This window comes from Vigna angularis, chromosome 2, assembly GCF_016808095.1.
Source record: "Vigna angularis cultivar LongXiaoDou No.4 chromosome 2, ASM1680809v1, whole genome shotgun sequence".
Taxonomy (NCBI): domain Eukaryota; kingdom Viridiplantae; phylum Streptophyta; class Magnoliopsida; order Fabales; family Fabaceae; genus Vigna; species Vigna angularis.
Window position 1 is genome coordinate 1506034 of NC_068971.1, and position 142394 is coordinate 1648427.

General features: G+C 31.5%; 17 protein-coding genes, 1 long non-coding RNA gene and 1 other non-coding gene across 29 annotated transcripts in view; 8 read left to right on the plus strand and 11 right to left on the minus strand.

The window, feature by feature from the left end:
* The first annotated feature begins 8142 nt into the window (after nt 1–8142).
* LOC108329432 (metal tolerance protein 11) lies at nt 8143–12310 on the plus strand. Of its 3 annotated transcripts, XM_017563626.2 has the most exons (7): nt 8326–8464; nt 8824–9026; nt 9617–9726; nt 9817–10062; nt 10254–10334; nt 10476–10709; nt 11584–12310. In XM_017563626.2, exons 2-7 carry the CDS (start codon nt 8990–8992, stop codon nt 11929–11931), a joined length of 1056 nt encoding a protein of 351 aa, XP_017419115.1. In that variant the 5' UTR covers nt 8326–8464; nt 8824–8989; the 3' UTR covers nt 11932–12310. The 3 variants fall into 3 exon arrangements, with proteins under 3 accessions (XP_017419114.1, XP_017419115.1, XP_017419116.1); XM_017563625.2 differs by lacking the exon at nt 8824–9026 and having other exon boundaries at nt 8143–8464; XM_017563627.2 differs by lacking the exons at nt 8326–8464; nt 8824–9026 and adding an exon at nt 9064–9438.
* A 6837-nt stretch (nt 12311–19147) lies between these two features.
* Nucleotides 19148–27310, plus strand: LOC108329368 (probable sulfate transporter 4.2). Of its 2 annotated transcripts, XM_017563541.2 has the most exons (17): nt 19149–19599; nt 19703–19751; nt 20183–20384; nt 20763–20931; nt 21858–21923; nt 22007–22114; nt 22734–22841; nt 22926–22991; nt 23133–23193; nt 23368–23495; nt 24094–24135; nt 24607–24723; nt 25084–25135; nt 25930–26068; nt 26145–26233; nt 26635–26711; nt 26813–27310. In XM_017563541.2, exons 1-17 carry the CDS (start codon nt 19279–19281, stop codon nt 27137–27139), a joined length of 2121 nt encoding a protein of 706 aa, XP_017419030.1. In that variant the 5' UTR covers nt 19149–19278; the 3' UTR covers nt 27140–27310. The 2 variants fall into 2 exon arrangements, with proteins under 2 accessions (XP_052729276.1, XP_017419030.1); XM_052873316.1 differs by lacking the exon at nt 21858–21923 and having other exon boundaries at nt 19148–19599.
* A 908-nt stretch (nt 27311–28218) lies between these two features.
* On the minus strand, nt 28219–30530 carry LOC108328313 (histone-lysine N-methyltransferase ATXR6). The gene is made up of 6 exons (XM_017562168.2): nt 30203–30530; nt 29960–30034; nt 29638–29867; nt 29058–29158; nt 28741–28953; nt 28219–28581 (listed from the first exon to the last, which is right to left on the minus strand). Exons 1-6 carry the CDS (start codon nt 30426–30428, stop codon nt 28422–28424), a joined length of 1005 nt encoding a protein of 334 aa, XP_017417657.1. The 5' UTR covers nt 30429–30530; the 3' UTR covers nt 28219–28421.
* Nucleotides 30531–37518: 6988 nt separating this feature from the next.
* On the plus strand, nt 37519–38942 carry LOC108328202 (NAD(P)H-dependent 6'-deoxychalcone synthase). The gene is made up of 4 exons (XM_017562027.2): nt 37519–37890; nt 38038–38281; nt 38370–38546; nt 38627–38942. The coding sequence occupies exons 1-4, from the start codon at nt 37568–37570 to the stop codon at nt 38819–38821; spliced, it is 939 nt and encodes a 312-aa protein (XP_017417516.1). The 5' UTR covers nt 37519–37567; the 3' UTR covers nt 38822–38942.
* Nucleotides 38943–43229: 4287 nt separating this feature from the next.
* On the plus strand, nt 43230–45211 carry LOC108328449 (uncharacterized). Its single transcript, XM_017562319.2, has 3 exons — nt 43230–43384; nt 43465–43570; nt 44792–45211. Exons 1-3 carry the CDS (start codon nt 43343–43345, stop codon nt 44938–44940), a joined length of 297 nt encoding a protein of 98 aa, XP_017417808.1. The 5' UTR covers nt 43230–43342; the 3' UTR covers nt 44941–45211.
* A 3574-nt stretch (nt 45212–48785) lies between these two features.
* LOC128195484 (uncharacterized) lies at nt 48786–49296 on the minus strand. Its single transcript, XR_008247081.1, has 3 exons — nt 49245–49296; nt 49061–49156; nt 48786–48981 (listed from the first exon to the last, which is right to left on the minus strand). It is a non-coding gene; the product is annotated as an uncharacterized LOC128195484 (long non-coding RNA).
* A 4245-nt stretch (nt 49297–53541) lies between these two features.
* LOC128195703 (U12 minor spliceosomal RNA) lies at nt 53542–53698 on the plus strand. Its single transcript, XR_008247499.1, has one exon. It is a non-coding gene; the product is annotated as a U12 minor spliceosomal RNA (small nuclear RNA).
* A 413-nt stretch (nt 53699–54111) lies between these two features.
* Nucleotides 54112–59074, minus strand: LOC108327046 (uncharacterized). Of its 8 annotated transcripts, none has more exons than XM_052873319.1 (5): nt 58839–59074; nt 58027–58114; nt 56503–57823; nt 55066–55234; nt 54112–54942 (listed from the first exon to the last, which is right to left on the minus strand). In XM_052873319.1, the coding sequence occupies exons 3-5, from the start codon at nt 57820–57822 to the stop codon at nt 54332–54334; spliced, it is 2100 nt and encodes a 699-aa protein (XP_052729279.1). In that variant the 5' UTR covers nt 57823; nt 58027–58114; nt 58839–59074; the 3' UTR covers nt 54112–54331. The 8 variants fall into 8 exon arrangements, with proteins under 8 accessions (XP_052729279.1, XP_052729278.1, XP_017416217.1 ...); XM_052873318.1 differs by having other exon boundaries at nt 58027–58151; XM_017560728.2 differs by having other exon boundaries at nt 56503–57909; nt 58839–59072.
* A 2782-nt stretch (nt 59075–61856) lies between these two features.
* LOC108326767 (small nuclear ribonucleoprotein SmD1a) lies at nt 61857–64329 on the plus strand. The gene is made up of 5 exons (XM_017560321.2): nt 61857–62004; nt 62138–62195; nt 62310–62386; nt 63622–63813; nt 63927–64329. Exons 2-5 carry the CDS (start codon nt 62182–62184, stop codon nt 63986–63988), a joined length of 345 nt encoding a protein of 114 aa, XP_017415810.1. The 5' UTR covers nt 61857–62004; nt 62138–62181; the 3' UTR covers nt 63989–64329.
* A 660-nt stretch (nt 64330–64989) lies between these two features.
* LOC108326766 (triphosphate tunnel metalloenzyme 3) lies at nt 64990–65841 on the minus strand. The gene has a single exon (XM_017560320.2). The coding sequence runs from the start codon at nt 65645–65647 to the stop codon at nt 65039–65041; it is 609 nt and encodes a 202-aa protein (XP_017415809.1). The 5' UTR covers nt 65648–65841; the 3' UTR covers nt 64990–65038.
* A 7857-nt stretch (nt 65842–73698) lies between these two features.
* LOC108328741 (glutaredoxin-C1) lies at nt 73699–74334 on the minus strand. Its single transcript, XM_017562633.2, has one exon. It carries the CDS (start codon nt 74307–74309, stop codon nt 73908–73910), a length of 402 nt encoding a protein of 133 aa, XP_017418122.1. The 5' UTR covers nt 74310–74334; the 3' UTR covers nt 73699–73907.
* A 6605-nt stretch (nt 74335–80939) lies between these two features.
* On the plus strand, nt 80940–81773 carry LOC108327149 (uncharacterized). The gene has a single exon (XM_017560885.1). It carries the CDS (start codon nt 80940–80942, stop codon nt 81771–81773), a length of 834 nt encoding a protein of 277 aa, XP_017416374.1.
* Nucleotides 81774–83056: 1283 nt separating this feature from the next.
* LOC108327148 (uncharacterized) lies at nt 83057–84010 on the plus strand. The gene has a single exon (XM_017560884.1). The coding sequence runs from the start codon at nt 83057–83059 to the stop codon at nt 84008–84010; it is 954 nt and encodes a 317-aa protein (XP_017416373.1).
* A 1754-nt stretch (nt 84011–85764) lies between these two features.
* On the minus strand, nt 85765–89387 carry LOC108327944 (uncharacterized). Its single transcript, XM_017561681.2, has 10 exons — nt 89146–89387; nt 88940–89008; nt 88621–88700; nt 87798–87897; nt 87665–87718; nt 87098–87175; nt 86854–86951; nt 86725–86782; nt 86265–86386; nt 85765–86120 (listed from the first exon to the last, which is right to left on the minus strand). The coding sequence occupies exons 1-10, from the start codon at nt 89332–89334 to the stop codon at nt 85958–85960; spliced, it is 1011 nt and encodes a 336-aa protein (XP_017417170.1). The 5' UTR covers nt 89335–89387; the 3' UTR covers nt 85765–85957.
* Nucleotides 89388–90706: 1319 nt separating this feature from the next.
* On the minus strand, nt 90707–93641 carry LOC108327791 (ACT domain-containing protein ACR4). The gene is made up of 7 exons (XM_017561498.2): nt 93373–93641; nt 93223–93268; nt 93020–93134; nt 92846–92913; nt 91743–92342; nt 91397–91501; nt 90707–91308 (listed from the first exon to the last, which is right to left on the minus strand). The coding sequence occupies exons 1-7, from the start codon at nt 93444–93446 to the stop codon at nt 90964–90966; spliced, it is 1353 nt and encodes a 450-aa protein (XP_017416987.1). The 5' UTR covers nt 93447–93641; the 3' UTR covers nt 90707–90963.
* A 12756-nt stretch (nt 93642–106397) lies between these two features.
* LOC108329364 (glucose-6-phosphate 1-dehydrogenase, chloroplastic) lies at nt 106398–110906 on the minus strand. The gene is made up of 10 exons (XM_017563536.2): nt 110477–110906; nt 109498–109730; nt 109333–109427; nt 109135–109249; nt 108246–108451; nt 108020–108169; nt 107815–107935; nt 107492–107721; nt 107182–107382; nt 106398–106871 (listed from the first exon to the last, which is right to left on the minus strand). The coding sequence occupies exons 1-10, from the start codon at nt 110679–110681 to the stop codon at nt 106616–106618; spliced, it is 1812 nt and encodes a 603-aa protein (XP_017419025.1). The 5' UTR covers nt 110682–110906; the 3' UTR covers nt 106398–106615.
* A 5155-nt stretch (nt 110907–116061) lies between these two features.
* On the minus strand, nt 116062–119056 carry LOC108326761 (uncharacterized). Its single transcript, XM_017560315.2, has 4 exons — nt 118236–119056; nt 117503–117743; nt 116755–116872; nt 116062–116561 (listed from the first exon to the last, which is right to left on the minus strand). The coding sequence occupies exons 1-4, from the start codon at nt 118853–118855 to the stop codon at nt 116470–116472; spliced, it is 1071 nt and encodes a 356-aa protein (XP_017415804.1). The 5' UTR covers nt 118856–119056; the 3' UTR covers nt 116062–116469.
* Nucleotides 119057–126790: 7734 nt separating this feature from the next.
* Nucleotides 126791–129454, minus strand: LOC108328670 (protein LAZY 1). Its single transcript, XM_017562563.2, has 6 exons — nt 129397–129454; nt 129215–129300; nt 129077–129143; nt 127710–128539; nt 127298–127490; nt 126791–127136 (listed from the first exon to the last, which is right to left on the minus strand). The coding sequence occupies exons 2-6, from the start codon at nt 129218–129220 to the stop codon at nt 127117–127119; spliced, it is 1116 nt and encodes a 371-aa protein (XP_017418052.1). The 5' UTR covers nt 129221–129300; nt 129397–129454; the 3' UTR covers nt 126791–127116.
* A 7092-nt stretch (nt 129455–136546) lies between these two features.
* LOC108329499 (sphingosine-1-phosphate lyase) overlaps nt 136547–142394 on the minus strand; it is a 6698-nt gene continuing 850 nt past the window's right edge. Inside the window, exons 3-15 of the mRNA XM_017563726.2 lie at nt 141768–141919; nt 141572–141631; nt 140792–141016; nt 140573–140714; nt 140397–140447; nt 140213–140304; nt 139570–139696; nt 138321–138336; nt 137952–138059; nt 137777–137831; nt 137539–137685; nt 137136–137214; nt 136547–136923 (exon numbers count right to left, since the gene is read on the minus strand). Coding sequence (XP_017419215.1) covers nt 136801–136923; nt 137136–137214; nt 137539–137685; nt 137777–137831; nt 137952–138059; nt 138321–138336; nt 139570–139696; nt 140213–140304; nt 140397–140447; nt 140573–140714; nt 140792–141016; nt 141572–141631; nt 141768–141919 — 1377 coding nt within the window. The 3' untranslated portion in view covers nt 136547–136800. The remainder of the gene's footprint in view (nt 136924–137135; nt 137215–137538; nt 137686–137776; nt 137832–137951; nt 138060–138320; nt 138337–139569; nt 139697–140212; nt 140305–140396; nt 140448–140572; nt 140715–140791; nt 141017–141571; nt 141632–141767; nt 141920–142394) is intronic.

Genomic DNA, 142394 nt, shown 5'->3' on the forward strand with positions numbered 1-142394 from the left:
CGAATATGGTAAAATGAGTTTAGATGTATTTGATAAAAAACAACAATAATTTATGCAAGAAAAAGATAAAATAGAATTTTAATGTGTAACCAACTCCAAATTTTAAATAAAAAAACTATTTATTTATATATAACGATTTTTACTTTAAAATAGTATTAAAGTGGTGATAAAAGATAGTTAAACATTTCCCGTCATATTTGACAAATTTAAATGAAAATTATTATAAAATTTTTTAAAATTATTGACAGAATTTTATTGATAAAAATATTTTTTTCGGGTATTACCAACGTGTTTTATCGATAAATTTTTAATTTTTTTTTACCGACAAAATTATTATCAAGGAAAACATTTATTGATAATATATATTTTTACTTACCGATGAATTTTTCTGTTAATAAAATCCGTCATATATTACTTATACACCAATAAAATTCGTCAATAAACGAGAAATACATTACTAAAGAAAATTCTATCGGTAAAAGAAGTGAGAACTTTTTTTGCCATTTTTTCACTTATTGATGAATTTTTTTCATCAAAAAATTTTACAATAATATATATTTCACTTGATAAAAAAATTTATTAATAAAATCTGTGTTTAATACATATTTTAGTTACTAACAATAAAATATATCCATAATATATATATATATATATATATATTATTTTTTATTTTTTATGACTTTTGAGATTTCAACTTGATTTTAAAATAAGATATTTTAAACTTCATTCTTCAAATATAATATTTTAAACGGTTTTTAATGGAGTATTTCATAAACTAAGACATCTCATGTAAGAGTAATAGACTAATTCTTCAAAAAACTAAGACATATTTAAAAGATTAGGATAATTGTATAAACCAAGTAAAATTAAAACCTAACCACTTTTTTAAAAAATAAATGCAAAAAGTATATTTGGTAATCAATCAATAAATACCTACTCAATTCTTTAATAATTTAATAATGTAAATTAATATTTTTATTTTTAAAAATAAAAGGATACATGAATAAAACATTAATATAATAAATTGTTAAATGATATTTGTTTATTTCGATTCTTAAGTAGTACGGGTTATTACACATAAAAACAGTTCTTTAATCTAGACAAAAAAAATTATAGATGAAATCAAGGTTTCAACCTCAAGATTTATTTTTTTGTATAACATCATTTAAATTAATTATCACATTAAAGATATTGTTTATTTTCAAGTTTTAAATTATGTCACAAATCAACATAAAAAATATTATATTTAAATGGTCTTAAAACTTAACTTTTATAAGTAATGTAAAACTATTTAACATACAAAAAATAACCTTTTCACCCAATTTAGGTATAAGGAGAATTATAACTATTTTTGAACTAATCCAACTAATTGTGTGTTTAAATTAGGTTGAGTTAGAAAAAAAAATTAGTTATTTACATGTGAGTCAGCCTGAACTCGATTTATTTAATTCATGAGTTGAATATGTTTGAATTGGTTTCAAACTAAACTGAGAAATAATCCCAGGTGAACAAAAATTCTATATTAGTTTTTTACAACTTTTTCATCTACTATAATTATTTATTACCTCTAATCATTTATATAAACATATTTATCTTTTTAAACATTAAAATATAATTTATTTGTTTATCATTATAATTTACTTTTTAACCACTATAAAAAATATTTAATGAAATAGATAAATACTTTTATTATACTAAATGAGTTAAGTCAAAATATTTTTTCATTATATCATAATAAATATTTATAATAATTTGAATAAATAAAACATCCTCCAACTTATCATGAATAAAACCATGTTTATTAATCTAAAAAAATTAAATCAAGCTAAAATAACTCACTTGTAACTCAATTAATAATAGATATATAATAAACCAATATGTGTGGATTTATTATTTTGACATCTCTAATTATATTCAATATATTGTACGCTTTTAAAATTTAAATTTCTATCCCAACTTTTTCTCTTAAAAAATGTATTTAAAAACTACACAAACATATATCTGTATTGTTTTTAACTTTAACATCTAAATAATCCTAAAAAAAAGACTATTTGAGGTATCAAAGCTATAATTTTATTTACAGTTTTGAAAACCATTAAAAACATAAAAACAAAATATACAATATAACCTTTATTTAACTTATTATTTCCGTAAAGTGATAAACACAAAAATGACATGTAGCCAAGTATACAATGGAATTATTAAATTAATATAACATAATAGCTTTTAATGCATTAAATCACATCATGGATGGAAGGTGATCATCCATCTTATGTATATATAAGAAAGCGTCAACTGTCACTTTAACACGTTAATATATATATATATATATATATATATATATATATATATATATATATATATATATATATATATATATATATATATATATATATATACTTAATTGTTTAATTGGTTTTTTCAGGAATTAATGTCAAGTTTTTCAGGAATTAATGTCAAGTTTTTCAGGAATTAATGTCAAGTTGGTCCATCTTTTAAAAGATATTTAATTTTGTTTCTAGTTTATATAATAAACATTGTTATATTCTGGTTTATAATCGAAGAAAATTTGTTCATAATTCTCTTTTTATATTTTATATATTGTATACAGTATATATATATGTATATATATATATATATATATATATATATATATATATATATATATATATATATATATATATATATATATATATTCAGACTTTCAATTCTAAGTGGATAAGATACGTTCGATTTCGTCCACCAGTTAAAAATGAAAGAAAATTTATAAAATATTTCATTTACAAGTTAAACCAGGCTACGCATAAAATAATTTGTAATAAAATTTATATTGTATAGTTTAAATATATTTTTTTAACTACTATTTTTTGCCTTAATGAATGAAAAAAAAAAGATTATACTTCAATAACCCATAAATAAATCAAATATTGTATAATTAAAATCTAAGTCCTTATCAACATTGTATCTTCTATAAATTCCTTTCTGATTGGACTTCCTCTACTCCATCTGTGTCCAAAAGAAACATCACATTGGTAGAAGTTTAACTATAGAATCAAATTTATATTAATTATTATATGATATCTTAATTTAATTTTTATAGCTTTAAATGGGTTACATATTTGAAGAGTCTTCAATGATTTTTATTTAAAGTATTTCATTAATGTTATTGTTAATAAAAGTATATATTTTCAAAACAAGAAAATAACTTTTTATTTTTATAATTTATGGTCTTATTTAAAATGTTGATTTTTTTTTGTTGTCGTCATGTTAACGTATTTTAACAAGAACATTTTACTAAATTTCATATGTATGATTTCTATTATCAAGATATTCTAAATTTTTATTGTAAAATTATTTAAATAGATATAATATAAATATACGTTTGCAGCAGCAGATCATCATCAAAGTATAAAATTTTAAGGATGTCAAACATATTAATTTTTTAAATGTTAATTTATATTTTAAATCTACGTCTGTAAGTTCTTTATATCTACATTTTTTTATTCAATTTGTTATAAATGTCCTAACACAGTTGCAAGAATATTTTATTTTATTTTTCTTTCATTTTAACTCGTATTTTAGAAGTCCTGAAAATGGATATTTTTCCAATTCAGCATAAAAACTGTGAGATCTCGAAAATTTAAACCATAATTAATGTCAAATCTGTCATTATTGTACTGCTGAGTCACCTGGCTGCTTCCATAAATGCACCGCGCCACACGTCCAGTGCATTAAAAACGCACTTTGCACTGCATGCACGAGCGCCATGTGTCACGTAGAAGTTTCGGAAGTCAGAAGTGAGAGTGCAGTTGTCAGCAGAGGAGACGCTCGTTCGTTTGGGCGTGGAAATTAACAAAACTGAGTTTCGAAAAACACTCTCTCACCTGCACGCACTCTTCTTCTTCCTCAGAACCAAAACCTTTCATTTTCTCTAACTTCTCTCTAAAACCAGTTCACCTTCTCTCTACTGTAACTCACCATCTCCTTCTCCGATCACGTTTCAGAACCGTAGAAACGTTCCTGGAGACGTGAGCGTCATTCTGATCCGAACAGAATTTGGAACGGAACTGGTAAGTCCTCATTGCTAAGCGTTCGTCTTTTTGGTTTCATACGAACCCTAGTTTTGGTTGCATGCATGGGTTCTAGGTCTGAGTTATTCTGATTTCTGGTGTTTTAGAGTAAGTGGAAATTATTGAGCGAAACCTGAGGGTAGGACGTTGTTAGAGGAAGCGCTAAATCTTACTCTTTGGGAGTACACTGCTATCCAGGTAAGGGAAGCTTAATAATTTAGTTTATACGTATATGATTATGTGCGAGCATGATAAAAATAAAATGTATGAGATGTATGCTGTGATGGAATATGCCTGAACGATCGCTGTATGCCTGAGTGAATATGGTATGTGTGGATTGATATGTATGAATTAGATACTGGTTGATTATAGTATAGTATGTGTGGTTAATATGAATTCTATAAAGTATGTGAATTAAATGATGAATCTGAAATTATAAGATCAGGAATTGTATGAGAAATGTTGAGTTAGAATAGATGAAAAATCTGAATCTGATAAGCCTTTCTATGATAAAATACGTTCGTCATCGTACGGTCTTATACCGTTCGGTTTCTAGTCAATTACTTAAAAAGGAATTCTTTTATTTGAAAAGAGTTCTGAAATTTAACGAGCGTCCCGTAAAACACCAAGTTGAGCGTTCGTCCTAAATAGCGCTCGGTCTTATATTGAGCGTTCGTCCTAAATAGCGCTCGGTCTTATATTGAGCGTTCGTCCTAAATAGCGCTCTGTCTTATATTGAGCGTTCGTCCTAAATAGCGCTCTGTCTTATATTGAGCGTTCGTCCTAAATAGCGCTCGGTCTTATATTTAGCGTTCGTCCTGAGAAGTGTACGGTCTTATACCGAACGCTCGTCCATACCTTTGAATTGCAGAACGTACGTAATTAGCGTTCGTCTCAAATTATCAGTAAATAAATATTCGCTTTCGGTCATTGACTGGCGGTCGATCTTGTTAAACACTTGTTCTGAGAGTACTAAATATTCGTCTTGTTGTATCTTTATTCTTTTGAATTTAGTCTAAGGTTTTTAAATCCAAATTATTCGGAATCATTTATATTATATCGCTAAGAGTCGGTTCATTAAACTGATTCTCGTGAAAGTCACGTTCGTCCTCGTTGTGTAGAGGATTGAACGCTCGTCTTTTTATGGAAATGGAACATAGAATGAAAATGTAAATAAAAGGAAGTATTAAGGTGTGCGAACCGTATAAGAACTGAAATTGTGATTTTGGTATTTGAACGAGCGTTCCATGGAGGGACGACTCATATATATATTTGATATTAAATTTGGTAAAGTATGACTGTGGATAAGTTAAGACTCGTTGTCCATCCTGATGTTCCGTGAATACTATCTTCATGCAGAGGAAGTATGTCATGTGTGGGAACGGCAGGAGGTCCTTAGTCCATAAGTTAACATGGGCGACGTAAGAACGGACTGACCTCGAGTGGCAGCTGTTTGGTGTATCCCAGTTACTACACCACTCGGGTGCAAGGACGCTTGTAACTACACAGATTCATACAGTCCGGACGGTCGGTCTAGTATTTATATATATATATATATATATATATATATATATATATATATATATATATATATATATATTGGATGATGTTATATATTAAAGTTATGTGTTTGTTTGAATTGAAATGTTGATGAATATGTTGAAGTATGAATTAAATTACTTAAGCTTACCCTTTCGTTTTCCTTGTGTTGTCGCCTTGTATATGTACGTTCGTCCTGTCCTTGCAATGATCATCCGTGTGGATGTGAGCAGATGGAGGTGCGTCACTTGAAGAAGTGCTAGAAGAAGAAAGAAGAAAATTTGGAAGACGCTAACCTGGTGGATGTGGAAGTTAAAGCCGAGCCTTAGAGCGCTCGCATGTTTATTTTATTAGTTTTGTTAAGTTTAATTGTGGACGTTCGGTCATAGTTTTGTAAGACCGTTCGTCTCTGAACTTCTATCTTTATCGCGCTCGTTATTTCTGTATGATTATGCCGTTCGGCTTTTAACGCTCGTTCGGGTTTTGTAAGACTGCACTGTTTTTATTAGCTTAATGTAATTAATTCTGATTATGGTAATTACTATATTTTGGGATGTTACAAAAACAAGTGTAGATCACAAGTTATTTAAAACTAAAGAGATATTTTATCACGAATAAAAATGATATAATTAATTCTATAAACTATTTTAGACAAATTGGACCAACATAAATCATCTAAAAAATACAATAATTAAATTACTCATAATTTTTTTCTTAAATTTAATGTCAAACAGTATATTTCAAATCACTGCATTGAGGAGGATGTATACCATTCCCACACTCAAAAGACAGTTAGGTTCATCTAAAATAAATAAAGATTTGAATTTCCCTTTTTACCAGATATGGTGTGTTTGTTATACCTAAAAAAATATATTACAGTAAGCACTTTTTACACGTAAAAACGAATCAAACCCACATAATAACTTGATAAGGAACAAATCCAAACAAACACGGTTCACAGATGTTCTTATTGCATATTTTCAAATATTATTTTACTTTTAAATAAACGTTACTGTTAACAAGTTAATGAAAAAAAATGAATGGACAGGAAAAAAATGAAAAAAAGACAGAAAGTTTTTTTAGAAAAGTGACATATATTTTGATTATTTGATAAATAAAAAATAAAAAGAAAAAAATATTTTCTTCATATATTAGTATATAAAAAAGAATAAAAGTTATACATGTGAAAGATAATATAACTCCTCCAAAATATATATATATAGATAAAAGTGCTGTCCTTTTCCCTTCTATAAAAATAATCATTTTTTACTCTTACAAAGAAACACTTTTTACACAAGTTCTCGTATTTTTCCGTATTTTAACCTGATGAAGCAATATCAAATATTAAATATAATATTTTGTTGTCTTTTTATAATTACTAATTTAATTTTTATTTTTCATATATGCCAAAAGAAATGCTAAGTTTTTAATATATAAAATTTAGCAATAAAGTATTTACAAAGGACCGATGAGAGAGAGACTGTCTATAAACATTTTTTTTTCTTTATTTGTCTTAAATGTAATTAAAGATTTTATATTGTTTCATCTCAAAATTTAAAACATATAAATTTAATTATTATTTTTCCATATTATTATTGTTATTTACGTCACAATATTGAATAGGTTTGATGTTTGACAAATGTGATTCAAACAAAAAACCATCAATGATGGATGGGGATGCCATGTCATATAAATCTACTAATGATATTATCTGACCCTTTAAATTCGGTCTTGATATTAGTCTTAAAAAATAAATCGCATTATATTCATTTATTAATTGAAAATGGATTGAATTTTATAATCAAATTTTGAAACTTTCGAACTAATTTATTTTATAGTCAAATCAGCAACTCCACACGATTAAAAGTGGGCCTCAAAATCCACTAACCACACGTCAATTTCATTACTATACATCACACATAATCACATAACATGACATGATAACAATAACACTGTCTACACATAATTGCATATTCTCTTCCACTCAATCAACCAATGTCATGTCGTATAATAAGAAAGAAAAATATACTTTTGACATATATATAAATTTTTTACATTAATTTACACTAATTTTTCTTATTTTTTACTTTTTTTAAGTAAAAAAGTTTATATTTATATAATTATTTTATTTTTATATTGTGTGTTTAAAAGTGTGATAGAACGTTATTCAGTATTATCACATAAACTCGCCACGTGTCAAAACGCCATTAGCCCAATACTCTCCAATTGCTCTGGATGTGACTGCACGGTAAATCTTTCATACACATCCCTATGCCAAAACCGGACACTACGCAAATCGGGCCCCACCGGTTCAGATTCAACCTACTCCAGTAAAGCAGCCATATTAAAAACATCTTGCGCTGAAGGAATCTAAGCCGTCCACGCGTAACGATATAAATCCCCATTACACGCGCGAATTTTCAGCACTGCCCAATGAAACCGCAACGCGTGTCGGAAAGTGCCGAAATATGACCTGCGTGGTACACGCGCCTATCGGATCTCATGTCACAGACTCTCTTGTTTATTTATCATTTTTTTTTCTCATGAATCCCACTTTACCGGTTCGAAAATCTGCTACGGCTGTTGTTATAACAAGCACCAACCACGACGACCCTGCTTGCATTCTTTGCTCCTTCCGGGCTGTCCAAAACGACGGCGTTTAAGATTCTCAGGCGACCGGGAAATGGTGGAGACGGCGGAGCTTCACGGCGAGGAGCAGCGCTCGTTGCTCTCAGATTCGAACAATGGGGACCGGTCCTGGCGGTTGAACTTCGAGGGGTTTCAGATATCTTCGGAGCACACGGAGAAGCAAGTGAAACCCTCTCGCGGACTCTATGACTGTTATGGCGTTCTAGGTAACAAAACAGTACAATAGCATCTTCGTTCTGTTTATTTATTTATTTTAATATTTTCAATTATTGCTATTGTTCATTTTGGAATCTGCTTTTTATTTTCTTTTAATCTGACAGATTTTATTTCACTGTTTGTTTTGTTCGAATAGGAATCTGCAATTTGCTTTACGTTAGTGGTTGTGGTTAATGGTGGTTTCAGTTTTAGTGTGATGTTTTGTTCCATTTCATTTTTTCTCTCTGTGTGTAAAGTTTCCCCTCTTCATTGAGTCCAGATATTGTTTTTCTTTCTCGGAGATGTTATTATTACTGGATTTCATTCAGTTTGACTAGAATGCTTTGTTTTTTTGTTCTCCTTTTGCCAGGTTGAGTATTGTGTGCAGGCATTTGGAAGCAGGCTAGTTATAGTGGGTGTGGTCTTTTTTGTGTTTTGGGTTGAGGATGTGGTGGCTTTTTGGCTATGTTAAATAAGTTGATGTGGATTTTTGTTGCATCGGGTATTGCTTGCTTCTTTGGGGCAGTTGCTGGAAGATGGACTATAGGGTTTTGCATTTGGAAGCTCTAGAGGGTAGAGGCATAACTTCTTTTGGACGCTGAACTACTATTTTGTTACTTTTTTCTTTTTCCATTTTGGGTCTCTGTTTTTAGTGGAAGAAGTTTCATAAAATTGATCTTGGCATTTGAACCGAGTGCCTTTGGTCTGTTGCTTTATTTGTATAAATAAATGGGTTGTTTGGACCCTGCTTTTGTTGAAGCTTATACTTTCCCAGTTTGCAATAAGCATCTGCCTGTTGAGCTATGAAGCTTGTACTTTCCAAGTTTTCCAGTTTCTGAAGCTTTCTATAAAGTTCTTGTGGCCCATAATATGAAGTTCATTTGTCCTATAGTTGTGATCGTGGAAGTTTAAAGCATAATTGTTTCTTTGAATATGATTTTCTTCATTTGTGAATGATCTTTACTTTTTTCTTCCATTTCACAAGGTAGGTTAGGGATATGATCTTGAGGGTCAATGTAGTTTTGAGTTTTCTTTGTAATTTTTATCTTTTTAATTAGCCAAGCAATGGTATGCTCTGCTTATGACATATTTTCTACTAAATGGAATGGGATTTCATGGATCTTGTCTTATTTTTTTTTTCCTTCTGTTATATATTTCCTCAGGTCAAGAGGATAATATTGCGGAGTACTACCAGCAGCAAGTTGAAGTGCTTGAGGGCTTTACTGAAATGGATGCCCTAGCAGAGCGTGGTTTTATTCCTGGAATGTCGAAGGTTTTAATTTCATTATCTGTTTTTTGCTATCTAGATTTACGTTGGTTATATAGTCAAGAGCCTTGGCTGAATATCCACTGCTGTGGACAGGAGGAGCGAGACAAGTTAGCAAGAAGTGAGACGTTTGCCATCAGATTGTCAAATGTAGCAAACATGGTTCTTTTTGTCGCCAAAGTTTATGCATCAATACGAAGTGGTTCCCTAGCCATCATTGCATCGACTTTAGACTCGCTTCTTGATCTTCTTTCTGGATTTATCCTCTGGTTCACTGCATTTTCCATGCAGACACCAAACCCGTATCAGTATCCTATAGGAAAGAAACGGATGCAACCATTGGTCAGTTCCTTGATTAATATTCTGTTTGAAATTATATGAATCATCATCACCAGTAATATGATCTCAGTGATTATCAGGAGTTACTTTGTATTCAATTTACATATCAGGGAAGAATACTACAATTTGGCTGCGTATGTATATGCTCGAATGTATAAAGAGTAAACTATAAAGTGAAATTTTAAATTGTACAGGGAATTCTTGTTTTTGCCTCTGTCATGGCTACACTGGGACTGCAAATCATCTTGGAGTCTATCCGCACATTAATATATACTGTAAGTTGATTTGTTGTATATTTACAGAGCCAAAGTTGACTCCAAACTTATAGAACGACAATAATTTTTCATTTAGTTCCTGAATCTCTTTTATTTCTTTGTAACTCTAATGTATATTGAATATTGAATTAACATTTCCAGGACAATGCATTCAACTTGACCAAGGAACAAGAGCGATGGGTTGTGGGGATTATGCTTTCGGTGACTTTGGTGAAATTCTTACTGATGATTTATTGCCGCACTTTTACTAATGAGATCATTAAAGCCTATGCCCAGGATCATTTCTTTGATGTGATCACTAATGTCATTGGTCTTATTGCTGCACTTTTGGCAAATTATGTTGATGATTGGATGGATCCTGTTGGTGCTATCATTGTAAGTTAATACTTTCCTTTTGTTGGAGGTTTTGATTTGCTATTTGTGGCCATAGAAAATGATATATATGTTCGTTCTCAAATTTTCCTTGAAGTTAAAAGATGATAATATGTCTGTTGTTAGTTAGGATCCAATTAGGGCTTCTTTTTTATTATTGTTTCCTTTTATTTGACTAATAGAATATATCTAATAATTTTATATTGTTAGATTTCCGATTTTAGCTTGTACAAATTAGAAATTATATTAAATTGTCACTAAGGGACTCTAATGCTTGACGTTTTTTTTACAAATTTTCTGTGAATTAATTGATAAGTCAGATTAATTGCTTGGTCGGAAGGTAAAAGAACCACAATTTACGAAAAATATCACAGTATTTCAAGTTGTGTTATCCATCAACAATTGTAGACATCTGTTTCTCAGCTTCTGCTATGTGTTCCTGATATTTTTAAAAATCGAGGTCTTGTTTTCTTAAGATGAAATTTCTCATTGCTATGTCAGCTGATTGTGACTCTATCTAATTAGCTATCATAATATGGGACGCCTGTCCTTGAACTATGCGTATATTATGATGGTTTGATATGCACCTTTTATGCCTTGCACACATCCTCAATCACAGTTCTTGTGAGGCTTTTAAGTTTTAGCACTATTTCTTACTCAAGCTTACCATTGGAGGAAGCTGTGGTGACTTCTAGCTGCAAGAACTGGTTCTCATGATTATAGGACATTTTAGATATGTGGAATCTATTTGAGATGTTCTAAGATTTTAGGGAACTACAATTGGTTCTTTGGAGCACATCTAACTTACCACCACTTTGTACCTGGTCATTTAATGTTTTTTACTTGGTTTACTTACGTGCAACTCTTACTCCTGCAGCTGGCGTTGTACACCATTCGTACATGGTCAATGACAGTGTTGGAAAATGTGAATTCCCTGGTTGGAAAATCAGCTGCACCTGAGTATCTTCAGAAACTCACGTACCTATGCTGGAACCACCACAAGGCTGTGAGGCACATTGATACAGTTCGAGCATACACATTCGGGTCTCACTACTTTGTTGAAGTTGATATTGTCCTGCCAGCAGATATGCAGTTGCAAGAGGCCCATGATATCGGGGAATCATTGCAAGAGAAGCTTGAGCTTTTACCCGAGATCGAGCGTGCTTTTGTTCATCTTGATTATGAGTACAGTCACAAACCTGAGCATGCACAATCTCACTCTTAGCAGCAGTAAGGAAAACCAATGTCCTTGTTTTCATTTACCCTTTCATCTCCTGTCAGTTGTAAATGTGAACCGTATATGGTAGTTCAGAATCTGAACTTCTGAGCAAGTCACTAAGAAGTTGTTAGCTATACCAGCAGCTATCAGTCTACTTTCTGGCAGACCTGACAATGTTCCCAAATGTATATCAAGATAGTCTTTTCAGTTAAGACCTTCCTTCCAAGTTCCATTTAGGGGAAACAGAATCGTTATATTCTTGTAGAGTGCACTCTTTCTACCTTAATTAAGCTTTAAGGGGTTGTGTGCTGGTCTTGGTTATTTCTAACATCACCAAATACGATAATATATACATAACATGCTAAGTTCTTCTTTTACAAGACTATTTTTTACTTGTAGACCTTATTGTCTTATTTATCTTGCATTTATTTATTAAAGACTTCATGCATGTCTCATCTCATTTTAATATTTGGACCTAATCACCTCGCTTGAATTCCCAAATTTAATAAGTTATTTACATTAAATAATACAATAAAAAGTATAAAAATCTCACTGAAAAGAGGATTAAGTATTCATTCATTCCAAAATGGTTGATGTTTATGATTTTTTTAAAAATACAAAATTCAGATAATTAAGATAAATACAAAATTAAGTATTCATTCTTTCCAAAATGGTTCGTGCATAAATTAAAGGACATTCGGTGCATAACGGCGAATATGACCAAATTATTTTCGGAACATAACCATAGCGAACATTTGCATATATACCATTATAGACAACAATCACGTCAGAGGAAACACAAGCAAAATAAAAAATAAAAATAATGTACTCGTTTCATTAATTACATTCCTACCAACTTCCGTGGTACTTACGATCATCAGTCGTTACTATGTTCTTGTTATCTCCCACATTAAAATCAAATGAAATATAGTCTGAAAATGACTCAATAATTTCAATTGAAATGATATTGTCTTTGGATAAAGGATTTTTGAAATTTTAAAATATTGAAAGGTATCATATCTAAATAGTTTATATTTGAATTATCTTTATTTTCTAAATATTTGGTTTGATAGAGATGTTTTACATTTCAATCTTTTTATAAAGTAATTGAATATTTATTTTAAGAAATAATTATATTTTAAAATTAAACCTCAATAATATTAGTTAAATTTAATTATTTAAATCATATTAAATAATTGTTTTCAATATATGTATGTTTAAAGAGAAAATAATTAGTTGTAAAAATTTAATTTCTTTCTTTTATTGAATTTCAAATTGTTTTAATTACTTTAAATATCTTTTGATTTTTTTTTCTAATTTCAATTTCTTTCTAACTTTTTCTTTGAAACAACTTATTCACTCTAAAAAATTTTAAGTTTACTAAATAAATGAATTGCTCTAGTAAATTATTTAATCTCTAAAATACGCTATGAGATAACTAGCATGTGGAATTAACTTTTTGTTATTTAACTTTATTAGAAAAAAAAACTAAATATCTATAAATATAAATATTTATTAAAAAAGTATTCAATTAATTATTAATTATTTAAGGTTTTTAATGTTTAAGTGTTGACAACCTTCATTTGGCACTCGAACAATACAATTAAAGTTCATTTTGAATAATTTCACAAGTTGAATAAAATGTCTTTGAATGACCTTTAACCCTTTGATAAGAATATTTGATGGCAATAGTTCGATTTGGATAAAAATTTCGTAAATCACTAACGCTTATATATATTTTTTATTATAAGTCTTTACATAATCTTTTCTAAATTTTTTACATTCATTTAATATTATCTTTTTTACTTTTCTTTTCTTTTTTTCTTTTACAAATATAAAAATATACTATTTAATAATTATTTTGTTTTTATAATATGTATTAAATAAAAGTTAATATGTGTCACTAAAATGATGTCAAAGGCCTTTTGAAAAAATAATGAGACAAATGTCATATATAATCACAATCATGCAATAATAGAATGGAAAAAATATCCAAGTTCCAAAATAATAACAAGTTTACTTTTGAAGTTAATGTTTTTCAGAATTTTCTTTTAACATATAAATTGATTTAATTTTGAAAAATACAATGATTTTCTTTTTTATATTGTTTCGTATAAGTTTTTATTGTTGAAACATACCTTGAAACATCCCATCTAACATTCAAATATAACCAGCATATTTGAATGTCATATAACATTCCGTTTGGGTTCAACAAAAATCCCTTAAAAATTTGTAGGAAATTCAAATAGTCTAATATTCATAAATAAATAAATAAATAACAATACCATATTTATGTGCCAGCCAGAATACAAGATATTGTAGTTTTTTTTTAATCTCCATTTATGCTATTTTGCATTATTTTCTTTAAATATTAATATTTTATTTTAAATTTATAACATTTGTTAAAAAAATAAATACATAATAAAACAATTTAAAAATTAAATCAATCATTATTCAATTCTTACAAAAAAAAAAGAAAATAATTAGGTAAAGATATGTTTTGTTTTTCAATTTGTCCAGAGTCAATCATTTAAATCAATTTAATTTAACATATAAATTAATTTAATTTAAAAATACAATGATTTTTTATTTTATATTATTTCCTATAATTTTTTATTGTTGAAACATTCCATCTACCATTCAAATATAACAAGCATATTTGAATGTCATACGACATTCCGTTTGGGTTCAACAAACATATTTAGAATCCCTTAAAAATTTATAGAAAATTCAAATAGTCTAATATTATAAATAAATAAATAACATGTTCCAGATAGAATACAAGATATTGTAGTTTTTTTTAATCTTCATTTGTGCTATTTTGCATTATTTTTTTAAATATTAATATTGTAATATCTCATTTTTAACAATAAAATATTATTAAAATGAATATTACATATATGATAATGGAATCATTATAAGAAAGCAAATTTACGAAAGATAAGATCTATACCTTTAGAATTATCTAACTTCTCAATTGTTTTACTTTCACCTCTCCCTAAAACAACTGTAAAGAACGTCTCCCTAAGCTTACATTATTAAGGTGATCATCTAAAGAGAAAACATATGCAAAGACAGACAACACAAAAGTAAGGATAAACTAAAGTACCAAAAGAACATACATACATTTTTAAAACAATAATAATACACATTCATATTATAACTCAAACAACACATAACGTAATTCCCATCAACCTTGAAAATCCCAAACTATCTGGATAGATGTATCGATGTAGACTCATGGGGAACCTATACCCGTGTATGGTGCAACAACATGCTCAGAAATAATAATAATAACCACATCCTCAACCACCACCAATAATGTCATACACTAAGGCTAATCTGTCAAACATCTAAACCAGTAGCCATAGACTATACCCATCCTGTTACTCTCAACGACATAATCACTCATCTCTATATGAGATGAGGTTATTGAGAGTATCAGAATCATTCCCAATCCCGAAACCCCTACTTCAATACATAACAAACTTAGGATATTCTTCCTCAGAATTCCTTTCTCACACGATACTTAAATTCCACACCTCACATATTATTTGAACATCATCATCACATCTCATACAAAATCATATTCATATACATATACTTCACACAAACATTGCATATTATCACATGAAACCTCTTATTACACATTAAACAACCAAAAACACCATTGTAAGTCATCAGAAGTCACATAATAACACATTTTTTCTTTATAGCATATTGATACCCACATTAGGTAAGGAAAATAGCTTAGAAACCCTTACCAGCCGCTCCGGAAAGGTCTAAAACTCCTAAAACGACCTAAAGAACGTTCAAAACTGATATCCAGAACCTTAAAACCCCCCGTCCCAAAACTGGTGTAGTGACGGTCAGGGGCACCTAGTGTCGCCCGGGTGCCCAGGGGTTGGCGCTCAGCGCCCTGACCACTGAAATTGGGCACTCAGGCACTATCAACAAACTCCAACACTTTATAGACCACTTGTACACTTCTCCCACAACTTTGAAAGGTTCTTAAGACCTTCTAAACCCTCTGAAATCCGGTCCCTAACTCAAAATGACTACTTCAAACCAACTTACTACCTTAAACCATACCAAAGTCAATTCTATACTTTTCGATACCCAATTTCTGTAACTAGCAGTTGGAACAAGTCCTAATAGACTTAATAACAGGTTACAAACCCTCACCTTTAGCCCTGACCTTCTAGTTTACAATCTCACTAGTTAAAACCCCTAAATTACACATAAAATCATGCAACCACACCCTCACAACTACTCTGCTGCATAATGCATCACATTTTATTGGTTTTAACATTTCAACAAGTCTTAATTAATCAAAACATCAACTCCAAACATCATGCTTCTCTCCAAAACCACTCCTTTAGAAATTTACTACTCAAAACCCCCTTATTTGACCAAAAACATGCAAAGACTCTCATCTTTCACTACCTCAAGGTTCAACACAAATTCTCTAGTCAATTATAACATCAACTTCACCATTTCAAGCAATCAAAATAGACATAATCAACAAACAACTTTAACAAAGCGCTTTTAATATCATATAAATCATTTTCTAATCAAATTCACACAATCATGCCATAATACAACATAATTTCAACAAGCTCAATTCATCAATTCAATTAATCATACCAACTCATATTATCAACATACTTAAAACTTAAAAACAAGGTATTCAACTTCCCTTACCTCTTAGAAACTCCAATTAGCTCTAGAGAACCCGACTCTGCTCCCTTAGCTCAAAGAGACCAAATAACACCTACAAACCACAAAAACATGATTAGGATATACTATTAGAACCACTGATCAGTAGAGTACCTAAGAGAAAGATCAAACCTAAAATGCGCCAAAGAAAAATCCTACATGCATTAGAAAAAGCCAAACTAGAGAAAAGAGTAGAAAACTAATTTACTCTATTTTGAGAAATTGATCGGGTAGATTTAAAGATCTCACTGCGAGAATCACACAGACGACCTCCAATCTTCAAACAGATGAACAAGGTGTAAAAACCCTTAGAGAAAAGATAGAAAACTTTAGAAAAGTGGTTTATAGAGAAACAATAGTATTTCAAAATAATAAAACTTGTTTATAACAATTCCTTTTATATTAAAATCTTTTAATATTAAAATAATAGAGTCTCATTATTTTTATCTCATTACCACTTTTAAAATACCATCTTCACAAATATTTTATTTTAAGTTTATAACATTTGTAAAAAAATTGAAATACACAATAAAATAATTTAAAAATTAAATAAATCATTATTCAATTCTTACCAAAAAAAAAAGAAGAAAAGAATTAGGTAAAAGTATGTTTTGCTTTTCTGTCCAATAATACTGTTAGAGTCAATTATCATATATATCCAATATATTAAAAGTATTATCTGTTTTGAAATCTTATTCTTCACCATTTTATTTTTAAAAAACATTTTAAAAGATAAAAGAGAAAAAGAAAACACTAACTATCTTAAGCCTTAATTCTTAACGTGAATCTATTATACGTGTTAAAAGTATATAATATAATAAAAATTTTCCAGCAAGAAAGATTGGTCCTCAATCTGAAAGTTTGAATGTGACCAAATAAAAGTCTAGGTGCATCTCAATAATTCAATTCTCAAACGTGTTTTTTCAAACAATATTCTTTTCTCAATTCTGTTCCGCCACAAATCCCTATGTCACAGTGCTTAGTTATTAAATTCCAGTTGACGTAAATAAATAAACTAACTCAATTCTTATTTTATAATAATTGGAACCCTCATTGCTTTAACTAATTAATTAATCATTAACTAATTAATTAATTATTAATAATTAAGGACCTACCCTTGTGGCTAACACACTGACACGTGTAACTTCCTTTTTGTCTTTGCATCAAATTTTCAAACTTTTTAATAAATTAATAAATTTAAGCATTTTGTATTATTTCTTTGGTCTTTAGTGAAAAAAGAAAAAGATTTGTGTAATTATATAAAAATTTAATTTATTCTTGCCCGTGATTAAAACTTAACATTTAAGTATATAAAAAAAGTTTTTTGACAGAATAAAAAATATGTTTAAATATATAGTTATTGACAAGTTATTACAACAGTTTTCTGTTAATAAATTTACAAACTCGATGATAAATTATTGTTCAGGAAAAAATTATATCAAATTTTAAAACCGTTATTTTAATGTAAAAAACGTCATTCCATAAAAAAATTGAAACTCTGACGGATTTTCAGTGTCATAATTCAAAATATTAATATTAATAATAAAAGGAATTAAAGTAATAATTAAAAACCAATTTAATTGATTCATTATAGTTTTTAACTCATCGAAACCAACTTTAATGAAATTAAATTGAAGACTTAATTTCGTTTTTACTACTAAAATCGAACACTTTTCAATTAAAAAATTATACTTATTTTATAATCCAATAATTTACCGTCAATAACTCAATCAAATTTGAACCTTATTACGGATTAGTAAATTAGTGAGTTAACAGTCGAAAAAATTTAAACTCGATCATAGATTAATGGATTAAACGAGTTGGTTTACTAAACCTTTTTTCAAATTCTTATAAGAAGATTTTTTACAGATTAAATTGAAACGATAATAATTATACTAATTGATATAAAAAAGAATTTTGCATAATAACGATTTGAGTTGCAATATTTTTTGTTTCATTAAATAATTAATTTATTTTATTTAATTAAAAAACAGGTGGGTTGTGAGCCAATACGACTCACCACGGATTGAACCCGAGTAAGCTGAGTCAAAATTATCTTATATCAAAACTTTGCATTTTTTTTAATCCAACCTGACTCAAACAAGTGATGAGTTGTATTGGCTCATAGGTTTCAACCTATTTTCACAACACTATTTTTAGACGCGCAATTTTGTTAATAAATATTAATATTAGTAATTAATAATTAACATTGAAATCTAAACTAGTTTAATAAATTGCTTATATTAATATCCCAATCAATTAACATCTCTTAATAGTTAATTTTAGTGAAAGTTTTTGATTGGTGTGAATATATTAATATTAATGGGTATTGAGAATCTTGAATGAAGATAAAAGGGAAGGGAAAAGGAAAAAACGTGGTGAAGTTTTCCCCACGTCTCTACTAACCTTAATTACATAATATTTTGGTTAAATTAATTATTGAATGGTGATGATGTAGATTATGGGTCCCATTTTATAATTTCTGTAGTTTCCTTAATTTCTCAAAACCATAGCATTCATTTTTGAATTCGCATTTGCGTTCTCATTCATCGTCTAAACCATGCGCCACTGCGACTGCATGCTCTGCTGAACTCTCAACTATATAAATATACATATAATGCGCCGGCGGTGCGCATGGAGATAAGCTACGCATCGCCAAGTTTCTACGACCTCCCCGCCGCCGCTGCCGTTGCTTCAACCATGCCGTCCTCCGCGACCGGCGCACGTCCTGTAAGGATCATTCCTCTTCAGCATCCGACCGCCACCTCGTCCTCGTCTCCGCCGGCGAACGTCGCCTTCGCGCGGTGGACCGCGAAGCTCAGGCAGATGACGTGGCTCGAGTGGCTTGAGTTCTTCCTCCCTTGCCTACGCTGGATTCGCATCTATAAATGGCGCGAGTATTTCCAGGTCGATCTCATGGCCGGAATCACCGTCGGTGTCATGCTCGTTCCTCAGGTAGTCGATAGATGCTTGTTTTCTGTGTAATGAATTTTGAATTGCTAGCTCGTTGTGTAGTTTTGAGATAATCGATGTTTGTTTTTGTTAATTGTTGATGCAGTCGATGTCGTATGCAAAATTGGCTGGACTTGAACCGATATATGGACTCTGTAAGATTACTGAACTTCCGTGCTCTGGATGAATCTTTTGGATTGTTTATTTATAGTTAAGGACAATTCCGTGTTTAATTGTCTTCTGAATTTGCAGTGTTATAATTCTTTCTTTTTTTCCTGATATGATTTGGATTAACTTTTGACTTTTCGGGTAAAGCAATTTCCCACATTGTATTGCTAAAAGTTTAGAAGAGTGAAGTTTGGTGTGACATTTAGAAGAGTCTTATCTCTCATTGTTCTAATCAACCATGCTGTTCTTGCCAATTTGAATGTCGATGGAATTCTATCCTTTCGCCCTCACCAGTTATCTGTTAGTTTAAAATTGTTTATCTACATTTTCATGATACTTCTATGTGCCATCAACGTTTTTCATCCTGAAATTTTTGTGTAATGTCTGCTTATTAATGTTATTTCTCTTTGCAAGGAAGACTCTGGTTTTGTGCCTATATTTGTGTATGCCATATTCGGGTCTTCTCGCCAGCTTGCAGTAGGCCCAGTGGCATTGGTTTCCCTCTTGGTATCTAACGTGCTAAGTGGCATAGCTGACTCGTCCAGTGAATTATACACAGAGCTTGCAATATTACTGTCCCTTATGGTGGGGATAATGGAGTGTATAATGGGACTATTGAGGTATTCTCGCCATTGCTTATTTATCAATATAGATATACGTTCTTAACTTGGCTAGGAAACCTTGCATGAATTTTTCCTTCCTTGTTCTTTCTCTTTCACGCATCTAAAACTCTAACTAGATATATAAGTCTATTTTGTTTGGTGTGTTCATGCATCTAGACATATAAATGTGATTAAATGATTATTTGGTATGCCTATAGACATGCTTGCTTTAACGCCATGGTAAGTTACTAGCTGACTGCTTTATAACAAGAGGAGAGATTGGACTCCGGTAGCAGTTATATGATTCTGCAGGCTAAGCACTAGGCATCGGGTCTGACTTTTTATGAAAGGGATTTAAATCATAACATATATATACTTGTATTTTGGGTATTTCAGGCTTGGATGGCTTATTCGTTTCATTAGCCATTCAGTGATTTCTGGCTTTACAACTTCTTCAGCTATTGTCATTGGTTTATCTCAAGCTAAGTATTTCTTGGGGTATGATGTAGACAGAAGTAGCAAGATCATTCCAGTAGTTAAGAGTATAATAGATGGAGCAGATAAGGTGTGTATTTCATTTGAAATTTGAATTATTCAGTGGAGTTTTTTACCCAGGTGTTTATGGTTTGCTTGCAATTTTTATGGTAAAAAGTTGTGCTTAACGTACTGTTACAGAGAATTAATTCTTTTGCTTCTTTTTAATTTTTAACCTTGACTACATGTTACATGTACTTATAGATGCTGCTAATAAGTGAGAACTAAATCATGTAGGAAACCAACAAAATTAGGATTAAATTCGACGAAAGTTAGTTTTGTAGAGAAAATGGTGAACTGTCCAGTACTTGTTGAATTGAAATTCTGGGTTTGATGGGGTCTTGGAGTCTGCACAAGGAAGGATGATGATTTTTGAGGACTTAACTTTCCATTCTTTCCAAGTAAACTGGGTCTGTGAAGCCTAAAATAATTAAATAATTGAAAATTAATTTGAGAAGAGGAAAAAAAAAACTTAAGCTTAACATTTGAGGTTCCTTTAGCATCAATGTCAACCTGGAATTTGATTGCAGCAAACAACCCAGAAGGTTGTAATTTGCCAAAGAACTTAGAGTTTAGCATTGCTGCCTCTGAACACAAACGAAAATGGGTACAAAACTAATTTCCAGTTACATCTAAACAATATAAACTACATTAAATTAATCAACACATCCCTTTAATTTCCTAGAGTTTAAAATCTTTAATTGGGATCCCATTTCTTTATGTCCTTATTTTTTTATGTTTAATCTCAATTCATCAAATTAGAATACCCTTTTATGTCCATAACATGTCCTTTGTAATCAATATTCCATTTTGAACTTCAGCCTAACATCTAATAAATTAATACTTGATAATCACCATACGTTCTTCTGTTTACATTTTTTTTCCCCAGTCATTATGCTGCTTTCGCTTATCAAGCCCCTTCTTTGACAGAGCTGTTTTTCTTTTTCCTTTTTATAGTTTTCATGGCCACCTTTTGTGATGGGATCCATTATGCTTGCGATACTACTTGTCATGAAACACCTCGTATGAATCTATCTCTGATGTTCGGTAAAGTACTTATATTAGATATCGACATCCTTCTCATTGTATGGATGTTATACAACCAGGGAAAATCAAGGAAGTACTTGCGATTCTTGAGAGCTTCTGGTCCTCTTACAGCAGTAGTTCTGGGAACAATTTTTGCTAAAGTTTTTCATCCACCGTCAATTTCTTTGGTGAGTATCAAATATATAGCATGAATTTTTGACTTCATGATATACATAATTTATTACAAGGTTATAGTGATATGAATCTAGGCAAAGCTACAAATGTAATAGATAAGGAATGAAGTTGCATGTGGGTAATATTAACTAGATTTAACTATAATATACCAGAATTAAAACATTTTGTTATTGAACCCCTGTAATATCAAATTGAGAAAATTGGCTGAATTTTTGACATTTATTTTCTAGGAGAGAAACATGAACGAAAAAAGTAGTTTTTTCAATAAGCAAACAATTTTTTTATTGAAAAACAGGAGGCACAAACAATGTCTCGTCACCATTTGCGATTACACCAATGAACAAAATGGTGAACTGATCACGTTGACTTAATTTTCTTGGCTTAGTGTAATCTCGAAACATAGTAATCACGTTAATTTGTTTATATTGGATAGTGTCTTCTTTCATTTGAATGTCTTGAAGTCATGCTAGTATTCTTAATGGTTTACTTCTCTTGTTATTGTCACATATGAATGCTTTTGTAAATGAGAATTATGTATGACTAAGGTCAGCAACTGACTAACATGTTTGATTAAGCTTATAGAATTAACAAATAATGTGGTTTTTTAATTAGGTGGGAGATATACCTCAAGGCTTACCAAAATTTTCTGTTCCAAAAGCTTTTGAGTATGCACAGTCCTTAATTCCAACTGCTATTCTCATAACCGGTGTGGCTATACTGGTAAGTTTTCCTTTTTCTCCTCTATGATTTAAAGAAAATTGTCGTGGGAATGTTTTTCCAATTAAATTATTTATCAACCTACAGGAATCAGTGGGAATTGCCAAGGCATTAGCAGCGAAGAATGGGTATGAGTTGGATTCAAATCAAGAGGTAGATTTCTTTGCAAGATATACTTAATTCTCCTACATCTTACTGGACAGGTCCAGAGTCCCCTCCCAAATGTTTATGCAAGAATCTAATATTTTTGGGTTAAAATACTTGACAACTAATTTCACTGATATTTTTGGACAGTTGTTTGGTCTTGGTGTTTCCAATGTTCTTGGTTCATTCTTTTCAGCATACCCCACCACAGGTAAGTATTCAATTGGACTCTGAAAATAAAGAGTCTTTGTAGTTGGCTACTTTGCTTTTGGTTCCAAAGCCTCAATTAATTTCAACACTATGATTTTACTTGAAAGAGCTTATTCTTTACATGTAAAAGATATATCATATTAAAATATTTCAATTTTTTGAATGAGTAATGCAGGATCCTTTTCAAGGTCAGCTGTAAATTATGAGAGTGGTGCAAAATCTGGGGTATCTGGGATTGTTTCAGGAATTATAATGATCTGTGCACTTATGTTTCTAACACCATTATTTGAGTACATACCTCAGGTTTGTTTTCAAGTATTTATAGGTCATTGATCTTGTTTGAAAAAGGTTTTCCCTCGTATTCAATGGAAGTTCTACTTTAGACATTTTACAAATGACTTATGTTGGTATTCTGATGTGTGCACACACGGGAAAATTCTTTACTGCAAATTCTTATTCTAGAAATAAAAACAAGTATTTTATTTGCTAGTAAAGATCTTTCCCATTCATAAATCAAGAATAAATGGATATGGCATTAAGACTTGCAGAATGATTTAAATTCTAGGTCCATTTATTTTAGTCTTGAAAATCAATGCTATAATACAACTTGTTTTATTGCTTTTTTTCGGAGTCTTCTATTTTTTTCTCATGAAAAAAACACAAACAGAATGTTTTGAGAACTTTTCTCTTTAAGTTTTAAACATACATAATTACTATAAATTTTAAACATATATTTTAATGGAAAGAACACTTTTCCTTTTAAAAGAATACCACTTTTTACCTTTTCTTTCTCTTATTTTCTAAATTTTGTTTATGTTATTTTCGTCTATCACTGGAATGTAAGAAATGCATTTTCTTTTCTGGAATGCTGATGATGAATTTTCTGGCTTCAATAATCCAGTGTACCCTTGCTGCTATTGTGATCTCTGCTGTGATAGGTCTGGTAAGAAATCCCCTTTATGCTCAACTATTAATTGTTCAGCATCCATGGGTATTTAGAAGTGATAGTTTTATTCAATATAGAAATAGTGGAAAAGGTGGCGTTACTGGTTTTATGCAGTAGAAAATGGAAAATATAATGTTGAAAATCAGAGGTTGACTCTATCCCTGTTCAAACTGTCATGAGAATGTTAGTCTTTGTTTGATAACATAGGTTTGGGTGGTTTCATATTGAAATCCAATTCACTGTATTGATGTGTTCATTTAGTTAGTGTTAAGTCTTATTATTGGTAGAAGAGAAATGTTATGTGTCCAACAATTAGGTGTATATTGAATATCTTAATGTCTAAACTAATTAAATTTATGGTTTATGCATTCAAGCAATGTAGAAAATATCTGTTTAGCTGCTATACCACTTTGGATGGTTAACTTGTTTGTCAACCGTACATTCTTAATTCTTGGCATGATTTTTCAGGTAGATTACGAGGAGGCCATTTTTTTGTGGCGTGTTGATAAGAAAGATTTTATTCTTTGGACCATTACTAGCACTACAACATTGTTCCTTGGCATTGAGATCGGTGTCCTTGTTGGGGTGAGTACACGTTGGATTTTTATTTTTTTTGTTATGTTGTAATTGCATTATAATTTCAAAAAAAAAAAATTCTGAATTTTTTGTTAGAAACTGTTCACATTTTGATGCATCTACTTAGTGAGGTTGAAGTATTTATCTGGTTATGCATATTCATTGAGGAGCTATGTTTGCTGGCTAAAACTTTAGTGATTTGTTTTCATACTGAGAAGAAGAAATGCTTATAGAATCATTTCTTTAGATACCGGATTCATTCAAATATAACTGATATCAAATTATTTTCTAGTATTGAACAGGCAAAAGTTGTGTTTTCCATATGCTAAGATAATCACATTTCTCACTTTATAAGGTTTTTTATTGTAGGTTGGGTTTTCACTTGCTTTTGTCATTCATGAGTCAGCAAATCCACATATTGGTAAGTTGATTTGTATAGGTTCAGAAATTATGCATGCTCTTTGTTTGTTCCACACTTATATGATGTGTATAAAGTTGAATCACATTATAGATGCTAACTTGTGTGAATATCATGTCATGTAATTCATGGAATTTTTAATTTATAAAATTTCTTTCAAATGAGTACCTTGAACCTAAAATGATAAGTGACTAAAATTGGGTATTTATGCATGTGGGTACATAAATAAGAAAATAAAACATTTATGATCTTCGGAAATATGTTTTTTTCTGATGAATAACAATATTGCAGAACCCGTTAGGTTTCCCCTGAAAAATGCAAGAGATCGGATACCAAACGATCATCATTAGCATAACTATTGAAAGACTGGAATCAAAGCTAAAAGTGCCAACAGCTAAAGACAGGGAAATAATTGCAAAATATGATAGGACCATTTGTTTTAGGTTGCAATGGGTCAATCCTGAATTAAGGCATCTGGATTTGATCATGTGTTTGAAATACTTCACTTGGGACGTCAATTCATTATTTTAATCAAATGCTATAAGGATTAAGGAGTGTATATCAATACAGAATTCCTGAAGCTATTTGAAATGTGATTGTTAAGTAGGCATCTATGCATGCCTATAGTTTTTAAAATATAAAATTGTATGCCTTTCAACTTCAATATAACCAATAAAAAAAAAATCAATCTTTCATCCAAGAAAAGAGTATATTTTTCAAAACTGGTATGTCTACACGTGTGAAAATATTGTAAGATATGTAACTATGCTGACATTATTGTTTGGTCTTCACTGCAGCTGTTTTGGGTCGTTTGCCTGGGACAACTGTTTATAGGAATGTTAAACAGTATCCTGAAGCATATAAATATAATGGAATTGTAATTGTTCGTGTTGATGCTCCAATTTATTTTGCAAACACGAGTTTCATAAAGGACAGGTAATGAGAAGTGAGTTGTAATTGATATTTTTCCAATCGAGAGCATACTTTAATTCATCTAGAGTTTTCTTATCAGGTTGCGTGAATATGAAGTTCATGTTGATAGTTCTAAAAGCCGTGGACCTGAGGTTGAAAGAATTTATTTTGTGATTCTTGAGATGGCACGTAAGTGTTCCTTGCCCTGTTCACAAAGAGGCATATAATGTATTATTAATGTGTTTAAGCTCTAAATAAGCTATCATCTAATGGGTAAAGTAATGTGATTATATAATTAACACTTGTGACACTAATGGTTAACACGACTCATAAGTCGTTCAGTGTCGTGAGGTTATTAAAACATCTAATTGTAATTAACTGTGACATATATGTCCAGTTGATGTTTTCGGCAGGTGCCGATCATTTCCATTATTTTTAAGTTCCCTGGAGTGTTGAATTACATTGTCCACATTTTACTGAGTTTGTAAATGTTCTTTTGTACTATGGTTGCTCGCAACTAAATTATGAAAGGAATAATGATGATAACTCTGGCTCGTTCTTCTAATCATAGCATGTGGTTATGAATGCAGCTGTGACCTACATAGACTCTAGTGCTGTTCAAGCTTTGAAAGACCTATATCAGGAGTACAAATTACGGGACGTTCAGGTAGAATAAGATTGTGAATTTTCAACGACTGTTAGAATGCTTGAAATTATCACCACAGGTCTACAGTGTTCCCACTTACTAATTTGAGCTTATTCTTGCAGATTGCAATATCCAATCCAAACCCAGAAGTTCTGCTCACCCTGTCAAAATCCGGTCTGGTGGAGTTGATAGGTAAAGAATGGTACTTTGTGAGAGTACATGATGCTGTGCAAGTTTGCTTGCAACATGTTCAAAGCTTGAAAGCAGGATCTGACAGTTCACACACGCCACTTTCTTCATTAGAAGACAAACCAAGTTTGTTTGCTCGATTGTCGAAAGAGAGAGCGGAGAAGTTTCCAGTTACCGACTTAGAATCTGGTAATGGCAGGCCGCCACTCCCCAAGGACAGAGATTCCCAGTCGGAGCCATTGTTGTCCAAAGAACGTTGAAGTCTGCGCTGCATCGTATGGTACAAATTGTATTTATCCATTCTTTAAAAAAATAATAGGTTAAACCCGGTGTTATCAAGCCAATGTTAAAAAATAATGTGTAATATTTGATTGGCCGGTTGTTGTAAAATGTACTTAATGAGTTTTTAAGAATGGTTTTATTGTGTGACTCTTCTGTCCGCTGTGTATCCCTAATTTGAAATTCTTGTTATCTTAAGTTACCTAGTGGATGGATTTTGGGTATAGGTTCATTGAACACTTTAATGTCTTAAAAAGCTACATAAAGGCCAATTCTTTAACATCCTAACTACTATAATTAAACTTTGTTTAACAAATTACAACTCGAGTTTACCCTTTTAAGGTTTACTAATTCCCACAATCTCAACTCAACCAAAAGCATTTTCCATATAAGAATCGATTGACCATATAAAAATAGCACGGGCATAATATTGTACACATGTACATCAATTCTTTGACGTAAAACCTACAATTTTAATCATAACATTACAGACTATTCATCTCACATTATTAATGTAAATATCTATCACTTTATGACATTCAGAACTCATTATTTGTCAGCGATCGCGATGCATGAGCAGTAATGTATCTTGCACGGTTGCTGTTTCATATATAAACAAAAGAAATCCACAGGCTCAAGTCAATTCAACTTTTTAATAATAAGGGAAGCACCATAGGAGTTTTCAGTAAAAACAAGGACCTCAACTTTTTTCCAAAACATTCACCTCCTTTCAGCCATTAAAATACAATACTTACATGTTCATATTTTGGCTTTTCAAATTTCCTAATTGCACTATATATTTTAATTTTATTTTCATGTCAATTTTTTCATTTTCTTTCCTTTAATTAGATAAATAAAGCAATGTACATAAACGCAAAAGCTAAAATTTGATTAGTGTTTCAAATGATCTTAAACAACTGAGTTACATTAATTTAACATACCAATTACACTAAATATAAAGACAAGAAATTACTGTATATAAAATAAAATTATAGACCCCAAATTAATAGACGAATATCAGCTTTTGCTAAAAATATGCATATATAAAATCATACACTAATTTAATCAATAAACAATTTAAAAAATATAGTGCATCCAACATGATATATGTCCAGCTCAGAGTGTACACCAAATGGGGCAGTCACAAGGCAACCATTCTAAAGTGGTGGCCAAATAAACTTAGTGATGAAAAAATGACAAGCTCAGAGTCCATCCCCCAAAAAAAAACCCTTGTTTGGGATGCTTAGCTTACACTGAAGGCAATCAGACAAAATGGTCAGTTGGATACTCATGTTCATCTCCATTGTAGTCATAGTACAACCTTTCCCCCTTTGAGATATCTCTATTGGAGACTAAAAGAACTCGACATTCGCCTCCAACATCAAATCTCACGCACTTCAAGTTTTGTTTCTTTTTTCCTTCCCTGCACCGAAAGGGAAAACCCTTCATTAGTTGTTGTTTCCAATCAAAAAATCACCTTATTTCATACACGTTAGTATAATCTGTCTGTCCTTAATTCCTTAATTTCAGACTTTACAAAACACAAGCAAAAGTAACAAAAATCTGAGGTGGAAAAACTTACGGTGTATGGTTATTGATGCCATTAATGAAACGAGCTATATTGCTACGTTTGTCTGGACAGATCACAAGTGTCTTTGAAGGATCAGAAGCTGAAAGAAGTGTCATTATGCTATCTCCATCATCATTTTCCCTGTTCTTTAAAAAATCTACATCTCCAACATATTCTGTAATTATGGTTAAATCTTTGATGGGTCTATCTGCTTCAACTGTGAAACTGCGCCAAGAGAAATTTAAAAATCTGAGTATTTTTCTCTGCGAAATGGAAATTGAGATTGTTGTTGAATGATTAGGCAATCTGTGTAACATGCTAATGCATACCCTTCTAAAGGATCAAAAACAACCATGAGAGGTGGCCATTCTCCTCTTTCCATCATACTTTTGCACAAATTTAATGTCTCGGTATCTTCCTTTGACAATACCTGAGCAAAAAAGACAAAACCACAAGAGAATTAGCAGTTAAATACTTAAAAAAGGAGAAACCACCACAAATGCTAAATGTAGGGTTTTACTATTTTACTTCTGCTCCATTTAGAGAAAAGTTGCAAATTGTGAAATAAATAGTCAATAAATGTCTATATACAAATGACTGGACAAATCTTAGAATAAGAACATGTTATTTTGTATTTCAGGATATCTTTCATGCAAAAGTGAACAAAAGGCATGTTTTGCATCTATTAGAACGATAAAATGCTTGTTTTCCCAATGATACTACCTATATCTTCTCAATGTATAGGCAAAACCTGAACCCTCAAAATCACACAACAATATGTTGTTCCATTCATAGAATGCTTAACCAAAAAACCACTCAACTCAAATAAAAAAAAAATCTACTTTGCAGACAGTATCAGATAATGTGAGCAAAAAAATTAGGACAATTGATCAGGAGTCAATCAAGTACCTGCATTCCACCACGTTCGAGAGCAGGGCAATTGGCAGACCTGGGTGCCATTCCAGGCATGTAAGTAAGCTTATTACTGAACTCTGTATTAGTTGTCGTCAATGCCGTCGCCAGTGATGCCATCTGCTCCAACCTCCTATTTGAATCCTCACTCGGCACGAAAGGCAACAGTTTCCGTTTCTTCTTCGACATCACCAAGCTCCCACCTCGCTTTCGCTTCTTCCGCGCATCTAAAATCATCACACCAGTTTCAACTTTCAACCATGACATCTAACAACTCAAATTTACAATACCAATAAATTCAAAAACCATTTTGCCTCACCTTGATTCAACGATGTCTCAGGAGAACGTTGAATTCGAAAGAAATCGATTATTTTGGTCTGTACAAGGGGGAAAGCTGCAGATTAAAAAATCGCAAAAACACGGTTAATTATTGGATAACAGAAAATAAAAACTCCAAATCGCATAGGACCTAGTTCAACCCTAAAACTAACTTCTGAACTCATTGAAAGGATTAGCCGATGTGGGATCTGAAATGAGAGAGAGAAATGAAAGTGATGCTTACACTTAGGCTTGTGGTTGGAGCATGAGCCACAGAACCAGGAGCCTTTGGGGACGGAAGGGAGGACGGGGCGGAGGCAGAAAAGGTGGTAACCTCGATCGCATTTGTCGCAGAGAAGCAACTTCGCCGGAGAGTGGCCGGAGCCGCATTCCTGGCAGAAAACGTCGTCGATTAGGACAGAAGATGATTTGGGAGCGTGAGTTCTTCTCCGAGGGAGTGAAGAAGCCATTGATGCAAATACAATAACAAATTATGAATTGATTTGAACTATAAAGAACAAACAACCTCATTGGCGCCCTAATTTTGCTTAGCGCGCCATGCTTGCTCGCGCCATTCTCAATTTTTCCTTTTATTTTAACGTTTCATCTAACCCTCCTTTTCACTGTTTTCCATAATAAATAAATAAATTAAAAAAAAATTATGATGAACATTTTTGAATAAAAGAACATACTAAAGCTTTTTATTGGATTTTTGAAAGTTAACTAATTTTAAGTACGGACAAAATTTGTAATTAAACAACTTACATAAAATATTATTTTTTAATAATTTGATTATTATCTTGTTAAATCTATCATTAATGTAAAAGTAGTATGAACTCTCTTTTTGACAAGATTTTAAGTTTAAAAGCTCCTTTTTCTCCCTTCTTTTTGAAAAATAAATAAAATTTATTTTTCAAAATAAGTTTGAAACAGATAATAAAATAAAAAGTTTCTTTTATCTAATTGTTTTCAATCTTCTAGTAAATATTAAGAACTGAAAAAACTTTCAAGTTTCATTAATCATAACATATTTTAACTAAAAAAATTTATTTTAGTTGGTTTTTTTTCTAACTTTTGTAAATATTTTTTACAAAATAGATTTTTAAGTTTTATGTTAACTTTGACAGTAGAATGTTCATGTTCTCTTTTTACTAAATTTTTTTATATCAACCGCTTGTATACACAATTATTTTTTATATAATACACTGGTTTTAAATTTGTGTTTAGTGACGAGTTGATATTGGTTTGTATATTTATTAAAAGAAAAATAGAGATTGAGAAAAAAAAATGTTGTTAAGTTTATAATTAAGTTTTGAAATAAATCAACTTTAAAAATAATTTATAAATTTAAAAAGTTAATATGTATAATATGAATAGTCTCATTTAATGTATATTGTAATATTCATCCAAATAGTAAATGAAGATACTTGTCTAATATTTATTATTATAATTGTCTAATTTATGTGTTTGAAGATTTGTCTAATATATACTGCTAGAGTCATCTAATAAATACATAAATAACTCGTCAAATGTGTATTATTATACTCATTTAATCAATACATCGACAATTTCATTTATTTATTTTTTGTTTACTCATATAATAAATGTATTCCCAAATTTGTCTAATAAATCTTGTTACACTTGTTTAATCAACGTATGAATTTGTCTAGCACTTTTTATTATACGAATATAATTATTGCATGGACAATCTCATGTAATCTTGTTGTTATATTATTCTAATCATTGTATGGAAAGACTCGTCTAATGTGTATGGTTAGACTAGTTTAATCAATACATCGATAAATTCACTTAATATGTGTTTATATATTTGTTTAATTAATATACGAACATATTTGTATAACGTGTATTGTTATACTCGTTTAATAAGTATATATTCAGACTCGTGTAATGTATATTGAAATACTTGTCTAATTAGTGAGTTGACAAACTCATCTAATGTGTTAGTAAATGTGTCTATTTTGTGTATGACATACTTGTCTGATGTATATTACTATATTTATATAATTAATGTATATACATACTTGTCTAATCAATGTATACATAATATATACACTGTTATAATAATGACAATATAAATACATTAGTAGTATATTTAAAGATATTTAGTTTGTTAGTTTTTATTTTTTGTTTTAGTATTATTAAAAATGAATCCAGTGAATACAAACAAAAAGTTACAATATTAAGAAGTGTGGTGTTTTTTTATGTTAAACCTTTAAAAATGAACTATTAAGTAAATTTTTTTAATTTATTTTGTGATAGATATAATTATTTAAAAGGTTAAATACGTTTCTAGTCTTTAAACTCTAACACAAAAATCATAATTCATAATTGTTTAAAACTTTGATATATCTTGATTATCAAACTTTTAAAATGAATGGACATAGTCTTTCTAACACAAATGCATTATTTTTTTTACCGTGTCTCGGGTTGGTATTTTACATTGTTTCACACGTTCTAACTCAAATGTTAGAAGACAGTTTAACACGTAAAAGAATTTAACATGGTTGGATTGAAATAACTATATCCATTCATTTATATAGTTAGAATCAAAATGGATCAAAATATTGAAAACGAACTAATTATAATTATGTCTTTAACTTTAGGGATTAAAAACATACTTAACCTTTATTAAAAACATTTTACAAAATTATATGTATATATATGATTCATGCTACTTTTTTTTATTAAGTAATATTAGTTTAATTTTTACATAATAAAATATGAAAAATGTTCAATAAAAATATTTATATAATAATTTAATGCAATAATGATAAATGTATTTTTTTTATGGAGATGTTTTTATAAGATAAAATTATTACATGACAACTTTTCTATATCACAATATAAATACTTTGTATTACTAATAAAACCATATTATTTTTTAAATAATATCATTTTAAGAAAAAAAACTATTTTTTTTCTAAATTTAATTTTATCATATGACAAAGTAATAAAAATCACTGTCAGAATAATTAAAAACGCACCCAAACCCCTCTGAAAGGACGCCAGGTGTCAAGTGAAGAGGATTCAGAAATCAAATAGTGGAAGGCAGGTGTCGGCAGATGAGCGGACGTTCATTTGACGTGGGAAGCAAAACTGAGTTTTGGAAAGTTTACGTCACACTCTCTCTGCATGCACCTTCTTCTCCAAACTCTGAAATTCTCAATTCTCCTCCTTCTTTCTAAAAGCTCTCCCTTCTCTCTACCAATTCTCACCTTTTCTCTTCTCCGATCACCGTTCAGGCACCAGTTCTATTCTTCCGGCGTAGAGGACGTCCGTTTGAACTGATCAGCTTCGGATTCTGGACTGGTAAGTTCATCCCTCCCCCATTAGCGTGTTTTCTGTAGCATGCAAACCCATATTCTTGGTTGCATGAGTTGATCCTATCATTCTGAGTATCTTCTGGTCTTGTGTTTGTTATAGTTCTTAAAACGTGTCGTAGAACGCTAAGGCCTCTGTTAGAGGAGAACACTATTCTGTATCTGTGAGCGTTCGGCTACTTTAGAGGTAAGAGAAGCTTATTTAATTTAATTTATATGTTTACTGTGTGTATGAACGTTCGTTGGATTGACTGAATGAATATGATGTATGATGGTTGATATGCTTGGATTATATGAAGTATGAAAATTGATTATGATATGAATGTATAAAGTTGTGAAACTATATATTAAGAAATCAGTTGGAATATAAATGATTATGGTATGAAATTTGCCCTATGAAAGGGTACGTCCGTCACTGAACGGTCATTGACCGTTCGATATTTCTAGTAAACTTGGTTAGAATTGGATTCTTTCATTTGGGAAGAATCCTAGTTGAGGACGAGCGTCTTTGTTTCGAAATACTGTGCATGAGCATTCGGCCAAGCATAGTTGATTATTGACGATCGGTTATAAGCTTAAGTATATATATATATATATATATATATATATATATATATATATATATATATATATATATATATATATATATATATATATATATGTATATATGTATATATGTATTTGTATATTTTAGTTATTCTTAAACACTACTCCCATAGTATCTTAGTATATTTATCAAACATCTTCTCTTTAAGTTTAGTAGCACTTGGTCTTATATAAAGTGTTCGTCCTAAGCAAGTGTTTGGTCTTACACCAGGCACTCGTTCTAGCTACTTAAGCTAAACTTCATAATAAGAGCGTTCGTTCAAGCCCAATAGGGTTCGCTCACTATAGTGTTCAGTCTTTGACTGACATTCAGATTTCTTGATTCTAAAACCAAATAAGCTAAGTTTTCATATGTGTTCGGTTTCTTCATAGGAATTCTTCTAAGTATTATTCTTGGAAGGTCTTGAAGTATCTGTATCCATTGATTACGGCATAGAGCCCTAGTACTGGGCATGGTCATTTCGGTGTTCGGTTGAAGTCCTCAAGAGTCAGTTCATCTAATTGATTCATTTTGTAACTAACGTTCGTCCATTCGTTTCTTGTGATATTTGATTGTACTTGGTTTCTTTCTCAACCCGATAGTAACCCTCTTGGTCTTAATTTATCCTGGAACTGGAGACCTCTCGCTCTCGCTCCAAGTGTTCGGTCTCGTTCTGAGTCAGTGTTGAAGGTTCGGTATTTGGGATCCTTATGAATCTTTGTACGAGGTGGTTAAGTGAGATAAATAATAATGAAAGATAAGAGAATATGATATGGATTGAAATGTTTTGGATTATGGACGAGCGTTCCGGGGAGGAACGACTCATTGATGAATATTGGAATTGGTAAAGTATGAATGTGGGCATGCTAAGCTGGCGGTTCATCCTGATGTTCCGTGAGTACTCGTCCTCACGTAGAGGAGGGTAGGTCATGTGTGGGAACGGCAGGAGGTCCTAGTCCTTAGGGTTACTTTGGACAGATAGGACTAACCTCGGGTGGCAACTGTTGAGGGTATCCCAGTTACTACATCACCTGAGTGCACAAACGTCGTAGTTACACAAATTTCATATAGTCTGGACAGTCAGTCTAGTAATAGGTTTTGTATGATACGTATGTTGAAATTTACTTCGTGTGTTTGATTGTTTGGAATGTATGTTTATGCATGAATTAAATTACATAAGATTACCCTGTATTTTCTTGTCTTGTCATGTTATGTACGTCCATCTTTGTCATTGCGATGATCATCCGTGTGGATGTGAGCAAAAGGAGACGTACTGCTGGAAGAGACGCTGGAGGAAGAGAACCTAGTGGAGGTTGAAGTTAAGACTGAACAGTAGGACGTTCGGTCAGTAGTTTAGTGTTATAGTAAGGTGGTCGTTTGATCACCTTCTCCTTTTGTTTCATATGACCGTTCGGTACTTTATTTTGTAAACCGTTCGGTACTTTATTTTGTAAACCGTTCGGTCAGATTTGTACCGCTGTACAGTTTAAATTTGTAACTCTTTCTCTAAGACCGTTCGACCACAACCGTACGCTCTCTCTTAATGTAAGACTGATCTGAATTATTATTAAATGTGATTATTCTAGGATATAGTTTTAGACTGTATTTTTGGGATGTTACAATCACAAAATTACAAAATTACAAAATTAAAAATCACAAAATTACAAAATTAAAAATTAAAAAATAGCATGGAAAAATAATTAATACTTTAAACATAAGTTAATAATTAATAACTTAACCAAATAATTAGAAATTATAAAAAAATAAAATTAAGAATGAAAAAATAGTATAGTAAAAAGAATTAATCATTTAAATATAAATTATTCTTACAACATAAAAGTGAATGATTATCCATGCGGTTGAGTTCTATCTATATATTTTTTATTTTTTTTATATACATAAAATTAAAAAAAATTAGTTATACAAACGACTTTTAATAATTTAAACCCAATAATTAAACAGCACAAGATAAACAAAATATTAAAACCAGTTCACAAAGGAGAAAAAAATAAATAAAAATAAGAAGTCATCCAAACTCGAAAACTTACCTTAATCCAAACTTTTAGTGTACTTCGACTTGATTTAAACATGTCACACACAAGATTCTGATTCTTGGAATAGGGCAGAAAAATAAATAAATAAGATCTTTAGAAATAAAGTAAACAAAATGAAAATATATAAAAAAGTAATTGCTGATAATTAATAAGGACGAAGTATTTTGTTTTTTTATGTATAGTATTTGTAAATAAAATATCTAATATTCATTTCCTTTAAACCTTTATTCTCTAAAACCTTTATGAAATAAAATTCTTACAGAATTTATTACTATTTTCAATATATAAACTTATTGTTGTAGAAACAAATATTGAATTTTATTATTTATTAAACCAAATTCAGCACCAATAGCTATAAGGATATTTTGAATTTTATATTCTCAAATAGAAAATTAACTAAAAAATCAATGGGATGAAAAAAAAGAAGCAATAATCGTAAGAAGAAAAGTAGACAGTGCACTAACATCACGTGTACCTTGAATTCAATGTTGCGACCTTTTTCTTTGGGGTAAGTATGGTATTTTAAACTGTAATGTGTAGAGAAGGAAAAATGCTTATTTTGTATGATTGAAATTTATAAATGAATAATGTTTATTGAATACTATAATATATTTTAATTTACAATAAATAATTTATATACGATAGTGGATGATGTTTTATAAGATGAGAGATATATTTGAAAATATATCTATCGAAGATTTTTTAAAAGAAAAAACCATTGAGCAAAAAATAATTTCACAAATCACACTTATACTGAAATATTATACTTTTCAAGTCTTGTGTTTGGTGATTTGATGTAGACCTATAATCCTTATGAATTAAAAAGTGAATTGGCATCTTCACTAACTTTTATCATGGAATTTTCTGACCTACTTGACGATCACATAGTTTGGAATTTTCAACACTGATTTTTCCAAATTTATGTGAAATTATGTCTCTTGTAGCTAGCAAAATTTTGATACAATATAGATGTTATTTTTTTATTAGATTTAGAATAAGTCAATAGTAAAAAATAAATAATGTATTAATAAAACAACAATAAGTATATTCTACTAAAATATTATTAAAACGTCAAAATATCTTTCATACACATAAATATTCATGTGACATATATTTTCTTTATTTATTGTTATTTTAAAAAATAATAATATTTTAATACACAAATTTTTTTATATTACTAAATATTTTACTTTTTACTTTTATTTTTATTGAAAAATATAAAAGTTTATTCTTTTGTAACAATTTCATCTCCGTATTAGATGTTAAATAAATATAAACGTATATTATTTTACTATTATTTTTTTAAAAAATATAAAAATTTACTCTTTAATAATTATTTTACATATTAAAAGAATGTAAAAGTGTGTTCTTTTCCAAACATATATGTTAGAGATTAAAGTGCTGTTTTTGTTTGGTCCAAGTACGTCGAAAAACAACAGACATTAAGAATTCAAAACACATGTATTCGATTAGCACGAACACCAGCTACCCCAAAGTGGAGATAATCACTACTAAACCCACCTACCCACTCTGCTTCTTCAAACTTTCCATGCCTATAAAAGGACTTCTCTGTCACCTTTTTTCTGACATAATCAAACTAACCAAACCCAATTCACCATTCTTCTCCGATGGCTGCCACCACAATCCCCCAAGTCACTCTCCACTCTTCCTCCGGCCACCGCAAGATGCCGGTCATCGGCCTCGGCACCGCGCCGGAAGCCACCAGCGCCGTCACCACAAAAGATGCCGTTCTCGAGGCCATCAAGCAGGGCTACCGACACTTCGATGCTGCTTCCGCCTATGGCGTCGAACAGTCCGTGGGAGAAGCCATAGCAGAAGCTCTTAAGCTTGGACTCATTCAATCCAGAGACGAACTCTTCGTCACTTCCAAATTGTGGGTCACCGATAACCATGCACATACCATTGTTCCAGCTCTCCAGAAATCTCTCAGGTCAACACACTTTCCAATTCACACCACTTCTTTACGTAATGAAATTCACGTTTAAACTATTTTTCTGCCCTCACTCTTTCTTTCTTTACTTTCCAAGCTATCAAAATTTCAACTTTGTAATAGTTTCCATGTTTGTTATTCATGCAGGACTCTCCAGCTGGAGTACTTGGATCTCTACCTTATCCACTGGCCCATTGCTACCAAGCCTGGGAAAGTTGTGTACCCCATTGAAGTATCGGAGATAGTGGAGTTTGACTTGAAGGGTGTGTGGGAATCCATGGAAGAATGCCAGAAACTTGGTCTCACCAAAGCCATTGGAGTCAGCAACTTCTCCATCAGCAAGCTTGAAAAATTGCTCTCTTTTGCCACCATTCCTCCTGCAGTGAATCAAGTAATTAATTTAACATACAATAATTAAGTTAACAGTATATAAATTAGTTTAATCACCATTGAACTAAACCTTGAACAATCGTAAACAGGTTGAAGTTAACCTTGGGTGGCAACAGCAGCAGCTGAGAGAATTCTGCAAGGAAAAGGGTATCACTGTGACTGCTTTTTCACCCCTGAGGAAGGGTGCTAGCAGAGGTGCTAATCTTGTGATGGACAATGATATACTCAAAGAATTGTCTGATGCTCATGGCAAAACCGTTGCTCAGGTAGACAGACACTGATTAAATTCTTCTCGGTAGTATATGTGTTTTTTTGTGTTCGGAAAACTGATGTGAAAAATTTGCAGATTTGTCTTCGATGGCTGTACGAACAAGATCTGACCTTTGTGGCGAAGAGCTACGACAAAGATAGGATGAAGCAGAACTTGGGGATTTTCGATTGGTCGTTGACTGAGGATGATTACAGGAAGATAGCCGAAATCCATCAAGACAGGCTCATCAAAGGACCAACCAAGCCTCTTCTTGATGATCTTTGGGAATGAAATTTCATTTAATTTCACAGTGCCAGTGTTTGCTTGTTACTTTCTCTGAGAAAATAAAGCAAGTGTCATCATTTTGTTGATCGTAATAATTAGTCAACTTCTTGTTGTTTTGGTGTGCTAATTTTCTTATTCGAGAAAGTTTATAATATATAAATTCAAATAAATCTTATCTTTTATAATAGTTAAAACGTTTTTTTTAGAATAACGATAATAATAAATTTGTTATTTGACGTAGAGAATCACATTTAACCCTCTTTTAATTTTTTTTGTAAATTTTTTAATTTCTGTTCAAAATCTCGTATAGGATAATGATACTATGAGAACATTTTTTTTGATAATATTTTAACAATTGTGTGATTGGTTTATGTTGGTGTTTATAATTATTATTATTGATTGTTGAGTAATTTTGGCCCAATCACAGAATTATACGTAGATGATGTTAAAATATTGTCAAAGTATCATTATTCATGAGTTATTTTCAGTTCCAAGACTCCAAACTCCTAGTGAAACAGATAAATATTTGTCAAATATATTTCGACGCTCAAATTATATATGTCGGATTGGTCAACATAGTAAAGTATTAAATTCATAATAAATTCAATCATTTATCTTTTTATATTTTATCTCTGTATTTATAAGTTTGAAAATTAATTTTTATTAAAAATAACCTAATCATAGTCTAAAAAATCCAAAAATCAATAAATATATTTTATATGTAAATATGTTAGATTTATAATGCTAAAGTGTAACAGTAAAGTCACCAGTCGACTTATTCACATCATCTTAAGATTGGAAATAACCTTTTTTTTTTCAAAAAAGTTGACCGCACGGTGAAGTGACCGGTCACAATTATGGAAATTAATATGTTGGGATAAAAAACACATAAGATTCAACAGCAGAGCTAAAGAAAAACATGTTTGATAATAATAAATTATTAGTCCAGTTCAACTTTGTTGTGCTGTTTTTGGAGTGTTGACAATTACAAGCTTATTATGTTGTCAATTGTCGCTACAAACCAAAAACTAAGATGTTTTATAATGATAGCATAGCCATTTGCGAGGACACGTCTCTTTTAGACAGCTCTACTTCCCATAATTCTAAATTCAATAATCATCAATTGCATAAAACAATACAAAGTGCAGTATTAGAATATGGTTTGGTTGTGCATGTTACTGTAAGCAAGTCCACATGAAAATTATATTTAAACTTCATATCCATCTACCACCACCTTTCGTTAATTATTGTTTATTTTTTAATGTTTACCTTTGGCTGAAGTTAATTATTATTTGGCTGTTTTTTATACAAACTTTAGTCATCTCACAAAATATATTTTTATGTGTTGCACCTACTTTTAAATCCATTGAGAATATCTTTCTATTATTTTTCCTTTTATGTCTTTGTTAAATGTTTTGATACATACACTCAAGAGTGTAACTATACTTGCAAAATTGGTCTTGAATTAAATTAATTTTGATTAGATTTTATTCTTAAGTGATTGTGACATGTTAGATGTTTCATTCCATAAGTTAAAAATATCAAAACTACTTAAAATTATATTAGCTGATTGAACAACTCCAATTTATTAAACTAAACCAGATCTAAATCTGATTCTTGTTTTGACTGCGTTGCTTCTAATTTAATTAATAATTTCTTAATAATTTAAAAAATGTGTAAAATTATTTTAAAACATTTAAGTATAATTAAAAGTTTTATATTGAATAAAAGTAAAAATAATAAATGACATATAAAAAAAACCACAAATATTAAATCTTAAGTTTTTTTTTGTGATGTCAGTACTCTTACTCCATATATATATATATATATATATATATATATATATATATATATATATATATATAGAGAGAGAGAGAGAGAGAGAGAGAGAGAGAGAGAGAGAGAGAGAGAGAGAGAGAGAGAGATAGAAATCTTCTCATTATAAGTGAATTAAATAAATATTATTTGGAATAGGTTTTATGCTTAATTTTTTTAAAACTGAACTGTTAAACTAAATAATTTCGTCATTTGAATGAACCATAACATAAACTCTTGAATCTTGTGTTTTTAGTCTTTCTTTATATTTAGCATCTCCATGTACACATAAAAGAATTCAAAGTCATCTCACACTGTCACAAAAATTTTATATAATAATAATAATAAGATTACACACATTTATATTAATTTGATACATGTTATAAGAAAAGAAATAATTATAAAAAATGAATTTTTTTATTTTTTAAATAATAAATAGTTTGAAATCAATATAAAAGATTTGTTATTGTCAAAATATTTTTTCATTTTTATATTAAGGGGTCAAATAGCAACAGTGGAAGAATCTTAATCTACTCCTTAAAAACTGGGCCGAATAGTAAGTGGTTGGCCCATTTATTTACTCTGCTTGCTTTGTATAGTATTCAAGTTCCCTTGTGTACGAAAATTCTTCAGTCCACAGCATTTATTTCGGAATAGACTTTCTGCATATTAAAAACATATTTTAAAAATAAATGGGAAGTAAACCAATGAATTTTGAATGCAGAAAGAAATGCTCTAAAAAAAAATAGTTATTTTCTAATCTGTATGTATATGGATGAATTTGTTTCAGCTTTTTTTATGAACTATTTTTTTTTAAACAGAAAAAACATCCAATATATTTTTCTATATTTAATATTTGTTTAAACATGGTCACACAATAAGCTAAAAATAATTTGTTTTGATAGATTACTTGTAGTAGCTTATAAAAGTAAGTGGGTCTGAAAGTTATTTTGAAAAATAGTAGGCTACAAGAAAATCATAAATATAATAAATAATTACTATATTAATTAAGTTATACACTGTTTTGAAAATAAAATGATTGGTATCTCAAATAATTTTTATTATTAAAAGAAATTATACTTAATTTATGAATTAAAGTTTAACTGGAACTTTAACATTACTCTACACTTACTATATATTATTGGTTATAAATTAATCTTTAATTAAATACATAAACTAATTTATGAGAAATATTCCTCTTATTTTTTCAAAAGTATTTTACTTTATCTTGAACAAACTCACTCTGTAGCTTCTTCTCTTTTATTTTATTTTTCATTTTAAAAAAATTATAATTTAGAATATATATTCCCAAGAATATGAAAAGCTAACAAACGTATTTTAAAACATGCTATATGTATTTTTCCAATCATAATATTTCATTAAACTACAACACAATTATTTTAACATTTTCAGATTTTATTTCATTTTATTCAATCAAATGCTCAATCAAGTCACTTAAATATCGAAACTTCACCAATATGAAAGTTTAGAAACATATCTATAGCCTTAAAAAACAAAAAAGTTTGATTAATAAACTAATCAACTGATCATATTGTACATGAAATCTTCACATCAACAATAGTTACACAGTTTGCATAAAACAAATATGATGGTGAACTGAGATATCCTTATGTAAACATTTATTATAAATGAAAACGAAACTGATAGTGAGTGATGCATCTTCTCAGGAGAATTCAATCACACAAACACAACAACAATTAAACCTGACCTACTGGTAAAAAAATCATGAATTTATGAGTTTTTTTCATTTACATATTTAATTTACTTTAATTACCTTATTTAATATGCAATGTTAAAAAAATTCATACAAACTAGAATATATATTAGAGATAAGATCAGTTTAAACTATATAAAAAAAATGAAAATCTTATCTTATAAACTGGTTTTATAGAGATAAAGTTAGATTAAAATATACTTTTTAAATAAAATTTACACTCATTTTTATTTTTCTTATATTTTTTATTAAATATATTTTAAATTTTTGAATTTGAATGAAAAATTAGAATTGAGATACATTTGAATACGTAAACTTTGAAAATAATGAAAACACTTCTCTAAATGTTTTTAGTTCTTTTAAAATTTATCACCTTTTAATTCAAATATCAGCATAAAAAACAGATTAATACAGAAAAAAAAAGTTTTACGTAGAATCAAGTAAAAAAAACTATATATATTCGTTTTAAAAGTTTGAAAATCATACAGCATCGAAGTTTGAAACATGTATGAATTCAACTTTTCTGACTAATTAAAACTTACATAAGTATCCTTTTTCTCGACATAGAATTTAAACTGAGATTCACCGTGAACAGTAAAGTTTTTGATGATAGTGGAAAAGTAAAAGGGAAAGAGAGATACAGGATGATCAAACGAAAGATGTTTCGGTTGCGGAAAATGGTGGGAAAGATGTGGCATCAATCGATGATCTGAGTTTGTCTGTTTGAGGGAGATGTATGTGGGGGTGTCCCACAAATCACGTGCATGAGGCACCTCTGGTGGCACATGCACAAGACAAAGGAGTGGTCATTTACAATCTCCTCTAATCCCCTCTCAGCCAATGATCATCTATCTCTCACGTGGGACTCTCTACCCTACCTCTCTACCCTCCACATTATACTATTTTTTATTGCCTTCCCTCTGCATTAATCTTCTTCACATTTGCACCTTCTACCACTCACACTTTCACATATTCTCATGGCAGAGCCTTCTCATTCTTCTGCATCTTACATTCACATGGTAATACCTACTTTTCATTTTCTCTTCTTCCGTTCATCATCATTTTCTCTTCTTCTGATCGTCTTTCTACCAAATTTCAGGTGCAGCACCTCATTGAGAAGTGTTTGATCTTTCACATGTCAAAGGAAGAATGCATGGAGGCTCTCTCCAAGCATGCAAATATCAAGCCTGTCATAACATCCACTGGTATTATCTTCTCTTCTTTGTTCGTTCCAACCTTTTCTTCTTTAATTATCATAACATATGCTTTACAAACAAGATTTTGCACCATTTCAACTCCCTACAAGATCAAAGATATACATGATCAGATCATTTCAAAATGTAAAATCACTTTCAACACTTGTATCAACGAACCCCTTTTGATTGGTTAACTAGTTAACACCTTCAATTTCTTGCTTTGAGAATTTATAAAGCCACCTTCAACTTCCACTTCTGACTAGGACTTTGCTAGCTGACAAAAATACTGATACTGTTAGATCAAATAATTCATTTTTTGAGCATTTCACCAAACATGTTTCAAACTTTTGGGTCTATATATATTGTGCTTCAGCCTTGAAAATTTTCCTAGGTTAATTTGAAGCTTCTTAGAGTTATATGCGGTTAAATTAGACATGTAAGACTCTGTATTAATCTTTACCATTTTTTCAATTGAGTTTAGTACTTATATTAATTATAATCTAGCTGTTTATTGAATTCTGTGCATCACTCTCTGCCATACAGATTCCAAGAGTTTTTAGTCAAAGACTGTATAATATTGAGATTTATTTTTCTGAATGAAATTTTATATCACAAAAATTTAAACTGTGACTTAATTATTTGAGAACAACCATACCAATTAAAGAGCAGATGATCAATGTTTTTATTTTTTTCTCTCCTGTTCAGATGTTTACCCTTTTTGAATAAACTCCCTCGTAAACATTTGTGGGAAACAAAATAAGAATTTTCCTTTTACAAGTTAAAAGTAATCTGTGTTTTCTTTCAGCTAAAAGTAATTTATGTGTAAATGAAAGAATTTTATCTTATGAAAATAAATTCATTAACTTCTCCTTCCCTTTTTTTTTATAAGTTAGAAATCTGTTCAAACAAATTTTTAATTCTGTAACTACTATACATGTGAGATTTCAAATAGGACCAATTATTGAATGCAACAAACATACTTGTGAGATTCAACCACAGTGTCCTTCACTGTACTTATATGTTTTCATTCAATATATATATTATCTCTCAAATCTTAGAAAACATATATACAAGTATGTTTGAGTTCACTAATTTTTAGTACTAGTAAGTTTCCTCACCATCCAAAGAATCCAAGAACAGAAGGAGCATGCACGTGAGTCACATGATGATGCATATCGGTACATTGAATGAACATGTTTTGTGTGTGTACATGAATACATATGTGTGCAGTGTGGAATGAGCTAGAGAAAGAAAACAAGGATTTTTTTGAGGAGTATGCCAAAGCTAAGAGCAAAGAGGACCGAATGTCGGAAGAAGAGACAAGCCAAATGATACAGAAGATGATCTCAGACTCCACTAAAGGTGCTGCCAATGACTAAGCAGCAGCCATTGAAAATGATCTCACCTTTCTCTCTGTTCTCCTTAGCTTCACCACCATGCATGCATAAGTGGTCCCTTCAACTTTCCAATGCACTTGCTAAATAAACATATGCTGTATGTAATCAAAAATGGGGTTCTCACATACGGAATAAGCACGGATCTATAGTGTATGTGGTCCTCCTCTCCCTACTATCTTTTCTGGACAACGATAGTTTCATATTCACTTGCTTTTGACCATCATTTTAATAATATATTTCTACTTTAAGTTCATTAAACTACTAATATTCTGAGTTATAATCAAGTTCTTATTATTTTTTTCCTTTTTCTGGAGTTTTATATGTGAAGATATTATCACCAAATGGTACAGTACTACTGATAGAGAGGGTGTTTGAGTTAGCAAATAACACTGTGCCATATCAGCATGTGAAAGATTTCCCTGTAATTTAATTTGAGGATAACAGTTATAAAATATTATAAAATGTGGCTGATGTGGCCAATGCTGACATGTGTCTGTCTGTCTGTTGTACACATACGATAATCACAAAGCTCATTGTAAGGTTATCGTTATACAACAAAGATATCTCCTTGTTGTGATCATTTCCAACCCTGTTGTGTATGCATGATTTAGGACCATGTCGAGTGACCCGGTTCTGTCGTAGAGGACTGATATTAGGGTTTGTGTCTTGTCGTATCGCATGATTATTAGTATAAAAGTGGAATGGTAGAGAAACTGGAAGAGGGTCCCCAGAAACTAACATTTCTTGTTAAAAAATAGTTTGTTTTTCATTCTGTCCCACATTGAATAAATATGCAGTCTTCACACATTAGCACACCTATCCCACACGCAATAAATTTACTTATAAAATAGTAAAAACCTAAAAATGAAGAATAATACTGCAAATTTATAAATAATACATGTACTTATAAATGCATAACAGCAGACCGAAATCAAGGGACTCTAATCATTAAAAATTTACACATTCTAACACCAATTAATAAAATATGTGTGTCATTATCTCCAACCACTTCAATTAGAGATTCAAGATGTTCAAGCGTTTTTTTATATAAATCTGTTTTTTTAAAATATAAATGTGTTCTTTTCCAAATAACTCAAACAGTTATTCTAGTTATGCTCCGAACATTAATTGAAATCCTTGTGTGGCAAATTCTGATTGGTTTAGGATATATTCTTGTATTGATATGCATATATGCGACATCGGAGATGAAAAAAAAGAAAAGACAAACATGCATAGGTCTGAATCAGTGACGCACATATCTAAGTAAGAACATTTGTCTGATTGCATGAACGCAGAATACATCAACTTACAAATACAAACAATGCTAATTTATTGGTGACACTTCCACCACTTGTGTAATAACTACAAACAAAGTTATTTCACACCATCTCAGTAACCAACTTTTTTCAAAGTGTCATCAGATCTATCTATTTGTAATGCATAAGTAATCAAACTCAGTTCAACTACCTTTGTAATACATTATTCTGGATCTTTTTTACTTCACACAGACACATCATTTAATGAAAAACCTCACCGCTGAAATCCTGTAATAAAAAGACTAAATAGTTTTTTTCTGCTTGTGGAGTGTTGTTGCTATTGTTACTAGCATTTGAATATGAACAGTAAAAATATCATGAGTCATAAGAAATCTGCATACGCAAACATCATGATATTTGACAATTTGAAATCTTCATAGTACCTATAAATAGATGTGGGACAGGAGAAAGATTCCCGAGACCACTCCAGGTGAAATGGACACATCAAAATTTAGTAATAATATATAATATTAGTAGTAGTAGTATATCTTAATATAAATGAATGAATGGAATGTAGAATTCATGAAGCAACATGCAGAAATAGACACAGAAGATGGAAAACGACGAAGGGGTTGAAATCCGTGAAACGTAGGTTTTGCATTGCATTGATATATGTGTAGAAAGTGAGATTCCTCTCCTCTTGTAGTTTGTCTCATTGCTTATCTTCAACCATGGGGTGGCTAAGTAGCAGCTAGGAGAAATCATGCAATTTTGTAATTTCTTCGACCAATGGCTTTCCCACTACTATCTCTCCATCTAACAACAACAACCTCAAACCAAGATCTTTCATCAAAAATCTAATAATTTTCATATATGACCAACAAAAAAAATGGTGCTTTTTTGCTCACTGCATGTTTCTCATAATTTTATCTTTCCGTACATGAATCTATGTCAATACAAACACACAGTTCCTGTGATATTTTTTCTTTTATCAAATGGGCCGTACGACAGGAGTTTAATTGTAGTCTTCCAAGGTCTTTAGTTGTTTGTTAAGGTAACAGCAATTATTTCTGTCATATGAGAAATCTGTGGTTAAAAGTGCTTGTGCTTTAGATAAAATGGAGAAGAGACTTTAAGGTAAGAGCAATTATTTCTGTCAGATGAGATATCTGTGGTTAGAAGTGCTTTTGTTTTAGAAAAGATTGAGAAGAGACTTTGTTGTTTGTTAAGGTAAGAGCAATTATATATTTCTGTCAGATGAGATATCTGTGGTGAGAAGTGCTTTTGTTTTAAGGGAAAACTGAGAAGTGGTTTTATGTAAGAATGCAAGTTCAACATTTAAGTGACACGAAGTTGAGTAATATATATAAAAATTATCTTGAAGTTTATTCACATAAGACTTTCATATCTTTTATATATAATCTTGACTATTTATTGTGATTGTCAATTTCTTTTTTGTTATTTAAAAAAAAATTATACATTTTATTTAGATTTTGCAAGTTTTTCATAATTTTTTTTTATATAATGACAATATGAAAATTATAAATCTTGTTCTTAAATACAGTTTACCTACTTTATTATATTTATAAAATTATTTATTTTGTAAACAATTACCAAACCCATAAATGTGATGTCCATTTACTAAACTGTCATTTACTTGAAAATCATAATCATGTTTTGGACTTGATAAATGTGCAAAACTGGTATGAGTACAAAGGATGCTGTCCATTGTCAAGTTTTCGTTTGGGAAAATTCCAATTATTGTTTTCCACTTGCCTCATAATTTAACGTATCTCTAATTGATGGTGTAGTTTTCACCTTCTTCAAATAATTCACAAAAATTGAAAATCTTATACTAACCAAAGATAAACACATTATGAAATCAATTTCTAAGATTAAGTAAAACTTAAAAAAGAAGAATATTCGGATCTTGAGGAAAAGAAAAAAACTGTCACTAGTACAATAAGGGGAAACGACATCGGTTATTTTTGGCTATAGGCAACGGTTTTTGAACCGAGGCATATTCAGGCGAGGTAAAAAGTCAGACACTTTTGGTCTCGGTTGTCAACCGAGGCGTATAGTCCCACTCTACGGCCTCGGTTCATCTCTAACCGAAGCATAAACGTTTAACGTTTTTTTAATTTATTTTTTTCGTAGCACATTAGGCCTCGGTTCTTCGTAACCGAGGCATAAAGCTCCACTTTACTGCCTCGGTTCTGCCCCAAACCGAGGCAGTAGATTCATTTTTTGTGTTTTTTTTTCTCCTCCGCTACACATTCTGCTTCGGGTTTGACCATAACCGAGGCAGTAAGTGGGCTTTTGACTTCGGTTTTTACGAGAACCGAGGCATATAAGTACGTTTTTTTTTAAGTGGTGTCTGTTTCTGCAACATTCCCAATCACAGAAACAGACCTGCATATCTTTTTATAACCAGAACAGTCCAGAATATTACAGAAACGTATATTTTAAATGAAATTCATATTAAAACATAAAATATATTGAATGGAATCATAAATCAAATTCTTAGAAGCATAAATCAATCCAAAATGTAATCATAAATCAAGTTTCAAGCATAAATCAATGCAATGTACATGTTGAATTTATAGTAACGTAGAAAAGCATAAAACAACTTAGAAACATAAACTTAAAACTTAGTATATCCTAATATCTACTACATACTATTATATAAATGAATTACATATCTTGCAAGTGTTTTCCTCACAAGTTGGATTGACTTCTCTGGAATTGAAGCAGTCCTATTAAATCTCTGCATAAAGTACAATGATTTCAATTAGTGTATATGAAATCCAAATATAGAGAACATAAAATTCAAACCTAAATATTACCGTTTCCCATCCAGTGGTGTAATGTGCACGAATGATGATCATCATCCAAAACATAACGTAGTAACCACATTCATATGACCCCATTTGTCTATTACACTACAATATATCATCATAATTATAAAATGTTAAGTAACATCATTTGAATGGAAGCAAATGTAACAAAGTATGGACTAAAATACCAAACCTTAAGAGAAACCCATGCAAGCTTTTTAGCTGTAGCAGTAGATCTCCCAGATAACATCATATGTGCTGCAAGGGAACTATCAAAAGAAATTCTTTTAGCATACATTTATATAAAAAAAAGGACCAGACATTGAGATTCTTACCAATCTACTGCATGTCTAAGAGGGCTGGGAGGAGACTTATGCAATGAACAAAGAATATTGACCAATATGGAAGATCAAAGAATATTGATTTCTTCTTCCAAGGGGTCGCTACAGAAGACTTCTTCGACGTTTTCCCAAATTGATGATGTACTTTATTAACTTTCTCAACAACTTCAAGTCCAGTAAGTGGAATGGGTGCATTGTCTTTCTCTTGTTCTCCATTGAATGCTTTCTTTAACCTTCGATATGGATGATTAGATTGTAAAAATCGCCGATGACGCATATACACTGTCTTCCTTCCGTGTTTTAATTGTTGAGTTGCAGTGTTTTCTTCACATATAGGACATGCTTTATGACCCTTCACACTGTACCCCGACAAATTACCATAAGCTGGGAAGTCATTAATGGTGCAAAATAACATGGCATGCATCATGAAAGTTTCTGAAGCAAAGGCATCAAATATTTCAACCCCATCAACCCACAACAACTTCAAGTCTTCAACTAGTGGCCTTAGATAAACATCGATGTCCTTTCTAGGCTGCTTTGGACAAGATATCAACATTGACAACATCATGTACTTTCTTTTCATGCACAATCCAGGAGATAAGTTGTAAATTATCAGTATAACGGGCCAACAACTGTGATTGGTACTTAAATTACCAAATGGATTCATTCCATCAGTAGCTAAGCCAAACCTAAGATTTCTACATTCTTCACCAAATTGGGGGAATTCTTGATCAATAATTTTCCATTGCTTGGAATCAGCCGGATGACGAAGCATCCCATCAGTTGTTCTCTCATCTGCATGCCATCTTAGGTTTTTAGCGTCTTTGGGATTTGCAAACAAACGCTTAAGTCTGGCAACTAGTGGAAGGTACCAAACTACTTTCAAAGCAGAACCATTCTTTTCTGTGATGCCACCTTCTTCACCGTTGTTTTTTGACTTGTATCGTGATAACCCACATTTTGGACACTTTATCAAAACTTCATTCTCATTCCTATATAATATGCAATCATTCGGACATGCATGTATCCGTTTATATTCCATACCCATCGGACAAAGAATTTTTTTTGCATCATAATTACGATTGGGTAACGTATTTCCATTTGGCAGCATTTCATTCAACAACGACAACAATTCTGTAAAACTCTTATCACTCCATCCATTGCTCGCCTTTAAATTCATCAGCCTTAACACCGCTGACAACCGTGTGAACTTAGTTGAACCCGCATACAAAGGAGTCTCCGCATCAGTGGACATCGTTTCATACACATGCGCTTGGGCAAAAGCTTCTGCGCCAACATCGCGGATCATGTCCTCTAAGTTGTCTTCTTCTGCTTCATCTTCCATATCCATTGTGGAATCATAAACATTTCCAGTTGGAGAGACAGTTGGAAAGTCTGTTGATTCGCCGTGCCATATCCATGTTGTATAACTTCGTATGAAACCATCACAGATAAGATGTTCCCTAATATCAGTTGCGTTCAACTTCCTCCCATTCAAACAGTTCACACATGGACATCTGAACTTGACTTCATCATCACCACTTGTACTCGCATTACGTTGCGCAAACTGTATAAAGTCTTCTACCCCTCTCTCGTACTCAGTGCTGATGCGTGGTAAATTCATCCACCCTCTATCCGTACGCATGTTTACTGAAATTGTTTACACAATCTCAATAATCTTGAATGATCACTTTGATCGTGTTTGTATTCAAGGTGTGACCCTATCCCATTCAAGAAGATTCACTTTTTTTAGTTTATTAAACATATCAATTTTAAACAACATATCTTAAATTTCACGAAATTTTGCCAGCATTTCGCATTGGTCTTCAGGTTACACGAAATGAAAGTGATTATAAATCACAATCAAATATGCACCCGAAGATCAATACAAAAACACAACGGCAAATTTTCATGAAATTTAAGACATGTATATTAAAATTGATATGTTATAATAAACTATGAAAAAGTTATTACTCTTCTTAAACTGTCCAACCGGACAATTCAAGATTCAATACTTATAAATTATTATTACCATCTCCTTCTATTCATTTGTAAAAAGTACATTTGTTGAAAAAAATCTAGAGATAGTAAACAATTTTTGTATTGAATCTCAAACGGGAAACTAAGGCTAATTCACAACAACAAACAATATATTAAATCAAACAACTCATGATTTCCAACCTTAAACTTTATCTAATCAGCAAATCAACCAATTTAATACAATAACCATTATACCAATGTAATCATCAAATAACAATCTAATAAATATATCAATCTCACAACAACAATTATCAAACAAATATCAAATAAATATATCAATCTCACAACAACAACAATTTTATGATCAAATAACTATATAATTCTATTTCTAATTCTATTTATCACCAATATATCATCTCACAACAATTATTATCAAACATATATCAAAATTTTATTATCAAAATTTTTTCAATCCAACAGTGAATTCAACTAACCGTGAAATGCCAAAAACAAATGGAAGTAGACGAGGCACGGTGGCAATTACAGTGACGGAGTGTGACCGGCGGAGGCAACAGCGTCGTCAGAGTCCGGCGCGGAGGCAGCAGCGTCGTCAAAGGTGAGAGGACACACAGAGTCGTGGACGGTTGAGGACGGAGAAGGAGAACAAACCGAACAACACCGGCGATGACAGCACGAGCGAGGAGGGGGAGTGGCGGTGAGGAAAAGCAAAGTGGTGGAGGAACAGTGGAGAAGAGAAATGTCGCGTGAGGGAGAAGAAGCGTTGCAGTTCTGGAAATATAAACAGGCTTTTACCTCGGTTAACCAAATAACCGAGTCAGAAAGCTGCTACTACCTCGGCTATCTTCCAGACCGAGGCATAAACATTTCAGTAAATTTAATTTTTCAAATTAAATTTGGCTTTATGCCTCGGTTTTCCGCCAACCCGAAGCGGAAAAGCCTCTACGGCTTCGGTTTATAGCAACCGAGGTCGTATCCCAGGGGCAGATCAGAATGTTCAGAAGGAGCAGTTGAGAATGTACAGAGGGCAGGCTATACTGCCTCGGTTCTGCGTATTGACCGAGGCCATAACCCCGTTTCGAAAAAGTTGTCAGTGGCAGCAGGCCAACGTGGCAGGCAGAGCAGGATATACTGTCTCGGTTCTGAGTGTTAACCGAGGCAGTATCTTCGTCTTTAAAAAGTTTTCAACTGAAGCGTCAGAGTTTTGTCATATTTTTAAACGTATATGCTTCGGTTGCATCTACGAACCGAGGCAGTATATATATTAGGCTTCGGGTGATTTAGAACCGAGGCATATAATATGTTCAGAATTACATAAATACCACCGCCTTTTGATACGCTTCGGTTTTGACAAAACCGAGGCGTAATGTGCGAGTTTAAATCTGCTTTTTTTACTAGTGTGTTTTCTCTCTCACTAACTTTATTTAGACATATAATATAAAGTCTATAATGATAAGGAAAAAAAAAGAAAGGAACGGGTTGTTGTTGTAAAATAATAATAAAAAAAGTATAAATCTTAGGGACAATAAATCTACACTTAAGAAAATACGATTCATAATTTTTTCAATAACTTCTACTATATTTGTAACATGCATACACTTTTCTTGAGTAAAGATGCTTCCGTGATTAATTTATTTTGTAAATAGTTTAAACTTTGAAGAATAATTGTGTATTGCATTGTATTGGGTAGGAATAGATGAGATAAAATTACAAAAAAAAAAAAAAGAACTCAAAAAATATTTTCAAATGGTAGCTTTAGAATATAAGAGGGTTGAAGCATGGAGTCGTACCTTAGAAAATTGAGATGAGATTTTGAAACACGTGTTAAAAGAATAGGAAGGGTATCAAAAACTGAAAAAAAATCTTAAGAGACAGGTAGTACAAAGATTCAACTCCAACGTTGTTTCCGGCTTTTTTCCATTCACACATTTTCTTGTCGCATCAATGATGCCTATCACGATAAAGTGAGTCAGGATATGCGGGTCGGTTTTTAATTTTGGAATTCGTTTTGGACTAGTTTCTGTAACTTAAAAATGGTGCTGCCGGCATAGTTCAAAAAATGTGTGACGAAATTAAGTCCCACATCGGTTGGTACCTGTTCAGATTTCAACATCAAGTATATAAATACGAAGAAACTGTCTGCGTTAAAACTTGCCTTAAACTAATGAGTAAGGAAAACAAAGCAAGCAGTGGGAGCTGCTTGCAGCACTCATTCTGATGTGCAAGAATTTTTGAAGGGGTTATAGGCTGGTCTTGAGCAGACGCTGCTTACTTATGCAGAACTCTCAAAGGCGGGCCTCCCAATCCCAAAATTCAGTATTACAAAAGCTGAAACGAAAAATTATACTTTTACATTATAAGGAAACTATAAATTAAAAAAAAGATAGAATAAAAAACAAATCAACTAATAATATCTTTCTGTATTTAGATAAAATCTAATTTTTTTACATAAGATTATTATATATTAAAAAAGATAGAATGAAAAACAATTTTATATTAACTGATTAAAATGTATTTTGAAAAAATCTAGTTTTTATACGGGGAGATCATTGTAACAAATTTTTATATCAAAAGGATGATGTAGACTAGAAATTTGTTTATGATAAAACTATAAAACTATCAAAATAAACATTCCTGATATTAATTTAGAAATAGAGAGAGGACATACTGGAGGTAAAGGAGTTTATTTAAATAATTGTTTAAATTTCAAACAAAAAGAAATAGAATGAAAATCAAATCAACATACTGATAATTTTTTATACAAATGAAAAACATCTTTCCGTGTAAAAGAATATCAAACCTATACCTATGTCCTATGTCCTAATTCTAATTCTAATTCTCAAAATTGACTCCATAAGCCTCTCAAAATCCACTCAATGAAACTATACACCAATTGAACATAATATAGAAAAATGCAATAGCCGCTCCCAACTACAATCTTTCAAAAATTTACAGAGAGAACTATCTCGTTTGCAAGCTCCTCTGTTACCAAATTAACTATCTCTGTAACAATATCCTCAACATCTTCAACTAGTTCTGTCCATCTAATCTTCCCTTCAAGTGTATGGTCTGCATACTCATTACTTGCTTTCTTTTCTTGCACAACAAGCAACCCCCACATCTCATCTTCAATAATGTTCTGGTTTAGTTCAACATTCAATCTTCTTGATGTTGACTTTTCCCACATTGGAACAAATAAGCATGGCTCAAGAATCTGAATCAACCCAATGTTAATGCGATCAAAGAGCAGTTTCCTTTCAGATCTGCTCCAAAACTGTTGTTGGCCAAATTTCTTTTCCAGATTTTCAAAGACGGAAGGACTAATTGGACATTGTGAAGAGTGCCATGTAGAAAAGTCTGTAAACAAGTTCCTATTAAATATACTTGCCTCTGTTAAAACCTCAACAGCGTATGAGAAATCCCTACTTTCTTCAGCTCTAACTAATCCTGCTATTTCTTTCTTTTCTTGAGAGTTATGTGCATATTCATTCTCACAATCTTCATCACTTGAAACATTCAAACCACATTCTTCATCATCCACCTCAGATGAATCTGAAATTAACAAACAATGGTGTATTCATAATTAAATACCAAACTAAAAGGAGCAAAACTAAGTAATAAAGCATTGATTTCAAATTATGTGTAGAACAAATGACACAACATAATCATACATACCATATATATGATCGTCACTTTTATAGCCGAATTGAATGTCTTCTCCAAATAAGGGATCCAAAACAGAGATTGGACTTGGTTCATATGACTCCACAGAGCTACCAAGGGAATCTGGGTGAACCTCGTGGCAAAGCAAATGAACAGAACCTTCATTAAAATCTGATCTATCCTGTAATTAAAAAAAAAAAAAACAGAATTCAGTAGTGAAACTTAAAGAAGAAACTTGGCATAATTGAAATAACAACAATAAGGAAGAAATAAAAATTTATATGTAACATCCAATGATATAAAAAGCAAAGTCAACTCAAAAAGTTTCAACTCAAGAAGTTAGATATGAAAAATATCTAGTGAAAAAAACTGTTTAATATAACTAAGACATCTGAAAATGTTACTCAAGGAAATTAATGATGCAGCATTTACTTCTAAAACTAAACCACAACATCAAAATTGACATGATAACTATAACTCAACAATCAATGTTTATGTTCAATGCCTTACACTGGAAGTATAAATTTTACATATTACCTTAGATTTATAGTTCAGTTACTTCAATAGTTTCAACTATAAAACTATTATAGTTATCTTTTTGCATCAGTCAAGTATAACTGAAACATAACAGAATAAAATAAAACCCTACTCAATAAATCTAGTTTTCATACATTCAAAAGGGTAGCCCAAATAACACAAGTCAGGATTCAAAAGAAAGACATTACTTCAACTATTATTCATATCAGATTTCTTAATCTTGGTTTTTATATTGGAAATACAATGTATAAGTTGAAAAGATAAAATGTTGGTACTATTAAAAGATGCAAAACTTTGTACCATAAAATTTAGAACAGGAGGAAGATAATTTGGAGATTGAATTGATCTTTGTTTTGATTGTATTTCTTTCTATGTTTTATTCTTTTCCTTTTTGGCTAACATTCTATAATACCTTCAAATGTATTTTATTGATTGAAAATAACTTGTAGAATTCTATAACAATGATATAGTAGTTACAAATAAAAAGAGTCACTTGAATACCACTAAATACTCTTAATATAACTTCTATCTCCATCAGACACAATATTAGGGAGATTAGATTTACACCGCCTGGTAATCACTGTCAATGAGGGTATTTGCATTGCTTGAACTATTAAGCACAGAGAACTTCCACATGTGATCAGTTAATATTGAATGAGGAAATAAAACTTCTAATATTTCTCATGCATTTGAAGACTAAATTTTAGCAAGTCACATGAATTTGGGAATTTTCATCATTGGTAAAGTGATAAAATGCATAGCACACCTGAAACAATAATATTACTCTATTATGGACAATTCATGCATGTTTCCATTAAATATACAAATTCTGACACCAAAATGATTGATTGAATATTCATCTAACTGGAAAATATGAGTAATCCGAATCATTTTTAGTAAGAAAGAACAAACCTGCTGCTTTGAGGTATATGAAGTATGATTCAAACAATCAATTTCTTGTGACAAAACGAAGGCTGTTGATTTAGATTGATGTTCGGTTGGACTATGTGTCCAGTCAACAACCTCAGCTGTTGCATCAGATACCAAGAATTCAACTGATGAGTGAAGAGACACAACATTTTGCTTCCACATATTACTGTCATCATACTTTCTGTTCTTCACTTCATCATTCATTACGTTTCTCTCTTGAAACATCTGTTCGTCTATAAAGGTGGGAGAAGAACTAGAACTTGGCAATTCAGTATGATCACTATTGAAATATGAGCAAAAGGAAGGGAATTTCTCACCCCCAGAACTGAGGTTCACGTCTTCTAAACATTCTTTCTGGCCATTATATTGATACTTCGAGTTCCATGATGACCAATTTGAGGATGCATTTTTTCTCAAACCCCAATATCTATGAAACAAGATATCCTGATTCATAGTTCCACAATTATCAGTAAGAGCTGAAGCTGAACAAAGAGGTCTTGGCACTCTTCTAGCAAAGCTATAATTATCATCAGCCTTAATTCTAACATTACCATATCCCCTTTGATGTGTCAAATTTCTTGCTCCATTCCCTTTTTCCCAGATCATATGCAATTGGCTATGTATACAGTCTCGACCAAATGGTCTAAGTTCATGAACCTTTTCAGTCACATCCCTCTGTTCCAAAGTTTTCCTCCTGGCTTGAGAGCCTATATATGAACCATCTGAACAGAAGATTGGGAAATTGAATTGGATCTCATTAACTGAAATATTTAAAGCAGGCTTCAGCATATCATTGGAAAGAACTTCATTCCCTCTGAAAAAAGAAGTTGATGCACTATGTAAAGCTCCATTTGCAACATTTCCGGATTGCATAGAAATCTCCTCTGAAATTTTACTGAAAGATCTTGAACTTGGCTTACCAAAATTCATATGACTAGATTTTTTCTTTCTATATTGCTTTTCAGGATAACCTATCTCTTGGAGCAGCCCATCAGCCAACTGAGAATTTTTGCTAGAACCGGGATTCTCTTTCCCATTTCCTTTTGATGGGTTATGATGCTTACTTCTCCTGAGTGCTTTGAACACTTCTAAAACATCCTCAGATTTGTCCTTTTCACTAGTATTCATTCCGAAGGAATGATGCTGATGAGATGAACGCTTCCTTCTGACACCAATGGAAGCAACTTTCTGCTGGTAATTCTCAGAGAGCACTTTCTGTTTATCTCTGACAGGATGTTGGTTAGGCACTTTATCAAGACCCATCAAATTTAAAATAACACTTGCTGCTTCTTTAGACTCCATTCTGCAATTATTACTCTACAAGATAAGTTGATACACTGGAAGCACTCCCTAAACACCAATGAAACTGTCTGCAATAAATCACAATACCTGTAACAAGAAAATAAAAATGATGAATGCATGCTGATAAGTCATAAATATAATCTATTTGGTCATTTCTTTCCTTTTCAAACAGTGAATCCAAAGCAAGAAGAATCACAAACCAACCTTCTATATTACATCTCATCTGTTGTAGACCAAAGGATTAATAAAATAGAGGGTGTGGAATCTAGCGCTTCCTATTCTTGAACACTTCCTGGGAATGATTTTAATGCTCTATCAGCAAAATAGACCTAAATAAATTAAGGAGAAAAGAAATTAAAGAAAGATCAATTTCAGAAAAATAAACACCATTAAAAATCTCATAGGAGAGACATCATAACCTAAAGCACATTCTTCATTATATTCTGTCTAACAAAATCAATATTGCAAAACAGGAAGAAAAAAATAAACACACAGCAGCAACTGGTGAGATTAGTCTAAAATTGAACCATACTAATTTAGTAGCAAACCAAACATAAACAAGTAAAATATAAAATTACAATAATATCAAAATAAAAGCATACAGGAGGAAGAAATAATCAAATCAACCTGTCAATGAATCTGATTCAACTGTGTTCAATCACTGACAGCAAAGAAACAGTGTAAAGCACTCCGGTAATAGAAACAAGGTGTGATTATTGGAAAGAGACAACCCAGAAAAATGAAATGATAACGTTCTCCAATTCATGAAAAATAATAAGGAAACAAAATGATTCTGATCCCACTAGAAACAAAAATAAAAAATAGAAACCTTCTTTGACAAAAGCACAAGCTAATCAAGATCCCAACAAAATCATGACTTTACAAACCTCACTCTAATAAAAGACTCATACTTCACCATCCCCACGATCATCATCACAGTCATCATCGTCAAGAATCAAGAAGAAGAAGTAAAAGAAGATGGAGAAACAGAAGAAGTATATGCAGAAATAACCAACCTTCTCTGGCAATCCTTTGAAAAGTAAGACCTTTTTGGATTATGCGGGTACCCATAATCCAGAAACTTCACTGCATGCAACAAAACCAATCAGGGTCGCCTCCTTTTGCAAGAAAGCAAATTGGGGTATTCAATTAATGAATGGTTGCAGCCCAATTTTTGTTATACCATGAAGGAAAAGGACACAGCCGACATAAACATCATTGGGGTCAAAAAAAAGAAAAATAAAAAGAGACGTGGATGCTTTAAAAGATACTTAGCAACTATTCCTCCTAAAAACTCTGGGTAAAACTAAGTAAAATAGTTTTGTTTTGGTATTTGATTTCTCAAAGTATAGAATTAAAAAAAGGAAATGATTGCAACAACAATTAATGACTAATTATTATTTTATTTTTTCTTTATTGATTTAACTTCGTTTTGTCGTGTGTGGATTTCCTCACCAACTGTAATTGTCATGTTTGCGTTTTTGGCGCCATGAAGATATCATTGATTAATGGAAGTGTCGGATTCGACCATCATTTTACCTTCCTCTGTTCGAAGCATAAAACCTATACCAAATATGATCAAACATTTTATATTCAAAATAATATTGCTAAATTAAAGTATTAAATTGAGATAACTTTAGTTTAATGAGATTAAATTAAGTTTAACTCAAAATTTGTAAGTCAATAATTTAATTAAATTTAAGAATGACAATGTAAACCGAGCTACTTTGTTTTGATATTTTTGCTTTTGTATAAAAAAAACAGTCTAGTTTCTTCTATATTAAACTAATTTATCTGATGATCTGCATAATATTTGGTTTGCCGACCCATACAAATAATTATTTATTTTATAATTTTCTCGTATAAAATATCAAATATAAACTTTTACTGACTTTATTTTTATTTAATTAAATTAGTAAAAACAATAAATTATATAAACCTATTTTTAAAATAGTAATATTTATAATTTTATAAATTTTAATTCTTAAGTAAAATTCTATTAGAAATTTCATAACAAATACATACATAACTAAAATTATCAAACATAATTGAAAACTTATAAAAGATAAAATTAATTAATAATAAATTCACACAAATACTTATACGAGTGAATACATTATAAATCGTAGATGCATTTTGAGACAAATCACATAATGTGGATTATATAAGTCTATGTTATTAACTCGTACAAGTTATGTTTTATACAAGACAAACCTAAACCAAAATACTCAATTCTTCAAACATTTTTTTTAATCAATCCACACAATTTATATCATCATCCCTTAGAATTATTGGTATTAGACTTATTAAAATTCTTTATGATAATTATAAAGTTTTCTTATAAAAATAAGTCACCAAGTCAAAGTTGGCACATATAATCATATTTTTTGTTTGTCATACATTTAATCATATTTTTCTTCCAAATTACGCTTTGACCGCCTAAAAACATTGTCTTCTCCACTTGAAAAATATCTAAGCTATAAAATTTGATAAGAAAATAGGTTATTTGTTCTAAAATAAATTGAAAAAAATTAATACCAGAAGAATATATATGTTTTGAAGTTCATTAATCTCATTACACTACTTTAAAGTCAAAACTATTCACAATCTTTAATTAATAAAAAAAATATATTCTCATGATGTTGGTTTGGTTAAAATTCAATAATGTTGCGACCCCACGCACTACGCAGCGAGTGTGAAAGTGGCTTTCCATCTTTATCACTTTTCTTTTTTTCCTATATAACTTGCAAATACTATTTGCCGTCAATTTATAATTAGTAGACTTTTTTTTTCTTCAATGAAAAATGTAACTTGGACATAATACGTTTTTTATATATAATTTATTCCCATATGAATCAATTTGAGTACTTTAATTTTTTATTATAAAGCTCTTCCTCTTTCAATTAATTCATTTTTTATATCCACTCTACAGTGATTAAAGTGATAGTGCATGATTATTAACAATTTTGTAATACTAAAAAATATATATAACTTCTTCAGTAGATATGATATCCTACGCATCTCATTGTTTTTAGTAAACTCATAAAAAAATATTTTAGCCCAGCCCATATTGGTGATTTAAATAATTTTATCGACTTAAAATAAATTCCACTAATTTCTATTTATAATATCTTTTAAAACACAAAAAACCAAGTTTATGAGAGAGATTAAGACTGAAATAAAAAAAATACAGGGATATTGTAGACTTTTTAAATCTTGGGAGTGTATGAAAGAAATACGGAAGTACAAAAAGAAGGAGTCTTGTGGGTTTCAGATTTGGCTCTGTTGTTTTGGTGACTATGAATGGTCGGTACAGGCTTGTATTTTAAAATTATTTTGGTGATAAATAAGTGTTTTTTTTCATCTTTTTAAATATTTTTTAGTGTTATAAAATTATGAACGTATTATTGTATTGATGGAGCGGAAATTCATTAATAAAGTATGTTAGAATAAAATACATTTATTTTTCCTTATTAAAATAGAAAGTTTTTTTTTATCTCTTTACAAATTTTAGGACTTTTAGATCTACAATAAATAATTATTGTTATTGATATAAAGTTAAAATCAGTTAATAACCTTCAGTACTAAACCAATTATTGATTTACCTTAACAAAAATAGGTATCAACCATTGAAGTAAACAAAAATTAAAATTTAACCTTTTTTTGTAATAAAATAAATTTTTATTATATTTTGCTTTTTCTATTTTTCCTCGGTCGAAAGTAACGTAGGATTTTTTATTTAGAAATCTATTCAATAGATAAGACAATTTAACGAACGTGTGAAGTAATAGTAATATGCATCATATAATAAAAAGTATACATATTGTTTTAATCAAATTAAAAAAACAAAATAAAATTTGAATTTCAAGCAATTTTTTTTAATATATATATATATATATATATAGCAAACACATTTAAAACTAACAAGCCAAAGTTGCATGCAAAAATTCCCCCATGGAAGCCAAAATAAAAAATATGCAGACAGAGAATTAATTCCAATTGATTTCTTGAAATTTATAATATTATTTTTACTTTCGTTATTCTGTTTAGAAATTCAAAATTCAAAATCACGAAATTATCCCTTAAGCCCTTACAAAAGAACCGTTTCTTCACCTCCCTCTCTCTTTCTCTCCAATTTTTGCCCTAAAACCCTGGCTGCCGTCGTGGTGGCCGCCGCTGAAGGTAAGTCACCGTAAACTCCTCCGTTAGATCCTTCTTTCGTTTTCTCTGAATTGAATCGATTCAGTAGCATTCTAAGTTTCTGCATTATTATTTGCTCAATTCACACTGTTTTTTCCCCTATGTTGGTTGACAGAAGTAGAATAGCGAAGCAAACAGAGTATTACTCTCCGATTCGAAATGAAGCTCGTTAGGTCTCTTTTCTCTCTCTTTTGGTTGTGTTGGTCAATTTATCTGTTTTATCGTGCTATTGTTGATTTCATTTTCTGGGATCAAAGCCTAGTTATACGTGAACACTGTTTGAACAGGTTTTTAATGAAGTTGAACAATGAAACCGTATCCATTGAACTCAAGAATGGCACTGTTGTTCATGGAACCATTACAGGTTCATTTTCTACCTCGATTGTTTTTTTTCTTTTTCTTTTTGCAGTGTACTAGGGTTGCACAGTCATTTACTAATAACATAAATTTTACTACTGAACTAGACTTCCTGACTCACTTGTGTACTAGAAGTGTAGAACCATTTGCAAACAACATACTAGAGTTGGATTGGAAGAGGGGGTTTGTTAGTTTCTAATGACTGTGAGGCATTTAATTATTTGCTCGGGTTCTCTGCTCTTTAGGTGATTGATTACTGATTGGATTGTACTCTTTCAAACCTGTTTGTCCACCTTCACTTTATTTCATTACCTTCGGCTTTTTCAGATTTTGATTCATTGAGTTAGACGAGGTAGAAAATTTTAGTGCATTTTCTTCGGTCTGGTACTGAGATGACCCTCTTATAGGGTTGGGTGGGAGATTTTTCTTAGCCTGTAAGTGGAGAGGACTGGGAATTTGGTTTCGTTCATTTTTGGCTGAATAATTACTTATGTTTCCTGTACAGAGTAGTTGATTGTGTGGTTAATTCGGAGTATAATTTAGACTGTGATATGTTGTGTTGGATGATAACATGAGAAACTGCAATTCCTTCTGGTACGGTGGTTTGACAGATGTTGCCTCTGGGGCTTGGATGATGGTTGTTTCTTGTATTAAGTCCTTTTTGTTTTTGGAATAATTGCGGGGAAATGATCCTGTTGTGGAAAATCTCGAGCCTTCAATCACCTGTCTTCTAAGCATAATTCTCACTCCCAAATTTATCTTTTCAGGGGGCTCTGTATATTCTTGGAATTTGCATTTTGGAGGAGAAACTTTTCGGATAGTGAAACTAATAAACTAGGCTTACCTTGTGCTTTTAGTTGATTATAGTGATCTCTTCCTCAATTCAGACTGGAGAGAGTTTGAATCTTTTTCAAGTAGTAACAAGTGTCATATGACATTTCAATTGTCTGATTTAAATTAATGCATCCTCTTCCGTTAAATTTTGTACTTGGTACCCATCTTATTGAGTTTGATCCAGTCACATGGATGTGATATTCGGCATGTCATGAATAAGCGTCTCCCTTCACCTCCTTTTGTAGATAATAAGTGAACATGAAGTACATCGTTTATGAATTTTGGGTGTAGCGAGTTTTTCTACTTAAAGTAAAGATATCTTGCTTCTTCCTGGTATAACTCCACCAATAGGTGTCTCTTGCCCAAAAATAGAACTTTGAGATACTGATTTTAAGACTTTTGCAACAGGTGTTGATATCAGTATGAACACTCATTTGAAAACAGTTAAACTAACACTGAAAGGGAAAAATCCAGTGACTCTGGATCATCTCAGTGTAAGGGGTAACAACATACGATACTATATTCTTCCTGACAGCTTGAATCTCGAAACCTTGCTTGTGGAAGAGACACCTAAGATCAAACCCAAGAAGCCAACTGCCGGTAATGTCTGTAGTTTGACTACAAATTTTTCATCCATACTCGGTACATTCTAATTATTTCTTGCCGGGTTCCTCCGGTTTTAATGTTAGCATATTTTTTTATTACTCTTCCAGGGAAACCTTTGGGCCGAGGACGAGGAAGGGGCCGTGGACGTGGCCGTGGTCGTGGCCGTTGAGTTCTGTTCTCTAAAACTGTGGCAAGATTTTCTGGGTGTTTTCAGGAACTTCTGAAGAGCGTAATTATTAAGCTGTTCCTTCTCTTTTCTTGCAATGTTCTAGTGTACAATCATCTTCATGCTTAAACTGATGTAACCTGAATTAGCTATTGCCTTATAGTTGTTAGTATGGAATCCTCCATTCAGCAGTATGAAAAATTGCTCATGATGGTTATACATAACACAGTAAATAGGCCAACGAGTTGCCTTATGAGGTTTGAACTAAATGATCGATTTCCCGATAACAGATTCTTAATGTTTATTTAAATGTATGAATGATATTTGTGAAATGTCTTAGTGTTTGCTTGCTTCCATCGTCATACTGTCACAACCGTTGCAAGTTAGTCATGTAAATTTATTTAATAAACCAGGGATATACTAGTTGGATGCACTTGCTATTTGCACTTTGGGGCAGTCAGAGGATACCCGTTGAAGCTCTTTGAGACATTAGCAATTCTGGATATTTACTCTACTCCTGCAGTACTTTGAAATGTAGTATTTTAAAGTACTAAATCAATGCAGAGATTCTATTTCACTATACCATGCAGGCTCCTCTCTGTTTTTACCTATAAGCTTGGAAAGAGATACATGACTTCCTTTTCAGTAAAATCTGGATTTCAATTTACAAGTGGTTGTGCGCGTGATTCACACAGAAACCTGCCACCGAAATTGTTAATTTGTGCCCTTAGTTTTTACTGCAGAAAATGGCATTAAGTCATGTTCCTTTGGAACACGCTTAATATTCTTGTGCCTCTATCATCTACAATCTTGTAAATATTATAAGTCACAGGTTCATGGCTTATGCTTATTGTAGGATTGGGTTACCTATTGAATTGCCTTCTATGGTCAGATTCCAAATAAGAGTGTAAACAGTGTGTGCTTTTAACTTTGGTAAACACTAAATAGTTTTGTACGAAATAAAGAGCATTGTAATCTAGTTAATAGACCGCATTTGCACGAAGTAAAGAACAACGCCTTGCATTCAACAATAATAATTGCTAACGAGGTTTCTCAAAATTCTGGCAGCTTCCTGGACTGAAAAAAAGCAAATTTCGAAACTTTAGAATAAGAATAACTGATCCCATTTTCTTGAAGAAACTCCTCGAGAAGTTTCTTGTGTGACTCTGGATCAGCACTCTCACATTCCAACTCGTAGCTGGTCCCAAAATCATAGTTGGTTTCATCCAGTTCCAGTTTCAACCCTTCCCATTCATGCACAGCCCTCACATTCCTAAACCCACCTAAGCACACCACTCCATTTTCTCCAAGACCGTACTCATCCCTTACCCTCTTGATCACCGTGGAAGAATCCACTGATAAGAGCCTCCATGGTTCAGCAATGCATGCACGCCCAAGTGCAGGGTCAAATGGCTCTTCATGTTCCTCCATGCGGCTGATTCCGGCCGAGATCACTGGCTTGGCCTTCAAGGAGAGGATGCACCCTTCCAGGTTGTAGAAGCGGATTCGGAGAACGGCGAGGTTGGAAGTGAGTTCCTTGTTTGTGCCATCGAAGAAGATGTTTTCTTGGATTAAGGTTTTGGTGTGGAAAGGAGCAAGTAGGTTGGAGAGTTTTTGGTGAGTGGCTGAGTCTGGGAGACGAAGCTTGATCTCTACTTCCATATTCACCTTTTCAAAGTGCTCCAGATGAAGAATCAATCATTGTGCCATGCATACCACTGGTGTTCATGTTCCGCTTTTTTCTGCCTCAAGAAATGGATAAGAATTAGAACGTGGTGATTTTGAGTCATGATATACGTATATGCTCCCCTCCCACCTAGTTTTTTTTCGATAATATTATGTAATTGTAATGATATGAACCCCAAATATTTTAATAAATTTATTATAAAAATATATCAAATGACAGGGTGATAGAAAATACCGGACAGATATTTTATTGCCCTTTATATTATAATATTACTTATATTTACTATAATTTATTTTCAGTTTTAATATGTTATTTCTTAGCTAACTGCTGAAAATTCAAGTCTCCAAAGGTATTACACCATGAACTGTGATCAAACTACCTCAAATAATCATAGCATGCTATAAAAAGATCACATCACAGGTAAATTTTGTTAAAATCTGAGCCATTTTACGAAGTCCCACACCGGCTGAGTCAATTGCATAAGTCCCACATCGACTTCACAATCTGAGATAAGGTGCAGTTTATTTACCTTTTGGGACTAATGGGAATTTTAACCTTGTTTCCTTGGTCTGTGTTAACAGAGAAAGGACTTTATACAGAATTGAGAGGGATGGTCAAACTCAAGATACTGATTTCATCTGTACTGTTCTAATGCTCATAAGTTTTCATTTTTTTTTCAAACTAAAGTAATTTTTTTCATTTCCGACTAAATTTAAATTTTATATAAATATAATACTGATATTTTTATTAAAATTTATATTTTTATTATATATATATATATATATATATATATATATATATATATATATATATATATATATATATATATATATATATATATATATATATATATATATATATAACCAACTCTAGCTATATTATTACAATAAATTATAGGGTTATAGTTGGTTTAAAAATAAAATAAAAATATTTCTTTTAATTTTAAACTAATTTTAACTCTATTTTCTTAACCAAGTCTAATCCTATTTCCTAATTCTATTTTGTTTATATGTAAAAAAAAAAGTCAAACATAAATTTAATAATTATGTTCTAATAATATAGTTAGAGTTAATTTGAAAATTGTAACATCCTAAAATATAGTAATTACCATAATCAGAATTAATTACATTTAATCAGTAAAACAGTGCAGTCTTTACATTACTAAACGAGGTTCAAAAAGCCGAACGGCTTAAAGTACAGAAATTATATACAATACAGCAGTAACAGAAGTTCAGAGACGAACGGTTTTACAAAACTTAACCGAACGTTCAAAAATAAAACTGAAAGACTAAAATAAAACCTAGCGAGCGCTCTAAGGCTCGGCTTTAACTTCTACTTCAACCAGATTAGCGTCTTCCAAATTTTCTTCTTCTAGCATTTCTTCAAGTGACGCACCTCCATCTACTCACATCCACACGGATGATCATTGCAATGACAGGACGAACGTACAGAGATAAAAGACAACACAAAGAAAACGAAAGGGTAAGCTTAAGTAATTTAATTTATACATCAACATATACACTAAACATTTCAATTCACACAAGCACATAACTCAACATATAACAACATCCAAAAAAAAAAATATATATATATATATATATATATATATATATATATATATATATATATATATATATATATATATATATATATACTAGACCGACCGTCCGGACTGTATGAATCTGTGTAGTTACAAGCGTCCTTGCACCCGAGTGATGTAGTAACTGGGATACACTCAACAGCTGCCACTCGAGGTTAGTCCGTTCTTACGTCGCCCATGTTAACTTATGGACTAAGGACCTCCTGCCGTTCCCACACATGACATACTCCCTCTACATGAGGATGAGTACTCACGGAACATCAGGATGGACAACAAGTCTTAACTTATCCACAGTCATACTTTACCAAATTTAATATTCAATATATGTAAGAGTCGTTCCTCCCTGGAACGCTCGTTCAAATGCCATAATCGTATAATCATTCAATACAGTGTTCACACTTCAACATCTTATAATTTATCATCATTTTTATCTTCAGTTTTAAAAGTATAAAATAACGAACGTTCATACTTCCGAAGAACGAAGACGAACGCTAAAGACTAGATTTAGAAGACTCGTTGTCAAACAGAATAAGACCACACATACTTGTATGAAGAACGTGACTGCTACTCGAATCAGTTGAATGAACCGACTCTTAGAGATATAAAATCAATGTTCAGAATAATTTAGGTACAAAGACTATAGGCCTAATCCAAATGGATAAAGATACAACAAGATAATTATTTAATTATACTGAGAACAATTTGTTTAAAGGGATCGACTGCCAGTCAATGACCGAACGCGATAAATATATATTTACTAATAATTTGGACGAACGCTATTTACGCTCATTTAGAAATCAACGGTATGGACGAGCGTTCGGTATAAGACCGAACACTTCTTAGGACGAACGCTAGATATAAGACCAATAATTAATTAGAGCGAACGCTTGGTATAAGACCGAGTGCTAATTAGGACGAACGCTCAGTGTAAGACCGAATGCTAATTAGGACGAACGCTCAGTGTAAGACCGAGCGCTACAAATTTGTAAGTATAAGGGATAATACATTATAACTTAATTTAAATTACAAGATTACCACTAGGCTGAGCCGAACGCTCAACATAGTATTTCACGGGACGCTCGTTCTCGATCAGAACTCTTTCCAAATGAAAGGATTCCTTTTTAAGCAATTGATTAGAAACCGAACGGTATAAGACCGAACGATGTCGAACGTATTTTATCATAGTAAGGATTTCATATTTAAGATTTTCCTCTAGATCAGTTATCAATTTTCAACGTATCAGTTCATACTTCATACTTCATATCAATATCAATTCCCAAACTTTATACGATTCACATTAATCATTCATACTTCAAAGTGATAAATCATCTCATATCCATACGTATCAACCATAAACATACATTTCAACCAACATATATTATATTCATTCAGTACAACAACGTTCGTTCATGCATACTCAACCAACATACATCTCATACATTCAGTTCATATCATGCTTGCATACAACATACAAGTATCAATTAAATTACTAAGCTTCCCTTACCTGGATAGCAGTGTACGTCTAACAGTATAACTTGGACTTGCCCAACTATGGCTTTCTACCCTCCACGGTCTTTCTTACGTTCTTCAACTAAGTCTAACCAAAAGAAAACTCAGTATATACCCTTGCATGCAACTGAATCTTAGTTTGCATGTAACCCAGAAATTAGCGTCCAGAGTCGAGCGACTTACCGGTTACAGAACTTGGATTTGTTAGGTTCGGATTGAAGCTCACGGTGCAGGGAACGTTCCTACGGTTCTGAATGTTGAACGGAGAAGAGATGGGTAAGTAATAGTAGAGAGAAGTTGAAGGATTTCTAGAGAGAAGTTGGAGAATAGGAAAAGTTGAGTTCTGAGGAAGAAGACGATTGCATGCAGAGAGTGGGGAGAAGGTTTTTCAGGAAAAATTAGTTTTCTCCCCAAGTCAAACGGACATTCTCTCACACACAGACACCTGTCTTCCACTACAAATTTCAGAACATTCCGTTTGAGACACTTGGCAGGCGTGCGTCAGAGTGTGTGAGTGCGTTTTAATGAGACTGAGTGTGTGGCGCGGTGCATTAATGAGAGCTGACAGGTGACTCAGCAGTGCATTAATTTGATTAGACATATGGCTTACGGTTTAATTTTCCAAGGCCTCACAAAAATGATTTTAGAAATATTTAATAAAAATGTAAATTTTAATAAAAAATCAACATAATATTTCTATATATAAAAATATATATATATATATATATATTAAATTTGATCTTAATTTAAAGATGAATTACAAAAATGGATTGAATTGAATAAAGTTAACGAAATTTGACACTGAATTGAATATAAAAGACTGATATGTGACATTAACTTTAACATATGACATTGACATAACACTCTTGTTGCAAGTGACACGATGTCTTGACTTGACACGTGCACCATCTTTTTAAAATTAAAAACTAATTAAAAAAATTTAGAAAAAAATAACAAAAACATCATGAGCTGACATGTAACATATCTTGCTTACATGTTATTAATTATTTAAGTGGAGTTACAAAAAGACTAAGTTGAATAAAATTAACAAAAATTGAAATTTCATATGTCGTTACTTGTATGGGCTTGGGCCACTTACCCTAGTCACTTATTAATTTTAGAGTAATCTCGATTTTCTCATCTTAATCGTGGATTATTATATCTAATTAATCTCATTGATGTAAATATGTCTTAATCAAATACATGTCGACTTAGTAGACCAGACATGTATTCGGTCATAAACAAGTCATGTACCGCTATGGAAAATTGAAATGAAAGATAATTTTCCTTTAAGCGAGAAAGAAGAAGTGGTAGTAAAACCTAATTTCTCTTTAGGATCATAATATGTTAACAACTTTTTTTAACAATTTTTTAACAATAGACTATGTGTCACTGTTTTATTGATTTGTATATTTGAAACAGACCAATCACGAGCTACCATATAAAAGTGGTTGTAAAAAAAAATTGTTAAAAAGACATGTTCCTTATCTTTAAAATGCTTCTTTTGCATAGTTTTATTTTTCTCATTCAACATTATGTCGTTTCACTGAGAACAATCACATCTAAACTTTAAAAGTAAGTAAGTAAAAAATGAATTAATGTATTATTTTTGTTTCTACAAACATATATCCTTGGTATCATTAATAAAAAAATTTGTATAAAAGAGAGAAAACTAAAAATATATAGTTTTATATAAATTAAAATTAATTTTTGTACAAAAATTTAGAAATGATATAAGGAATAATTTGTAACTTAATTGATGAATAAAACAAATTCAACTTGTAAAAATACCACTTTTATTTTTCTCGCATTGAAAAAACTTGGTAGAAATTGATCTAAATATCTTAAATTTCAATTTAAAAAAAAAACTTGATTAATATATTCCAGTTGCATAAATCCAATATAATATATTTTATTATTCGTGACGCTTTAACATTTGATAGACCACACTAAGCCCAAAACAGTATATAGCTCTTCCAAAAGACTTTAGTGTGAATCATTACCTGCCCCCTCAATATCAGCTAAAAGTTATTTATGTTAAGAAAATCTGAATACGTCAACCTCTCTCTCTCTCTCTCTCTCTATATATATATATATATATATATATATATATAATATATATATATATATATTGCTAGTATTAAATAAATTACTAGTATTATTTTTATTCAAAAAAACTAAACTTATAAATATTTTTAAACAGTACAAAATATCATTCAGTAGAGTATTATGCAGTATGAAAATATTCTTAAAAATCCATACGCAAATTATGTCAGAGACCTGATACTGATAACTAATAATTTATCTCTGAATGCTGATATTTAATAATAACTATTATTATGATTAATCTATATTAGTTAATATGTGTGTATATATATATAATGGCTATATTCTGATAATTTTTTAGGCCATTTGTTGTGTTGTGGAGAGAGAAAAAATGTTGAATGGCAGAGAAAAAATGGCGATTCATGTGCTTTCTCTTTTCTTCAGTCTTCTAATGGTTTGTTTCTGCTTCATTCTAATGATCCATTTCATAATGGAATTTGCAGCTGTGATGCATAACAGAGCTCGAAAACAGCAAGAAGTTCTGTGGGCAGCATTTGCCATTGCTCTTTTCTTAATATTTTCCTTTGCTTTTGTCGTCTTTGCCATTTTTTCTGGTAGTGGTATGCTCTATATAGCTAATAGCAGCATCAAGGTTGCACCTTCACCCTCTCCTCTCGAATCAGAACACCACCCACCCATGGTTTAACACTTTCCATCTTCATCATCAAAACATGCTCATATTAATGTTCTTTACCATACTATATTCAATTATGCAGTTTCAAGATACTATACTACGTACCCTAAGCTGCCTGTTATAGTATTGCACACTTAGTTTTTCTAGGAGTTGAACGATTTCAGATTAGTTTGAAAGCATAAGCTGTATGTTAATATCGTCATTGAAATTGCATGTTTTCTATTCTTTACATTGGAACATTCAAACCTTTAATTTGATACTGATAAATCACGTCATAAATTAACCTCCTTGAAAGGAAAAAGATTGATAGTGAGTATGAATAATGTGCATTTAAATGAACTGTGTTAGAAGATTGACTGTAATTATAACGGGTGTCATTTAGACCTTTATTTTTCTGGCAAACTAGTTCAAATATTTGTTCATGATATCAATATTATTGTTTTTTAAGATGTAAACTTTTTAATCTAACTCATCCACTAAAATTAGTTATAAAGTAAAGTTTATATTTATTTATATACTGTAAATTAATTTTACTTTTAATTTATGAAAAATGTTTAATATAACTTTTTATGAAGTATATATATTTTGAGTGTGAAATATTATTAATGAATTAATAAATTATCTGCAAATAACATCATAAATTCAATAAATAATAAATTTTATTAAAATAAATTCTGGATAGTTTTAATATCATATCAAGAAAAAAGTATTAAATTTAAATTCAGTAAAAACAGTTTGAAAGATAAAATTTATCATCATTTATATAATACAAGTTTATTTTTATCTCTAGTTAACATAAAATTTTCAATAGGATTAATCTACCTACTTTTGGAGCAAATATTTTTCTTAAAGAAAAAGATGAATAAAACTTACTTTGAAAATAAAGGTTACCTAAATCTAACTAGCAAGTAGACATATATATGTCCATTATGCTTTGTTCTTTTGAGTGGATTTGAGGGGTGGATTTGAGAGGATTTAAAAATAAATTTTTTTGTCGTTTATTTGAGTAAATTTGAAGGTAAATGAAAATAAATTTAGAAATAAATTTTTTTAATTTGTCACGTCAATACAATTTTATACTAATTCTCACCAATTTTATTTCTAAATTCATTCTTGTTTATCTCTAAATTTACTCAAATAAACGATAAAAAAAATTATCTTCAAATTCTTTCAAATCCACTTTCTGCGTTAGAGTTTGAATGCGAAAATAGGATTTCAAAGTTGCAAATGCATGAGGTATAAGTTCTATTTTTGGTAAGGAAAAGAAAATGAAAGAGAAGAGTAACAGAGTGCTATCATAATTCATAAATGCAAAATACGGTCTTGAAGATACAATTTGATGTAGAGAGTCTAAAAATTGTCGAAATATGTCTGCTAAAAAATTGCTGCATTATTTCATGAAGAAAAAATAAAACTTTTTAAGCATGAAAAAGTATGTTTTAAACAGATGACATGACATGATGATTTGTGACATGCATATCGAGCTCAAGATATGATTCTGATACATTGGAGACTGAATATCCCTAGCCTACAAAAATAGTAGCACAAAGTACACAAAAGTAAGCCAAAGTTTATGTGTTTGCTCTAACGAGTGAATGTGGAAGAGTATCCCCAAATATCTGCCATGGACTCAGTCACAGCACAAAATATGAAAATATGGTAATAAGATGTTCGAATTTCCTTGACAGGGAACCAAAATCACAAGTTAAAACAAACATCATAGTAATACTATAAAGCAGGTTATTACTCATTGAGCCATGATATCAGCTTATAAAAGACTTTATAAACATAAAAGTATATATTATATACACTCAGAAAGACATATATATTATTATACTTTGTACCGTCAATGATCATAATCTTTTCCCATCAATGAAGCAAAGTTAGATGGATAAAAAATCAGACCATCCACAGATGCTCTTTTCACTTCTTTCTCTGATAATGGTCTCGAAAGAGAAAACATCTAGGTACACTAGGGGAGATACTGTCGCGTGGCCTCAGATAAATTTTCATGTGACATGCACTTAAATTATCGATTAACTTTTCCCATAAATTGAAAGACTAGCTAGAAAACTGGCAAATCTGTCATGAGTTTACATTTATACCAAGATATATATAGAAAAGCTAAAGTCAAGGATAGTGTTTCACTACAACTTCTTGTTCATTTCCATAATACATGTGCTTCTTTATACAAACTACAACACAAACCACAAACTACAAAAGGCAAATCAAGAAAATTGAGAGGTTGATTTTTCCTACTTTTCTTGTTCCCTTGCAGGCAATCTTTTAACTAGTAATAATTCTGATAAAATCTCATGTATGGATATAACAATGTCTTGAGTAATAAGAAACGAAGACAAGACAGTGCTGTTTTGTTTGAGAAGTTTCAAAGCCACAAAGCTCCAGCTTGTTTGAGAAGAGGGACAAGGGTGCCACTGATGTGGAAAGCCAAAACCCTGTCCATGGACCCAACAAGTTTTCCTCCAATGAACACGACAGGAACAACTGCAGCAGTGGTGTTGATTCCATTTCCAAGAAGCCTCATCAGTGCTCTCTCCATGTCTTTTCCTTTGGGGTCTTGGTCAAGCTCATGAACGGTGGGGTTAACCCCCATGCCACAGAAGAGCCTCTTCATTGCATGGCACATGCAACAGCTACTCATACTGAAAATCACCACAGCACTCTGAGAGGCCAGCCTAACCACTCTCTCCATTTGATCCTCTTCCATGGTCCGAACCCTGATGAGGTAGTTCCATGCAGCAGCAGCAGGCTCCACTTGGTAATGCATTATTCTTGTAAGAAAACGAATCAAGTGTTTGAACTACAGTTGGACGAGAAAAGAGGGAAGAGGAGGGATGGTTTTATAAGGGTGAAGGAAGGGTTGAAAAAGTGGAAGAATTGAAGAAGGGGTGCTTTATTTGTCTGTTGTTGTCGCAGGGCGTGTCTCTGATTCAGAGGGAGTGTTGTCTGTTGTGTCTACTGTTGTGTGATTTATACCTTCCATGATACATACATTGTAGCCGTAACGCTGCTTGCATTGCTTAGTCGATCGAGGAGAAGAATGCATGCATGTTTGTCACACAGTGTGAGGTGAAAAAGCAGTGTTATTGATAGAAACAGACGACAGTAGGCAGAAAAAACCAAAAAGCAAATGGCTAATCTACGTATAGCAGATGTGTGAGCATGTAAAGCCGGATGAATGTTTGTCCAAGATTGAGTGAGACCCAAAGAAAGAGAGAAGGGTGCGTCCTTGTTGTCGACCAAGCAACCTTTTTGGTGTTGTTTCTGACATAAGGCATTCGATAATAATGTTAGTGTCTACGAGGAGTTTTGTTTTGCATGTATGCGAGGATGATGATGATGATAGAGATCAGAAAAGAGAGAAGAGTAGGGATAGGAATAGGAGAGAGGGTGTTCACCTAAAGCAGTGACAAAGGTGCAGTTGGTGGTGTTGAAAACACAGTGGAAAAGGAGAGAGGAGAGAAGAGAAGAGAGAAGAAGAAGGCGTGGTGTTTCTTTTCTTTCCACCGCATGCTGTGCTGCTCATTCAGGCGGCGCAACCATGCTGACGTGCCCACGCTTTTTCATCAATTGTCGTTTTGGAATAATGACTGCATGCTTTGGAAATCACACTGCTTTTCTTCTTTTCTCTCTCTCTTCCTTCTGTTCTCTTCTCTTTCATTTAACACACAATATTATATTCATTTCTTTTTTAAAAATATTAAATTGAAAATACTAAAATAAAATTAAAAATATTATTGTAATATATTTATACGTTATCATTCCATTTCAAAGATTGTGCGACCTTGCCATGAAGTTAACCGAAAGTTTGACCGTTGTTTGCCAGGTCAAAAGGGTTCTCCCAATGTGACATATTGGCGAAAATAAATTATTATTTTAAGCTTTTTCTTATTTCATTTCCATGATTTTTATCTGCAAATTTGTAAATTTTAAAATAACAATTTTCGTCTTGTCAAAGATATTTCTGGATTTTCTGTTCTAAAAAATTTTCAAAACAGTTTTTCTGAATATGTTAAAACGTGATATTTGAAAAAAAAAATATAATTTTGGAAACAGATTTTCTGAATGTGTTATCTGAAACTTATTTTTGGAACATGTTTTCCTAAACATGTATTATTATATTTTTCAAAATGAATTTTCTGAAAAATATGAAAATTATCCCACAAGAAGTTTTTTAGAACATTATTTTCAATTTCAGAATGAGCTTTTTGGAAGAGTTCTTTTTTACTTTTTTTTTCTTCTTCTCACGTAGTGTACCAGTATGATGACCATAGTGGTGACATGGTACAATGAGAGAGGATATTTTAGTCTTTTTATGTAGAATGTAGTTAGCAATAATGAGGGTGCATAAAGAAACACCCTATTTTATAATCTTTTGTTGGGCTAGGTTTAACAGCCCACTTAAAAGGTGACTTGACAATGTTTGGGCCACATTGTGAAATGGTCCGTTGTTTTCAAAGTGAGGGTTACTTCCTACACCACTCCACTTTGCTCCCTACACCACCACATTTTTTATAAATTCCAAAATTATTCTTTATATTTTAAAATATCCTACATCCCTATCTCTTTTCTTCAACGGATGTTGTCACGTATCATTTATTACTATGCTGAATCACCTCTTTGCTTCCATTAATGCACCGTGTCACGCGTTCAGTGCATTAAAAATCCACCACCGATCCATGCATGCACGCCACTTGTCAAATTTGAAACTTCTGAAGTCAGTGGTGGGGTGCAGGTGTCGACAAGAGGGACGCTCGTCCGTCTGACAGTGGGATTTGAACAAAAGTGAATTTTTCTGGAAAAATCTCCCACTCTCTTACGCGCACCTTCTCCCCTTCCAAACTCAGATTTTTCCTTTCCTCCTTCTTCTCTCTAGAACTCTTCTCCTTCTCTCTTCTGCAACTTACCATTATCTACTCCGATCAACGATCAGGCACCGTGGGAGCATTCCCAGAGTCATAAGCTTCAAGTTGAACCGAACGTTTTAGAATTCTGAAACCGGTAAGTTCATCTTCCTTCCACTGTTCGTTCTAGTGAACACGCACACCCAACTTTGGGTGCCTGAGTTCTTAAGATTTGATACTGAAACCCTTTTTCATCTGTCTTTGATGTTGAATATTAGAGTAGTGAGTGTGCGGGTAGAAGGAAATTATAGTTGACACGTTCAGTTGCAAACCTAGGACGAACGCTCATCTTAAAGGTAAGGGAAGCTTATTAAATTTAATTCTTGAGTTATACTGTGTTGCATGACTGTTCTGTGAGTTATACTGTGTTGGATGCATGTTCTATGAATTTTATTGAGTATGATCTATGGTATCAGATTTTACTATATGATTTTGATGATGAGATGATGCATGAAAAGTATGGATTGTACTATGATATGAGTAATTTAATGTATGAAAGTTTATACTGAAAAATGTGTTTACTGTAAGTTGAATTTGAATATGAAATTCTATGATAATGAACGTTCGTTATCGAAACGGTCTTTGACCGTTCGGTATTCTCAGTAACTTCTTTGAAATAGCTGAACTCTTTCATTTGGAAAAGATTCTATTTGAGGATGAACGCCCTCTTATGTATATAGCTTTACGTTTGAGCGTTCGGCCAAACGTAGATATCCTGAGTGTTGTGGGAGAGATTGAGAAACTTGAAAATATATAGTCAGACACTTAGTCATATTGTTAAAAAATGTAACTTCACCATTCCAACTTATATAAAATCCTATTTCTAAGATTTTGAATCAGCGAGGGGTCTCGACCCAAAGCGTACGTCCTAAGTGGCGCTCGGTCTTATACCGAATGCTCGTCCCAAAGCGTAAGTGATAAGTAGCGCTCGGTCCTATACCGAACGCTCGTTCTTTCCGTAATTATCAACGAGCTGAAATAACGTTCGTCCTGAATTCCCATAGCGTTCGTCCAAAAACTTAAATTACGTTCGTCCTAAATTTCAGTAAATTCGCGTACCGCGTTCGGTCATTTACTGGCAGTCGGTTTATTCTAACTAAATTGTACTTAGTACATTTAGCACTCGTCATTTTGTATCTTCATTCAGTTGGATTGACTTTGAATCTTGATCATTGAATTATTCTAAGTATAAGTTGAATTGTTCTAGAGTCAGTTCACTTAACTGATTCAAATTGTAATAACGTTCGTCATGTAAAAAGTGTCAGCTTTATCCCTTTGGAAAAGAAGATCTTTCGGCCTCGCTCTTGACGTTCGTCCTCATTATGAGGAGGATTGAAACGCTCGTCCTTTTATGAAAGTGGAACAAAGAATGAAAATGTTATTAAGAGGAAGTGTTATGATGTGCGAACAGTATAAGAATGAAAATTATGATTGTGGATTTTGAACGAGCGTTCCAGGGAGGAACAACTCTTGAATGGAATTGAAATGGTAAAGTATGAACGTGGTAAGCTTAGATGGTGGTTCATCCTGATATTCCGTGAGTGCTCGTTCTCAAGTAGAGATGAGTATGTCATGTGTGGGAATGACAGGAGGTCTTAGTCCATAACTGTAACTTGGACAGAACGGACTAACCTCAGGTGGCGACTGATGAGCATTCCAGTTATTCCACCTGTGTGCACGAACGCCTTAGCTACACAAGATTCATACAGTCCGGACAGTCTGTCTAGTATCAGGAATTTGATTGAATTAATGAATGAATTGAAGTATGTGTTGTAAATTATTTGATGTGTATTTGATATGTTATGAAATGTATGTTTTACTTGAATTAAATTCAATAAGCTTACCCTTCGTATTCCTTTGTGTTGTCTGTTTATGTATGTCCGTCTTGTCCTTGCAATGATCATCCTTGTGGATGTGAGCAGAGGGAGATGCTTCTTTGAAGGAAACACTTGAAGAAGGATTCATTGCTGAAGAGAATCTTGTAGAGGTTGAAGTGAAGGCCGAACAGTAGGACGTTCGGTGAGCTGTTAGCTTAATTAGGTTAGCGGGCCGTTTTCGAACGAGCGCCCTTTTGCTATAGTTGTATAGTTGGACGTTCGGTATTTATTTTTGTACACCGTTCGTCCTTATTATCATTGAACGCTCGTAAACTTTTGTGTATATATGTAAGGCCGTTCGGCCACTTGTGAAATTTACCCCTTTTATTTTAAAACTGTTTTGTCATATTAATATATGTTAATATTCTATTATATAGTTGATGACTGTATAATTTTGGGATGTTACAGATGTCAACATCCGTTGAAGAAAAAATTATTCAACGGATGTGGCGACATTCGTTGAGTTTCTTTTTTTTTTTAATTTTTAGTTTTTTAATTTATTGTATTTTAAATTAATATATAAATATTATTTAATTTTTTTAAATTATTACTTAATAATTTATAAATTAATTTTATTTTATTTAATAAAATAATTATTATTAATTTAATTTATGTATTATTATTTAAATAAAAATTAAAATATTTTTTATACATATATATTAAAACGGATGTGTCCGTTGAATTTTTTTTTAAGTTTTTTGTTTTTTTATTTTTTTATTTTAAATTAATATATAAATATTATTTAATTATTTTAAAATTATTATTTAATTATTTATAAATTAATTTTATTTTATTTAATAAAATAATTAATATTAATTTTAATTTATTTATTATTATTTAAATAATAATTAAAATATTTTTTATACATATATATTAAAACAGATGTGCCACAGACATCCGTTGAGTTTTTTTTTTTTAAGTTTTAGTCTTTTTATTTTTTTTATTTTAAATTAATATATAAATATTATTTAATTATTTTAAAATTATTACTTAATTATTTATAATTAATTTATTTTATTTAATAAAATAATTATTATTAATTTTAATTTATTTATTGTTATTTAAATAATAATTAAAATATTTTTTATATATATATTAAAACGGACGTGGCGATATCCGTTGAATTTTTCTTTAAGTATTTAGTTTTTTTATTTTAAAATAATATATAAATATTATTTAATTATTTTAAAATTATTACTTAATTATTTATAAATTAATTTTATTTTATTTAATAAAATAATTATTATTAAGTTTAATTTATTTATTATTATTTAAATAATAATTAAAATATTATATATATACATATATATATATATATATATATATATATATATATATATATATATATATATAAAAGAATGTGTCACGTTCATTAGTTGAAATTTTTTTTTAAGTAAACGGATGTCAACATCCGTTGAAGGTGAAACGAATGTTGACATCCGTTTTTATAAAAGAGCAAATTAGGTATGAAGTGGTGCAGGAAGCAGTTGGTGGTGGTGGAGGGAGCAACTCTCTTTCAAAGTTCAGATTAAACTCGAAGAGGAATAAGATTGGGCCAAAAATAGATAAAATTTATACTCTTTGTTGATGCATGCAATAAATATATACTCATCAAAGTCACTTGCACTAATTTTAATTAAAAATAGATAAAATTGTACTTATTTTTTAAAAGAGTAAACTAAATAGTACTCTTATATTTGTTAATTTTAAAATAAAATTACATCTTTAATAAAATAACATCTATTTCCCTTTAATTTTTATATATACACATATCAGAGAAAGATATTAACCTTCTTAATATTCTTAAGATTTGAAGATATTTTCATTTCTAAACAGTTTACTAACTTTGTATTCAGTGTTTGAAAAATATTTATTTATATGTCGTTTTTATTATATTAATTTTTTTAAGTCATTTTTAAAATATTTTTAGATTCCTTTTCTCAATTTTTTATCATAGAAATTTCTATGTTTTTCATTATGAAATAATGTCAATACATGAAATAATGTCAAGAATTTAAAAAGTAAAAAAATGTTAGAAACTAATGTAAAATTTCTAAATTTTCAAAACTAAAAGTATTTTTAAATATTAGTAAGTGACATTTTAATCTTTTATTTTTATTTTTGAAATATTATATAGACTAGAACTTAATAAAAACTTTTAAAAATAACTAGTATGTATTTTTTTTAAAATTACAAACAAAAACTACTTTTTATAAATAAAATATGAAAAATGAATATTATTCTATTAAAACATAAAACAATAAATATTATGTCATTAAAACTACAATAGACGTAATTCAAGTAGCTAGGAGAGTATAATTAATATTATTTAAAATAAAATAGAAGTAAATAAAGTAAGTGCTATTTTGTGCAAAAGTAAAGATGACGTGTCGGAACATGAAATAATATTCTGGATTGTTCTACTTCTATGGTTATCTAGAAGTTATGGTTCTTCTCCTGAAACTTCTCGAACTTTCATCTTTTCTTCTGTCTTCCTTTCTGGTTATAAAATCTGGTTATCTGTTACCTTGTTCATCACAATCGAAAACAAAAACCTGAACATTCTCGAAATTGATGCAGATGAAGAACACCTCTTTCGAAAGAACTCCCTGGGGCATGGTTGAGCCAAGCTATTACAAAGCACCATCTAAGGTGGTTTCCATTCCTGTTCGCTTCGTGAGTTCAGAGCGCAGCAGAGGCGATTCTGCCATAAAGATTCAAAGGGTGTTGAGAGGGTTTCTGGTGAGGAAGACGTTGAAGAAGATCGCGGCCATGAGGGTGGAGTTGGCACGGATTGAGAGCGAGATTCGACTTGAAGTGGTGAAGAGGGAAGCGAAAGAGAGGGTGAGGGTGATCGAGACCATCATGAACTTGCTTCTCAAGTTGGATTCGGTTCGGGTATTGCACTACTCTGGCCTCAGGGAGTGCAGAAAGTCTGTTATCAGAAAAGCTATTGCCCTTCAGGAAATGCTTGATCAAATGGGTGTCGCTGATTCTAATGAGGGCGTGAAAATAGAAGAGAAGGAGGAGGAATGTGCTGTGGAAGAATGGAATTGTTTGGTGAAGGAAGAAGAAGAAGATAGTGGAATGGAAAATTTGAGGAATGAGGAAGAGGAGGATGAAGTTGAATGTGAGGAAGGTGAGGAAATTGAAGGTTTGAGGAATGAGGAGGTGCAAGAGAAGGAAAGTGTTTTGGTGAAAGAAGAGGAAGGAGATAGGAAGAAGAAGGAGTTGTTGATGGAGACGATGGTGGAAGACAACCACAAGATGATAGAGATGATGACGCAACTGTTTCAGAAGAATGAGTTGCAGACTTCACTTCTCACCTCTCTATCACAGAGGGTGGAGAAGCTTGAGAGAGCCATGGCTTCAGAGAAGTTGAGGAGGAAGAAAAAGAGAAAGACTGATAGAAAAAATAAACAAACTCATCTCAGAAATTGCTTCATCTGAGTTTCAAAAGAATCTTTCTACTTTTGTAATCTTGGTTTCTTTTTGTCCCTTGTAACTGGTTTTTGTTGAAGTTGATGTTCATTGTAATTCAATTTTCCTTCATAGTACCAATAAAGTGTTCTTTTAGGTTAGTTTTAGAAATTCAATTGCCTTCTTATTATCTATGCATTTGCTCTGTTCAAAAGAAATCCATACATACAGAACGATTTGATGCATTTCCAATTTCCATTCCTTCCAGAAATTTTGCCATAGAACTCATGCAGAAGACCTTGACTGAAGCATATGAAATTTGCATTGCATATAAGAGGAATTTTATGTTGCTTTCAAAATTAAAGACATATATTAACTCTGGTTTAAAATTAGAAGGACATTCTCATCTCAAGTTTTATGGTGTCTATAAAATAATATATCTATAGACAGTCAAATCAATTAGATAAAAAAATAAATTTAAATTTGGTAAATTTAATAAAAGATTGAAAAACCAACATTCATTGAAAAAAAAATCATATTGCAACAAGATCACAAGACACAACATAGATATATTTATTTAAAAATTTCAAAAATAAACAAAATTTGTCAACTATATTTAGAATGCACGCTCTTCTCATATTTACAAAATGAATAAATATAAAGTTAAATTATGTACACTTAAATTTGGATCATTTTTTTTTGGCTCATAGTAATAATAAATAACATAGCATTTTAGATATATCCAATTTTAAATTACATCGAAAAGAGAATTTAGCACCCTAAATTTTAATTCTTTGTATAAATATATTAAATCTTAATTTTGTCTTAATTCATGTTTAATTTTATCTCATTTACAATAGATATTTTAAACTTTAATTTAATCGATTTACTGTTTTTGTATTTGTCTAAACACGCCTATATTTTCATTTTATTCTAATTAATCTTTAAAACTAAGATGGAAACCAGGGAAGTAAATTTTATTTTATTTTATTTCAAAACTAATAAAGAAAAATAAAATTTAGGTTTTCTATAATTACAACATATTAATAATAATTGAAAAAGTGTTATAAAGTGACCAGAAATGATGACGTGGTAGAAGAGGCGAGAAAGTAGAAGAAGAATCCACAGCTATCTAGAAAGAGAGCATAAATGACGCCACGTAAGCAAGCCGTTATTTCTTTCCTTTCCTCCTGAAACTGCTCGAACTTTCGTTTCCTGGTCCCATCTTCTGTATAAATATCTTCCTCTGTTACCTTCTTCCTCAAAAACAAAAAGCAAAATCCTTAAAATTCTCGAAATCAACAGGACCCACAATGACGCAGATGAAGAACAGCCCTACTCATTGGAGCACGGCCGAGCCTGATTATTACAGAATACCTTCTAAGGTGGTTTCCATTCCTGTTTACTTCGTGGGTTCAGAGCGTACCAGAACCGATTCTGTCATAAAGATTCAGAGGATGTTGAGAGGGTTCCTTGTGAGGAACGCGATGAAGAAGATAGCTGCCATGAGGGTGGAGTTGGAGCGGATCGAGAGCACGATTCGAGTGGAAGTGCTGAGGAGGGAGCAAAAGGAGAGGGTAAGGGTGATCGAAACCATCATGAACTTGCTTCTTAGGCTAGATTCTGTTCGGGTGTTGCACTACTCTGGCCTCCGGGAGTGTAGAAAGTCTGTCATAAAAAAAGCTATTGCCGTCCAAGAAATGCTTGACGAAATGTCTGTTCCGGCTTCAGAGAAAGAGGAGGAGGAAGAAGTGAAAAAAGAGAGGGAGGGTGATTGTGGGGTGGGAGAAGATGATTGTTTGGTGAAGGAAGATGAAGGTAATGTAATGGAAAGTTTGCAGAATGAGAGTGGGTGCATGGAAGAAGAAAGCATTGAGTTGGAAACAAGTTTGGTTGAGGGAAAAGAGGGTGAAGTTATATGCGAGGAGCAAGAGAAAATTGAAGGTTTGAGGAATGAGGAGGTGGAAGATGGTGAAGAAGGAAAGAGTTTGGTGAAAGAGGAGAAAGGGGATTGTGAAAGAGAGGAAGGAGATGGGAAGAAGATGGAGTTGTTGTTAGAGAAGCTTGTGGAAGACAAGCAGAAGATGATGGAGATGATGGTGCAGCTTTTTCAGAGGAACGAAACACAGACTACACTTCTCACCTCTCTCTCTCAAAGGGTGGAGCAGCTTGAGAGAGCCTTTGTCAGTGAGAAGTTGAGGAGGAAGAAAAAGAGCAAGGCTGATGTCAAAAAGAAGTACTCTTGCCCTAAAAATGGCTTCCACTGACTTGTGCCACCTCTCAGAATGATCTCCATTGTTGTGATTTTGACTTCTTTCTGTCTTCCTCTTGTAACTATGTTTGTTTTTGAAGTTGATGAGTTACTTTCTCAAATAATTTTGGAAACTGCATTGTCTTTTATCACACATGAATCTTGATTCTACAATAGAAATCCAAATATGCATACTTACAATTTGGAGGCTTTTCTATTCTTGTCATAGTGTGGAGGAATGTAATTTGATTATTGTGATCAAGCATTTAAAAAGGTTAGGTGTTATGAATTTCAGATAAATTTCATCATGATTGAGCTTCTTTCAAGGTCTTCAGCATGAGTTCTAAAGCAAAATTGCAACAGATATTCCATTGAGCTTTTATACAGTTAAAAATGAGTATCAAAATTTTCTAACAGTGATATCTATCAGGGTAAGTGTGTCGAGATACAAGTGTGTCAATGACTTTGCATGTTGAAAGGGTATAATTGATGGAGGAGACCATTTTAACTGTAAACAGAACACCACCACAAGATTAAATATATGACAAAATATATTAGTTTATTAATTTATTTAAACAGTTATTTTTATATTAGTTATGTTGAGATACTAATTTTAACACTGTTACAGGTTAGAGTACAAATATGTAATAATTATTTATTTTAATAAATAAGGAATTTGTTTGTTTTCAAAATGATATTTTTATTCAAAACTTATAAGCATAATGATCGATTTTTTATTTATTTAAAAATAAAATACATGAATATGATAAATTAATTCATAATGACTTATAACTGAATCTAAAAATTGAAATACTCAATAATAACATTTTTAAAACCCATTATATCTCTCGCAATGCTTAATAGTTGAAAAATGGAAAAGTAGGTTATTTTATAAAATGTAAAAAATTCACAATATATAAAATGCCACAATAACTGCAGTTTATTAAATAAATAAAAAGAAGGAATTGTCTAAATTTTTCCTAAGCTAGGAAAATTTTGGCTAATTTATAGTTATCGTGAAGTACAACGTTAAATAAATTTAGTCATAAATAATGTAATGATTAAAATAAACAATACAGTATAAAATAAGAAAAAAAAACAATAAATAGGAAGTAAAGTATTTTTATCAATTAGAGTAAATTTAAGAGTGAAAAAAATGTATAAATTTTACATGGTGAAATTCATTTTATTTGTATTACTTTTTTTAAGTGTTTAAGAAAAATTATGCAAATAAATCTTAATTCTTTCTAACCACTGAACTTAAGGATTAATGACGTATAACTGTTGTCACTTAATCAGTAATTTTAACTTTCAAAATCTTGTAATTTTATCTTTTTATGTTGACCATACACTTGCCTTAAATATTTAAAAGATAATTTTATCACTTAATATAACTTTATCAATCTCAAACTATATATTTATACCAAAAAATGATAAATAGACATGAAATAATTACCAGTACCTTTTCTCGTATTCTTGTCCCTATCTTATGTAGTAGAGAATCTTCAGAAAGACTAGATCTAGGTGTTCCTAAATGAGACGCTGAGACATAAATATACATAAATACAATAGATTTAGTATACTCATCATGTTTTTTTATAGTATAAAAAATATACATAAATACACCTAAAAAGGGTTTTTATAGATATAAATTTTCTATTTTGCATTTGTACAACATTAACATTCAAATTCAACACATCATCAGCTTCTGTGGATTATATATGTCATGGCTTTCTGATAAAATGCAGTTGAACCGAGCAAAAGCAACAATTAAGTTATCACCAACTAATGATTTACTTGTACCAGAAAAACCAAATCAATCTCAGTATTACAGTGTATAATGTTTGGTAAGACAATTAAAAAAACATAGCTTCAATGCTTTCACAGTTATGATTGATATTCAACATCTGAATTATGATATAACAGTTAAAAACTGTTAATAGAACTCAGAGCATCCCCACTCTCAGTTCTTGAGTGGAGTCAATTGGTTTTGAAAGAGTTGTGTAGCTGTCTTTCCCATGATCCACTCTAAATCTGATAAAGGCAAAGAGATCTCATTGGCAATATGATGCACTGCTTCTTTGGCTCCTTTGTAACCACATTCAGCAACAACAAATGGAAAATCACTGTAACAGCATGATTGGAAAAGAAAGAAAAAAAGTTACTTTGGTTGTTTATGGATAAGATTCTCTTACCCTTTTCCCCATTCTACTGTTTCCTCACTAAGTTGAGTTCTATTTTAGCTGAACACATGTATGATTGGAAGTTACCTGCCCCACATTACACGGTTAGCACCAAAGTGAGAGACAACTTGGGATAAGAGAGCAGACAAATCTAGATAAGGAAACTGTCCTCTTGACACTCTGAAAAGGGCACTAAATTTCACATGTACCTGTCATAAATTCAAAATTTAGCATACTCATGCTGGAGGTTTCACTGATAAAGGAAGAAGAAAAAAACAAAAGACTGTCAATTATTTTGACAAAGGACTTCAACAAGTTAAATGAATTTTGATAACATCAATATCTCAGATTTCATCTTTTACCATTTGACTCGTTTAATTGAAAAGAGGATACTGATATTGGCAAAAATAGATTAAGCATCTACAAGAGTTAAAAATTTGTGCTTGTCATGGTCTTCAGCAGTATAGCAAAAGTGAAATTAATGAGAACTTTATGCGTGCTGTGCTTCCTTGAAGTCACGCTGATGAGGAAAGAATCAAACACTTACTTGTGGGAATCTAGACAGATTTAAAAGTTGAGAAAAGACAAGAGCTTCCTCATCATTTCTGCAACATAATATTCATATAAGGGAACTTGTCTCGGTCTTTCAGATTGTAAATATAATAATATGGCTTACATTGGTGGTTTGCAAAAGGCCAAATGGTCAAGCAATACTACTGTTGAAGGAAATTCTGTGCACAGTTGCTCAATTTCAGAAATATGCAGACCAAGCCCCTGAAATTATTCAACTCAATGATTCTTAATTTCGTCAACTTCATACATGAAAGTGTCTCAACAACCGTATAAAAGGGTAGCCATACCATAAGCCAGAAGTAGGAATGTCACAGAAAAATTTGCAATACAAGGAAATGAAAAATCACCTTCATACACATGAAGCCCACTGCTACATTGAGTTCTCCAGCCCTTTGGAAAATTGCCTTTCCAACTTTATTTGTCATCTGCATTGTGATCATTCAATTATGATCCCATACAAAGTAAAAAAGATGTAGACTCTTAGTGTAACATATGATGCAACCACCTTTTTAAAAAGCAGAACTAATATTTTACTAAAAGACCCTATTTACTACAGATTTACACGTTACAATGATGCGACACTTTCCCTTATTTCTCCAAAGTGAGTCAAATTTAAATACTAAAAAGAACAACATTGAAAGAAACTGCCCCTGTAAATAAACTTGCTAAACCCAATATTATTCACATCTTCTGTTTCTTGCAGCACATATTTATAGCAATTCTTTTAGGATATTGTTTAGTTTCAGGAAAACTTACGGGAAGTGAGTGTAATTTACTATGTAAATTACTACTTCATTAGTCTAAGTGAAAGAAATCAAACAATAGAAGAGTAGGGGCGAAAAAAGAATGACTTAATTATGTCTCCAGCCTAAATCATAAACAAGCAGATATGTGAGAGAAATCAGTTTGCATGCCTTTTCTCCGGTTGGCCACAAATACGGATTAAATCGAACAGCACGGTAACCATCCTATCACAGATAAAAAGAAAAATTCAATTGTTTTGTAATAAAATTAACTATCTTGATGAAAAGAAGTAATTTACTAAACCTTCAAAACAAGATCTTCAAATTGCTTAAGCCCACTTCCATCATCAGCTGGATTAGCAAGGCAACAACCAACAAATTTGGTAGGGTATTTCTTCAAAACGCTGTCCAATGAACAGAATGACAAGAGTGTCACAATATAATAACCCTATAAAAGTTAAAACAAAATCCATTACATGGAAGATGCGATTACTACAGTGAAATTAAGTCCTTGTGAAAGTTTTTCCTCCAGTACACTGTTTAACCAGAAATACTGTTTGAATAAAAAATAGGGTAATCACAGCTGAGAAGCTCATGTTCATTGATGGATCATTCAGGCATCAACAGATAAACTCATCATGTATTGCTAAGTTCTCCACTTTAAGAAATAAAAACTTTGGATACACGTAGTGAGCATAAACTACTTCTTTGCATTTGGAAAACACCAATCTGCTTTATATCCCATAAATGAATGAATATACACATTTGATAGATCAAGCTTTTAAATTATTAGCTTAAGGAATTTCAAATTATCTTGGAGATCTTTCCTTTTGTTTCACTACTAGAAAAGGGTAGTTCCCTGTTTCTACATAAAGGTCCTTTTATAACAGAATGTCTAATCTTATCAAGCATTGCCATTATTGTGTTATCAGAATTTCTCCCTTTCTTCTACCCTATTTTCCTTTCCTTGGCAATTTTAGCATTGGAAAACACATCATTGCTGAGATCACACTTCCACTACACATTCCATCCTTGGCAATTCAAGCATTGCCATTATTGTGTTATCAAGCATTGTTTAATACGAAAACTCTAAATAACTCAGTTCTTACATCAAACAGGTAACAAACCTTGTGACGTAACTATGATCAAATTTATGATTAATTGGTTGCACAATGAGTGCACCATCTACTCCTGCCTCCTCCATACACTGAAAAAAGTGAGCATCAGCATCAATAATATACACACAAACTCAAATGCAAACACAATCTTTTACAGATGGGGAGCCGATATCACATTCTCAATGAATGAGTCAAAAATTGCAGGAAATACAAGAATAATGCATCTACAAACTGTTTACACAAAAATGTTAAAAAAATATACACACTATTGTCAAGTTAATTGACCCACAGGTAATAATGGGTAGAGAGATAATAAACAAAATCCTACCTGGAGCAAAAAATCAGCATTTCCTTGTAAAGTGGGTTCTTGACCAGGAAAATAAGGGAATCTACTAGCCTTCCTTTTCACAAAAAGAAAAGGTTAATCTCAATTTGGTGAGTGATCATAATAAAAGTCACCAACAACATTAACATTAATTAATAATATAAAAAGGAAAAAGGTGAAGAAATTGTAGTGTGGTGTGTTAATTTTACCTCTTGAGGTGAAGCCCACACGTGGAGATGGGAATCAATGACTTTGGAGGTTGAAGGGGTTTCAGTGAAGGCCATGTTGGTAACTGTAGCACAACAACCCCTTCTGATTCCGAACCTCAACTTTAACCTAGGTTTACTCGAATGTCTCAGACCAAAGCCTGAAACCACAGTACTCAACCTCAGCGCCATTTCATGCGAATTATCACTAAGAAAGGTTTTTTTTTTTATTGTTTCACAATAATCATGAGTAAATACATTATCTTTTTACTTTATTCTCAAAAAAATTGTATCTTTTGTTTTATTTATTGAAAACATGTAAATATAAAAACGACATAATAATAGTGTTTAAACCGAAGGAATATGTTGATTCATAATTGATCTAAACTTATCCTTTTCATACACAGTGTTCAACTTCTATTTGTAATAATAAATCAAAAACTACATAAACAAGAACAAAGAAACATTTTTTGTTTGAGTGAAATGTTAAAAGGGTTTTGTAGAATTTAGATGATGATATAAAGAAAGAGAAACCTTACAAATGTTACACTTTCAGCAAAAGGGAAAGAAAAAAAAAACTTTCCTTTTCTTAACCCCAGGTATAAATTTACATTGACATTTGTACTTTTTTCCCATTTGCAATGGTTTGTGTCAAAATCAAACGCGTTTTATATCTTACGCTTATAGCAGCTAAATAACAAGCATGTCCATGTTCATAAATGAAGAGTTTATGTTGTTTGCAATGAATTTTTCAGCTTAGAAATTTATAACTCTACCTATTATTTGGCTTTGGATTATATGTCAGAACTATAAGGTAAATGAGTGATTGTGGTTGAATCTGGCACACTTTTCCACACGCGTTTGCCAAAAAAGAAAGTGTTGTCTTCCCTTAAACCAGCTTGTGAAGGCCAAGAGAAACGTCTCAATCTAGCAGACACTATTTTGAAACTGCACCACCTCTTTAAGAAGGTACACGACACGTGCTATTACTAGTACATAAATGTGCCACATAGCACCTCTTTTTTTCCAGGTTTTTTCTCTCTAGCAAATCCCTATGTTCTTTGGAGTATTATATGTAAATTGGTGTAGCTGTGTTTAACATGTGACGTGTTCTGGTTACAGAATTTATAACTGCTGGTATAATTTTACCTGTGTTTTAGAACATACATGTTTCAAAATACGTTTTGGATTGAAGATGTGAATGCTACAAAATATCATGTCACACGTTCCAATACAATGATCAATTGATGATGTATGAATAAACACGACATATGCATTAAATGAAATTATTACCAGTTAAAGTAGAATTAACGTTATAATGTGACTCTAAGTGAAAACCACGTAAGTTTAATTGTCATAGATAATTCCAAAAAAGATGACAACATATACACGTTCTAAACCTTTTCATTTTATATTCTGGAAATTTTTGTTGTGGTATTTCAAAAAGGAAAATGTTCCAAAAATATTAATAGTAGGTTTGTGTTTATGTGTATTAACAAAGCTTCTGAGATCAGAAGAATGCAACAAAGGCAGAATATTATACAATTCAACCAAGAAACATGCCTGAACCAAAACCCTATGAAATCTAATTTCGTTCTCAGAAATTAATATAAAAGACATATTAATATACAATTCACTTAGAAACATGTCGAGATTGAACTCTACAATCTGACATCTAATTACAACTTTCACCAAATGTAGAAAAATCTACCACAAAAGCATTGCAATGGGATTAAAAGCAGTCTATCTAGGCTAAACTAAGCTACTGTTTACAATTTAGAACATTGCATATATCTCCTAATTTCTTGAAATACGGTAGGTTCAAGAATAAGACTTCATTAGACCCAAGTTGTAAAGAAACTTCTCAGAGCTTGATCGAAAGAGACCAGACAGAGAGAATTTTCCTCTCTCATGGGGTTGAGGTTTTGAGCAGACATCATCTTTGACCTGCAGTATGGCCAAACCAATCTCTTTTCGAACTGCTTCAATTGTTTCACTCTTAACTGGATTTCCAGTCACATCAGTCACATAGAAAACATTCACAGCTTGAGTGCCCCTGGTTGTAACTTCAGCACGGTTGACTGAAAGGCCATTTTCTCTAAAGATGCGGGTTACATCAGACAGAAGCCCAACCCTGTCCTCCCCACAAAGTTCTAGCTTTATACCCTACAAAATCAAATACAAAATAATTGTATCACTGATAAATATTTGGTAAGAACATGTGAATTAGCACACCAATCACGTGTGGTGGTACCTCAGAAGTTCGTCTCCTAATAGCGGCCTCCAAACAATGAATCACTCTTTGTCTTTCTGCTTCAGAACTGATAGGACAACCATCCACATGCCTTATATAATATTCCTGTAAAAGAAAGCAAAACAAAAACATATCAGTGAAGTTTAATGGTACAGTTAGTACCTCCAGTGATGAATTCCAATGGCAACCACAAACAAAAGCATATTGGTACTATTACCAATATGCATTTGCACTCAAAGTAACATGACATGTAATGTCATTAAAGTATGATAATTATAATTCATGTCTAAGTTGGTAAGATGTACGAGTACTGATTTGGTGTCAATTCCAAGAACATAAAACTAACCTGATATGCCTCTGGTCCTTCGGCAATGACAGTTCCATGGTACACAACATACTGCATGTCTGTGAGGGTGCATACCGTGTCAAACAGTAACTTAGGTCTATCAGGACACCTCAAGTTCACAACAGTATATCCCTTATCTATGCAATCATCAACAGTAACAAGGAGCTTGTTCCTGTCACTTGTTGATCCAGAATCTCCATCGTCTATGTCATAATCACGGTCGGCATACATCAACTGATGCAGCCTCCTATCCTTGTGAGTAGAACCAACAGAAACAGCAGTGTTGGCACTCTTCTTATCTATGTCTCCTTTCAGCACATACAGTAGAAGCTGCTTAATCTTAGCAAGGCGATCCGGGTTGTCGATGGACAATCCTGTCTCCTCATCTGTGATGTAAACAACAGATGCCATTCTTGAATTGTGTGTCCAGACTTCTGCTGCTACCACATTGCATTTGAGGTCTGCAAGAACAGCAAAAACTTCCGAAAGCAACCCTGGCCTGTCTCTTCCGGTTAATTCAATGGTTGTATGTTCTGCTTCAGCTTGAACCCCAACAGATCTTCTCAAGGATCGGAAACTGGAGGCTCTTGGACCCAGCGACTGCAACAAGAAACAGAAATTATCAGACTGAATTGGGTAATTCAGATGGATCCATACAGAGCAATAACATGCAAGAAGAAAATTGCTGATTCAAGTTCCAAAATGAAAGAAAACTAGTTCTTTTTCATTCTAGTTGTTAATTTGATGTGTTGAAAAGAAAAAACATAAACAGAAACATGCATTATTTTCTTTATTGGAGATATGTGCAGACCGAACAATCACTTATTTCAATTCCACCAACTGCCCCTTCACTCAAATAGTTGAATAGCAGATATTTAAGGTCATCAATTCACAAGCTTCAAGCTGAAAGTTTGAAAATTGAGCAGCATAAAGGACTTAAGAAACTACGATAACTCACAATTGAACATAGCTATTAGGGGGATGAAATGAAAAATATCAAACAAACTTAATCCTAATTTTGGAGTTAATTTATACAGGAAATTAAAAATTATAAAATACGTGAAAATAAAAATGGCTTCGGATTAGTTTTACAGATCTACTACCTGTTGAATACGGTCGGCTACATCATCTTGCACAAACTTTTTCCCATTCTGATCAGTGACATGAAAAACTAGGCAGTGACAAAAAACCACATAAAACAATATCACAAGAACTGAAAAAACAATTCACCAGAGCCATGGCAGATAGAAAATTGAGAACTCAGAAGTGAACCGTACCATCCATGAACCATTCTCCATCAGAGGAAATGTAAGCTCTTCTAACACTGAGATTCATGTCAGTGAGAACCTGAACCACCTCCAGCAAACTCCCGCGTCTGTTTGCGCTATCAACCTGCAACAAAACTCACGGAAAATGGTAACACAGAGAGACCCTTTTGCAATGCAGAAAAGACAAGGCCAATGGGAGGTGAATTTAGCACCTTTATCACAGTGTCTGTCCTGCTCGAAACGTTATCCACAGCAACTCTGCAGGGCAGCAAAACACAACATGAAAAACTACTATGCTACATAAACATCTCCGAGCAGTGCAAAGAAGCAAGAAAATGATTAGTGGCGGTAGAGTGGCGAACCTGGGAGGGTTCATTCGAATGACAAGCTTCTCGAATTCATCATGAAGAGGTAGAGGAGATGACCAGCAATCCATTTGGGGTGTGGTGGGAAACAGAACAGAACAGAGTAGAGAGTGGCTTTGTTTGGATAACGGAGAGTGAGTTTGTGTTGTGTCGTGTGTCTGATTTGATTCGTGTGTTGTTGGACTTTGCTTGTACCTTGCAATTGGGATGTGTGTTGTGTTGTGTTTGTGTTTCGTGTTTTGTGTTGTGTTGGGTCTTTGGAATGTGGTCAATTGGTAGAATGGCTCTTAAGCTGGACCAAACGTTCCCTAAGGACACACCACACAACACACTATCACAATTTCTTTTTTCTTCATCTCCTGAATAAATATTTATTATATTATTTAATTCTCAATAAATGTTTAATTACTCCCTAAATAAATATATGCCTGTACAAAAATTAACTTTCACTTTTCCATATTAACAGTAACAATAATTCTCTTTCTTAAAACCTAGGATATCAAAAGATATTAATTTTGTGTTTTATTATTCATATATTATATTTTCTTACAAATTATGTATAATAAATTTCAAAATTTCTAGCCTTTTTTAAACTTTTCACACGTCACCGTGTTTGGAAAAGTTGACGAACATAATAATAATTAAATAATAAAATATACTATTAAACTAAAAAGTTATGATATTAATTTAAGAATTTATCTTTTTCTATTAGATTAATTTGAGAAAACTTATGATTTAGGGGAACTGTTTTTAGACCTACTTCCTCAGCTGTATTATTACCTCTTTAGCCTTGGAAAAATTAACTTCTTTTTTCGTTTGGTAAGAATTAAGACGTTTGATAAATTGTATTAAATTTTATTAATGATTAATATATTTTTTCAAGATTATTGGGACTTCCTTTTTTAATTATATTTTCCCAGATTAGTTGTTATATATTGAATTAAGTAATTACGTTTTGACCAGTAATCATCTTCTGTTCCCGTGGAAGGGAAAATAATTAAAGAATTAGTATATTGAATTTATTACTTTGACCAGAATACTTATTTATTAAGGAAAAAAAATTGTAAAACAAATTAATACAGAAACAATTTGACTGAGGACTATAAAGAAGACTGAAGTCAACTGAATATATATTTTTTTAAAACGGCCACAAACTAAATTAAAAAAAATTGTTACAGTTGCTTATTGAAAAATTAATAATTATTTAAATTTTTTTCTTTAGGTCCTATAATTTTTTCTTTGCTTTTATCTCTGTAAAAGTTAAATAATTATTTATAGTCCTTATAAAACTACGAATTTTAGTTTTAGTCCCTGTGAAATGGTTTTTTTGTTGTTTTTCTTCATCTGTTTTTTTTAAGTCACCAATTTTGTTCCTAATATCAATTTTAGAAAGAATTAATAGCATATATTTTCTTTAATTTATTTTTAAAAGCTTTGTCTAGAAATATAGTAGGCCCCACTTAAATGTCACTTGATTTTTTTATCACATACATATAACAAATAAAGAAAGAAATTGTAAATATACTCAAGTTACAATTATAACCATCTTATAATTTTTATGATATCAAATAACAGTTATGATAAATAATAAATTTGCTAGTTTATATACTAATAAATTCAAAATTGATATTAAAATATTTTTTAATCGACTAATTTTGTGTTATGAAATCAAGTATACTAAGACAGTATTAAATAGGATTATTTGAAATTTAGAGTTTGATTATAATCTTATTCTTAAAAATATTTTAAAATGTAAGAAAAGAAAATACATTTAAAAAACTTTTAAGCATATTAGATTATTAAATACATTAAAAGATATTATAAAAATAAAAGAAATGATATATAAAAGATTAAATATATTTATTTCTCTAAATTAAATTATACATATTTAATTTTGTATTTTTGAAAGTCATGTAAAACATAGTTTTTAATATATTATACCATAGTGTTTTTTACTGTACGTACAAAGTTTATCATAAATTATAATAAACTTCTTGGAGGCGATACTTTGTATGATTTTCTCAAAGGGTAATACAAAATATTTTATAATTTAATTTAAGAATAAAATATAACATTTTATAATAATTTAAGAAAAAATAATAATCTTTTAGAAAAGATGTTATGGAGTTGGTGGTGAGTGGTAAAACATGTGAAAGTTGGAATGCATGATAGAATGTCCTTTGTCATAAGAAACCGTTACTGATGAGCTGGCATTTGTAGTGTTCGTTTGAATGAACAAACTGTTTCAATATGAGTTGTCATCCACACTCTATCTTTCTTAGTCAACCCTCCTTTATTACTAATTACCACTCTTTCTCCATTCACATTATTCACTCTAATTAACATTATAATTAAAAAAAATTAATCAACTAACGAAGGACATTATATACACTATTATTCTTTTAAAATTTATACCACTCATAAAATATATATTTTTGAATTTTCAAATTTCTAAATTTGGCTCCCTGTTGTTGATTATGTTTTAATAAATACTTAATAAATTTTTTTCCTTTCTTCCTTTTAAAGAACATGAGCAAAAGACACTTTATGCAATTAAGAGGTAAAGCATGTGAATCTTTTCATGTTCTTTGAGTTGAAGTGGCATGTGGGTGTATATGTTTTGGTTGTGTAAAAGGAAAATACTAAATGAATCGTTGTTTTATTTTATTTTATTTTAGTTAATTTTTAGTTTTTTATATCAATGGACCACAGTGCATTTTTTCATTGAAATTTGGCTTGTACTCTTTTGTATATTTCGTATGCAAATACTTTTTAACATATAAAGTATATAATTTCAAGTTAGATTATGAATTATTTCGTAAGTAGCTTATTTAAATTTCTTTTGAATAAGATTATCAAAATATTGTTTATTTTAAAATTAAAAAAAAAAGGAAAAAACGCGTTTATAATAGAAAATAAAGTTGTAAAATCATAAGCTCTCATTAATGCATGTCTACGGAACAACGAACCGACAACATAGTTACTCTCAAAGAGCGAAGTAAAACATTTACAGTAAATGTGTTGTAAATAAGTGTCACCACAGGGTGGACCTTTTGTCGCACCGCTAACACTGGTATTTATTTTCATGTGTCAAGAATATTATTTTTTTGTTAATAAAATAAAAGGGTCAAATACATATTTATTAGTTAGTTTTTGTAGCTAGTAGACTTTTGCTATCACTATATATCTACCTAGAATAAATACAAAAAGTAAAACATTGTGATGAAGCACATTTTCCCAGTATTTGATCTGTTCGGTGAGATGAAGTAGGGAAGGTTGAAAGAAAAAGTGTGGCATGGTTGAAACTCTTCTATTTTCAACTTATTTAATAATTCAAAAATTAAATTTTTACCATCGTAAAGAAAAATATGACTTTATTAATTGTTTTTAAATAAATGAAAAAGAATAAATACATGAACTCAATAAACTCACTCTTGACAAAATATATGTCCTCATCATAAAATAGTATATATTATAAATTTAAGTTAAAATTCGTCTTTTGTTTCCTAATTATTTTTATTCAGTCGTATTCAGTTGAATTAGAAATTATTAAATATGTATAAATATAATCAACTTACCACAACATTTTAAACATTTATTTTTATCATACTTAGTTTTAATGTAATTTTAGTATTAACCTTCGATTAAGGTCTAACAATTCGATTTTTCGGACAGAATTGTTTCAAGCTGATCCACCAATCATACCTTTTATATATATATATATATATATATATATATATAAAAGATAATTTTCTTAAATTGGAAGATTTTTTAATTACGAGTAGTATTTTAACATATATGTATCCTTTTTACTATCAGTTTACAATGAAAAACATTTGCATGATAGACAAATTTTTGTACAGAGAAGTTTTAAAATTTAGAATTCTTTACTTAGTGTATATTATACTTGTTCGTGTTAGAAATTTAAGTCTATGTCTAATACATTGAAAATGCAAAAAATAAACACTATATAAAGATTAATATCTATAAATTTATAGTAGAATAAATTTAGATATATTCAATTTCACTTTTATTGGAGTATTCCACGGATATCTGTGGAGAGAGGTTTGTCATTCATATAGTTTTGATTGGGACAAAAAACAGTGAGCAGCAAAAGTTTGTAATATACGAGGAGTTTGGTGTTATATAATTAACATTGTCAGCTAAAATATGCCAAATAAAATTTAATTAGGAACAAAAATGTCTTGTTGCAAAACTCAACAACCAATATCAAATACTCTATAAAAAAAATTACTAGAAAACATCCTGATGCATAAAATAAATAATTATCGTGGATTCGATTCTTTAAGATTAATTATAATAAGAAAAAGATGTATTCCTCTCCATTACATAATATATTTAAAAGAAAAATGTAAGTTGGTGTGAATTAAGCATAAGGGATGGAGCTGCAAAATCATGGCTTTGTCGTAAAGTGTTTTCTTTTTCAGTCCCCATACAAGATTGTGTTTAATATTTAGAATCAGTTAAATCAAGAATCTCTGTTCTTTTTCATAAAAAATGTAACATGATCACGTGGATATGCTTGCCTTTCCTTTTGCTCCCTTCGTTGCTTTCAATCTCTTTTTATCAATCATTTTATTAGACTTTGTGTTTTATTAGAATTTCCCACAAGAACATTCTGATTTGAGAATATAGCAAGACAAAACGCTTTAATATTTATTTTATGAAGTAGATTTTAAATTTAGTCTAATTTATAAAATTAAGTTTAAATTAATTTTATAAAATTTATGTTTAAGATGAGTTTTGTATTAACTTGTATGTAAATTTATTTTATTTTAATTTTACACCTTATATTTTGTATGGTCATTATAAAATTAGTTGATGGTTAAACATAACATTTTCATACAATTCTCTTCAAATTCAAACATTTTAATTAGAGATAAAAACAATATATTTAGCAATTCATCACTCTCTCTTCTTTACCTATAAGTTGAAACGAATATCACAAATCTCTAAAATTTATCATTATTGTTTGTGAAGAACTGCAGTCATCAGCAATGATGGAGGCAGAGAACTAGTGGGAGAAGGGTTTCTTTTGCGGGGAGAAGATGAGTGGCGAAAGAGTTTTCGTGATTTTTGCAATTTAAATAGGCTATTGTCTCGATTCTTCACTTAATCGAGGCAATAAAACCCTTACTACCTTAGCTCTCCACTTAACCGAAGTGTAAACTCCTAGAAAATTTAAAAATTAAAACCGTTATTAACTATATGTCTCGTTTAGCTTTAAACCCGAAGCATAAACAACATTTTGCTTCGGTTGGAAGGCAACCGATGTTGTAGAGCCTGCGACAAAACGTCTTAAATTAGGGGTTGTCAGTGCATAGAACGTTCCACATACCTTTTGTCAACATCTGTTGCCTCGGTTGGTCAAAGAATCGAGGTAGTAACCTATTTCAGAAAGCTTGGCAAGTGAAAAGTCCGCTTTGTAAAGGGGTGACATGGTTTTCTGCCTCGGTTGTTCGCAGAACCGAGGCAGTAGCCCTATTTCAAAAAACCTGTCAGTTGAAAAATCTGTTTGGCAAGGTGGGTGAGAAGGTTTTCAATCTCGATTGTTTACAGGATCGAGACAGTAACCCTCTTTAGACATCAATTTCTATATAACCGAGACATATACTTTCACTTAAACTACGAAAATGTCACTGTGTTTTTATACACTTTGATTTCAGTAAAACCGAGACATATATAGTGCGTTTAAATATATGTTTTTTACTAGTGGTTAAATGTTAAAAGAAAAATATGTAATATATCATATGGCTTTATGTATAAAGCCTGTGAATGACTTGGCGTCATGGTAAACCATGTGTTAATTTTATGAGTGTTTAAGAAAGTCATAATTTATCTAACATTTTGTAAAGTATATAAGATATAAAGTTTTTTTAAAAGAAAAGGAATGAAAAGTTTGTTATGGGTATTTTTACTTATGGATATATAATAAAAGGGATGTGAAAGTGAAACCCTAGAAAAAAGTGTGGGAGACAGAGTACTGACAGGTACGGTAAGTAAGTGTATTGCCACATCATTATCTCCTTTTTGTCTCTCTTTACTTTTTTTGTCTGTCTCATCCAATCCAAACCTAGTAGACTCACATGACCTTCCATCGCACATCTCTCTCTAAGATATTTTTATTTTCTCTTCAGATACACGTGACCCATACTATAATTTTTTTTTAGTTTTTTTACCTTTTATAAGTTCCGACCAATTTTTACATTTTTTAATAAAACTAAATATATTTTTAATTTTTAAATTTTAATACGAACTTCAAATTTTTCTCTCTTTCAAATTCTTTATACGAATTAATTTTAAAACTTTAACATATATAAATACAATCTTTTTAAACAATTAAATTTTTAACGTATTAGACAAAAATAAATATTGAACCTTTTTTATATGTTTTAACTCAACTATTATTTATATATTTTAACTCAGATATTAATTTAATTTTTCTTAACATAAACAAAATTATCATGTTGAATTAAGAAAGATATATTTATTTATTTTTAAAGTTTAGAAACTAATATTTATTAAAGTTTGCGGATTAAAATTTATAAACTTCGAAATTTTGATAAAGTTTAATTTTTAAACTTTAACATATATAAATATAATCTTTTTAGACAATTAAATTTTTAATGTATCAAATAAACATAAATGAATTGTTGATATATTTAATTTAAAATATTATTCAACATATAAAATAAATTACATCTTGAATTAGAAATTAGAAAGATTATATTTATTTACTTTTAACATTTGGAAATTCAAATCTATTAAAATATTTTAGAACTAAAATTTATCCAAATTTAAAATAAATACAAATCAGAATCTTGAATCTAAATTTAAGAATTATAAACATATTTAACATTTTTAATATTATAATAATTCAGAAAATTAATTTATAATTTTCAGATTGTACAAGTTAAATTGCCTTAAAAAGTGTTTTAACTTTCATCTTAATAAAATATTTGTAAAAAAAAAAAACATTGTCATCTTTATGTTTCTTCTCTGCTTCTAAACAAGGGAATATTTTCTTGCCTCATCTGTGTTTCTCCCAATTTATCAAACTTTCTCACTTTCTCGTCTCTTTTAAGCCAAACACTGTATTAACAAAATTTGTATCCAATTTAAAATTACTTTTCACATGAATCAAACTATCGAAGTTTCAAAAGTTATCAAATCTCTTTGGTCTGATACTATTCTTTTATTTTTCTTTTAAAATTTATTAAAATTAAAAAAATACTCTAACTATGCAGTTTAACTTCAACACACATCAGTTCTAACAAAAAAAAATAGTAATACGTAATTTAAAAAAAATTAAATGACAGGTTTAATTGACTGCAAGTTGAATTTAAAATTAATTTATTCAATTTGGTTCCCTAATAATGTTGCCATAAAAATTTCAATACAATTCGGCCGTTGCGTGTTTATAAATTAAATGAGATGATTCACTAAATTTAAAAATAAAAAATTAGTAACATTTTTTCATTGATGGTGTATATATAAAACACTTAATATTTAAATAGTTAACTAATATTAAGAGTTCCTATAATTTAAACTGTATTTTTTCAATAATATAAAAATTGGTCAATTCACTTAAACTTGATTCAAACTACTTGATTCATCAATCAAGTTAGCTGAATTAATTCTGACATGGAATGAAAATATCTTCAATATTTTCACTTCAGTATTAGGTTAAAATAATTTTACTTATATTTAATTTTTAAAAATGAAAATATAATTCAATATAATTAATTAAGAGCAACAAATATATTTTTCTTACATTTAAGTTACCTTATCTTATAAAAGATACAAATTTTATCTTTAAGAAATTCTGCATCTTATGCAGATTTTGTATACAAGAGGGAGCATTTCATAATTCTAATTAATCACAAAATATTTCCAACTTTCCAGCTTGATAAGAGATGAATAATCTCATTTACTTGTAATTATTGAGTTTACATGATTTTCCAAATCCCTTGGCAGAATCTGTACACAAATTGGATCAGTGGTATATAACATACACACTTATTCAGACTGAAATCATGTTCAGCTGCTTAGAATTTTTCACTGCTTCTGGTTCTCTTTCTGAAGCACATTAAAATTACCAGATAACTATGACAAATATCTTCAATTCTGGTTTTCTGTAATGAGAGAGAGTTAGGCTTAGTTGATGTTGAAAAACTATGCAATTGCTTCATACAGTCTTTCCTCTCAAAAGGGGTTAAGAAGTGAATTTTGATCTTAATTCAATGTTATGTTGACGTGAATCTAATCACATAAGAAATTGATATCACTCTCTTAAGGGTTTAGACTAACTACGAAGCTTAAATTAAATCATATAAAAAATTAACATCATTTTTAATCAAAAACTTTAAAATTACGAGTAAATAAGTTTTTTTTTGTTATAAATGATGTTTCATTTCTTATTTTTATTCATATGAGACTTAAATTTATACTTGAATTCTTAATACCATGAAATTTTCAATAAAAGGTTCTAACACATATCCTTCCATCCCTCACTTTCAATCACAGGCTTTCATGGACAATATAGGTATATATATATATATATATATATATATGTTTCAACATGTTCTTAAGAATTGATGCCACCACACACACTCCAGTAGCTATGTTCAATGCCTATACCTTGCAAAAGGATTTCATATTAACACAGAAGATATCATATTAACATTGTCAATTTGTTAGTTTCTGATAAAAGAAACTGTACACAATCTGATGTAGATTAGCTGCGAATAACTGAGCAAAGGACTTCAAATAGCAATATACAGTATAACAATAACATCAAAAGAAATTGCATTCGTTCATAAACAAAATTGTACAACAAACAAAGGGTTACATGACTCCAGTCAACCTTCTCCTCGATAAATCCAACAACAGGAGAGCAAGAACTTTTAAGCTTGAACCATGTTAGAAGATTTGAAATGGCGTTTTAATTACTAAAGAGGCCATCTAAACAAAAATTTGAAAGCAAGATCTGAAATGTCTGTTAGGTGAATCTTGTAATTCAGATTATAAGATAGTAATTTTTTAAATTTTCTGAGTTAACCTTGTTATTGACCACATACTAGGAGGGATTGAAAAGTGACATGAAGCAGTTGCGAAGTTTTTCAACCCCAATCCTACCTCACACTCATTACAGAATGCCAGAAACAGCCTAATTGATGCTATCAGTTCATATCAGTTAACTTGAAGCTGTGGTGAAAAACAAAACCAGATGTAAGTTGTAACCCCTTGTTTCATCATGAATACAATGCAGACATATTTTTTTGCTTTGATGCTTAAGCCATGTGTTAATTAAGAGATAAAATATCAGTTGATCAGACTCAAAAAACTGCCATGATTGATGCATAACTGAAATTCTTAAAGCATTCCCATTTTTCACATCAGAATGATGTTGTCATAAAACGGTAATGCTTTAAGAATATTCAGTTATGCATCAAAAAGGGAAGGTGGAGCTGCTCTTTTCTTAGTGAGTGGTGAATAGAACACCGAACAACCAATAACAAGGAAGCAAGAAGTAAAGTGAGAAGAGTGGTGGGAACGAATGAATGAATAAAATTATGAAACTGAGGTTTTTGGCTGAGTCTTTTTATAGACAAGAACCAAAAAGAATGAGAACTGATTTACTTCATTTCACACAGATGCATGCATCAAGAAATTATCAATGCATTGGAGGTGTCAATTAAGTCAACTGAACGTGTAATGGATCCATCGAGGAAGAAGTTCGTCAAAGAAACACAATAATCAAGTCATGTGAAAAATGACACTATCTTTAACCCAAAATCTTAAGACAATAAGTTTATCAGTCTTTATCCTAATACGACGTCTAACTTTCTCATTTCTACTCAACACGAAACTTAGACTTGTACTTTCAGAATCTTTATCCTTATACGATGTCTAACTTTTTTATTTCTATTCAACACGAAACTTAGACTCATAATTTGATAACGTGAGTTTAGTGTGTTCAATTACCACCAAATCAAATCTCACCCTTCAAAGAGAACCTTCCTGATAAAGTAGTATTTTCCAATGTTTTTCTTCTTGGTCATAGTACATGTGCATGCTCATTCATAGCAAAATGACGTGGTGCAGTGCATGTAGGATTAAAAACTGTGCTGTGTGCGTACTAATGAATTGATTAATCAACAAAGATGCATCATCATGATCATCAAGAAAGGCCATTTGATGCAATGTATCTGAACTTGAGCTTGGATGTGAGAGGGCCACTTAATTACCTTGTGGTTAATTGTGAACAAAGGACAATATCAACCTAGCTGTTATCACTTTCAATCGCTCTTAATTTGTACATTTTTCTGTGATTTTGTAATACTTAAGTGCTGCTTTCTTTTCTTATGTTGGGTCAATTTATAGCACTATAAATTGGCCACCACAGTTTGTAGTGAATGATATATCACATGGGTGGATCGTATACTGATGCAAGGTTTTGTAAACATTTAACAGGAAAAGGGACCACTTATGCAGAAATTAATAGCAGAAAAAATTGTAATCTTTCACAAACCAATGTTTAGGTTAATTTCTTCTGACATCTTTCACTTTATTCCTCCCATTACCATTAACATCACATTAATCATTACTTTTTATCATACTCTTAGTTTCATTTAGTTCTTACTTATGTTACACCTTTATCATGAGTGAAAGAGAAATAGTAAAGGAGGTTGTATTAGGAAATGTACATCTTTTTAATGTAAATGATGATATCAATTACATTTATTGATTTTTATATTTTATTTTGGAAAATAAATAGATAAAAAGGGATAAAAGTGTTTGTTGGTTGACTTAAGTATGTTCATACAATTTTTTCAATCTTCTGAATAAATTTGCAGATAAAGTTGAATTGGGTGTGTTTACTAGTGTTCTACTTGTTGCTGGCTTTGGCAATTTTCTTACATGCACAAGAAAAGAAAATAAGAAAAATTAATAAACCCCTTTACAAATTGAGAGTTGCTCCCTCTACCATCACCAACCGCTCCCTGCACCTCCTCATACCTTATTTGTCCTTATATAAAATGGATGTCAACATCCGTTTCACCTTCAACGGATATTGACATCCGTAACATCCATTTACATATTTTATATTTTAGTTTATTACTTTTATTTAAAAAAAAAAAAACTTCAACGAATGTGGCCACATCGATGTGTCACATCCGTTTAATAGATTTTTAAAAAGTTTTTTTATTTATTATTTAAATAATAATATATAAATTAAAATAATAATAATTATTTTATTAAATAAAATAAAATAATTTTATAAATAATTAAATAATAATTTTTAAAAAATTAAATAATATTTATATATTAATTTAAAATATAAAAAATTAAAAAACTAAAAACTAAAAAAAAAAAAAAGACAACGGATGTGACACATCCATTTTCATATATTTATAAAAAAAATTAATTATTATTTAAATAATACTACATAAATTAAAATTAATAATAATTATTTTATTAAATAAAATAAAATTAATTTATAAATAATTAAGTAATAATTTTAAAATAATTAAATTATATTTATATATTAATTTAAAACAAAAAAAATAAAAAAGCTAAATTAAAAAACAAAAAAAGCAACGGATGTCGTCACATCCGTTAACGAATGTGACACATCCATTTTAATATATTTATAATAAATTTTTTAATTATTATTTAAATAATAATACATAAATTAAAATTAATAATAATTATTTTATTAAATAAAATAAAATTAATTTATAAATAATTAAGTAATAAATTTAAAATAATTAAATAATATTTATATATTAATTTAAAACAAAAAAAATAAAAACTAAAAAACAAAAAAAGGCAACGGATGTCGCCACATCCGTTAACGGATGTGGCATGTCCGTGGAAGAATTTTTTCTTTAATGGATGTTGACATCCGTTGAAGAAAAGAAATGGGATGTAGGATATTTTAAAATATAAAGGATAGTTTTGAAATTTTAAAAAAATGTGATGGTGGGGGAGGAAAGTGGGGTGGTGTAGGGAGTAACCCTGTTACAAATTTATGCCAAGTAACGCAGTCTTGTATTTTTTTATGATATAAAAGATTGTTAATGCTTCCTGCACCTAACAATCACTAACTTTACTCCTATAATATTAAGAAAAGAGTAAAATAGTCTTTACCACAATACTGCACAGTAACAAAAAGAGAAAAAATGCAAAAAAAAAAAGGAAAAGAAGCTCATTCTAAGAAAGTCTTTTAGCATAACATATTTCATGTGTTGCGAAAAGCTTTTTTCAGAACATATTTTTCATGTATGAGTATTTCAAAAAAACTTATTCTGAAAGACATTTTGAGTTTCGGGATATTTTTTTTTTTGAAAATTTCATTCTGGAGAATTTATTTCAAAACACATTTAAGATGTTTCAAAAATTACATTTTGAAAATTTTGTTCCAAAAATTTTATTTCGAAAATCTTGTTCTAAAAATTCTTAAAAATTTGTTCCGAAAAGTTTTCAGAATATATAATCTGAAAATCACTTTTTTGAAAATGGTTATTTCAAAATTTCAGTACATTTTCTATAAAAAAACAAAAATCAATATAATAATACTTAAGCATGCATTCAATCAGCCATATTAGTTCCAACTGTTATCTTTTAAATGCATATTTCCTCAGTCAAAGCAATCTGATTTTCTTTATTTAACCAAAAATATTACGTGTAAATATTATTTTCTGTTTATCCACAATTAGTATAGTCAATGTTATATCATTAAAAGCGAAAGTTCTGTCAGATACATGTAAAAAATCAATGATAAATTATAATGCAACACATTGATAAGTATGAAAAATCATCTCTTGTTATGATAACACAATCAAGGTTGCAAGAGAAAAGGGTTGGGTTTAATACTAACTTGCTAGCTTTCTTCATTTTCCTCTTCAGAATCAAAATACATCATCACCTAACTATATTGGTAGGCAACTAAATGAAACATTCCCAATAGAACTCTCAAACAATAACAATAACTAAAAAAAATCAATGATCTAAGAGCTTTATTACTATACTTTGAAACCAGATGCTTTATTGCTTTACATGATTTCAAGTGTGCCTGATATCTGCCTTCACCAGAGAAGTAACCATGCTGCTGAAGGAAAAAGAAAATGCAAGCAAAGCAGAAACCATAAAATAGCATGCATGCGCAATAGCTAACATCTGAGGCTGATTACTTGTGAACAAAATTTGAGAGTTAGCGGTCAATGTCTGAACCAAGGTCACCCCACCGTACGTTGTATCTGGCTGCAAGATAGTGAGCACCAACAGGACCCCTACTACCATAAGGATAGTACTCTGGAATTATCTTCTTCTCTTCTAGTTCCTTCAGTACAGGTGTAAAGAGTGACCAAGCCGCATCCAGTTCATCACTGCGTATGAAGAGTCTTCTTTCTCCTTCAATGGCATCCAACAGTAGCCTCTCATAAGCATCTGGAATCTCCTTTGAATATCTGAAATGAAGTAAAAATGAAAACTACTTTCAAAATCAAAATGATCATATAATATGTCATCCATAGATAGCACTTTACTACTTTCAAAATGTCCAATTTTTTCTATGGAGCAAGAAAAATCCTGCAATTATGGTGGCAGCATTCCACAGGCCCACAAAGATTATATCGACATTAGATCAATGTTGAACACTGCCACCAGTTTAAGAAAGTAAGAAACTAAGAATGAAGTGAATTTGTGAGATGATAATCTAATGAAGAGTGTATTTCAGGGGTCCCATAAAGTTGATTTTTTAACAGTAAAAGGAAATACCTTGCTGCATAGTGAAGATTTAGATTACTGCGGTCCAACTTCATTCCCAGACCTGGAACTTTGTTGTTTATCTTCAAATAAATAGCCTCATCAGGCTGAACTCTGATAACAAGTTCATTGGTTGCCCGATCAAGATCTGCACCAAAATTTCGATTGTACAGATTACCCGGCACATGCCTGAACTGTACCCGTATCTCAGCTCTGAATCCAAAAACAAAATAGCAGTTAAATATATCAAAAGTGGGCGTGGAGGCCTAGAAGTATATACAGATGGCTGACACTATAAAGTAAATTTATTTCCTCCCCTTACCCTCTGCTGTGTAATGCTTTCCCTGCCTTCATCAGAAAAGGTACCCCGTCCCATCTTGCATTATCTATAAAGAGGGCAGCCGCAGCAAATGTTGGAGTTAAGCTGCCTACTGGTACAGTTTTGTCATCAACATAGGCTGGATACGTAACACCTCCTCTTGTGTGGCTCTTATACTGGCCTATAACCACATCCTCAAGTTGCAGGGGTCTCATTGAACGAAGAACTTTGACCTGACATCCATTAGGCAATTGAAAATCAGGTGAAAAAGAAAAATTCACAATTATTTAGAACAACTGAGTTCAAGGCATATAACCATTTGAGACCTTTTCATTTCTTATATCCTCTGCATCCAAACTAACAGGAGTTTCCATTGCAAAGAGAGCTAGTATTTGAAGTAAATGATTCTGCATAATGTCTCTTATGATACCATAATGGTCAAAATACCTATACATATAGCACAATGGAAATGGATAAGAATCCCCATCATATGAAAAGAAAATGTGAAAGTTGTGAAGGAACAAAAGTTACCCGCCACGTCCTTCAGTGCCAAAATCTTCCGAGAATATCAACTGTACATTTCTTATATACTGCCTTGACCATAATGGCTCAAAGATGAGATTTGAGAATCGGAGGACAGAAAGATTTTCCACAAGCTCTTTCCCAAGATAGTGGTCAATCCTGTATAATATTTCCCACTTTATAACATGTACATTACAATCTTAATGTTGAAGATGATTAGTGTTAGTTGGAAAACCTGAAAATTTGATCCTCGGTCAGATACTGCTTGAGTGATTTTGTTAATGCAGCTGAAGATTCAGAATCACGACCAAAAGGCTTTTCAACAATGACCCTGGTCCAACCATTACCAGAAGAAGCCGACAAGCTTGCACATTTTACAGCATCTATAAATATATTAGGAGGAATTGAAAGATAAAACAGGCGATTAGAAGTTCTCCCACCCTACAAAAACAATTTTCATATTCAAAAAGAATGGTTAAAATCTGATTTCAAAAATGTTAAGATTAGCTTCAACTACTCAAAACAAAAAGAAATACAATAAGTTCCTTCTTTGTTCGTACATCAAACTTGATGCAGATTAAAATTGCATGTAAAAACGCACAGAAAAATAAAAAGTTCAGATTGGAGAGAAAAAAATTGAAAGATTACAAGCATGTCAAAGAAACAGAATAACCATACAATTAAACGTTGATTCTAATTGAAACATGAACAAATAGGTTTTTTCTTCATGATGTCATCTGTATTGTTATATTTGAAGAATTATAACATCAACGAAATTATGGCCAATTGGTCATGGAGCCAAAAGGAAAATGCCGTAATACAAAGTAGATACCAACTACAGAGATCTACAATAGACATAACCAGTGCACAATAGCTAATGTGTTAAAACGCTTTCTTGTTTTCTTTATTTATTTCCACCCTTTTTTCTCTTCATCTTTTTTATTTGCTTCTGGGTAAGGGATTTTCCTTTCAAGTTGGAAAATGCATTCAGTCCAGTTATTAAATTTCTACTATTTCAGAAAACTATAATTAAAACAGTGCTCGCTTTTTACAGTAGGAATCCGAATCACATTTAAGCTATAGACTACAACTATATCATATTATCCCCTTTCCAATCCAACTACCTCATGTTCCTTCAGCTTCTTGTCTAGCACTGCAAAGTTTTCCTGAGAATCATATTGACCAGAATGATAGAAACATCTTTTTAGGAATTGCTCCATCTTCTCATTGCAGTTCTCTCTGAAATTTCACAACATGAATTTCCAAACATTAAATATGTAGCCTAACCATAACCATGATAAACATTAAGATGTAATAATCACCTCTTATCAATTCTACAAGTGAGGGTCCTGCTAACCATATTTCTCAGTTCTGCATCAGTCATCTTACTCCGTGCGTAACCATAGATGGTGAAGTGCTGCCAAAAACCAAAGCATTAGCTCAATCCAAACACACACAAAAATAATACCATCCCATCAAAACCCAACCTTAGGGAGACAATCCTCATAGTAAAGTGCAAAGAGAGCTGGAAATATCTTCTTCTTAGCAAGGTCTCCAGACGCTCCAACAACAGTAATACTAACAGTGGACTCATTTTCATCCTTTTCAAAACCGTCTTCAACTAGAGACTCCTTTGGGGACTTAACAGACAATAATTCAGCATTCAGCTGCTTGTGAGAAGTGCCATTTTCAACAGGTGTCACGGAAGCAGCTACTGCACCTACATGCAAAAATCACACGCCATGTATGACTAAGGATTTTCCAAAGCATATATCATAAGAATAAATAATACACGCAAAACCAGTGTAATTTTATGAATGGTCATCCAATCACAACCAATCAGACATAGTAAGCTTGGAATAAACCCTCAGTTTCATCCCTAGAGCATTATTCTCTCTCCTAAGTGGCCCCTAAAGAAGGAAAAATATACAAGTGATACTCCAAGCATTATGAATAATGAAAAATAGACCCTCAAGTACTGAAAAATCCACCAAATTGATCACTGAATGTTAGAAAAATATACCAAATTAGTGACTAAACTGGAATATATTTAACACATTAGCAGTTACTTACATAAGTTTCACTACTTTAAGGACAAAGGCTATGATTGGATTCCCATTTGGGGCGCTCCAAATACAGCTTGGTGAATAAACTCAGCATGGATTGAGTACATTCACACACACCAATATGTGTTGCAAGAAACAAAGTTTCCATAAAAGCAAGACTCGGTTCCTTTCGCAAACTCAACTTTCTTTTATGATTTCAAATTGATTAGTCCGTTAAAGTCATCTAATAACATACTAAACACCCATTTCCAATTCTCTCGTCTCTCCCCGACACATCCCAAATTGCATGTGTACTACAGCATAAAAAGAACGGAAAGGACCCATCAGAAAAAGATTCAAAATTTAAAAGAAACAAACAAAAGGGCACAAGAAGAAGAAAAAGAAGAAGAAGAAGAAGAACCTTCCTGTTGCTGGGTGTGGACAGGAATCTGATACGACGGGGGTTGAGACTTGAGAGAGACCTTAGAAGCAAGAAAGCGATGCGAGAATGTGACGCGTTGAAGGTAAGCGAGGTTAGATGAGAAGGGAGAGGGCTGGAAGGAGGCGGAGGAAGAGGAGGAGGTGGCGAGTGAACGACAATGAGTTGAATAGAGCGAGGTAGCCATGAGGGAATGAAGAATAGGGGAAGAGAATTGAAAAAGAGGGAAATAAGAAGAGAAAGGGTGTGAGTTCGGAGTGTACGAGGGAAGGGCCCTTGAGATCTCCGAAGGGTTGCTTTGGTTGTCCCTTTCCCTTGCTGGGTGGCAGAGGACAATATACGACGGTAAGTGTTTTTGGTCTCTCCGATTTATTAGGTTTCCCTTTTTCTTTCAATTATGTTTGCAAATTGGGTTTTGCCTTTGCATTAATATGTCCCACCGCACTGCACCTAACCAAATTGCCATAAATTTAACTATTTCCAAGTATTTGACTCTGAAAAATATAAAATGATAAAACTATTTTCAATCTTTCTATATTTCAAACTCTTATAGCCCTCGTTCGTACTGCTTCCGTCAAAAGTGGCTCACTTGCGTCGACATATTTATGTGTCAACAACATTAATTTAACAATATTTTTCTCCAAGAAAAAAAAACTAAGGTAACTTTTATTTACTGATGCTGTATGTTTTTCTTAATTTAAGAGACTGATTTATTGGATTCGTCGCTGAATTCTAGTTTTGAAGTTAGTTATTCTAAAGTGTCATTTTTTTTATTTAAGTTATAAGATAAGATTTATATTAAAAGTTTCATATTGAAAAGCGGTAAATAATGATTGTGAGACCCTTGATAATTAGCAATGATAATTTCTGTCATATCACCATTAATGCACGACACTTCAATACTCAGCCATTAAAATCCACTCACCAATTTAATTCACCACTCTGATCTACACTGAAAAACGCACCACGTCACACGCTCAGGGCTTTAAAAGCGCACCAAACACTGCATGCACGCACGCCACGTGTCACGAGAGAAGTTTCCAATTCAGAAGTGGATGTGCAGGTGTCAGCAGAGGAGCGCTCGTCCGTGGGGCGTGGCAATTAACAAAACTTTGATTTTTCGAAAATCTCTCTCACCTGCACGCACTCATCTTCTACCTCTGAACTCACCCCTTCATTTCTCTCCAACTTCTCTCTAAAACCTCCCAACTTCTCTCTACTATAACTCACCAAGCTTTTCTCTGATCACGTTTCAGCACCGTAGGAACGTTCGCTGAACCGAGAGCTACACATTGGACCGAACAGTTTCAAGAACTGAAATTGGTAAGTTCTCCTTCAGTAGCTCGTCCTTAGGTTTTCTGGAAACCAGGTTGTTGGCTGCATGCAAATGTGTAGTCTAAAGGATTCATTTTTCTGTGGTTAGATTTGCTTTAAGAAGAGTCAAGAGGCATTGAGGGTAGAATACCGTTAGCTGGGCGAACCAAAAATCTTGTGTTAGGACGTTTCCTTCATTGATCCGGGTAAGGGAAGCTTATATGTTTAATTTATACTTGTATGTTGTATGATCTTGTTTGCATGTATGAAAAGTATGATGAGTGAGCTGTTATGAACGATCATTGTTAAGGAATATGATTTTGATTTGGTTGAACTGCATGTTGTTTTGATACGTATGAAAAATGGATTATTACTGTAATGAATGAGTTATTAATGTGATGAATTCCATAAAGTTTGTAAAGTAATATTGGATGTGAAGTTATAAAGTATGAATCATATGAAAAATGTTAAAGTTAAGATAGTTGAAAAATCTGGATATGATAATTCTCCCTATGATAAATTACACTCGTCACCGTACGGTCTTATACCGTTCGTGTTTCCTGGAAATAACTTAGAATGAAATTCTTTCATTTGGAAAGAATTCTGTTCGAGAACGAGCGTCCCCATTTTAAATGTCTGAGTGTTCGGTTCAGCTCAGCTGTATATAAATACCTTAACTTTAAAATACGTAACGTTTGGTCTTATACCGAACGTTCGTTCTAAATAGCGCTCGGTTTTAAACCAAGCGTTCGTCTTAAATAGCGCTCGGTCTTATACCAAGCGTTCGTCCTAAAGAGCGCTCGGTCTTATACCAAGCGTTCGTCATGATTGGTTTTCGGTCATTTACCTAGCGTTCGCTTTAATGTAGTGTTCGGTCTTAAACCGAACGCTCGTCCTTATCTTTGATTCCTTAACGCAAGTAAATAGCGTTCGTCCAAAATACTTAGTAAATGAATATTGGCGCGTTCGGTCATTGACTGGCAGTCGACCCCTTTTAAACAAAAGGTTCTCAATGTAGTTAAGTATTTTTCTTGAGGTATCTTCGTCCAAGTTGAGTCAACCTGACCTCTTGGTACTTAAATTATTATGAAAATGGTCTTATTACTCTGGAGTCTTCCTGATTGTTATTGAGTTCTTCTAAATCTGGCTTTTTACGTTCGTCCTCTTCCTTCAGAAAGTTGAACGTTCGTCCTTTTAAGAAAGTGGAACATAGAATGAAAATGTTATAAATATGAAATATTAAGACGTGTGAACACTATATTATACGATTATACGATTATGGAATTTTAACGAGCGTTCCAGGGAGGAACGTCTCATATATGTTGGATATTAAATTGGTAAAGTATGACTGTGGCTATTGCTAATGCTGGCTTGGTCCATCCTGATATTCCGTGATACTCATCTTCAAGTAGAGGAGAGTAGTCATGTGTGGGAATGGCAGGAGGTTCTATTCCTTAGGGGTACTTTGGATAGAGCTAACCTCGAGTGGCAGCTGTTGAGTGTATCCCAGTTACTACATCACTCGGGTGCAAGGACGCCTGTAGCTACACGGTTCATACAGTCCGGACGGTCGTCATATATATATATATATATATATATATATATATATATATATATATATATATATATATATATATATATATATATATATATATATATATATATATATATATATATATATATATATATATATATATATATATATATATATATGCTACATGATGTTATATGTTAAACTATGTGTTTGTGTTTGTGTGGAATGAAATGTTTTATTGTATGTGTTGATGTATAACTTAAACTATATAAGCTTACCCTTTCGTTTTCCTTGTGTTGTCCTGCTGTCTATGTACGTTCGTCCTGTCTTGCAATGATCATCCGTGTGGATGTGAGCAGAAGGCGAGGCCACCCTAGAGGATGTGATCGAAGAAGAAAATTTGGTTGAAGTGGAAGTGAAAGCGGAGCAGTAGGACGTCCGTCTTTCGTTTTGATTAGAGCGCTCGTAGATGTTAGGTTGTAAATGTTAGCTTATTTGGACGTTCGGTTAATTCTTTTGTAAAACCGTTCGTTCTAGTTTACTTTCCTGTTTCTGTGTTACGCTCGTTATTTTTGTATCCAAGCCGTTCGGCTTTTGAACCTTGAACTCTGTAAATTGTAAAGACTGCATGTTTTACTGTTAATTGTAATTAATTCTGATCTATGGTAATTACTATATTTTGGGATGTTACAATGATTAACTTTAATAATGTTATCACGATGGATTTAGGATGTGAATATTAATTTTATGTGGTAACGAAAATTCTTTAATCTTTAATCTTTAATTAGAGTTTAATTAGAGTTTGTTTAAGTATGTTCTTTAATCGTTACTGTCAATAACTAATTTGAAAGTCTTTATAAACTTCTTTATCAAGATCATATCATCTCATTGAAAAGAACATCTTGAATGGAATAGTGAAGAAAGTGATCTTGGAGGAAGAATAAACTCTATGGTTACTTGATACATCTCGGTCTAAATAGACGATTTCTATCCCTATGCATATATCGCTACCCAACAGGAACAATACTATAACTTATAAAATAAACCCAAATGCATTATACATAAATATTTCTGAAACTCACTTTGAGTGGTAAAATGAATGTATTATATGTTCGATTTTCCATACTCGTGTTGATATGAACTCAAGTCTCGGGTTCAAGACTGATAATTGTATATTTTAAAATAGTAAACTACAGGCCAATTTTACTAAACCACTGTGTTATGAGAACCAAAAATATAATTAAGGAGAACTATTAATATTCAGTTTGATTTGATCTTTCGGTATTCTTCCCTAGATTCCTTATTGTATAATATATATATATATATATATATATATATATATATATATATATATATATATATATATATATATATAACTTTCCTCTTGAAGATTAAAATAGCGTCATGTTCATTTGACGCCCCAAGAGCAAGTCTTGGACAGTTTTCTCTGCTCCCCTTAACTTTCTTCCTGCATTTCCATGAATTTCTTTTTTCATTTTTTCCTTTCTGGTTTACTGAGTTATTTTTTGACTTTTGAATTGGATAATCCAAAATCCTCTTCTTTTTTTCTCACTTTTGAATTATACATTTTAAAAGGTAAAATAACTTTTAAATTATGTAATCTAGAAAAAAAAAATTCTAAAAAAAAATAGCTTCCGGACTTCTGAATGTTATTTAGTTTCTGAATTACATACCCTATAAAAGTCATTTTTAGTTTTTGAACTATATAATCTAGAAATCACTTTATAAAGGAAAAAATGATTTCCGAATTTCATGATCTAAAAAAAGATCAAAAAGGGAAAAAAATCATGGGGATGTAGAAAAAAAGTAAGGAGGTGCAGGAAGAAACTGTGAAGCCTAGATGCAAACCCAACACATCACGTTTGGACACAACAAATAAAGAAGTGACTTTAAACCGTTTTCTTTCTTAGAAAATGTGTTGCCTGAAAGATCTATAATGTTTGCTTAAAAAATGAGGCCAAAAAAATTAAACAAACTTTATAAAAAGTAGGCTATGTTTAATCCAAAATCACAAATTAAATTATAATTTGACTATATATAATCGACTTGGGATAGAAAAAAATATTTGATCGAATAGAAAAATAGAATAGAATCTTATTCTATGCTGCTTCATTGTTAGACATGCACAAGCAGAGAGAAACGATATTCCAAAGGTTTGAATTGCCTCCACATAACTGAGAAATGTCTACAAAACATGACACTGCACTTAGTTGAGGACTTTCCCCCTTAATTCGGTGACTCTGGTGTTTTTTGGCACACAAAATTCTCATACACCATTGCATTCCACAACAGCGAGCAAGGGGAAGAAAGCTTCGGCTCAGAGCCACATTGTGGAAAGATAGTGTACGTAAAACTAAAATTACTATTTTATTTGTTGCGTTAATCCAAATTTGACGTGTTGGGTTTTTGTCTTTTATTGGAATATTTAATTTCTTTTCTAAATTTAAAATGACGTAATGTGTACCGGTAGGTGCTTTCCTGGTCTAATTCGTGCTGCGTAAATGTTGCATTACTGAGGAACCTTTTCCTGAAACAGCCAATTCCAATAAAAGCTTACTAAAATTGCATTAAGCATATGATTAATCACAGATTTATTAAAAAAACAAATACATCTAAGACCAAGACAGAGAACCAGCTTCTCGCATCTATTAATTTAGGAAAACTTAGTGGATCGCAGAGTAAAAATGACACATGCAGAAGCCCAGAAAAGAAGAAGCCACTTCATTACTGTGATGAAATTCACAGAGATACAACTAAACTATTCCAATTGAACAACACACTACTACCTATCGACGGTATGACCCTCTAATTAACTCAACAACAGGAACAACAAAACAGAAGCCGGTGAAACTAATACAAATATTCTAGGGTTGCTCAAACCGCAGGCAATGGCCTACCTGCTTGTCCAATGTCAAGAGTCAAAGATGATTGATTCTAAAGTCAGTAACAAAATAAATGCTACCCAATGAGGTTCTCCTTTGGGACAAGACACATGAGAACCACCACAACGCAGAGCAAACACTTTTTGATAGTGGCCCATAAATAGGGTGAAGAAATTCTAATTCTACTCAATCTCTATTCCACAAAATTGCAGGTCGGGAAAACCTCACAGTACCACAGCAACCTTCTCTTGGGAAACAAAGGTGGAAGGATGAGCAATCAGGGGCTCATAGTGGTCAGCTCCAGCACCGCACCAGCCTGTATGTGGAAATTTACTCAGAAATTTCATTACAAAATGACAATAAAGGGAAAGATAATAAAAAATTGTCTCAACCTGCTGGTTAAACAACCTTTGCCCATAATGACAAACGGAAAATAAAGAAAACATCACTGCTTAAAGCTTGAACGAAAATGGTCATATCCTATTAAAGAATTCTATTTTCTCCAGTACCTGTTCCTTTCATGAAAAGGAAGAATGGAGGTTCGGTAATTCGGCTCCTTGGACGATGTGGAAGGAAGAAAACACAATTTTCTTCCTCGACCATTGCATCTGAACCATGGGCTTGCACCTGAAAATAGTGAACAAATTCAGACGGAAGCATGGTGAATGACAATTGCTCACACATGTATAAAAACTAAACACCGCAAAAAGATGAACACCAATAAAATATCACACGTAAAATATATCAGTAGCAATCGCAATCAACACCCATATAAAAAGAACTCCCGTTCGTAAAAGATTCATAAGAAAAGTTGAAGGCATAATCGAGCCTACAAGGAGAGTTATCAAGTTCCAGGATATATCTGCAATTGCAGGCCAAAACTCCAACTACCTAGAGTGGCTCTCGAGGTCCAACCAATCTTCCAATTAGTTCCTAGAATTCAATTGAAGAAAATCTCATATGATAACCTCTAAACAACAAAGTTTATGTAAATCCAATTTACGTTTACTCGGTTAGAACTGTCACGCAACAACACAGAAATTAAGTTCTTATTTACTAAACACCGCAAAGTTAAAACAAGTATGAGTGTAAAAATAGTCGTCAAACAATAATAATGTTTAAACCATAACTTATTCCACCGAAGATAGGGATTGCACAGAGATAACAGAACAACCGGTGAAAAATCCAGAAAAAAATATAAACATACACCAAACACAACTCTAAGCTACGCTGAAAGCTCCTGAAATTGTTACTTACCACATATATCTCTCGCTTGAACTCTGTAGCAAGACATTCAATTGCAATATCGTCACCGAAAGCTGCAGCACGACCCTCTCTATTTTCGTCTACAGATAATAAACCCTCCTCGGTATATTGCAAAGTGATGATATCATACTCATCATCAGGAGAACCAGAGATCAACATGTATTTGGCCCAACTTGGACCATCATTCACGGGAATACATCTCTCTTTGTAAATAGACTCCGCCGCCATTTCTCTTCAAGCAGAAAAAGAACACACAGTAAAGAAACCAACCAAAACCATACGCAACAAACAGCAGTGTGATGAAACTTCCAAGCCCCATTTTCAACACTTTTCATATCAAAATACATTACAAAAACACAGATCTCTTGCGAACATCTCATTTAGCGTGAAAAAGAAATGCAGCTCAAACAAAACAACTTTCATTCTTAATTTCTTTCGTCTTCTATATAATTGTAGCTGTGAATCTTCTAATATAACTATTCTACGCATATTACCTCAACATTTCTCAAACCCTAAAAAACAGAAAACGAATGGATTAGTCCAAAATATCATTAAGTTAAACAATAAAAACAGAGAACAACTCATTCTTGAATTTCTTCTTTTCAACTTAAACAAATAAAATTCATGTTTATATGAAATCAATGAATGAAACTTCCGGCAAGTCAAGAGGAAAGAAGCAAGCAAATAACAAAACGAAACAATGAAACTTCAAGCGATTCAATACCTTTGCATGCCGAGGTGAACGAGCTCGTCTATGGCCGAATCAAGAGCAAATCGATCCTCCTTCTTTGCCAGCAACTTCACCTCCTGAACAACATGAATCCCCCAACCATTCTTCAGATCTGGCGAGTACATGTGTCGAATCGCGTCATCGATCGCCTCTCTTTCCACAAAACTCACAGATCGAAGATCCTCCGAGAACCGGTTCACCGTCCGTCGCCGCAGCTCGCGCGGGTCCACCTCCTCGACTCCCATCGCCTTCCGAGACGCCGTGAACAGACAGTTCCCGTCGGCCGACACCTCGCCGCCGTGTGAGAGCCGGAAAACGACGGATCTAAGATGGGAGGACGACGGCGGAGACGATGACGAGTCCTCTACCTCCTCTGGCGGCTTCCAGAGCACGCCTTTGGCGTGGAGCTTCTGGAGGTGGCGCCGCTGCTGCTCTTCCAGACCGACGACATCTTCCCAACCGCCGGCGAAGGTCGCACCACCAACGCTAGCCGGAACGACGAGATCTACGGCTGTAATTGACTCCGATTTGGGATCCCGCCATGGAAGCGCGGCCGGCGGCGAACCTTGGAATGGTTCGGCGACGGTGGTTGAATCACACAAAAGCTTCCCCATTGTGATAGATGAATGTGTGTGGATACAGATTTCTTCTCTTTTTTTATTTTTTTTATGATTATTCGAAAACAAAGAATTTGGGTTTTCTTGTGTCTGTGTTAAACGGGAAGAATTGCAGAAGAGAGAGAATGGAAGAGAGAGACTAGGGTTAACGGATAGATGGACGGAGCGGGAGAATTAGACACGTGGATCCATGTGAACGTTAACATTATTATGACCTTTAACACCATATAAATATATTCTATTAGTATTTAATAGTATTATTTAATTTTTAAGTTACTATTGCTCTTAATTTATAGAAAATTTATTCCAAGCCATTCTCGAGGTGCAGTTACGATTACAAGAAGAGTATTAACATATTAAATTCTTTCATATATGTTGTATATTAATTATTTTAATACAATTTGGGTTGAATTGATTAGTCATGATAAAATTACAAATAAAAATTAATTATCACGATCTTATATAGAGACAGATAAATAGATAATGTTTTAAAAGGTATATTATATTATAATGTTATAATATATTGATACATGAAAAAAAATTAAATATGATCATTTGGTTTGCAAATAAAAATATATAAACATTTTTTACACATAATATTATATGTGTGCTTCATTATTTTACATGAGAATTGAAAGAAAAAAATTGGGATTGACATACTTTTATTTTATAAAAATATTCATCCCTTAAAACTTTTTTTTAAAACTTTTTTTTAAACATTTTTTATCATCTCTTTCCATATTTGACTTCATTTCCAACCTCTTTTAAAATTTAGATGCATTGAATTTATATTAGATATTATGTATTTTAAAAACTATTTTTGGTGATGTTTGACTGGATTACTAATCCAGTAAATGTGAAATTGGTATATCAATTAAGACCAAATGTTAGTCTTGAAATCAAAGTTGCTCAATTGATCCAAATATTAGTCAATTTTTTTAAATAAGTTTGATTTACTTGTAAATAAATTAGATTCTTTGTAAATAAACGAATTATTTCTTCGATCATAAAATTATAAAAGAAAAAATAGTAAATAGAATACTACACCTATCACATTTTGTAATTTTTAATAAACCTTAATCTACAAGAAAAGTGTGCAGAAGGTGCATAAAAGTATTAATCTTCTTAAAATATTTTAATAAAAAAAATTCGTGTATAACTTTTTTTAATTCTATACTTTAAGAAATAATCTTAGCTCACTAATATTATATTTCTAACACAGACTTTTAAAGATACTTTTTTAGGAGTACCTCATTAATTAGTTAAAAAATGTAATAAGTATATTTATTTAATTTTAATTATTTATTAACTTTAAAGATAACTATTACCATATATTTATAATGTTTTAAAGGAAAAAATAGTTGAAACCTGTTGACAGATATATGATTTTTAATTTAAAATCAAATTCACTTTTTAATATAAAATCATTTAAAGAAAAATAGTTATTCTTTAATTCATTTTAAAATGTTTAAAATTAAAGATGAAATTAATTATACCAAACAAGCTCAAATATTTACTTTTAAATTTTTTAAGATATTTTAAAATGAAATTATTCTATTTTGAAAATATAAAAATAGTGATTGAAAAAAAAATGACTTGAAAGTAAAAGAGATAAAATATAATAATGGCATCTTCGTATTTGGGAATGACGTGGTTGTTGAGGAGAGAAATAATTAATTATTAAAAGTATATATATAGGAAGGTTATATGCACAATGCAATATTAACATTGGTGGTCCAAATGCAACGCAAAAGTTAAGAATTTATTATTTATGATTTATGGAATATTCTTATAAAATTCGGACAACTCATTTTTGTCACCTTTCAGCTCCTCCAGCCACAGTTTTAACACTACATTCAAACTAATTTTTGTCTTCTCTTTATTTACATTTTATAGAACTATCATCACCATCTCCAGATTAAAAAAAAAACTCTAACTATTATCAATTTTCACTACTTTTTATGACTTAAATATTACAAGTAGAGTATATAACTTTATATAATCTAAGATAACTCTTAACTATGCCTTGGTGAAAATGTTATATTAACCAGTTCAAGAAAATGTCATAAAAATGGAAAGGTGAGGAAGAAGGTAATTTTAGAAGAGTTTAAAGTGTATCAATCTATATACTTTTATTCTTATAGTTTCATTAACGAATGGTATTCAATTCTAATTAGGATGTGAGATTAATGTTAACATTTTAGACTCTCTTTTTTTTTTATGTTACTTGATGTTCAATTACTTTTTAGTGAATGATTATATCTATATTTAAATGATATTATTTACAAAAGGTACTTTGATGTGAAAGTCAGTTTCATTAGTTCAACATTTAACAGATAATAATGAATGTAATAATTAATGCATATAACCTACATTCTTACCTTAAACATTTATTTACAAATTTTGTGATGAACTTTTTTATTAATGTTGGTCTAATTATGGTTCAATTGTAAGTAATCATATTTTAATATTAAATTAATCAATTTTAAGGTTAATATACTTTGTTATCGTTCATTCTGATTGGTTCGTTTTAAGGTTAGATGGTGATCATTTAGGCTCAACAACTTACTCTCCAAGTCGATGCTTGACTATCTGAGCTAGTATATGGTTAGTTGCTCTATTTGGTAGTCGGTTAAGCTTGCTGGTTTACTCTCAGAATTAGGTTGACCATCCGGGTTGGTGCATGGTCGATCGGTCTTTTTAGTTGTCAATCGAACTCGTTGGTTTGCTCTCTAAACTAGGAGTTGACCATCCGAACTAATATATGACCGATCGAACTTGCTGGTTTGTTCTTCAAACTAGGAATTAATTATAATTAATTATCCAAATTGTAGTTGACTGAACAATTATATTGTACAAATCAAATTTCCTATTTTTTTATCCTAAAATTCAATTATTACTCTTATTAATAACCATAAATTAAATAGCTAATATAAAACATCAAAACTTGAATCCTTTAATTAAATATCAATGTTCTATTAAAGATTTAATTGCTTTTGTATGACTTTTATACTTGCAACACTTTAAAAAAAAAAAACCATGTTTGTATATGTATTTATATTTCAATGGAAACACAAGGTATATACTTTCATTAATCATTATATATAGCAATCAACCTGTCCTAGATTTTGAGAAAACGTTAGAGATAAAGGAAATAAGAGGACGATCATTCATGTTTATATAATTTTTAGGATAATCTAGAAAGGTAATTGTTTGTTTCAAATGCAATGTAAGTATAAAAGAATAACATAACATGTGATTTCAGCCACAACATCAAGGTTTTTGTGATTATTTCAACCACGATCAAAGTCACGTTAAGGCAAAATTCACCAATATGATTGCAACAATAGTTAAAAAATATTGACTACATGCAAAAACATATTTTTACCAGTTTCTAATTGAAACCCCGAGTACGAATAAAGAAAAGTAGAGCTTTGAAATTTCTAAATCAAATTTTTACTATGATTGAAAAATGAAGCAAGATTTTAAGAGAACATGAATCGAAAGATATAAAATAAATAAATAAAAAAATGAAAAATAAAATAAATAAAAAAAATTATCATATTTTAGTTTAATTTTTTTTTAAATAACTGACACTTATCATGAGTTTATAAAACTCTAATACTTATTGTACCAGCAGGATCGGACGCCGTACGAAAAGACACACACGTCGCCAAACGGACCGGCCGCCCATGTCATCCTCCCAGGGTCGCCTATCCAGGCGTAATGTACCAGCAGGACCGGACGCCGTACGGAAAGACACATATGTCGCCAAACGGACCGGCCGCCCATGTCATCCTCCCAGGGTCGCCTATCCAGGCGTAATGTACCAGCAAGACCGGACGCCGTACGGAAAGACATCCGCAAGCGAACGTCCAAGGTCGCTCGCCCAGGTCACAATCATAGACCGAGCGTCCAAACTAGCGGACGCCACCAAGGCTGCCCGCCCGGGTCACAATCAAGATCGAGCGTCCAAACTAGCGGACGCCACCGAGGCCGCCCGCCCAGGTCACAATCATAGACCGAGCGTCCAAACTAGCGGACGCCCCCCAGGTCACAATCAAGACCGAGCGTCCAAACTAGCGGATGTCTAAGGCCGCCCCCAGGTCACAAGCAAGACCGAACGTCCACTCGCGTCGAGCGCCAGGACCGAGTGTCCAATGTGACCGGCCAGCAGAACCATATGGCCGCCCCCCCAGGTTGGCATCCCTGGCCGACCATCCTTCCCAACCGACCCGCGCTTGGTTGACTACACGGTTAAACGCCAGTGACTCACTAAGGTGTGACTGGGCCGTTATCAGGCCCACTAAAGGTAAAAGGGCCGTTATCAGGCCCACTAAAGGTAAAAGCCCATTACAATCAGTATAAATAAAGGTCTCAGGTATGAGTTCTTGACCAACTTTCCTTACGATGCAATGCATACATGCATCACAAACCGCTCTGTCATATTACTGACTTGAGCGTCGGAGTGTCTTTGGCAGGTACCCGACCACCCGTCGTGGAGTAGGAGGACCACCACTGGGAGCACAGAGGGAGAAATCCGTCCGGCCTCCAACCCAAAGCATGGAGTAGCGTCAGTCTGTCGTCATACCGTCCGCCCGGTCCATGCCAACTTCACCGTTCGCGATCACCCGCCCGTCTTCGACAAGTAAGTTTGTGTTTTAAAATGATCCTCACGGAAAATGTCGAAAAACTTATGTTTCGTACCGAAAATTACTATAACTTAGATTAATAAATCCTATTAAAATTTAAAAAAATTGTAGTGTGAAAAGTATAATATAACATGACACCAAAAGAAGATAGATAGAAAAAAAAATGTTAAATGAATGGTTTTACCTGTTACGAGTTTAATGAATGTGTACTGAGAATATAAAATAATTTAATATTATTAATAAATTGAAAAACTATTAATGGTGTAAGTTTAGGTAATTAATGTAGAATTAAGAGATTTATTATACTTAACGATACTATTTATTTTTGTATTCCACTGTCTATGTATATTCATAATGTGCAATTAAAATTTAATAGTTTATTTTTTATGGTCCTATAAATATATTTTGTTCATGATTTTTTGTTTGTTTTACTATTCATTGAAGGGCTAATACCGAGATTAAAAGAAGGTCAAAGATTAGGTGAATAATTTGGCAAATAATATAAGGGTGATTAAGTTTCAAAGACGAATCTTTTCTTTGTGATTGACTTTAACATAGAAGTCGTATGGTTTTATATGAGAATCATATCAAATAATCGTGACATGATAGAGTCTTTATCTTTTGAAGAAATTTATCATTCAAAAAAGATTTGAATTAGATGTGAAAGATAGATGTAGATTTATCCAAAGGTGTGTTCAATGTTCTAGCTTTCAACTCCACCGTCTATTCTCTAGGTTTCATTCTATGTGTATAGATATGTAGCCACGTGGCTATAGTAAGGAACTAGAAACCTTTGCAAAAGAAAATCAAAATGTCTCCTTTGTTTAGACATTATGATGGGACATTTTTTTGGTTAAATTTATAATTGTTAAAATGGGTTAAAGTGCATGAGTTTGGTCTACTATAAGTCTAATAGGTTAGGTTAAAAAGGTATTGAAAATTTTGACCCGAGTTAAATTTAGTTTATTGAGAACCTGACTTATTCAGGTTGAATTTGTGACGGAGAGATTTGCTCACAACTCTTTAATAAGTTTTAAATATTAAATTATATTAAAAAGAATGAAAAATCTAAATATTTTCTTATTTTTAAATGAATTTGAATTATATTGTATTTTTGTCATTTTGTATTTAAAGTTTAACATCGTATTTAGATTGAATTTAAATTAAATTTCAATTAGAATAATTTTTTTTTGAATTAAAGATTTTTTTAATTGAGTCAACTCGTTTAACCCACCAATAACGTTTAACCCACCAATAATATATGATGTGATGAATCAGACCAAGCAAATTGAGTGACCTATTTTAACCGTTGTAATTAAATTTAATGTTGTGATTTATTCATGAACCGGGTCAAGCAGATTGAATTCTAGTTAAATTTAATATTGTGATTTATTTCGTTTATTTTTAAATTTATTTTTGTCTAATATGTAATATTATTTCATTTTAAGGATTTTTTTAGTGATGAAGAATGAAAGGAAATATACATAGTATAGAGCAATTAATTAAATTTATTATATGTAATAAATTCTTAACTGTTATAATATATAATTATTGTGTAAATAATTGTAATTAATAATCCTATAAATTTTTTTCATAATTGTATTTATATTTATCAAATTTATGGTTAGAATAGAATAAAAGATTATATGTCATATTAGGCTAAGAATTGAATTTTAAAATTGTTTCAATTCTATAAAATTAGTTTATAAAGTGAATTTTAAAATTGTTTCAATTTTATAAAATTAGTTTATAAGATGAAATTTACCTCCATTTATATATTATGAAATTGTTTCATCTTTAGTTTATGTAAGACTTCTAATATATAGTGAGAAATTATTTAAATTTTTCTTTTATAATTTGAAAAACACCACACAGTTTAGTTTTTAGAAAAGAATGTTTTACTTAATTTCATAGAGTTGCATTGACCTATGGCTCAATTTTGGTATCATAGGTGTTTTTTGCAACGATTATAACAAACATATTTGACTTAAAGATACTTGTTTTATAACATACATAATTTATGCAATTTGTATAATTGGGAAGAAAAATTTATTGATTAACATTATAAAAATCAATAATATTAGTTCTAACATTATTGGTATTAGTATTAGTATTAACATAATTGAAAATGTGTTCATGTGAGCTCATAAGCATTAATCTCAGTACAAAAACTGTGTTTTCTGGGACCTTTTGGTAACTTCCAAATTTATCTTACAATTCTTTGTTCCTACCCTATAACAAACGTTTGAAGATTTCCATGTTTATATTCCAAAGTTTCATAATGAACTTCTTCTGCCATATTTAGTCTTACAAATATTAATTAATAAAGAAATTTGACACACCAAGAGGCAAAGAAAAATAATAATAATATTAAATTCGTCGCACGAGGAAGGATGCCATCCCTTTTCAATGATTATTTCTCTGACATGACATATTACACAAATGATCATAATATAAAAATATTATTTTATTTAAATTATAATTATAGAAATTGTGTTGATATAAATAAAATTCCACTTCGAATAAAATAAGAGATAGATATAAGTTTATACACACAAGATACTTCTATTCTATTGATAAGAGATTTTTTAGAATAATATCAAAAACAAATTCATAAGGATTTAATTCAAAACGGACAATATCATATCATTATACATATCTATGTATATAACCGCGCTTAGATAATGCTCTGTCTACAAGTGACTAGAATGATTTTACCTTTTTACATGAATTTGAGTTTATTTAATAACACAATATAATATTTTTTTATGTCTTAAATTACTTTAGATGAACTTATTATAATTTAACTTGTTTACTTTATATGAAACATAACGTTAATTTTTTATATAAAAAAAGGTTTTTTAAAATTATAATTCGAATAATCCTAAATATCTTAAAACACTTTATCCTTTCCTAATCTTTCTCGATCGAAAAAACAATTCAATTGAATTTTAACTTTTGCCAAATCCTTTATCCATCATGATATGATGTTTGATATTTATGAAAAGAAAAATATACTTTGACAACTAATTTTTTTAATATTCATTTGATATTATCATCTTTATTTTTTTTTTTCAAAAAACTATAAAAGTTAACTTTTTTTTTTAAGAACTATTTTATCTTTATTAAATGTGTCTATTAAATGTATCAAATGAACGTGAACGTGTGTTATGTTAGCTAACTCTTATTATAATAGCCGCATTCAGAAAATCTAAGCATACTGTGTTTTTGATGAGATCGTGTTACTTATCCAATAATATTATTCAAATTGCGGATGCAATACACCTACCTCCACCACCGCACGATCTACATCTACACGGATTCATCGAATTTCCGCAGCTCAACTTGCATACCCTCATGATTTGACGGTGGATTCTGCCATCATGATTTATTCATAATTTATGTGTCAACTCAATCAATAGCTATATTTTTTTTTCATCTTTCATGATTATTACTGGACAAATCTTACATTTCACACTGACCACTGTGAGGTAGACACTGAAACTACCTCAATTATTCGTTTCTTACATATAAGTTTTCACAGTACAAACACAACATTAGTTATCACTAATAGAAAAAGATACACAACATTTTCTTCACTGTTCCTCACAGCTCTAGAACTAAGTCTGCAATACAGAAAAAAAAAAACTAAGTCAGGGTGAAAGAAGCAACACACAAAATTGATACTGAAAATAGACATGCTATGTTCATCAAGTGAATCATGAAATTTTGTAATTGAATTGGAATGCATAGATATAAGGGCTGTGAAAAATTGTTGCATGCTTACAATCTGCATCTGTTTTGATCCAGTACTCCCTGTTGGCAGATGAATCTTCATCCTCTGGATGCACCAGATCATTTTTGTTGTAGCCTCCATCATTGAGTATTTTCTTCTTCTTCATGTTCTTGTGGTGTTTGGCAGATTTTTGTGCAGCTGTTGAACTTTCGGGGTGAACTTTCTTTCGGAACATATGGAGAATCTATAAGCCACAAACATAACTGGAGTCATGACCAGAATAATGGCACATGCCAAGACTAAAGTGTTACTTAAGGCAATAAAAAGATGAAAAGAACATCAAAATGCAAAGCTATAAAACTCAATCTGAAGAATGCTGATTATGGTAATGCACAATAGTTATAAATTCATTGTATGTAGATAAACAAGAGCAGATGGTTAGTCATGGTTTTTAGTTGCTTACCTTATTCAGCTTTGTTTCTGCAGAAGCAGAATCGATAGGCCCTCCATTTATCGAAGTAGAATTTTTAGAATAAGCATGGAGCATTCTTTTTTTCAGCTTTTCTTTCATCAGGTTCATGGCAGATTTGTCCAGTTCCTTCTCGGTTCTTTTTTCCTCCTTTTCACATTTTGCACTGAAATTCTCCTCGGCTGATTTGCTTCTCTGGAACAGCTCTCCAAGTGAAGTCCTGTGTTCTTTCTTTGCTGCAGCCGTTGTTTCAGACAGTTCAATAGCTGTTCCAAAGAGATATCCCTGGAGTGGACAAATTGCAGCTCCATTTCCATTTGGTTCTGTGCCTTCTATTGGCTTTCCACTGAGTGTTATTATGCTGACATGGCTGCTTCTCCCAGTGCTGACATGGCTGCTTCTCCCAGTGCTGACATGGCTACTTCTCCCAATGCTAACATGGCTGGTCCTCCTTGAAGAATCAAGGCTGACATCATCCTTGGTTTCAGCCCCCAGCACTTTCTCTAACTCATCATTGATAAGCTTGAGATCATTCTCAGTCACTTCATCTTCTTTTTCAGTGATGCTCTCAACAGAAACGGGAAAGGATGGTGTGGATGGGTCAGATACTTGTTCTGAACCAAGAGTTCCAATTGCCAGGAAACCAGGGAAGAATTCCCCTTCATACTCTTCATCCACTCTTGCAGCTTCTAGACCAGCAAAAGAGTTTCTAAGATTGTGGCCTTTTTGAGCATGTTTGGCAAGTCTGATTCCGAGGTTTGGTTTCGGATAGGCTTGTTCATCATCAAATGGTGGTTGCCCTGAAAGACAATTGCAAGAATTCCCTGAAACAAGCAAAATTTATAGAATATAGATGGTAAGTGAAAGGCAACACATGAAGTAGAATCTCATTAAAGAATTCAGTTACACTGCCTAATTCTGATGTTATGCTAGTCTTTCACAAATGACAGAATAAACAATAGAAGAGATTTTAGGGGCCTTACTAGTTATTACCTTAAAGTTTTATGCAGTCTACCTTTTTTGCTCCAACTTCCATTTCTAGCCAGTCATTTAATTTATTTTTACAATATTTCAATTTTATGCATAGCCTTTAAATGGTTGGACCTAGGCCTTTTACTGCTGTGTCTTCATGGCCCTACATATTTGTGGTTAGATGTGCATGCAAGAGACTGTTTGAATTCTCCCTAACTACCTTCCATTATTCCAAGCTCATCAGCAATCAAGTTATCTATTATCTAGTATGGCATATTTTGCTTTCATATATACTACCACTGGTTTTTTACTTGATGATCATCACATAGTTAATGAATGTTTGTAGGAACATGAATAAGTGGCTTGCTAGCAGCATATATATGACTTACCAATGACCAAGTCCTTGAATGGTTCACTGCTATTCTGGCGAAATTTCCTGTGCATCCAGCCTAGTAACTGCAGAAAAATACACGATGAAGCTCATTGAATAATTTGTTCTGCAAGGAATGATTGATAGTGGATCTTACCTTCATCTTTGGTATTCAGGAAAAAATCTTGATTGTTGGTTGCCTAACTTGGGAAGATAAGGTAATTGAAGAAAGTGTCTCTGGTACTTAAATGATATCTCAAAAAGAACATATAAAATATTGGTGAGAATCAGTGATGTCTTATAGAGAGGATGCAGCAAGAAAAACACAGAGATACTTACAAACATTGTTTGCTGTTATATCTCAGCATTAAATCAAGTGGGTCCAAAACACGCTAATCTGATCATGTGCAAGGTCGACTAACAGTAAGGCTTGCATGATTTGGTGTAGAAAATTTTACTTATCAGTATTCTTTTGTCCATTGTTAAGAGTTAAGATGCCATGCATCAACTGCCACACCCTTTCTGATTTGTACTTTAACATGCACACACACTCACACATTAACCATATATCAAACAGTTTTGCAATCGTGAGTACCACCACTTGTGTGTGCAACATTTTGTGCCTCGTGCATCTCATTAGTAGAGTTTGAGTTTGAGTGGTGCAGTGATGATGAACCATTGGTTCTTGTGATTGGAAAACACAAAATCATTGGTTGATGCCTATACAGCAGCACACAATTGACAAACAATTGACCAACAAGTGTATCTTTTCTTTTCTCCTGCAGACAGGAAGTTAGAATAGTCTAGACCATGGTAGAATCCAGGGCCCCATCAAAGTGTCTGGACACGTTACACTTTACACCCTTCTAAATGATATGCTATGTTTCCTATTCCCTATTTCCTTTTCAATTATTCTCTCCCTATGTGTTACAATTTTTATATCAGTTGTTATGTTCAGTATTGCCATGTGTGTGAAGCTAATTGTCCATTGAGCAAAGTTGTTGCACATTAGATGAACAGTGTAGAATGGCACGTCAAAAGAGAAGAAAAAATTCATATCAAACAGTTTTCCCATGTTAGTTGGGTTTGGTAGAACACCAAGTTGGCACACTTGGCGATCATTCACACCGTGTTATTTTTGCAGCAGTGATGATAAAATTCATGATTCATAAAATCTGCACCAAATGGTAGGCCAGGGGACCCCCTCCCTCCGTAGAAGGAATATGGTGTGTTTTATGTGTCGTTAGCAATGTTGCCATATGGTGCTGCAAATTCACTAGCTACTCCTCTTTCCAGAAGAAAGTTGCATGTACTTTCTCTTTGTTGTAATTTTGATCCACATCTTTGACTCTTTCTGCCAACATGGTTACATAATGATTTGGTAACTGCTGTTGTATCACTTGGATAAACAAAAAATAAGAAGAAAAGAGAAAAAAAAGGGTTCTATTGGTTTAGATGAGAGAAGGAAAGAGTAGTGGCAATAAATGAATTGAATGTAAAGACATTTTTTTATGTGTGTGTGAATCTAGTTCTACTGAGATAGATCACATTTATTACTCCATGATTCATTGAATCTCAACTTGTTGGTGTTTCTCACTCTAACTATTTTTGGAATACTCAATTTGTTGCTTGCTTATTCATAGATCTTGCACTCGTTACCTATTTTGGAATAAGTGGAAATTATTAGGAGTCTTCTAGGGAGGACCCTATATTCCTCTGTTTTCTCAGATCTGATATTTTTTCCTAACCCTAAATATTTCAGGGAGGACCCAGCTTAAGATGCAGAAGAGTTATAGGCAAATTGATGATCAACTTTATTTTATTGAGGTCATTTTTAATCAATATTTATAAAAAATGCAAATTAAAAAGTAGAATGTATTAAACATCTTTCTAAAGAGTTAACTTAGGAGATAAACACCGATTAGATATGAGTCTAACCATATAAGAAATTGATATCATTTTTTATCCAAAACTTTAACATAATGAATTAATCAATCTTCAAACCTTATACTGTGTTCTACTTTCTCGTTTGTGTTTTACTTTCTCGTTTAAATGTGAGACTTAAATTTATACTTAGAATTTTATCAGAAATAACCTTAAAGGACAATTAAAAGTCTTTTACAACATGAGTAACAACATGAGAGATCCTAATACCATAAGTAAGAGAAATGTCAAACTTGGCAAATTTACCTTGAATAGCTTCCCTATAAACAAGTTTCAATACTCCTTGATCTGAATGAATAAACCTCTATGAAATTTGTATAGTTTTGCAAATTTTTTCACACTAATTTGATCTAACTAAGAAACAGTATCAGGATTAAGAAGGTGTAATTCAAACTCCTAAACTGTTGACAGTAACTTGGCTATCTTTTCTTATCAGAAACAGTGGTAGCTATTGGAATTCAAAGTATTGCAAATAGACCAAGATTGAGTCATGGCACAGTAGAATAAGAGTAACAGAAACAGATCAAAACAGTGTCCCTAGTGTTCTTTCTGCATGATTCTGTATGATCAAATAATTAAGCAACCTTTTACATCTTTAGGATTCGAATGAAACGATTGATATGTTTCTGTGACATGTGACAACTGTGTATGGGTAATTCAATAGTCAAAATTTGCTTCACTTAGACTTTTTTATTCAAACCAAAGTTGTCAAACCGTGTTAAGAGATATATCAGAATACTGTCATTTGACAGTGAGAGACAATAATTCCTTAACCGTGTAATGGAATTTCCTATCAGAAAAAATGGGTTATATTAGAAGAGTGAGACACTTTTATGTAATTATTTAATCATAAATTATCATATGATAAATTAGTTTCTTTTTATAATAATTGGTTAAACGTTGCATTAAAAGTAATCTTTAACAAATATATTATTTAGGTTTCTTTTATACATCAATCATGGACATTGCAAATCTATTCAACTGAATTATTATTTCAAACATGTCTGGCAATGGTAAAAGTGGATAAGTAAAAGAACAAAGTAAAAGATGACATATTTTACTTTATTTTTCTATCTCATTCTTCTTCTGTTGTTCCCCCTTATAGTCATATCTCGAAAATACTTGTTGTAGTTAGTTTAAAACTCAAATTTCTAAAATACAATTTTATTTGGCAAGATTTGAGAACTTTATATATAAAACTTAAATATAATTTTAGAAAAAAATATGATACAAGACCTAATGACATAAGTGACAGTGGTTTAAAACTTTGTCACATGATTTTTATTATTTTTAACACATATTTTTGTAAAAAATATTTTTTAGATTTATTTGACTTTTATCTAAGAGTTATTTCTCTTTGTTCGTTTTATTGAAAAATCGAGAACGTAAGATTAATCTTGTAATGAACTCTTCAATTCGGAGTGTTTATCTATTTGTATAAGCTGAGTTTCAACTTTTTTTTTTGTTTTTTGTTTGTTATCTGTTGTATGTGAGTCTTCTTCTATTTGAAAACGTTTTTTTATTCATCTATACGAGTCTCTATTGATCAATGATTATAGTAGCATGTCTTGATCGTTTTTGTGATATTTCTATGTGTAGATAGAGCATCTTCCAAGTTGGGAGAAGTTTCGCTAGTTAGGATCTTGTGAGTTATTGGTCATGTCAGGAAAGCTAGTTGTTTTGGTGTGCTTGTGAGTTTGATAATTTGATGTTTTGCATAGAATTTAAAATATGAGAAATTAAGCAAATTGGTACTAGTCTTCATGTTTAAAACGATTTTGAATCAATGCACTAAGAAAAAAGTATCAATTTGAATAACTGATCTGGTCAAAGTTCACTTAAAATCACAAAATTCATTTGTTGTCAAATGATATGGCATTGAGCAATAATAGCATTGAGTGTTTGTTTGTGCTATAGGTCTGGGAGTATTTTAGCTCCAAGGCGCTGAGCGACAAACTTTACCATTAAGCGCCACTTTTGTACGAATGTTTTGACACTTTTTAGGGGCATTTGTAGCCATTGAACTCTCATATACTGTGTAAATACTTTAATTATATATATGTATATCTTCCAATAAATGATAATTTTTTGTTTCCACTCTTAATATTTTCTTGAAATGGGAACGTGAATAGCTTGATTTATGGATTTGTTAGATTTTGGGAAGAATCTAGTGAACCTTAGGCTTGAAACAAGAGATCAAGTGGGGACTTGTATCTAAAGATGGAACATAACCTGTTTGTTATCTTAAACCCTACATCTTAATGCAGGCTTTGCTTGTTGAGTGACTAAGGGATTGACGCTTGATGAGGAAACCTAGGCTCTTTCACCTAAGGGATTAGGACTAAAGTGTTTTAGTTGATTAACGTTAATGTTTGATGGAGAGAAGATGATTCTGTGTGTGCACGAGAGTGAAGCTCGTGAATTTTACCCCTAGCAATGCCCTTCCATCCTATTTCTTACCTTTCCCCTTTTCTAAGGGCCTTCAACTATCAAAGTCCACATTTTATTTCTTTATTCATTTACTTTCTTACATATAATGTAGATTCATGTACTATTCTTTAGTTTAAATAAATTATTAATCATACAATTGTTTAGTATTACACGAGTCTCATGGGAAACTATACTTAACGATTTGATACACTTGCTGGAACAGTAAACAATAATAATCTCTATGACTCTGCAAAACATAAATACTATTATAAATACATGTTCACAATGAAGTTCAATATAAAAAACATGTATTCAGATAATTAAGTTTAGTATATATATATATATATATATATATATAATTTATTATATTTTATACATGATTAGTTTATAATTGTTACAATTAAAATATCTTATAATAATCTTTTAGTACTCTAATTTATTTGTGTTTTTTTTTTGTTTCTAAGTAATCTTCTTTAATTTTTAATAGTTATCACAATCTATTTTATTTTATAAATGTTAAACACTGCTATTTATTTTTCCTTATCAAGTAACAATTACTTTAAATATAAAAAATTATCAAAATTAATATATATATATATATTATTTTAGTACAATAAAATCTGACATAACTCATTTTTGTATAATAAAAAATCTATAATCTTTAAAATAATTAAATATCTGTCTGATTTTTAATAATCATACAATAATATATATTTATTAATCTAAAAAGTAATGTTAATATATAATTAATTTTGAGTAGGTTTTTATATTTTTTATTTTTTAAAATTTAGAAAATTTATTTATTTTTTCATTATTTTAATAATAAATACATGTTTACATATTCTAATTATTAACTGAATTTAAATGAAATTAATAAAATTAGAATTGTTATATTAAATTACAATTCTTTTACTGTGAAAATAAAATAAAATTTCAATATTTACTATACTAAATAAATTATTTATATTTTTTTTATTTACAAATCAGAAAATCATAATATATTCTTAATGTCGTCAAGTTTGATTTGAAAATCCTATTTTCTTATAATAATTGTTTGATCACCTCTAGAACTATATGGTATGTTGTCGTTTTCAAGTTTAGTGGTTGACAAATGCACTGATTCATCTTTATAATTAGTATATAACTTATATTTTTGTTTAAATAAACTATTTCGAAGGATACCAATTAATTAGGTAAGGTATAGAGATATAGATTAAGAAACATTTTTTTTCTAAAATAAGAATGTGAAAATAAATACTTAATAACAACCCGAATTCCCATTAATGGCATTTTTATAATTATATTTTAGTTTATATGACTGACATAAATGGTTAAAAATCAAGAATAAAATCTATTTTTTCTGTGAGTGTTATTTGAATATCCCAATGTCACTTATCTTATCAAATTTGTTTTAAAAGGAAAAACATTATTTTGTGTTATGTTGGAAGATTCACAGTTTCATGTCCATTATGCGATCATGCCAATGCCACGTCATAGATACCATCGATATATGTTAAGTAAAGAATTTAACTTAATGTTTCTACTTTTACATTATTCAAATTATAATGGAAAAATAATACTTTCACATCTCTAGTAGATAAATCAATTAAGAATCCCTTTAATAATATAATAGTATATATTTATAATTTTAAGATAAAAGTAAAATAAAAATGATTTAAAATATTATTATTTTAATAGTTAAGTAAGCATTTTTCATTTGGCGGGTGCTAAAATATCATAGAGTAAGTACTTCTATAATAGCCAAAATTGAATTTAAACTTAATTTAGTTTTTTTCTAATTTTTTTAATCTGTAATCTTGACATCTTTATTGTAAAATAGAAACAACTTATTCCATATAAGACGAGTCACACATTTTCCTTTGGAAAAAAGGAAAATTCACAATGTTTTTTCAATTTTTAATTTTATCTATATTGGTTTATTATACTTCAATTAATTAAATTACTTTTTTGACAATATGTTAAAATAATTTATATAACTTAATGTTTTTTTTGTTGTTGATCATTCAAGGGAAAAATAATCAATATTTTAAGGATAAAATGAATGGTTCACTCATTTTTTTTTGTGGCTAGGTCTAAGAAGTGTAAAGCCTGTTTGAATTGACAAATCAGCTCAAATTATTAGAAGGCGTGCTTGAAAAAATTGATAAAGATACCTCACAATGAAAACGAGAACAAGTAACAAAATAGAATTGGTGTTAATCCTAATTATGATTGAACTCATTGTCTTGTTATTAATTATATTTTTCTTTCTTTTTGTGCCTTCTTTGTTTTTCTAGTTTCATTCAATGCCAAATCAAATGTGTCAATTTACATTATATAAGCATTAGTTTGGTTTAGCTAAAAAAAGTGATTTACAGGAATGATAGTACTTGAAGGACTTCAAAGGTAAATTGACAATTTTTAAATTACAATTTGTCCAAAAATTACTCAGGTGATAAGAGTATAATGTTAGTAGGTAAACAAAATATAAATAATAAAAAGTAATTTTTAAATATGACTCAAAGGGCAATTTGAACATTTCATAAAAAAAAACTTAATTATTTTTTACCTTCATAAAATCAATTATAAACTTACGAAATGTTCACTTTATCTCTATCTTATTTTTACTCATTTTTATTCTATTTTTATTTGTGAAAACAATCTTAATTTTTACACTCTCTATTTAGTCCTCTCTTTTTTCATTCGTTCACTTTCAATTATCACTATAAACACAAGTTTAGTTTAAGTTTAACTAAAATAGGTTAAGCGACCAACACCTTCTATTGTTGATAAAGAGACAAGGATTTACGAGGTCCTTAAATCTCAAAATCATTTCCAATTACACTATTAACTTGTTCATAATTAAAAAAGTAACTATAACACATTTTAACAATGATTACCAATCACACACACTTACATTTTGTTTCTGTAGCATCAATCACTCACATGTGCATTATTATTTTTTGTTCTTCCACATGACTTGCTCAGATAATATCAGTGTCTCTAATGTCAAAGTCAAAAGCAAGATTGCCAAAAAGGATAATATGCTCAAATGACACGGTGTTAAAAGGTATCAGTGTCACCAAACTTTTTACTTTCACCAAAATAAGAAAAATGAGAACTTGAAAAATTAGGCTTTGGAATAATTTTCTGGTTTCAACATTCCTGGGAATTACACTTTCAAAAATATAAATACAGAACTTGAAACAGATGTTCCAATAACAAACAAAAGGGCCTTGTTTTATTTTCATTTAAATTCAGCGTTTAAATCTATGATAAATAGGAAAAGAATAGACGATAAAATGGATATTATTAAGGTCCACTACAGTAGATGTTGCCTGAAAAATCTGAAACAAATGTTGAATGGCATTAGCAGGTACCGTCCATATAATCTACCAGCAATTCCTGGACCATGCCTCTATCTGGCATCTTCCCTGCGGCGCCATATATAGGTGCCAGGCCTCCACTTATTGGACCTGGATTTGCTTTCACCTGAAATTGGAAAGGAAGAAAAGAGTAAAACAGAAAATACAAATCATACTGAATGTGTTGTATTATCAGCCACTGAACTGTTAAATCAACTGTCATCCTGTTCTCTGCAACCACCCTCTGCTGCTGGTGTCCCGGAGAGAATATCTTAAATTTCATATAAATGTAATAAATGATTCATTTATTATGGGATTCCATATAAGTAAGCAGCTTACAGTTTTCACAGATTCCTTCAAATCATTCAGAAAGTCTTCAACAATTGGCACATGTTGTAGTGTAACACATATATGGATGCTGATTCAAACACAGGAAATTTTTTTTCAGTTTCTTCAAAAAGACACAATGTACTTGCAATTTAATGATGAAATTATAGGTAGTGCTTCCACTCTATATTAAGAATCCAAGTTAGAGTTAAAAGTCTCACATTTAATATAAATGAAAAAGTTAGGTAGTATATAAGAAAAACAAGATCTACAAAATTTAAACCTTAAAAGTTTTATGACAGAAGTGGTGTCAGATATCTTGTATAAATAACTCATACTTCTGAGGTATTCAATCTTTCCAGTTCATCCCCTTAAAAAAATTTCAACACTTCACCCCAATTTTAAAGCCCCTAACCTGTTGGGTCTCTGTAATGCATTCAAATGCCACCCTTTGGATGACATAACATCATTGACTTCAAATATATCCACAACATCTGAACCAAAAGCCACGATTGTCATGTCAGGGTTTCCAACAATAAACAACTCAGCAATCTCCTCTATGCTGCAGATATAACACAATCATTACATTCAAAACTTATATAAAAGGCACAACATTAGAGTACATACAGAAAGAAAGAGAAGCAGTATCTCACCCTTTCTGTATTCTTATTGAGCCTTCCATAATTGCTTTTGTATTTTTCAAGTAACCTGAAGAACATAACACACCAGAATTTTTCCGTACATCATACATTTGTGTGGATCAGAGTTAGCAGAAAGGGAAATCAAATTATTATGTCGAAGCAGAACAGAGAGGTTGTGGACATTAACCTTCTTTCCCTAGAGAAATCATTGCTGCCCACGCACCCGCAATTAGACTTCCAGGCCTGCTTCCAGCTGTGGTTGGAGACACATACAACCCACCAGACCACTCGGTAACTGTGAGGTTGACAATTTGACAATAATTGGTAAGAAAACAGTAAGGGAGTTATTCCAAGAGACAAAAAGATTTCCCCAGAAAGATAAATGACTATACTATCTATGACAAAAATATTGAAGACTAGCTCTTGTCTAAAGTTTATGTCACCATCTATCATCTTTCCCTTTCCTTGTAGGTTGTACACATGCACAAGCACATTATAAAAATAAAACCCCAATTGCCGAATACATAACATTAATCAGAATCAAATAGTAACTTACCGGCAACAAATTGATGCTGTAGAATCCAGAAGACAAAGAAAATACATTAGTAATCAGCTGCAAGTAAATCAGCAACCAATTTTCCAATAATAGAAAGGCATGTTGTAGAGAAGGTAATCGATATAAGAGAAATACAGATAGATAGAAGAGAATTAGGATATATTTATAGCGACTTTCTTTTTTAATAGAAAAAAAAAATGTTATTAGATAGAAAAGTGGAAAATACAACAAAGGGGAGAGGAAGTTATCCATACAACTAGAGACACAGGGAAAACAAAAACCTATAGAACGTGCTGCGTTTACCTTAGCACATAGTCTCTTTAATTACTAGAATAGAAACTCCCACGAAAACAGCCATGAGCCAAACCCACATGGTTAAATAGCTACTTTACGTTGCAAAAATAAGATGGTTTACACTTTTTTTAAATAGTTTTCTCATCACAAAATCAGAGAACTGTCCCACACAAACAACGCAATTATACGCTTTCCTATCAATGAAATTTCATATGTTCATAGGGGCTGTAAACTTGAAATAGTTTTGATTCTATTAAAATTTTAAGAATTGGACATGAGATGATGCACTATGACTCGAGAGGGGTGATTTTAAGGAATATCCATATGAAAAATGATGTACTTGAATTTCAGTTAATTGGTAACTACTTTAATGTTCATGAGCCAAAGGGCTTGCCCTGTTATATAATTCGTCTTCTAACCCCTGTCTCTATAATTGTATTCAGAAAAATAAAGTTTTTTTCTCCAATATCCTTAAGTAAGAAGAAATGCAAAAATGTTTCATCTACCAACTCTTCATGATTTCCTAAGGAAGAGAAAGAGATAGAACTCTTGAAATGAGATCATTTGGCTTATGATGTCCACCATGCTATGACCAAGAGCCAAGAGAAATGATAAGTCAGATTCTATGATGCAACATATCGTCTGTCAAATGACCCTTTTACTAGAAAAAAACTTGAGTTTGAGGTAGAAACACCGATAACCAAATATGATACGCTAATTTCTTTTTTCATAGTATTGATGGATACCAACTCAAGGAAAGAGAAAAAAAAGTTTGAAATAAAGTACACTTTCCGAACATTAGGAGGTGTCATATTCTGTGAGATGTTTCCAAAAAGTTGCACAAGTTAACAGTAAAAATATTGAATAACCAGTTTATAGTTCAGGTATAAACTAAAAAGACTACAAATAATTTCAGTTACTGCCCTAAGCATTTTTGAGTAAATCATTGCCTTACCTTTCTGATTTCATGGTTTCTATAAAGAACTATACTTGTTCCTTTGGGAGCTAAACCATATTTATGTACATCCACTGATATTGAAGAAACTCCTTTAACAGAGAAATCAAAAGGTGGAATGGGGTACCTGGGAAAGAATAGATTGAACATGAGTCACTTACATTAGTACTGAAAAGAAGTTGCAACAAGTGCTACATATAATTTTCAACATAACAGAGCCACTTTCCCCATTCTGTGTGGGTAGGGTGATTGGAAGTGTTATACATTAATATAATCATAAAAAAATTAACCCAGGCCCAAGGGAAGTTGAAGAAGAGAATACTACGCTAAAACATAATCCAAAAACAATGAGACTTGCAGCTGCAAAATAAAGAAAAATAGGAAAGAGTCGTTTATTTGTTGGGCGGGAGGGATGGGGTTGGGGTTGGGGTTGGGGGAGGGGGGATGGGCAGGGTGGTGGAGTGTATTATCAAAGAAAGAAGAAAAGGCCTAATAAATTGATGGATTCTGTGCCAAAGATCTGATTCAAGAAGGAAAGTATATAATACCTAAAACAATGACAAGGTGAATATAAAAGCAAAGGTAACAGACAACAACACTGAATGATGGTTCAGTGATATAAAATAGGTCATGCCAACTATACCCAAGCTCACGAGCAAATGGTAATACAAAGCCACCAAGGCAAAGATCCACATGGAAACAAATACCAAAGCTTGATGCCAGACGACCAAGTTCCTACGGAAGAAATAGGCAAATTATATGCATTTTGTAATTGAGCAAGAAAGTTGAATATATATTCTTTTTCAGCATTAGATGAAAAAACTTACTTCGATGGGGTCAATTATTCCATGAGGAAACCCAGGAGCAGATCCAACAATCTGATTTATCATGATAGTCAGTTCATTTGGCAGTAAGAATTGAATATATTAGCAGGTTGTGTACCTTAACAAATCCAGTAGCAAAAATTCTGAATCTTTAGAATAAGGAAAAGTAACCTTCATACCAGGATGGTATTTTTGTTAATATGACGTCGAATCGCTTTCACATCCGCTTGAAAATTCTTGTCAACTGGTACACGCCATAGTTTGATATTAAAATACTGTGCAGCCTTGTCATATGCTGAGTGTCCAGACAAGGGAATAATCCTATAATTTGGTAGTTTAAAAATATATTAAAAATGATAATTTACCAAGTATATAATAATGCATTATTGGTGACATACATTTCAGGTCTTGTAATTCCTTTTTTAGATTTCATATAGTCACGAGATGTTTTCACAGCTAATAGTATACTTTCAGTCCCGCCTGATGTCATGTTGCCACATATTTGTCCTCCAGAACTATTTTCCTTACTTCCAAGAAGTGCCGCTGTCATTGCAACCACTTCTGCTTCAAAGCGTGCAACACTCTTGAATACATCCAAATGCAGGGGATTGGTATGTGCAAACCTGAAATCTCATTAATATGAATTGTTCAATGCATGCATATAGCTATATCAGCAACCAAGCTAATGGGCATGACTATAACCTTAAAGAATATCACAAATTCTAAATTATTTTGAAACTTGTATATGAGACTCAGAAATCTATTGAACTAGTCCAGATTATGATGTAATCATGTAATGATCTGAGTAGCAAACAGGAATCATGCTCAGTGCTGATTTGCAAAACTGGAAGACTTAACCAAAAGCATGCTTTAAATATTTTCAACTTCAAACAATAAGGAAGCTTCCTACAGTGCCCAGATCTGAGTCAGAAGCAAGATTGACGTTAAGGAAAAAAAATACATAAACTGATAATGCTCCCAGCTCCTAAAGCAAATAAACTAAGGTACTTTGGAGTAGGTATACAGAAACTTTAATCAGTTACAAAACCACTAATCTATGTAAAAATCCATCTATCTAGAAGAATATACAAAGTAGATAGTAATTGTCAAACAGAGTATTAAACAATCATATTAACACAAACATAAAATACAGCTGAAAACGCTGTAGTGTCACTAACATTGAACATGCCTCGTTTATCACAGAGAAATGTCCATCGGATTCACTCCCTCCAATGTAGCTGCAAGAAATAAACAATAAATACATTAAAAAAATACAGTACTCGCCAGTCTAAGTATTACGAACATACACTGTACCAGGGCATCCCAAGAACAAATTGCTCAGAATTTAACATTTTACCAAAATTACTAACATACACTGTACCGGAGCATTTGCCTTGCCAGACCGGATCATTATTTTTTTCCTCTCTCATTTTATCAAGGACAGACGTCCCTAATCCTGCGCTTGGCAACTCAGTATTCCACCCTTCTCTTTTAGATTTGCTATCAGATTGCAACTTATCCACAACCTGAGTTCAATGACCAGATTAATAAGTAAATCAGTTACCGATGATGATGATGATGATCCATGGTTTAAAAAAGCAGTAATTTTTTAAAACCAAAGTATACATGTACCACTTGAGGTGGCACAAATTGAATCTGTGTTTGGATAACATTGGAGAAACCCAAGCGGTTTCTTTACCTCATGCACATAAACCCACTCATTAGTTCTCAATACAATTTTGTTAATGAAGCATATTCACGAACTTGTTTATCACCATTTTTACCCCCATACCAAACTGACCCTAAGAATGAAGGTAAAGGCAACAAAGTTCTTATGAAAAACCATTTCAATCCCAAATTTAAGAGGATACCAAACTAAAAGTGCATAAAATATGTCATACCTAATTCTGCAGTGATATTTCATCGCATGGAGATATGGAGTGAAAAGCATCGAATCCTTTTAAAAACTCAGTTTCGGTAATTATAATCTTATGTGTCTAA

Excerpts from the sequence above, each read along its gene's own strand:
- LOC108329432 (XM_017563625.2), top strand. The coding sequence starts at position 8,293 with ATGGTGGAGACGGCGGAGCTTCACGGCGAGGAGCAGCGCTCGTTGCTC. Across the intron at positions 8,465-9,616 it reads TGACTGTTATGGCGTTCTAG|GTCAAGAGGATAATATTGCG; the intron begins GTAACAAAACAG and ends ATATTTCCTCAG. Across the intron at positions 9,727-9,816 it reads TTATTCCTGGAATGTCGAAG|GAGGAGCGAGACAAGTTAGC; the intron begins GTTTTAATTTCA and ends TGCTGTGGACAG.
- LOC108328202 (XM_017562027.2), top strand. The coding sequence starts at position 37,568 with ATGGCTGCCACCACAATCCCCCAAGTCACTCTCCACTCTTCCTCCGGC. Across the intron at positions 37,891-38,037 it reads GCTCTCCAGAAATCTCTCAG|GACTCTCCAGCTGGAGTACT; the intron begins GTCAACACACTT and ends TTATTCATGCAG. Across the intron at positions 38,547-38,626 it reads ATGGCAAAACCGTTGCTCAG|ATTTGTCTTCGATGGCTGTA; the intron begins GTAGACAGACAC and ends AAAAATTTGCAG.
- LOC108328313 (XM_017562168.2), bottom strand. The coding sequence starts at position 30,428 with ATGGCTTCTTCACTCCCTCGGAGAAGAACTCACGCTCCCAAATCATCT. Across the intron at positions 30,035-30,202 it reads CTCCAACCACAAGCCTAAGT|CTTTCCCCCTTGTACAGACC; the intron begins GTAAGCATCACT and ends TTTAATCTGCAG. Across the intron at positions 29,868-29,959 it reads TGAGACATCGTTGAATCAAG|ATGCGCGGAAGAAGCGAAAG; the intron begins GTGAGGCAAAAT and ends TGATGATTTTAG.
- LOC108327149 (XM_017560885.1), top strand. The coding sequence starts at position 80,940 with ATGGTTGAGCCAAGCTATTACAAAGCACCATCTAAGGTGGTTTCCATT.
- LOC108327944 (XM_017561681.2), bottom strand. The coding sequence starts at position 89,334 with ATGGCGCTGAGGTTGAGTACTGTGGTTTCAGGCTTTGGTCTGAGACAT. Across the intron at positions 87,898-88,620 it reads GATCATAGTTACGTCACAAG|CGTTTTGAAGAAATACCCTA; the intron begins GTTTGTTACCTG and ends TTCATTGGACAG. Across the intron at positions 86,387-86,724 it reads ATCTGTCTAGATTCCCACAA|GTACATGTGAAATTTAGTGC; the intron begins GTAAGTGTTTGA and ends AATTTATGACAG.
- LOC108327148 (XM_017560884.1), top strand. The coding sequence starts at position 83,057 with ATGACGCAGATGAAGAACAGCCCTACTCATTGGAGCACGGCCGAGCCT.
- LOC108329368 (XM_017563541.2), top strand. The coding sequence starts at position 19,279 with ATGGAGATAAGCTACGCATCGCCAAGTTTCTACGACCTCCCCGCCGCC. Across the intron at positions 24,136-24,606 it reads TCTCTGCTGTGATAGGTCTG|GTAGATTACGAGGAGGCCAT; the intron begins GTAAGAAATCCC and ends ATGATTTTTCAG. Across the intron at positions 26,069-26,144 it reads ACGAGTTTCATAAAGGACAG|GTTGCGTGAATATGAAGTTC; the intron begins GTAATGAGAAGT and ends TTTTCTTATCAG.
- LOC108327046 (XM_052873320.1), bottom strand. The coding sequence starts at position 57,822 with ATGGAGTCTAAAGAAGCAGCAAGTGTTATTTTAAATTTGATGGGTCTT. Across the intron at positions 55,235-56,502 it reads CATATACCTCAAAGCAGCAG|GATAGATCAGATTTTAATGA; the intron begins GTTTGTTCTTTC and ends TTTTAATTACAG. Across the intron at positions 54,943-55,065 it reads AAGTGACGATCATATATATG|ATTCATCTGAGGTGGATGAT; the intron begins GTATGTATGATT and ends TGTTAATTTCAG.
- LOC108326761 (XM_017560315.2), bottom strand. The coding sequence starts at position 118,855 with ATGGGGAAGCTTTTGTGTGATTCAACCACCGTCGCCGAACCATTCCAA. Across the intron at positions 117,744-118,235 it reads GTTCACCTCGGCATGCAAAG|AGAAATGGCGGCGGAGTCTA; the intron begins GTATTGAATCGC and ends TTCTGCTTGAAG. Across the intron at positions 116,562-116,754 it reads CCTTTTCATGAAAGGAACAG|GCTGGTGCGGTGCTGGAGCT; the intron begins GTACTGGAGAAA and ends TTCCACATACAG.
- LOC108328449 (XM_017562319.2), top strand. The coding sequence starts at position 43,343 with ATGGCAGAGCCTTCTCATTCTTCTGCATCTTACATTCACATG. Across the intron at positions 43,385-43,464 it reads CTGCATCTTACATTCACATG|GTGCAGCACCTCATTGAGAA; the intron begins GTAATACCTACT and ends ACCAAATTTCAG. Across the intron at positions 43,571-44,791 it reads GCCTGTCATAACATCCACTG|TGTGGAATGAGCTAGAGAAA; the intron begins GTATTATCTTCT and ends ATATGTGTGCAG.
- LOC108326767 (XM_017560321.2), top strand. Across the intron at positions 62,387-63,621 it reads TGTTCATGGAACCATTACAG|GTGTTGATATCAGTATGAAC; the intron begins GTTCATTTTCTA and ends CTTTTGCAACAG. Across the intron at positions 63,814-63,926 it reads ACCCAAGAAGCCAACTGCCG|GGAAACCTTTGGGCCGAGGA; the intron begins GTAATGTCTGTA and ends TTACTCTTCCAG.
- LOC108326766 (XM_017560320.2), bottom strand. The coding sequence starts at position 65,647 with ATGGAAGTAGAGATCAAGCTTCGTCTCCCAGACTCAGCCACTCACCAA.
- LOC108327791 (XM_017561498.2), bottom strand. The coding sequence starts at position 93,446 with ATGGATTGCTGGTCATCTCCTCTACCTCTTCATGATGAATTCGAGAAG. Across the intron at positions 92,343-92,845 it reads TAGCCGACCGTATTCAACAG|TCGCTGGGTCCAAGAGCCTC; the intron begins GTAGTAGATCTG and ends TTCTTGTTGCAG. Across the intron at positions 91,309-91,396 it reads TTAGGAGACGAACTTCTGAG|GGTATAAAGCTAGAACTTTG; the intron begins GTACCACCACAC and ends TTGATTTTGTAG.
- LOC108329364 (XM_017563536.2), bottom strand. The coding sequence starts at position 110,681 with ATGGCTACCTCGCTCTATTCAACTCATTGTCGTTCACTCGCCACCTCC. Across the intron at positions 109,250-109,332 it reads ACTTGTAGAATTGATAAGAG|AGAGAACTGCAATGAGAAGA; the intron begins GTGATTATTACA and ends GTGAAATTTCAG. Across the intron at positions 107,722-107,814 it reads AGGATATAAGAAATGAAAAG|GTCAAAGTTCTTCGTTCAAT; the intron begins GTCTCAAATGGT and ends AATGGATGTCAG.
- LOC108328670 (XM_017562563.2), bottom strand. Across the intron at positions 128,540-129,076 it reads ATTCAAGGACTTGGTCATTG|GGAATTCTTGCAATTGTCTT; the intron begins GTAAGTCATATA and ends TGCTTGTTTCAG. Across the intron at positions 127,491-127,709 it reads CAGAAACAAAGCTGAATAAG|ATTCTCCATATGTTCCGAAA; the intron begins GTAAGCAACTAA and ends TGTGGCTTATAG.
- LOC108328741 (XM_017562633.2), bottom strand. The coding sequence starts at position 74,309 with ATGCATTACCAAGTGGAGCCTGCTGCTGCTGCATGGAACTACCTCATC.